The sequence below is a fragment of the Camellia sinensis genome, chromosome 10 (genome assembly GCF_055761805.1).
Source record: "Camellia sinensis isolate YWXY chromosome 10, ASM5576180v1, whole genome shotgun sequence".
In the NCBI taxonomy this organism is placed as follows: domain Eukaryota; kingdom Viridiplantae; phylum Streptophyta; class Magnoliopsida; order Ericales; family Theaceae; genus Camellia; species Camellia sinensis.
This window is the reverse complement of record NC_138970.1, coordinates 810,995-955,173: the sequence shown is the minus strand read 5'-3', so window position 1 is coordinate 955,173 and position 144,179 is coordinate 810,995.

The window sequence follows — 144,179 nt, the reverse complement described above, 5'->3', positions numbered from 1 at the left end:
CCGGCACAGTGGCAGATATGTAAATACGGCGTTTATTTACCATTTCTCACGCATTAGGGTTCGAACACTCGAACACCTATACGGATTCTCCAGCACAGTGGCAGATATGTAAACACGGGGTTTACATACCATTTCTTGCGCATTACGGTTCGAACACTCGAACACCTATACGGATTCTCCTGCACAGTGGCAGATATGTAAATACGGGGTTTACATACCATTTCTTGCGCATTACGGTTCGAACACTCGAACACCTAAACGGATTCTCCTGCACAGTGGCAGATATGTAAATACGGGGTTTACATCCCATTTCTTGCGCATTACGGTTCGAACACTCGAACACCTATACGGATTCTCCTGCACAGTGGCAGATATGTAAATACGGGGTTTACATCCCATTTCTTGCGCATTACGGTTCGAACACTCGAACACCTATACGAATTCCCCTGCACAGTAGCAGATATGTAAATACGGCGTTTATTTACCATTTCTCACGCATTAGGGTTCGAACACTCGAACACCTATACGGATTCTCCTGCACAGTGGCAGATATGTAAATACGGGGTTTACATCCCATTTCTCACGCATTAGGGTTCGAACACTCGAACACCTATACGGATTCTCCTGCACAGTGGCAGATATGTAAATACGGGGTTTACATACCATTTCTTCCGGATTACGGTTCGAACACTCGAACACCTATACGGATTCTCCTGCACAGTGGCAGATATGTAAATACGGCGTTTACATACCATTTCTTGCGCATTACGGTTCGAACACTCGAAAACCTATACAGATTCTCCTGCACAGTGGCTGATATGTAAATACGGGGTTTATTTACCATTTCTTGCGCATTAGGGTTCGAATACTCGAACACAAATACGGATTCTCCTGCACAGTGGCAGATATGTAAATACGGGGTTTACATACCATTTCTTGCACATTACGGTTCGAACACTCGAACACCTATACGGATTCTCCTGCACAGTGGCAGATATGTAAATACGGCATTTATTTACCATTTCTCACGCATTAGGGTTCGAACACTCGAACACCTATACGGATTCTCCTGCACAGTGGCAGATATGTAAATACGGGGTTTACATACCATTTCTTGCGCATTACGGTTCAAACACTCGAACACCTATACAGATTCTCCGGCACAGTGGCAGATATGTAAATACGTGGTTTACATACCATTTCTTGCGCATTACGGTTCGAACACTCGAAAACCTATACGGATTCTCCTGCACAGTGGCAGATATGTAAATACGGGGTTTACATACCATTTCTTGCGCATTACGGTTCGAACACTCGAACACCTATACGGATTCTCCTGCACAGTGGCAGATATGTAAATACGGGGTTTACATCCCATTTCTTGCGCATTACGGTTCGAACACTCGAACACCTATACGGATTCTCCTGCACAGTGGCAGATATGTAAATACGGCGTTTACTTACCATTTCTCACGCATTTGGGTTCGAACACTCGAACACCTATACGGATTCTCCTGCACAGTGGCAGATACGTAAATACGGGGTTTAGATACCATTTCTTGCGGATTACGGTTCGAACACTCGAACACCTATACGGATTCTCCTGCACAGTGGCAGATATGTAAATACGGCGTTTACATACCATTTCTCACGTATTAGGGTTCGAACACTCGAACACCTATACGGATTCTCCTGCACAGTGGCTGATATGTAAATACGGGGTTTACATACCATTTCTTGCGCATTACGGTTCAAGCACTCGAACACCTATACAGATTCTCCGGCACAGTGGCAGATATGTAAATACGTGGTTTACATACCATTTCTTGCGCATTACGGTTCGAACACTCGAAAACCTATACGGATTCTCCTGCACAGTGGCAGATATGTAAATACGGGGTTTCCATACCATTTCTTGCGCGTTAGGGTTCGAACACTCGAACACCTATTCGGATTCTCCTGCATAGTGGCAGATATGTAAATACGGGGCTTACATACCATTTCTTGCGCATTACGGTTCGAACTCTCGAACACCTATACGGATTCTCCTGCACAGTGGCAGATATGTAAATACGGCGTTTATTTACCATTTCTCACGCATTAGGGTTCGAACACTCGAACACCTATACGGATTCTCCAGCACAGTGGCAGATATGTAAACACGGGGTTTACATACCATTTCTTGCGCATTACGGTTCGAACACTCGAACACCTATACGGATTCTCCTGCACAGTGGCAGATATGTAAATACGGGGTTTACATACCATTTCTTGCGCATTACGGTTCGAACACTCGAACACCTAAACGGATTCTCCTGCACAGTGGCAGATATGTAAATACGGGGTTTACATCCCATTTCTTGCGCATTACGGTTCGAACACTCGAACACCTATACGGATTCTCCTGCACAGTGGCAGATATGTAAATACGGGGTTTACATCCCATTTCTTGCGCATTACGGTTCGAACACTCGAACACCTATACGAATTCCCCTGCACAGTAGCAGATATGTAAATACGGCGTTTATTTACCATTTCTCACGCATTAGGGTTCGAACACTCGAACACCTATACGGATTCTCCTGCACAGTGGCAGATATGTAAATACGGGGTTTACATCCCATTTCTCACGCATTAGGGTTCGAACACTCGAACACCTATACGGATTCTCCTGCACAGTGGCAGATATGTAAATACGGGGTTTACATACCATTTCTTCCGGATTACGGTTCGAACACTCGAACACCTATACGGATTCTCCTGCACAGTGGCAGATATGTAAATACGGCGTTTACATACCATTTCTTGCGCATTACGGTTCGAACACTCGAAAACCTATACAGATTCTCCTGCACAGTGGCTGATATGTAAATACGGGGTTTATTTACCATTTCTTGCGCATTAGGGTTCGAATACTCGAACACAAATACGGATTCTCCTGCACAGTGGCAGATATGTAAATACGGGGTTTACATACCATTTCTTGCACATTACGGTTCGAACACTCGAACACCTATACGGATTCTCCTGCACAGTGGCAGATATGTAAATACGGCATTTATTTACCATTTCTCACGCATTAGGGTTCGAACACTCGAACACCTATACGGATTCTCCTGCACAGTGGCAGATATGTAAATACGGGGTTTACATACCATTTCTTGCGCATTACGGTTCAAACACTCGAACACCTATACAGATTCTCCGGCACAGTGGCAGATATGTAAATACGTGGTTTACATACCATTTCTTGCGCATTACGGTTCGAACACTCGAAAACCTATACGGATTCTCCTGCACAGTGGCAGATATGTAAATACGGGGTTTACATACCATTTCTTGCGCATTACGGTTCGAACACTCGAACACCTATACGGATTCTCCTGCACAGTGGCAGATATGTAAATACGGGGTTTACATCCCATTTCTTGCGCATTACGGTTCGAACACTCGAACACCTATACGGATTCTCCTGCACTGTGGCAGATATTTAAATACGGCGTTTACTTACCATTTCTCACGCATTTGGGTTCGAACACTCGAACACCTATACGGATTCTCCTGCACAGTGGCAGATACGTAAATACGGGGTTTAGATACCATTTCTTGCGGATTACGGTTCGAACACTCGAACACCTATACGGATTCTCCTGCACAGTGGCAGATATGTAAATACGGCGTTTACATACCATTTCTCACGTATTAGGGTTCGAACACTCGAACACCTATACGGATTCTCCTGCACAGTGGCTGATATGTAAATACGGGGTTTACATACCATTTCTTGCGCATTACGGTTCAAACACTCGAACACCTATACAGATTCTCCGGCACAGTGGCAGATATGTAAATACGTGGTTTACATACCATTTATTGCGCATTACGGTTCGAACACTCGAAAACCTATACGGATTCTCCTGCACAGTGGCAGATATGTAAATACGGGGTTTCCATACCATTTCTTGCGCGTTAGGGTTCGAACACTCGAACACCTATTCGGATTCTCCTGCACAGTGGCAGATATGTAAATACGGGGCTTACATACCATTTCTTGCGCATTACGGTTCGAACACTCGAACACCTATACGGATTCTCCTGCACAGTGGCAGATATGTAAATACGGGGTTTACATACCATTTCTTGCGCATTACGGTTCGAACACTCGAACACCTAAACGGATTCTCCTGCACAGTGGCAGATATGTAAATACGGGGTTTACATCCCATTTCTTGCGCATTACGGTTCGAACACTCGAACACCTATACGAATTCCCCTGCACAGTAGCAGATATGTAAATACGGCGTTTATTTACCATTTCTCACGCATTAGGGTTCGAACACTCGAACACCTATACGGATTCTCCTGCACAGTGGCAGATATGTAAATACGGGGTTTACATCCCATTTCTTGCGCATTACGGTTCGAACACTCGAACACCTATACGGATTCTCCTGCACAGTGGCAGATATGTAAATACGGCGTTTACTTACCATTTCTCACGCATTAGGGTTCGAACACTCGAACACCTATACGGATTCTCCTGCACAGTGGCAGATATGTAAATACGGGGTTTACATACCATTTCTTGCGGATTACGGTTCGAACACTCGAACACCTATACGGATTCTCCTGCACAGTGGCAGATATGTAAATACGGCGTTTACATACCATTTCTTGCGCATTACGGTTCAAACACTCGAACACCGGTACAGATTCTCCGGCACAGTGGCAGATATGTAAATACGTGGTTTACATACCATTTCTTGCGCATTACGGTTCGAACACTCGAAAACCTATACGGATTCTCCTGCACAGTGGCTGATATGTAAATACGGGGTTTCCATACCAATTCTTGCGCATTAGGGTTCGAACACTCGAACACCTATACGGATTCTCCTGCACAGTGGCAGATATGTAAATACGGGGTTTACATACCATTTCTTGCGCATTACGGTTTGAACACTCGAACACCTATACGGATTATCCTGCACAGTGGCAGATATGTAAGTACGGCGTTTACATACCATTTCTCACGTATTAGGGTTCGAACACTCGAACACCTATACAGATTCTCCTGCACAGTGGCAGATATGTAAATACGGGGTTTACATACCATTTCTTGCGCATTACGGTTCGAACACTCGAACACCTATACGGATTCTCCTACACAGTGGCAGATATGTAAATACGGGGTTTACATCCCATTTCTTGCGCATTACGGTTCGAACACTCGAACACCTATACGGATTCTCCTGCACAGTGGCAGATATGTAAATACGGCGTTTACTTACCATTTCTCACGCATTAGGGTTCGAACACTCGAACACCTATACGGATTCTCCCGCATAGTGGCAGATATGTAAATACGGGGTTTACATACCATTTCTTGCGGATTACGGTTCGAACACTCGAACACCTATACGGATTCTCCTGCACAGTGGCAGATATGTAAATACGGGGTTTACATCCCATTTCTTGCGCATTACGGTTCGAACACTCGAACACCTATACGGATTCTCCTGCACAGTGGCAGATATGTAAATTCGGCGTTTACTTACCATTTCTTGCGCATTACGGTTCGAACACTCGAAAACCTATACGGATTCTCCTGCACAGTGGCTGATATGTAAATACGGGGTTTCCATACCATTTCTTGCGCATTAGGGTTCGAACACTCGAACACCTATACGGATTCTCCTGCACAGTGGCAGATATGTAAATACGGGGTTTACATACCATTTCTTGCGCATTACGGTTCGAACACTCGAACACCTATACGGATTCTCCTGCACAGTGGCAGATATGTAAATACGGCGTTTACATACCATTTCTTGCGCATTACGGTTCGAACACTCGAAAACCTATACAGATTCTCCTGCACAGTGGCTGATATGTAAATACGGGGTTTATTTACCATTTCTTGCGCATTAGGGTTCGAACACTCGAACACCTATACGGATTCTCCTGCACAGTGGCAGATATGTAAATACGGGGTTTACATACCATTTCTTGCGCATTACGGTTCGAACACTCGAACACCTATACGGATTCTCCCGCACAGTGGCAGATATGTAATACGGGGTTTACATACCATTTTTTGCGCATTACGGTTCGAACACTCGAACACCTATACGGATTCTCCTGCACAGTGGCAGATATGTAAATACGGGGTTTACATACCATTTCTTGCACATTACGGTTCGAACACTCGAACACCTATACGGATTCTCCTGCACAGTGGCAGATATGTAAATACGGCGTTTATTTACCATTTCTCACGCATTAGGGTTCGAACACTCGAACACCTATACGGATTCTCCTGCACAGTGGCAGATATGTAAATACGGGGTTTACATACCATTTCTTGCGCATTACGGTTCGAATACTCGAACACCAATACGGATTCTGCTGCACAGTGGCAGATATGTAAATACGGGGTTTACATACCATTTCTTGCGCATTACGGTTCGAACACTCGAACACCTATACGGATTCTCCTGCACAGTGGCAGATATGTAAATACGGGGTTTACATCCCATTTCTTGCGCATTTCGGTTCGAACACTCGAACACCTATACGGATTCTCCTGCACAGTGGCAGATATGTAAATACGGGGTTTACATCCCATTTCTTGCGCATTACGGTTCGAACACTCGAACACCTATACGGATTCTCCTGCACAGTGGCAGATATGTAAATACGGGGTTTACATCCCATTTCTTGCACATTACGGTTCGAACACTCGAACACCTATACGAATTCTCCTGCACAGTGGCAGATATGTAAATACGGGGTTTACATACCATTTCTTGCGCATTACGGTTCGAACACTCGAACACCTATACGGATTCTCCTGCACAGTGGCAGATATGTAAATACGGGGTTTACATCCCATTTCTTGCCCATTACGGTTCAAACACTCGAACACCTATACGGATTCTCCTGCACAGTGGCAGATATGTAAATACGGCGTTTACTTACCATTTCTCACGCATTAGGGTTCGAACACTCGAACACCTATACGGATTCTCCTGCACAGTGGCAGATATGTAAATACGGGGTTTACATACCATTTCTTCCGGATTACGGTTCGAACACTCGAACACCTATACGGATTCTCCTGTACAGTGGAAGATATGTAAATACGGCGTTTACATACCATTTCTTGCGCATTACGGTTCGAACACTCGAAAACCTATACAGATTCTCCTGCACAGTGGCTGATATGTAAATACGGGGTTTATTTACCATTTCTTGCGCATTAGGGTTCGAACACTCGAACACAAATACGGATTCTCCTACACAGTGGCAGATATGTAAATACGGGGTTTACATACCATTTCTTGCGCATTACGGTTCGAACACTCGAACACCTATACGGATTCTCCCGCACAGTGGCAGATATGTAATACGGGGTTTACGTATCATTTTTTGCGCATTACGGTTCGAACACTCGAACACCTATACGGATTCTCCTGCACAGTGGCAGATATGTAAATACGGGGTTTACATACCATTTCTTGCACATTACGGTTCGAACACTCGAACACCTATACGGATTCTCCTGCACAGTGGCAGATATGTAAATACGGCGTTTATTTACCATTTCTCACGCATTAGGGTTCGAACACTCGAACACCTATACGGATTCTCCTGCACAGTGGCAGATATGTAAATACGGGGTTTACATACCATTTCTTGCGCATTACGGTTCGAATACTCGAACACCAATACGGATTCTGCTGCACAGTGGCAGATATGTAAATACGGGGTTTACATACCATTTCTTGCGCATTAGGGTTCGAACACTCGAACACCTATACGGATTCTCCTGCACAGTGGCAGATATGTAAATACGGGGTTTACATACCATTTCTTGCGCATTACGGTTCGAACACTCGAACACCTATACGGATTCTCCTGCACAGTGGCAGATATGTAAATACGGCGTTTACATACCATTTCTTGCGCATTACGGTTCGAACACTCGAAAACCTATACAGATTCTCCTGCACAGTGGCTGATATGTAAATACGGGGTTTATTTACCATTTCTTGCGCATTAGGGTTCGAACACTCGAACACCTATACGGATTCTCCTGCACAGTGGCAGATATGTAAATACGGGGTTTACATACCATTTCTTGCGCATTACGGTTCGAACACTCGAACACCTATACGGATTCTCCCGCACAGTGGCAGATATGTAATACGGGGTTTACATACCATTTTTTGCGCATTACGGTTCGAACACTCGAACACCTATACGGATTCTCCTGCACAGTGGCAGATATGTAAATACGGGGTTTACATACCATTTCTTGCACATTACGGTTCGAACACTCGAACACCTATACGGATTCTCCTGCACAGTGGCAGATATGTAAATACGGCGTTTATTTACCATTTCTCACGCATTAGGGTTCGAACACTCGAACACCTATACGGATTCTCCTGCACAGTGGCAGATATGTAAATACGGGGTTTACATACCATTTCTTGCGCATTACGGTTCGAATACTCGAACACCAATACGGATTCTGCTGCACAGTGGCAGATATGTAAATACGGGGTTTACATACCATTTCTTGCGCATTACGGTTCGAACACTCGAACACCTATACGGATTCTCCGGCACAGTGGCAGATATGTAAATACGGGGTTTACATCCCATTTCTTGCGCATTACGGTTCGAACACTCGAACACCTATACGGATTCTCCTGCACAGTGGCAGATATGTAAATACGGGGTTTACATCCCATTTCTTGCGCATTACGGTTCGAACACTCGAACACCTATACGGATTCTCCTGCACAGTGGCAGATATGTAAATACGGGGTTTACATCCCATTTCTTGCGCATTACGGTTCGAACACTCGAACACCTATACGAATTCTCCTGCACAGTGGCAGATATGTAAATACGGGGTTTACATACCATTTCTTGCGCATTACGGTTCGAACACTCGAACACCTATACGGATTCTCCTGCACAGTGGCAGATATGTAAATACGGGGTTTACATCCCATTTCTTGCGCATTACGGTTCAAACACTCGAACACCTATACGGATTCTCCTGCACAGTGGCAGATATGTAAATACGGCGTTTACTTACCATTTCTCACGCATTAGGGTTCGAACACTCGAACACCTATACGGATTCTCCTGCATAGTGGCAGATATGTAAATACGGGGTTTACATACCATTTCTTCCGGATTACGGTTCGAACACTCGAACACCTATACGGATTCTCCGGCACAGTGGCAGATATGTAAATACGGCGTTTACATACCATTTCTTGCGCATTACGGTTCGAACACTCGAAAACCTATACAGATTCTCCTGCACAGTGGCTGATATGTAAATACGGGGTTTATTTACCATTTCTTGCGCATTAGGGTTCGAACACTCGAACACAAATACGGATTCTCCTACACAGTGGCAGATATGTAAATACGGGGTTTACATACCATTTCTTGCGCATTACGGTTCGAACACTCGAACACCTATACGGATTCTCCCGCACAGTGGCAGATATGTAATACGGGGTTTACGTATCATTTTTTGCGCATTACGGTTCGAACACTCGAACACCTATACGGATTCTCCTGCACAGTGGCAGATATGTAAATACGGGGTTTACATACCATTTCTTGCACATTACGGTTCGAACACTCGAACACCTATACGGATTCTCCTGCACAGTGGCAGATATGTAAATACGGCGTTTATTTACCATTTCTCACGCATTAGGGTTCGAACACTCGAACACCTATACGGATTCTCCTGCACAGTGGCAGATATGTAAATACGGGGTTTACATACCATTTCTTGCGCATTACGGTTCGAATACTCGAACACCAATACGGATTCTGCTGCACAGTGGCAGATATGTAAATACGGGGTTTACATACCATTTCTTGCGCATTACGGTTCGAACACTCGAACACCTATACGGATTCTCCTGCACAGTGGCAGATATGTAAATACGGGGTTTACATCCCATTTCTTGCGCATTACGGTTCGAACACTCGAACACCTATACGGATTCTCCTGCACAGTGGCAGATATGTAAATACGGCGTTTACTTACCATTTCTCACGCATTTGGGTTCGAACACTCGAACACCTATACGGATTCTCCTGCACAGTGGCAGATATGTAAATACGGGGTTTACATACCATTTCTTGCGGATTACGGTTCGAACACTCGAACACCGGTACAGATTCTCCGGCACAGTCGCAGATATGTAAATACGGGGTTTACATACCATTTCTTGCGCATTACGGTTCGAACACTCGAACACCTATACGGATTCTCCTGCACAGTGGCAGATATGTAAATACGGGGTTTACATCCCATTTCTTGCGCATTACGGTTCTAACACTCGAACACCTATACGGATTCTCCTGCACAGTGGCAGATATGTAAATACGGGGTTTACATCCCATTTCTTGCGCATTACGGTTCGAACACTCGAACACCTATACGAATTCTCCTGCACAGTGGCAGATATGTAAATACGGGGTTTACATACCATTTCTTGCGCATTACGGTTCGAACACTCGAACACCTATACGGATTCTCCTGCACAGTGGCAGATATGTAAATACGGGGTTTACATCCCATTTCTTGCGCATTACGGTTCGAACACTCGAACACCTATACGGATTCTCCTGCACAGTGGCAGATATGTAAATACGGCGTTTACTTACCATTTCTCACGCATTAGGGTTCGAACACTCGAACACCTATACGGATTCTCCCGCACAGTGGCAGATATGTAAATACGGGGTTTACATACCATTTCTTGCGGATTACGGTTCGAACACTCGAACACCTATACAGATTCTCCTACACAGTGGCAGATATGTAAATACGGGGTTTACATCCCATTTCTTGCGCATTACGGTTCGAACACTCGAACACCTATACGGATTCTCCTGCACAGTGGCAGATATGTAAATACGACGTTTACTTACCATTTCTCACGCATTAGGGTTCGAACACTCGAACACCTATACGGATTCTCCTGCACAGTGGCAGATATGTAAATACGGGGTTTACATACCATTTCTTGCGGATTACGGTTCGAACACTCGAACACCTATACGGATTCTCCTGCACAGTTGCAGATATGTAAATACGGCGTTTACATACCATTTCATGCGCATTACGGTTCAAACACTCGAACACCGGTACAGATTCTCCGGTACAGTGGCAGATATGTAAATACGTGGTTTACATACCATTTCTTGCGCATTACGGTTCGAACACTCGAAAACCTATACGGATTCTCCTGCACAGTGGCTGATATGTAAATACGGGGTTTCCATACCATTTCTTGCGCATTAGGGTTCGAACACTCGAACACCTATACGGATTCTCCTGCACAGTGGCAGATATGTAAATACGGGGTTTACATACCATTTCTTGCGCATTACGGTTCGAACACTCGAACACCTATACGGATTATCCTGCACAGTGGCAGATATGTAAGTACGGCGTTTACATACCATTTCTCACGTATTAGGGTTCGAACACTCGAACACCTATACGGATTCTCCTGCACAGTGGCAGATGTGTAAATACGGAGTTTATTTACCATTTCTCACGCACTAGGGTTCGAACACTCGAACACCTATACGGATTCTCCTGCACAGTGGCAGATATGTAAATACGGGGTTTACATACCATTTCTTGCGCATTACGGTTCGAACACTCGAACACCTATACGGATTCTCCCACACAGTGGCAGATATGTAAATACGGGGTTCACATACAATTTTTTGCGCATTACGGTTCGAACACTCGAACACCTATACGGATTCTCCTGCACAGTGGCAGATATGTAAATACGGGGTTTACATACCATTTCTTGCACATTACGGTTCGAACACTCGAACACCTATACGGATTCTCCTGCACAGTGGCAGATATGTAAATACGGGGTTTACATACCATTTCTTGCGCATTACGGTTCGAACACTCGAACACCTATACGGATTCTGCTGCGCAGTGGCAGATATGTAAATACGGGGTTTACATACCATTTCTTGCGCATTACGGTTCGAACACTCGAACACCTATACGGATTCTCCTGCACAGTGGCAGATATGTAAATACGGGGTTTACATACCATTTCTTGCGCATTACGGTTCGAACACTCGAACACCTATACGGATTCTCCTGCACAGTGGCAGATATGTAAATACGGCGTTTACTTACCATTTCTCACGCATTTCGGTTCGAACACTCGAACACCTATAGGGATTCTCCTGCACAGTGGCAGATATGTAAATACGGGGTTTACATACCATTTCTTGCGGATTACGGTTCGAACACTCGAACACCTATACGGATTCTCCTGCACAGTTGCAGATATGTAAATACGGCGTTTACATACCATTTCATGCGCATTACGGTTCAAACACTCGAACACCGGTACAGATTCTCCGGTACAGTGGCAGATATGTAAATACGTGGTTTACATACCATTTCTTGCGCATTACGGTTCGAACACTCGAAAACCTATACGGATTCTCCTGCACAGTGGCTGATATGTAAATACGGGGTTTCCATACCATTTCTTGCGCATTAGGGTTCGAACACTCGAACACCTATACGGATTCTCCTGCACAGTGGCAGATATGTAAATACGGGGTTTACATACCATTTCTTGCGCATTACGGTTCGAACACTCGAACACCTATACGGATTATCCTGCACAGTGGCAGATATGTAAGTACGGCGTTTACATACCATTTCTCACGTATTAGGGTTCGAACACTCGAACACCTATACAGATTCTCCTGCACAGTGGCAGATGTGTAAATACGGAGTTTATTTACCATTTCTCACGCACTAGGGTTCGAACACTCGAACACCTATACGGATTCTCCTGCACAGTGGCAGATATGTAAATACGGGGTTTACATACCATTTCTTGCGCATTACGGTTCGAACACTCGAACACCTATACGGATTCTCCCACACAGTGGCAGATATGTAAATACGGGGTTTACATACAATTTTTTGCGCATTACGGTTCGAACACTCGAACACCTATACGGATTCTCCTGCACAGTGGCAGATATGTAAATACGGGGTTTACATACCATTTCTTGCACATTACGGTTCGAACACTCGAACACCTATACGGATTCTCCTGCACAGTGGCAGATATGTAAATACGGGGTTTACATACCATTTCTTGCGCATTACGGTTCGAACACTCGAACACCTATACGGATTCTGCTGCGCAGTGGCAGATATGTAAATACGGGGTTTACATACCATTTCTTGCGCATTACGGTTCGAACACTCGAACACCTATACGGATTCTCCTGCACAGTGGCAGATATGTAAATACGGGGTTTACATACCATTTCTTGCGCATTACGGTTCGAACACTCGAACACCTATACGGATTCTCCTGCACAGTGGCAGATATGTAAATACGGCGTTTACTTACCATTTCTCACGCATTTCGGTTCGAACACTCGAACACCTATAGGGATTCTCCTGCACAGTGGCAGATATGTAAATACGGGGTTTACATACCATTTCTTGCGGATTACGGTTCGAACACTCGAACACCTATACGGATTCTCCTGCACAGTGGCAGATATGTAAATACGGCGTTTACATACCATTTCTCACGTATTAGGGTTCGAACACTCGAACACCTATACGGATTCTCCTGCACAGTGACAGATATGTAAATACGGGGTTTACATACCATTTCTTGCGCATTACGGTTCAAACACTCGAACACCTATACAGATTCTCCGGCACCGTGGCAGATATGTAAATACGTGGTTTACATACCATTTCTTGCGCATTACGGTTCGAACACTCGAAAACCTATACGGATTCTCCTGCACAGTGGCAGATATGTAAATACGGGGTTTCCATACCATTTCTTGCGCGTTAGGGTTCGAACACTCGAACACCTATACGGATTCTCCGGCACAGTGGCAGATATGTAAATACGGGGCTTACATACCATTTCTTGCGCATTACGGTTCGAACACTCGAACACCTATACGGATTCTCCTGCACAGTGGCAGATATGTAAATACGACGTTTACTTACCATTTCTCACGCATTAGGGTTCGAACACTCGAACACCTATACGGATTCTCCCGCACAGTGGCAGATATGTAAATACGGGGTTTACATACCATTTCTTGCGGATTACGGTTCGAACACTCGAACACCTATACGGATTCTCCTACACAGTGGCAGATATGTAAATACGGGGTTTACATCCCATTTCTTGCGCATTACGGTTCGAACACTCGAACACCTATACGGATTCTCCTGCACAGTGGCAGATATGTAAATACGACGTTTACTTACCATTTCTCACGCATTAGGGTTCGAACACTCGAACACCTATACGGATTCTCCTGCACAGTGGCAGATATGTAAATACGGGGTTTACATACCATTTCTTGCGGATTACGGTTCGAACACTCGAACACCTATACGGATTCTCCTGCACAGTTGCAGATATGTAAATACGGCGTTTACATACCATTTCATGCGCATTACGGTTCAAACACTCGAACACCGGTACAGATTCTCCGGTACAGTGGCAGATATGTAAATACGTGGTTTACATACCATTTCTTGCGCATTACGGTTCGAACACTCGAAAACCTATACGGATTCTCCTGCACAGTGGCTGATATGTAAATACGGGGTTTCCATACCATTTCTTGCGCATTAGGGTTCGAACACTCGAACACCTATACGGATTCTCCTGCACAGTGGCAGATATGTAAATACGGGGTTTACATACCATTTCTTGCGCATTACGGTTCGAACACTCGAACACCTATACGGATTATCCTGCACAGTGGCAGATATGTAAGTACGGCGTTTACATACCATTTCTCACGTATTAGGGTTCGAACACTCGAACACCTATACAGATTCTCCTGCACAGTGGCAGATGTGTAAATACGGAGTTTATTTACCATTTCTCACGCACTAGGGTTCGAACACTCGAACACCTATACGGATTCTCCTGCACAGTGGCAGATATGTAATTACGGGGTTTACATACCTTTTCTTGCGCATTACGGTTCGAACACTCGAACACCTATACGGATTCTCCTGCACAGTGGCAGATATGTAAATACGGGGTTTACATACCATTTCTTGCGCATTACGGTTCGAACACTCGAACACCTATACGGATTCTCCTGCACAGTGGCAGATATGTAAATACGGCGTTTACTTACCATTTCTCACGCATTTCGGTTCGAACACTCGAACACCTATAGGGATTCTCCTGCACAGTGGCAGATATGTAAATACGGGGTTTACATACCATTTCTTGCGGATTACGGTTCGAACACTCGAACACCTATACGGATTCTCCTGCACAGTGGCAGATATGTAAATACGGCGTTTACATACCATTTCTCACGTATTAGGGTTCGAACACTCGAACACCTATACGGATTCTCCTGCACAGTGACAGATATGTAAATATGGGGTTTACATACCATTTCTTGCGCATTACGGTTCAAACACTCGAACACCTATACAGATTCTCCGGCACCGTGGCAGATATGTAAATACGTGGTTTACATACCATTTCTTGCGCATTACGGTTCGAACACTCGAAAACCTATACGGATTCTCCTGCACAGTGGCAGATATGTAAATACGGGGTTTCCATACCATTTCTTGCGCGTTAGGGTTCGAACACTCGAACACCTATACGGATTCTCCGGCACAGTGGCAGATATGTAAATACGGGGCTTACATACCATTTCTTGCGCATTACGGTTCGAACACTCGAACACCTATACGGATTCTCCTGCACAGTGGCAGATATGTAAATACGGCGTTTACTTACCATTTCTCACGCATTAGGGTTCGAACACTCGAACACCTATACGGATTCTCCCGCACAGTGGCAGATATGTAAATACGGGGTTTACATACCATTTCTTGCGGATTACGGTTCGAACACTCGAACACCTATACGGATTCTCCTACACAGTGGCAGATATGTAAATACGGGGTTTACATCCCATTTCTTGCGCATTACGGTTCGAACACTCGAACACCTATACGGATTCTCCTGCACAGTGGCAGATATGTAAATACGACGTTTACTTACCATTTCTCACGCATTAGGGTTCGAACACTCGAACACCTATACGGATTCTCCTGCACAGTGGCAGATATGTAAATACGGGGTTTACATACCATTTCTTGCGGATTACGGTTCGAACACTCGAACACCTATACGGATTCTCCTGCACAGTTGCAGATATGTAAATATGGCGTTTACATACCATTTCATGCGCATTACGGTTCAAACACTCGAACACCGGTACAGATTCTCCGGTACAGTGGCAGATATGTAAATACGTGGTTTACATACCATTTCTTGCGCATTACGGTTCGAACACTCGAAAACCTATACGGATTCTCCTGCACAGTGGCTGATATGTAAATACGTGGTTTACATACCATTTCTCACGCATTACGGTTCGAACACTCGAACACCTATACGGATTCTCCCGCACAGTGGCAGATATGTAAATACGGGGTTTACATACCATTTTTTGCGCATTACGGTTCGAACACTCGAACACCTATACGGATTCTCCTGCACAGTGGAAGATATGTAAATACGGCGTGTACTTACCATTTCTCACGCATTTGGGTTCGAACACTCGAACACCTATACGGATTCTCCTGCACAGTGGCAGATATGTAAATACGGCGTTTACATACCATTTCTTGCGCATTACGGTTCAAACACTCGAACACCGGTACAGATTCTCCGGCACAGTGGCAGATATGTAAATACGTGGTTTACATACCATTTCTTGCGCATTACGGTTCGAACACTCGAAAACCTATACGGATTCTCCTGCACAGTGGCAGATATGTAAATACGGCGTTTACATACCATTTCTTGCGCATTACGGTTCAAACACTCGAACACCGGAACAGATTCTCCGGCACAGTGGCAGATATGTAAATACGTGGTTTACATACCATTTCTTGCGCATTACGGTTCGAACACTCGAAAACCTATACGGATTCTCCTGCACAGTGGCTGATATGTAAATACGGGGTTTACATACCATTTCTCACGCATTAGGGTTCGAACACTCGAACACCTATACGGATTCTCCTGCACAGTGGCAGATATGTAAATACGGGGTTCACATTCCATTTCTTGCGCATTACGGTTCGAACACTCGAACACCTATACGGATTCTCCCGCACAGTGGCAGATATGTAAATACGGGGTTTACATACCATTTTTTGCGCATTACGGTTCGAACACTCGAACACCTATACGGATTCTCTTGCACAGTGGCATATATGTAAATACAGGGTTTACATACCATTTCTTGCGCATTACGGTTCGAACACTCGAACACCTATACGGATTCTCCTGCACAGTGGCAGATATGTAAATACGGCGTTTATTTACCATTTCTCACGCATTAGGGTTCGAGCACTCGAACACCTATACGGATTCTCCTGCACAGTGGCAGATATGTAAATACGGGGTTTACATACCATTTCTTGCGCATTACGGGTCGAACACTCGAACACCGGTACAGATTCTCCGGCACAGTGGCAGATATGTAAATACGTGGTTTACATACCATTTCTTGCGCATTACGGTTCGAACACTCGAAAACCTATACGGATTCTCCTGCACAGTGGCTGATATGTAAATACGGGGTTTCCATACCATTTCTTGCGCATTAGGGTTCGAACACTCGAACACCTATACGGATTCTCCTGCACAGTGGCAGATATGTAAATACGGGGTTTACATACCATTTATTGCGCATTACGGTTCGAACACTCGAACACCTATACGGATTATCCTGCACAGTGGCAGATATGTAAGTACGACATTTACATACAATTTCTCACGTATTAGGGTTCGAACACTCGAACACCTATACGGATTCTCCTGCACAGTGGCAGATATGTAAATACGGCGTTTATTTACCATTTCTCACGCATTAGGGTTCGAACACTCGAACTCCTATACGGATTCTCCTGCACAGTGGCAGATATGTAAATACGGGGTTTACATACCATTTCTTGCGCATTACGGTTCGAACACTCGAACACCTATACGGATTCTGCTGCACAGTGGCAGATATGTAAATACGGGGTTTACATACCATTTTTTGCGCATTACGGTTCGAACACTCGAACACCTATACGGATTCTCCTGCACAGTGGCAGATATGTAAATACGGGGTTTACATACCATTTTTTGCGCATTACGGTTCGAACACTCGAACACCTATACGGATTCTCCTGCACAGTGGCAGATATGTAAATACGGGGTTTACATACCATTTCTTGCGCATTACGGTTCGAACACTCGAACACCTATACGGATTCTCCTGCACAGTGGCAGATATGTAAATACGGCGTTTATTTACCATTTCTCACGCATTAGGGTTCGAACACTCGAACACCTATACGGATTCTCCTGCACAGTGGCAGATATGTAAATACGGGGTTTACATACCATTTCTTGCGCATTACGGTTCGAACACTCGAACACCTATACGGATTCTGCTGCACAGTGGCAGATATGTAAATACGGGGTTTACATACCATTTTTTGCGCATTACGGTTCGAACACTCGAACACCTATACGGATTCTCCTTCACAGTGGCAGATATGTAAATACGGGGTTTACATCCCATTTCTTGCGCATTACGGTTCGAACACTCGAACACCTATACGGATTCTCCTGCACAGTGGCAGATATGTAAATACGGGGTTTACTTACCATTTCTCACGCATTTCGGTTCGAACACTCGAACACCTATACGGATTCTCCTGCACAGTGGCTGAAATGTAAATACGGGGTTTACATACCAGTTTTTGCGCATTACGGTTCAAACACTCGAACACCTATACAGATTCTCCGGCACAGTGACAGATATGTAAATACGTGGTTTACATACCATTTCTTGCGCATTACGGTTCGAACACTCGAAAACCTATACGGATTATCCTGCACAGTGGCAGATATGTAAATACGGGGTTTCCATACCATTTCTTGCGCGTTAGGGTTCGAACACTCGAACACCTATACGGATTCTCCTGCACAGTGGCAGATATGTAAATACGGGGCTTACATACCATTTTTTGCGCATTACGGTTCGAACACTCGAACACCTATACGGATTCTCCTGCACAGTGGCAGATATGTAAATACGGGGTTTACATACCATTTCTTGCGCATTACGGTTCGAACACTCGAACACCTATACGGATTCTCCTGCACAGTGGCAGATATGTAAATACGGCGTTTATTTACCATTTCTCACGCATTAGGGTTCGAACACTCGAACTCCTATACGGATTCTCCTGCACAGTGGCAGATATGTAAATACGGGGTTTACATACCATTTCTTGCGCATTACGGTTCGAACACTCGAACACCTATACGGATTCTGCTGCACAGTGGCAGATATGTAAATACGGGGTTTACATACCATTTTTTGCGCATTACGGTTCGAACACTCGAACACCTATACGGATTCTCCTGCACAGTGGCAGATATGTAAATACGGGGTTTACATACCATTTTTTGCGCATTACGGTTCGAACACTCGAACACCTATACGGATTCTCCTGCACAGTGGCAGATATGTAAATACGGGGTTTACATACCATTTCTTGCGCATTACGGTTCGAACACTCGAACACCTATACGGATTCTCCTGCACAGTGGCAGATATGTAAATACGGCGTTTATTTACCATTTCTCACGCATTAGGGTTCGAACACTCGAACACCTATACGGATTCTCCTGCACAGTGGCAGATATGTAAATACGGGGTTTACATACCATTTCTTGCGCATTACGGTTCGAACACTCGAACACCTATACGGATTCTGCTGCACAGTGGCAGATATGTAAATACGGGGTTTACATACCATTTTTTGCGCATTACGGTTCGAACACTCGAACACCTATACGGATTCTCCTTCACAGTGGCAGATATGTAAATACGGGGTTTACATCCCATTTCTTGCGCATTACGGTTCGAACACTCGAACACCTATACGGATTCTCCTGCACAGTGGCAGATATGTAAATACGGCGTTTACTTACCATTTCTCACGCATTTGGGTTCGAACACTCGAACACCTATACGGATTCTCCTGCACAGTGGCTGATATGTAAATACGGGGTTTACATACCAGTTTTTGCGCATTACGGTTCAAACACTCGAACACCTATACAGATTCTCCGGCACAGTGGCAGATATGTAAATACGTGGTTTACATACCATTTCTTGCGCATTACGGTTCGAACACTCGAAAACCTATACGGATTATCCTGCACAGTGGCAGATATGTAAATACGGGGTTTCCATACCATTTCTTGCGCGTTAGGGTTCGAACACTCGAACACCTATACGGATTCTCTTGCACAGTGGCAGATATGTAAATACGGGGCTTACATACCATTTCTTGCGCATTACGGTTCGAACACTCGAACACCTATACGGACTCTCCTGCACAGTGGCAGATATGTAAATACGGCGTTTATTTACCATTTCTCACGCATTAGGGTTCGAACACTCGAACACCTATACGGATTCTCCAGCACAGTGGCAGATATGTAAACACGGGGTTTACATACCATTTCTTGCGCATTACGGTTCGAACACTCGGACACCTATACGGATTCTCCTGCACAGTGGCAGATATGTAAATACGGGGTTTACATACCATTTCTTGCGCATTACGGTTCGAACACTCGAACACCTAAACGGATTCTCCTGCACAGTGGCAGATATGTAAATACGGGGTTTACATCCCATTTCTTGCGCATTACGGTTCGAACACTCGAACACCTATACGGATTCTCCTGCACAGTGGCAGATATGTAAATACGGGGTTTACATCCCATTTCTTGCGCATTACGGTTCGAACACTCGAACACCTATACGAATTCTCCTGCACAGTGGCAGATATGTAAATACGGGGTTTACATACCATTTCTTGCGCATTACGGTTCGAACACTCGAACACCTATACGGATTCTCCTGCACAGTGGCAGATATGTAAATACGGGGTCTACATCCCATTTCTTGCGCATTACGGTTCGAACACTCGAACACCTATACGGATTCTCCTGCACAGTGGCAGATATGTAAATACGGGGTTTACATACCATTTCTTCCGGATTACGGTTCGAACACTCGAACACCTATACGGATTCTCCTGCACAGTGGCAGATATGTAAATACGAGGTTTACATCCCATTTCTTGCGCATTACGGTTCGAACACTCGAACACCTATACGGATTCTCCTGCACAGTGGCAGATATGTAAATACGGGGTTTACATACCATTTCTTCCGGATTACGGTTCGAACACTCGAACACCTATACGGATTCTCCTGCACAGTGGCAGATATGTAAATACGGCGTTTACATACCATTTCTTGCGCATTACGGTTCAAACACTCGAACACCGGTACAGATTCTCCGACACAGTGGCAGATATGTAAATACGTGGTTTACATACCATTTCTTGCGCATTACGGTTCGAACACTCGAAAACCTATACGGATTCTCCTGCACAGTGGCTGATATGTAAATACGGGGTTTCCATACCATTTCTTGCGCATTAGGGTTCGAACACTCGAACACCTATACGGATTCTCCTGCACAGTGGCAGATATGTAAATACGGGGTTTACATACCATTTCTTGCGCATTACGGTTCGAACACTCGAACACCTATACGGATTATCCTGCACGGTGGCAGATATGTAAGTACGGCGTTTACATACCATTTCTCACGTATTAGGGTTCGAACACTCGAACACCTATACGGATTCTCCTGCACAGTGGCAGATATGTAAATACGGCGTTTATTTACCATTTCTCACGCATTAGGGTTCGAACACTCGAACACCTATACGGATTCTCCTGCACAGTGGCAGATGTGTAAATACGGGGTTTACATACCATTTCTTGCGCATTACGGTTCGAACACTCGAACACCAATACGGATTCTCCCACACAGTGGCAGATATGTAAATACGGGGTTTACATACTATTTTTTGCGCATTACGGTTCGAACACTCGAACACCTATACAGATTCTCCTGCACAGTGGCAGATATGTAAATACGGGGTTTACATCCCATTTCTTGCGCATTACGGTTCGAACACTCGAACACCTATACGGATTCTCCTGCACAGTGGCAGATATGTAAATACGGCGTGTACTTACCATTTCTCACGCATTTGGGTTCGAACACTCGAACACCTATACGGATTCTCCTGCACAGTGGCAGATATGTAAATACGGGGTTTACATACCGTTTCTTGCGGATTACGGTTCGAACACTCGAACACCTATACGGATTCTCCTGCACAGTGGCAGATATGTAAATACGGCGTTTACATACCATTTCTTGCGCATTACGGTTCAAACACTCGAACACCGGTACAGATCCTCCGGCACAGTGGCAGATATGTAAATACGTGGTTTACATACCATTTCTTGCGCATTACGGTTCGAACACTCGAAAACCTATACGGATTCTCCTGCACAGTGGCAGATATGTAAATACGGCGTTTACGTACCATTTCTTGCGCATTACGGTTCAAACACTCGAACACCGGTACAGATTCTCCGGCACAGTGGCAGATATGTAAATACGTGGTTTACATACCATTTCTTGCGCATTACGGTTCGAACACTCGAAAACCTATACGGATTCTCCTGCACAGTGGCTGATATATAAATACGGGGTTTACATACCATTTCTCACGCATTAGGGTTCGAACACTCGAACACCTATACGGATTCTCCTGCACAGTGGCAGATATGTAAATACGGGGTTTACATACCATTTCTTGCGAATTACGGTTCGAACACTCGAACACCTATACGAATTCTCCCGCACAGTGGCAGATATGTAAATACGGGGTTTACATACCATTTTTTGCGCATTACGGTTCGAACACTCGAACACCTACACGGATTCTCCTGCACAGTGGCAGATATGTAAATACGGGGTTTACATACCATTTCTTGCGCATTACGGTTCGAACACTCGAACACCTATACGGATTCTCCTGCACAGTGGCAGATATGTAAATACGGCGTTTATTTACCATTTCTCACGCATTAGGGTTCGAACACTCGAACACCTATACGGATTCTCCTGCACAGTGGCAGATATGTAAATACGGGGTTTACATACCATTTCTTGCGCATTACGGTTCGAACACTCGAACACCTATACGGATTCTGCTGCACAGTGGCAGATATGTAAATACGGGGTTTACATACCATTTTTTGAGCATTACGGTTCGAACACTCGAACACCTATACGGATTCTCCTGCACAGTGGCAGATATGTAAATACGGGGTTTACATCCCATTTCTTGCGCATTACGGTTCGAACACTCGAACACCTATACTGATTCTCCTGCACAGTGGCAGATATGTAAATACGGCGTTTACTTACCATTTCTCACGCATTTGGGTTCGAACACTCGAACACCTATACGGATTCTCCTGCACAGTGGCTGATATGTAAATACGGGGTTTACATACCAGTTTTTCCGCATTACGGTTCAAACACTCGAACACCTATACAGATTCTCCGGCACAGTGGCAGATATGTAAATACGTGGTTTACATACCATTTCTTGCGCATTACGGTTCGAACACTCGAAAACCTATACGGATTATCCTGCACAGTGGCAGATATGTAAATACGGGGTTTCCATACCATTTCTTGCGCGTTAGGGTTCGACCACTCGAACACCTATACGGATTCTCCTGCACAGTGGCAGATATGTAAATACGGGGCTTACATACCATTTCTTGCGCATTACGGTTCGAACACTCGAACACCTATACGGACTCTCCTGCACAGTGGCAGATATGTAAATACGGCGTTTATTTACCATTTCTCACGCATTAGGGTTCGAACACTCGAACACCTATACGGATTCTCCAGCACAGTGGCAGATATGTAAACACGGGGTTTACATACCATTTCTTGCGCATTACGGTTCGAACACTCGGACACCTATACGGATTCTCCTGCACAGTGGCAGATATGTAAATACGGGGTTTACATACCATTTCTTGCGCATTACGGTTCGAACACTCGAACACCTAAACGGATTCTCCTGCACAGTGGCAGATATGTAAATACGGGGTTTACATCCCATTTCTTGCGCATTACGGTTCGAACACTCGAACACCTATACGGATTCTCCTGCACAGTGGCAGATATGTAAATACGGGGTTTACATCCCATTTCTTGCGCATTACGGTTCGAACACTCGAACACCTATACGAATTCTCCTGCACAGTGGCAGATATGTAAATACGGGGTTTACATACCATTTCTTGCGCATTACGGTTCGAACACTCGAACACCTATACGGATTCTCCTGCACAGTGGCAGATATGTAAATACGGGGTTTACATCCCATTTCTTGCGCATTACGGTTCGAACACTCGAACACCTATACGGATTCTCCTGCACAGTGGCAGATATGTAAATACGGGGTTTACATACCATTTCTTCCGGATTACGGTTCGAACACTCGAACACCTATACGGATTCTCCTGCACAGTGGCAGATATGTAAATACGGCGTTTACATACCATTTCTTGCGCATTACGGTTCAAACACTCGAACACCGGTACAGATTCTCCGACACAGTGGCAGATATGTAAATACGTGGTTTACATACCATTTCTTGCGCATTACGGTTCGAACACTCGAAAACCTATACGGATTCTCCTGCACAGTGGCTGATATGTAAATACGGGGTTTCCATACCATTTCTTGCGCATTAGTTTTCGAACACTCGAAAACCTATACGGATTCTCCTGCACAGTGGCAGATATGTAAATACGGGGTTTACATACCATTTCTTGCGCATTACGGTTCGAACACTCGAACACCTATACGGATTATCCTGCACAGTGGCAGATATGTAAGTACGGCGTTTACATACCATTTCTCACGTATTAGGGTTCGAACACTCGAACACCTATACGGATTCTCCTGCACAGTGGCAGATATGTAAATACGGCGTTTATTTACCATTTCTCACGCATTAGGGTTCGAACACTCGAACACCTATACGGATTCTCCTGCACAGTGGCAGATATGTAAATACGGGGTTTACATACCATTTCTTGCGCATTACGGTTCGAACAATCGAACACCAATACGGATTCTCCCGCACAGTGGCAGATATGTAAATACGGGGTTTACATACTATTTTTTGCGCATTACGGTTCGAACACTCGAACACCTATACAGATTCTCCTGCACAGTGGCAGATATGTAAATACGGGGTTTACATCCCATTTCTTGCGCATTACGGTTCGAACACTCGAACACCTATACGGATTCTCCTGCACAGTGGCAGATATGTAAATACGGCGTGTACTTACCATTTCTCACGCATTTGGGTTCGAACACTCGAACACCTATACGGATTCTCCTGCACAGTGGCAGATATGTAAATACGGGGTTTACATACCATTTCTTGCGGATTACGGTTCGAACACTCGAACACCTATACGGATTCTCCTGCACAGTGGCAGATATGTAAATACGGCGTTTACATACCATTTCTTGCGCATTACGGTTCAAACACTCGAACACCGGTACAGATCCTCCGGCACAGTGGCAGATATGTAAATACGTGGTTTACATACCATTTCTTGCGCATTACGGTTCGAACACTCGAAAACCTATACGGATTCTCCTGCACAGTGGCAGATATGTAAATACGGCGTTTACGTACCATTTCTTGCGCATTACGGTTCAAACACTCGAACACCGGTACAGATTCTCCGGCACAGTGGCAGATATGTAAATACGTGGTTTACATGCCATTTCTTGCGCATTACGGTTCGAACACTCGAAAACCTATACGGATTCTCCTGCACAGTGGCTGATATGTAAATACGGGGTTTACATACCATTTCTCACGCATTAGGGTTCGAACACTCGAACACCTATACGGATTCTCCTGCACAGTGGCAGATATGTAAATACGGGGTTTACATACCATTTCTTGCGCATTACGGTTCGAACACTCGAACACCTATACGAATTCTCCCGCACAGTGGCAGATATGTAAATACGGGGTTTACATACCATTTTTTGCGCATTACGGTTCGAACACTCGAACACCTATACGGATTCTCCTGCACAGTGGCAGATATGTAAATACGGGGTTTACATACCATTTCTTGCGCATTACGGTTCGAACACTCGAACACCTATACGGATTCTCCTGCACAGTGGCAGATATGTAAATACGGCGTTTATTAACCATTTCTCACGCATTAGGGTTCGAACACTCGAACACCTATACGGATTCTCCTGCACAGTGGCAGATATGTAAATACGGGGTTTACATACCATTTCTTGTGCATTACGGTTCGAACACTCGAACACCAATACGGATTCTGCTGCACAGTGGCAGATATGTAAATACGGGGTTTACATACCATTTTTTGCGCATTACGGTTCGAACACTCGAACACCTATACGGATTCTCCTGCACAGTGGCAGATATGTAAATACGGGGTTTACATCCCATTTCTTGCGCATTACGGTTCGAACACTCGAACACCTATACGGATTCTCCTGCACAGTGGCAGATATGTAAATACGGCGTTTACTTACCATTTCTCACGCATTTGGGTTCGAACACTCGAACACCTATACGGATTCTCTTGCACAGTGGCAGATATGTAAATACGGGGTTTACATACCATTTGTTGCGGATTACGGTTCGAACACTCGAACACCTATACGGATTCTCCTGCACAGTGGCAGATATGTAAATACGGCGTTTACATACCATTTCTTGCGCATTACGGTTCAAACACTCGAACACCGGTACAGATTCTCCGGCACAGTGGCAGATATGTAAATACGTGGTTTACATGCCATTTCTTGCGCATTACGGTTCGAACACTCGAAAACCTATACGGATTCTCCTGCACAGTGGCTGATATGTAAATACGGGGTTTACATACCATTTCTCACGCATTAGGGTTCGAACACTCGAACACCTATACGGATTCTCCTGCACAGTGGCAGATATGTAAATACGGGGTTTACATACCATTTCTTGCGCATTACGGTTCGAACACTCGAACACCTATACGAATTCTGCCGCACAGTGGCAGATATGTAAATACGGGGTTTACATACCATTTTTTGCGCATTACGGTTCGAACACTCGAACACCTATACGGATTCTCCTGCACAGTGGCAGATATGTAAATACGGGGTTTACAAACCATTTCTTGCGCATTACGGTTCGAACACTCGAACACCTATACGGATTCTCCTGCACAGTGGCAGATATGTAAATACGGCGTTTATTTACCATTTCTCACGCATTAGGGTTCGAACACTCGAACACCTATACGGATTCTCCTGCACAGTGGCAGATATGTAAATACGGGGTTTACATACCATTTCTTGTGCATTACGGTTCGAACACTCGAACACCAATACGGATTCTGCTGCACAGTGGCAGATATGTAAATACGGGGTTTACATACCATTTTTTGCGCATTACGGTTCGAACACTCGAACACCTATACGGATTCTCCTGCACAGTGGCAGATATGTAAATACGGGGTTTACATCCCATTTCTTGCGCATTACGGTTCGAACACTCGAACACCTATACGGATTCTCCTGCACAGTGGCAGATATGTAAATACGGCGTTTACTTACCATTTCTCACGCATTTGGGTTCGAACACTCGAACACCTATACGGATTCTCTTGCACAGTGGCAGATATGTAAATACGGGGTTTACATACCATTTGTTGCGGATTACGGTTCGAACACTCGAACACCTATACGGATTCTCCTGCACAGTGGCTGATATGTAAATACGGCGTTTACATACCATTTCTCACGTATTAGGGTTCGAACACTCGAACACCTATACGGATTCTCCTGCACAGTGGCTGATATGTAAATACGGGGTTTACATACCATTTCTTGCGCATTACGGTTCAAACACTCGAACACCTATACAGATTCTCCGGCACAGTGGCAGATATGTAAATACGTGGTTTACATACCATTTCTTGCGCATTACGGTTCGAACACTCGAAAACCTATACGGATTCTCCTGCACAGTGGCAGATATGTAAATACGGGGTTTCCATACCATTTCTTGCGCGTTAGGGTTCGAACACTCGAACACCTATACGGATTCTCCTGCACAGTGGCAGATATGTAAATACGGGGCTTACATACCATTTCTTGGGCATTACGGTTCGAACACTCGAACACCTATACGGATTCTCCTGCACAGTGGCAGATATGTAAATACGGCGTTTATTTACCATTTCTCACGCATTAGGGTTCGAACACTCGAACACCTATACGGATTCTCCAGCACAGTGGCAGATATGTAAATACGGGGTTTACATCCCATTTCTTGCGCATTACGGTTCGAACACTCGAACACCTATACGGATTCTCCTGCACAGTGGCAGATATGTAAATACGGGGTTTACATACCATTTCTTCCGGATTACGGTTCGAACACTCGAACACCTATACGGATTCTCCTGCACAGTGGCAGATATGTAAATACGGCGTTTACAAACCATTTCTTGCGCATTACGGTTCAAACACTCGAACACCGGTACAGATTCTCCGACACAGTGGCAGATATGTAAATACGTGGTTTACATACCATTTCTTGCGCATTACGGTTCGAACACTCGAAAACCTATACGGATTCTCCTGCACAGTGGCTGATATGTAAATACGGGGTTTCCATACCATTTCTTGCGCATTAGGGTTCGAACACTCGAAAACCTATACGGATTCTCCTGCACAGTGGCAGATATGTAAATACGGGGTTTACATACCATTTCTTGCGCATTACGGTTCGAACACTCGAACACCTATACGGATTATCCTGTACAGTGGCAGATATGTAAGTACGGCGTTTACATACCATTTCTCACGTATTAGGGTTCGAACACTCGAACACCTATACGGATTCTCCTGCACAGTGGCAGATATGTAAATACGGCGTTTATTTACCATTTCTCACGCATTAGGGTTTGAACACTCGAACACCTATACGGATTCTCCTGCACAGTGGCAGATATGTAAATACGGGGTTTACATACCATTTCTTGCGCATTACGGTTCGAACAATCGAACACCAATACGGATTCTCCCGCACAGTGGCAGATATGTAAATACGGGGTTTACATACTATTTTTTGCGCATTACGGTTCGAACACTCGAACACCTATACAGATTCTCCTGCACAGTGGCAGATATGTAAATACGGGGTTTACATCCCATTTCTTGCGCATTACGGTTCGAACACTCGAACACCTATACGGATTCTCCTGCACAGTGGCAGATATGTAAATACGGCGTGTACTTACCATTTCTCACGCATTTGGGTTCGAACACTCGAACACCTATACGGATTCTCCTGCACAGTGGCAGATATGTAAATACGGGGTTTACATACCATTTCTTGCGGATTACGGTTCGAACACTCGAACACCTATACGGATTCTCCTGCACAGTGGCAGATATGTAAATACGGCGTTTACATACCATTTCTTGCGCATTACGGTTCAAACACTCGAACACCGGTACAGATCCTCCGGCACAGTGGCAGATATGTAAATACGTGGTTTACATACCATTTCTTGCGCATTACGGTTCGAACACTCGAAAACCTATACGGATTCTCCTGCACAGTGGCAGATATGTAAATACGGCGTTTACGTACCATTTCTTGCGCATTACGGTTCAAACACTCGAACACCTGTACAGATTCTCCGGCACAGTGGCAGATATGTAAATACGTGGTTTACATGCCATTTCTTGCGCATTACGGTTCGAACACTCGAAAACCTATACGGATTCTCCTGCACAGTGGCTGATATGTAAATACGGGGTTTACATACCATTTCTCACGCATTAGGGTTCGAACACTCGAACACCTATACGGATTCTCCTGCACAGTGGCAGATATGTAAATACGGGGTTTACATACCATTTCTTGCGCATTACGGTTCGAACACTCGAACACCTATACGAATTCTCCCGCACAGTGGCAGATATGTAAATACGGGGTTTACATACCATTTTTTGCGCATTACGGTTCGAACACTCGAACACCTATACGGATTCTCCTGCACAGTGGCAGATATGTAAATACGGGGTTTACATACCATTTCTTGCGCATTACGGTTCGAACACTCGAACACCTATACGGATTCTCCTGCACAGTGGCAGATATGTAAATACGGCGTTTATTTACCATTTCTCACGCATTAGGGTTCGAACACTCGAACACCTATACGGATTCTCCTGCACAGTGGCAGATATGTAAATACGGGGTTTACATACCATTTCTTGTGCATTACGGTTCGAACACTCGAACACCAATACGGATTCTGCTGCACAGTGGCAGATATGTAAATACGGGGTTTACATACCATTTTTTGCGCATTACGGTTCGAACACTCGAACACCTAAACGGATTCTCCTGCACAGTGGCAGATATGTAAATACGGGGTTTACATCCCATTTCTTGCGCATTACGGTTCGAACACTCGAACACCTATACGGATTCTCCTGCACAGTGGCAGATATGTAAATACGGCGTTTACTTACCATTTCTCACGCATTTGGGTTCGAACACTCGAACACCTATACGGATTCTCTTGCACAGTGGCAGATATGTAAATACGGGGTTTACATACCATTTGTTGCGGATTACGGTTCGAACACTCGAACACCTATACGGATTCTCCTGCACAGTGGCAGATATGTAAATACGGCGTTTACATACCATTTCTTGCGCATTACGGTTCAAACACTCGAACACCGGTACAGATTCTCCGGCACAGTGGCAGATATGTAAATACGTGGTTTACATGCCATTTCTTGCGCATTACGGTTCGAACACTCGAAAACCTATACGGATTCTCCTGCACAGTGGCTGATATGTAAATACGGGGTTTACATACCATTTCTCACGCATTAGGGTTCGAACACTCGAACACCTATACGGATTCTCCTGCACAGTGGCAGATATGTAAATACGGGGTTTACATACCATTTCTTGCGCATTACGGTTCGAACACTCGAACACCTATACGAATTCTGCCGCACAGTGGCAGATATGTAAATACGGGGTTTACATACCATTTTTTGCGCATTACGGTTCGAACACTCGAACACCTATACGGATTCTCCTGCACAGTGGCAGATATGTAAATACGGGGTTTACAAACCATTTCTTGCGCATTACGGTTCGAACACTCGAACACCTATACGGATTCTCCTGCACAGTGGCAGATATGTAAATACGGCGTTTATTTACCATTTCTCACGCATTAGGGTTCGAACACTCGAACACCTATACGGATTCTCCTGCACAGTGGCAGATATGTAAATACGGGGTTTACATACCATTTCTTGTGCATTACGGTTCGAACACTCGAACACCAATACGGATTCTGCTGCACAGTGGCAGATATGTAAATACGGGGTTTACATACCATTTTTTGCGCATTACGGTTCGAACACTCGAACACCTATACGGATTCTCCTGCACAGTGGCAGATATGTAAATACGGGGTTTACATCCCATTTCTTGCGCATTACGGTTCGAACACTCGAACACCTATACGGATTCTCCTGCACAGTGGCAGATATGTAAATACGGCGTTTACTTACCATTTCTCACGCATTTGGGTTCGAACACTCGAACACCTATACGGATTCTCTTGCACAGTGGCAGATATGTAAATACGGGGTTTACATACCATTTGTTGCGGATTACGGTTCGAACACTCGAACACCTATACGGATTCTCCTGCACAGTGGCTGATATGTAAATACGGCGTTTACATACCATTTCTCACGTATTAGGGTTCGAACACTCGAACACCTATACGGATTCTCCTGCACAGTGGCTGATATGTAAATACGGGGTTTACATACCATTTCTTGCGCATTACGGTTCAAACACTCGAACACCTATACAGATTCTCCGGCACAGTGGCAGATATGTAAATACGTGGTTTACATACCATTTCTTACGCATTACGGTTCGAACACTCGAAAACCTATACGGATTCTCCTGCACAGTGGCAGATATGTAAATACGGGGTTTCCATACCATTTCTTGCGCGTTAGGGTTCGAACACTCGAACACCTATACGGATTCTCCTGCACAGTGGCAGATATGTAAATACGGGGCTTACATACCATTTCTTGGGCATTACGGTTCGAACACTCGAACACCTATACGGATTCTCCTGCACAGTGGCAGATATGTAAATACGGCGTTTATTTACCATTTCTCACGCATTAGGGTTCGAACACTCGAACACCTATACGGATTCTCCAGCACAGTGGCAGATATGTAAACACGGGGTTTACATACCATTTCTTGCGCATTAGGGTTCGAACACTCGAACACCTATACGGATTCTCCTGCACAGTGGGAGATATGTAAATACGGGGTTCACATCCCATTTCTTGCGCATTACGGTTCGAACACTCGAACACCTATACGAATTCTCCTGCACTGTGGCAGATATGTAAATACGGGGTTTACATACCATTTCTTGCGCATTACGGTTCGAACACTCGAACACCTATACGGATTCTCCTGCACAGTGGCAGATATGTAAATACGGGGTTTACATCCCATTTCTTGCGCATTACGGTTCGAAGACTCGAACACCTATACGGATTCTCCTGCACAGTGGCAGATATGTAAATACGGGGTTTACATACCATTTCTTCCGGATTACGGTTCGAACACTCGAACACCTATACGGATTCTCCTACACAGTGGCAGATATGTAAATACGGCGTTTACATACCATTTCTTGCGCATTACGGTTCGAACACTCGAACACCTATACGGACTCTCCTGCACAGTGGCAGATATGTAAATACGGCGTTTATTTACCATTTCTCACGCATTAGGGTTCGAACACTCGAACACCTATACGGATTCTCCAGCACAGTGGCAGATATGTAAACACGGGGTTTACATACCATTTCTTGCGCATTACGGTTCGAACACTCGGACACCTATACGGATTCTCCTGCACAGTGGCAGATATGTAAATACGGGGTTTACATACCATTTCTTGCGCATTACGGTTCGAACACTCGAACACCTATACGGATTATCCTGCACAGTGGCAGATATGTAAATACGGGGTTTACATACCATTTCTTGCGCATTACGGTTCGAACACTCGAACACCTATACGGATTATCCTGCACAGTGGCAGATATGTAAGTACGGCGTTTATATACCATTTCTCACGTATTAGGGTTCGAACACTCGAACACCTATACGGATTCTCCTGCACAGTGGCAGATATGTAAATACGGCGTTTATTTACCATTTCTCACGCATTAGGGTTCTAACACTCGAACACCTATACGGATTCTCCTGCACAGTGGCAGATATGTAAATACGGGGTTTACATACCATTTCTTGCGCATTACGGTTCGAACGCTCGAACACCTATACGGATTCTCCCGCACAGTGGCAGATATGTAAATACGGGGTTTACGTACCATTTTTTGCGCATTACGGTTCGAACACTCGAACACCTATACGGATTCTCCTGCACAGTGGCAGATATGTAAATACGAGGTTTACATCCCATTTCTTGCGCATTAGGGTTCGAACACTCGAACACCTATACGGATTCTCCTGCACAGTGGCAGATATGTAAACACGGGGTTTACATACCATTTCTTGCGCATTACGGTTCGAACACTCGGACACCTATACGGATTCTCCTGCACAGTGGCAGATATGTAAATACGGGGTTTACATACCATTTCTTGCGCATTACGGTTCGAACACTCGAACACCTAAACGGATTCTCCTGCACAGTGGCAGATATGTAAATACGGGGTTTACATCCCATTTCTTGCGCATTACGGTTCGAACACTCGAACACCTATACGGATTCCCCTGCACAGTGGCAGATATGTAAATACGGGGTTTACATCCCATTTCTTGCGCATTACGGTTCGAACACTCGAACACCTATACGAATTCTGCTGCACAGTGGCAGATATGTAAATACGGGGTTTACATACCATTTTTTGCGCATTACGGTTCGAACACTCGAACACCTATACGGATTCTCCTGCAGAATGGCAGATATGTAAATACGGGGTTTACATCCCATTTCTTGCGCATTACGGTTCGAACACTCGAACAGCTATACGGATTCTACTGCACAGTGGCAGATATGTAAATACGGCGTTTATTTACCATTTCTCACGCATTTGGGTTCGAACACTCGAACACCTATACGGATTCTCCTGCACAGTGGCAGATATGTAAATACGGGGTTTACATACCATTTCTTGCGCATTACGGTTCGAACACTCGAACACCTATACGAATTCTGCTGCACAGTGGCAGATATGTAAATACGGGGTTTACATACCATTTTTTGCGCATTACGGTTCGAACACTCGAACACCTATACGGATTCTCCTGCAGAATGGCAGATATGTAAATACGGGGTTTACATCCCATTTCTTGCGCATTACGGTTCGAACACTCGAACAGCTATACGGATTCTACTGCACAGTGGCAGATATGTAAATACGGCGTTTACTTACCATTTCTCACGCATTTGGGTTCGAACACTCGAACACCTATACGGATTCTCCTGCACAGTGGCAGATATGTAAATACGGGGTTTACATACCATTTCTTGCGGATTACGGTTCGAACACTCGAACACCTATACGGACTCTCCTGCACAGTGGCAGATATGTAAATACGGCGTTTACTTACCATTTCTCACGCATTTGGGTTCGAACACTCGAACACCTATACGGATTCTCCTGCACAGTGGCTGATATGTAAATACGGGGTTTACATACCAGTTTTTGCGCATTACGGTTCAAACACTCGAACACCTATACAGATTCTCCGGCACAGTGGCAGATATGTAAATACGTGGTTTACATACCATTTCTTGCGCATTACGGTTCGAACACTCGAAAACCTATACGGATTATCCTGCACAGTGGCAGATATGTAAATACGGGGTTTCCATACCATTTCTTGCGCGTTAGGGTTCGAACACTCGAACACCTATACGGATTCTCCTGCACAGTGGCAGATATGTCAATACGGGGCTTACATACCATTTCTTGCGCATTACGGTTCGAACACTCGAACACCTATACGGACTCTCCTGCACAGTGGCAGATATGTAAATACGGCGTTTATTTACCATTTCTCACGCATTAGGGTTCGAACACTCGAACACCTATACGGATTCTCCAGCACAGTGGCAGATATGTAAACACGGGGTTTACATACCATTTCTTGCGCATTACGGTTCGAACACTCGGACACCTATACGGATTCTCCTGCACAGTGGCAGATATGTAAATACGGGGTTTACATACCATTTCTTGCGCATTACGGTTCGAACACTCGAACACCTAAACGGATTCTCCTGCACAGTGGCAGATATGTAAATACGGGGTTTACATCCCATTTCTTGCGCATTACGGTTCGAACACTCGAACACCTATACGGATTACCCTGCACAGTGGCAGATATGTAAATACGGGGTTTACATACCATTTCTTGCGCATTACGGTTCGAACACTCGAACACCTATACGGATTATCCTGCACAGTGGCAGATATGTAAGTACGGCGTTTATATACCATTTCTCACGTATTAGGGTTCGAACACTCGAACACCTATACGGATTCTCCTGCACAGTGGCAGATATGTAAATACGGCGTTTATTTACCATTTCTCACGCATTAGGGTTCTAACACTCGAACACCTATACGGATTCTCCTGCACAGTGGCAGATATGTAAATACGGGGTTTACATACCATTTCTTGCGCATTACGGTTCGAACACTCGAACACCTATACGGATTCTCCCGCACAGTGGCAGATATGTAAATACGGGGTTTACGTACCATTTTTTGCGCATTACGGTTCGAACACTCGAACACCTATACGGATTCTCCTGCACAGTGGCAGATATGTAAATACGAGGTTTACATCCCATTTCTTGCGCATTACGGTTCGAACACTCGAACACCTATACGGATTCTCCTGCACAGTGGCAGATATGTAAATACGGCGTTTACTTACCATTTCTCACGCATTTGGGTTCGAACACTCGAACACCTATACGGATTCTCCTGCCCAGTGGCAGATATGTAAATACGGGGTTTACATACCATTTCTTGCGGATTACGGTTCGAACACTCGAACACCTATACGGATTCTCCTGCACAGTGGCAGATATGTAAATACGGCGTTTACATACCATTTCTTGCGCTTACGGTTCAAACACTCGAACACCGGTACAGATTCTCCGGCACAGTGGCAGATATGTAAATATGTGGTTTACATACCATTTCTTGCGCATTACGGTTCGAACACTCGAAAACCTATACGGATTCTCCTGCACAGTGGCTGATATGTAAATACGGGGTTTCCATACCATTTCTTGCGCATTAGGGTTCGAACACTCGAACACCTATACGGATTCTCCTGCACAGTGGCAGATACGTAAATACGGGGTTTACATACCATTTCTTGCGCATTACGGTTCGAACACTCGAACACCTATACGGATTATCCTGCACAGTGGAAGATATGTAAGTACGGCGTTTACATACCATTTCTCACGTATTAGGGTTCGACCACTCGAACACCTATACGGATTCTCCTGCACAGTGGCAGATATGTAAATACGGCGTTTATTTACCATTTCTCACGCATTAGGGTTCGAACACTCGAACACCTATACGGATTCTCCTGCACAGTGGCAGATATGTAAATACGGGGTTTACATACCATTTCTTGCGCATTACGGTTCGAACACTCGAACACCTATACGGATTCTCCTGCACAGTGGCAGATATGTAAATACGGGGTTTACATCCCATTTCTTGCGCATTACGGTTCGAACACTCGAAAACCTATACGGATTCTCCTGCACAGTGGCTGATATGTAAATACGGGGTTTACATACCATTTCTCACGCATTAGGGTTCGAACACTCGAACACCTATACGGATTCTCCAGCACAGTGGCAGATATGTAAATACGGGGTTTACATACCATTTCTTGCGCATTACGGTTCGAACACTCGAACACCTATACGGATTCTCCCGCACAGTGGCAGATATGTAAATACGGGGTTTACATACCATTTTTTGCGCATTACGGTTCGAACACTCGAACACCTATACGGATTCTCCTGCACAGTGGCAGATATGTAAATACGGGGTTTACATACCATTTCTTGCGCATTACGGTTCGAACACTCGAACACCTATACGGATTCTCCCGCACAGTGGCAGATATGTAAATACGGCGTTTATTTACCATTTCTCACGCATTAGGGTGCGAACACTCGAACACCTATACGGATTCTCCTGCACAGTGGCAGATATGTAAATACGGGGTTTACATACCATTTCTTGCGCATTACGGTTCGAACACTCGAACACCTATACGAATTCTGCTGCACAGTGGCAGATATGTAAATACGGGGTTTACATACCATTTTTTGCGCATTACGGTTCGAACACTCGAACACCTATACGGATTCTCCTGCAGAATGGCAGATATGTAAATACGGGGTTTACATCCCATTTCTTGCGCATTACGGTTCGAACACTCGAACAGCTATACGGATTCTACTGCACAGTGGCAGATATGTAAATACGGCGTTTACTTACCATTTCTCACGCATTTGGGTTCGAACACTCGAACACCTATACGGATTCTCCTGCACAGTGGCAGATATGTAAATACGGGGTTTACATACCATTTCTTGCGGATTACGGTTCGAACACTCGAACACCTATACGGACTCTCCTGCACAGTGGCAGATATGTAAATACGGCGTTTACTTACCATTTCTCACGCATTTGGGTTCGAACACTCGAACACCTATACGGATTCTCCTGCACAGTGGCTGATATGTAAATACGGGGTTTACATACCAGTTTTTGCGCATTACGGTTCAAACACTCGAACACCTATACAGATTCTCCGGCACAGTGGCAGATATGTAAATACGTGGTTTACATACCATTTCTTGCGCATTACGGTTCGAACACTCGAAAACCTATACGGATTATCCTGCACAGTGGCAGATATGTAAATACGGGGTTTCCATACCATTTCTTGCGCGTTAGGGTTCGAACACTCGAACACCTATACGGATTCTCCTGCACAGTGGCAGATATGTAAATACGGGGCTTACATACCATTTCTTGCGCATTACGGTTCGAACACTCGAACACCTATACGGACTCTCCTGCACAGTGGCAGATATGTAAATACGGCGTTTATTTACCATTTCTCACGCATTAGGGTTCGAACACTCGAACACCTATACGGATTCTCCAGCACAGTGGCAGATATGTAAACACGGGGTTTACATACCATTTCTTGCGCATTACGGTTCGAACACTCGGACACCTATACGGATTCTCCTGCACAGTGGCAGATATGTAAATACGGGGTTTACATACCATTTCTTGCGCATTACGGTTCGAACACTCGAACACCTAAACGGATTCTCCTGCACAGTGGCAGATATGTAAATACGGGGTTTACATCCCATTTCTTGCGCATTACGGTTCGAACACTCGAACACCTATACGGATTCCCCTGCACAGTGGCAGATATGTAAATACGGGGTTTACATCCCATTTCTTGCGCATTACGGTTCGAACACTCGAACACCTATACGAATTCTGCTGCACAGTGGCAGATATGTAAATACGGGGTTTACATACCATTTTTTGCGCATTACGGTTCGAACACTCGAACACCTATACGGATTCTCCTGCAGAATGGCAGATATGTAAATACGGGGTTTACATCCCATTTCTTGCGCATTACGGTTCGAACACTCGAACAGCTATACGGATTCTACTGCACAGTGGCAGATATGTAAATACGGCGTTTATTTACCATTTCTCACGCATTTGGGTTCGAACACTCGAACACCTATACGGATTCTCCTGCACAGTGGCAGATATGTAAATACGGGGTTTACATACCATTTCTTGCGCATTACGGTTCAAACACTCGAACACCGGTACAGATTCTCCGACACAGTGGCAGATATGTAAATACGTGGTTTACATACCATTTCTTGCGCATTACGGTTCGAACACTCGAAAACCTATACGGATTCTCCTGCACAGTGGCTGATATGTAAATACGGGGTTTCCATACCATTTCTTGCGCATTAGGGTTCGAACACTCGAAAACCTATACGGATTCTCCTGCACAGTGGCAGATATGTAAATACGGGGTTTACATACCATTTCTTGCGCATTACGGTTCGAACACTCGAACACCTATACGGATTATCCTGCACAGTGGCAGATATGTTAGTACGGCGTTTACATACCATTTCTCACGTATTAGGGTTCGAACACTCGAACACCTATACGGATTCTCCTGCACAGTGGCAGATATGTAAATACGGCGTTTATTTACCATTTCTCACGCATTAGGGTTCGAACACTCGAACACCTATACGGATTCTCCTGCACAGTGGCAGATATGTAAATACGGGGTTTACATACCATTTCTTGCGCATTACGGTTCGAACAATCGAACACCAATACGGATTCTCCCGCACAGTGGCAGATATGTAAATACGGGGTTTACATACTATTTTTTGCGCATTACGGTTCGAACACTCGAACACCTATACAGATTCTCCTGCACAGTGGCAGATATGTAAATACGGGGTTTACATCCCATTTCTTGCGCATTACGGTTCGAACACTCGAACACCTATACGGATTCTCCTGCACAGTGGCAGATATGTAAATACGGCGTGTACTTACCATTTCTCACGCATTTGGGTTCGAACACTCGAACACCTATACGGATTCTCCTGCACAGTGGCAGATATGTAAATACGGGGTTTACATACCATTTCTTGCGGATTACGGTTCGAACACTCGAACACCTATACGGATTCTCCTGCACAGTGGCAGATATGTAAATACGGCGTTTACATACCATTTCTTGCGCATTACGGTTCAAACACTCGAACACCGGTACAGATCCTCCGGCACAGTGGCAGATATGTAAATACGTGGTTTACATACCATTTCTTGCGCATTACGGTTCGAACACTCGAAAACCTATACGGATTCTCCTGCACAGTGGTAGATATGTAAATACGGCGTTTACGTACCATTTCTTGCGCATTACGGTTCAAACACTCGAACACCGGTACAGATTCTCCGGCACAGTGGCAGATATGTAAATACGTGGTTTACATGCCATTTCTTGCGCATTACGGTTCGAACACTCGAAAACCTATACGGATTCTCCTGCACAGTGGCTGATATGTAAATACGGGGTTTACATACCATTTCTCACGCATTAGGGTTCGAACACTCGAACACCTATACGGATTCTCCTGCACAGTGGCAGATATGTAAATACGGGGTTTACATACCATTTCTTGCGCATTACGGTTCGAACACTCGAACACCTATACGAATTCTCCCGCACAGTGGCAGATATGTAAATACGGGGTTTACATACCATTTTTTGCGCATTACGGTTCGAACACTCGAACACCTATACGGATTCTCCTGCACAGTGGCAGATATGTAAATACGGGGTTTACATACCATTTCTTGCGCATTACGGTTCGAACACTCGAACACCTATACGGATTCTCCTGCACAGTGGCAGATATGTAAATACGGGGCTTACATACCATTTCTTGCGCATTACGGTTCGAACACTCGAACACCTATACGGATTCTCCTGCACAGTGGCAGATATGTAAATACGGCGTTTATTTACCATTTCTCACGCATTAGGGTTCGAACACTCGAACACCTATACGGATTCTCCAGCACAGTGGCAGATATGTAAACACGGGGTTTACATACCATTTCTTGCGCATTAGGGTTCGAACACTCGAACACCTATACGGATTCTCCTGCACAGTGGCAGATATGTAAATACGGGGTTCACATCCCATTTCTTGCGCATTACGGTTCGAACACTCGAACACCTATACGAATTCTCCTGCACTGTGGCAGATATGTAAATACGGGGTTTACATACCATTTCTTGCGCATTACGGTTCGAACACTCGAACACCTATACGGATTCTCCTGCACAGTGGCAGATATGTAAATACGGGGTTTACATCCCATTTCTTGCGCATTACGGTTCGAACACTCGAACACCTATACGGATTCTCCTGCACAGTGGCAGATATGTAAATACGGGGTTTACATACCATTTCTTCCGGATTACGGTTCGAACACTCGAACACCTATACGGATTCTCCTACACAGTGGCAGATATGTAAATACGGCGTTTACATACCATTTCTTGCGCATTACGGTTCAAACACTCGAACACCGGTACAGATTCTCCGGCACAGTGGCAGATATGTAAATACGTGGTTTACATACCATTTCTTGCGCATTACGGTTCGAACACTCGAAAACCTATACGGATTCGACTGCACAGTGGCTGATATGTAAATACGGGGTTTCCATACCATTTCTTGCGCATTAGGGTTCGAACACTCGAACACCTATACGGATTCTCCTGCACAGTGGCAGATATGTAAATACGGGGTTTACATACCATTTCTTGCGCATTACGGTTCGAACACTCGAACACCTATACGGATTATCCTGCACAGTGGCAGATATGTAAGTACGGCGTTTATATACCATTTCTCACGTATTAGGGTTCGAACACTCGAACACCTATACGGATTCTCCTGCACAGTGGCAGATATGTAAATACGGCGTTTATTTACCATTTCTCACGCATTAGGGTTCTAACACTCGAACACCTATACGGATTCTCCTGCACAGTGGCAGATATGTAAATACGGGGTTTACATACCATTTCTTGCGCATTACGGTTCGAACACTCGAACACCTATACGGATTCTCCCGCACAGTGGCAGATATGTAAATACGGGGTTTACGTACCATTTTTTGCGCATTACGGTTCGAACACTCGAACACCTATACGGATTCTCCTGCACAGTGGCAGATATGTAAATACGAGGTTTACATCCCATTTCTTGCGCATTACGGTTCGAACACTCGAACACCTATACGGATTCTCCTGCACAGTGGCAGATATGTAAATACGGCGTTTACTTACCATTTCTCACGCATTTGGGTTCGAACACTCGAACACCTATACGGATTCTCCTGCCCAGTGGCAGATATGTAAATACGGGGTTTACATACCATTTCTTGCGGATTACGGTTCGAACACTCGAACACCTATACGGATTCTCCTGCACAGTGGCAGATATGTAAATACGGCGTTTACATACCATTTCTTGCGCTTACGGTTCAAACACTCGAACACCGGTACAGATTCTCCGGCACAGTGGCAGATATGTAAATATGTGGTTTACATACCATTTCTTGCGCATTACGGTTCGAACACTCGAAAACCTATACGGATTCTCCTGCACAGTGGCTGATATGTAAATACGGGGTTTCCATACCATTTCTTGCGCATTAGGGTTCGAACACTCGAACACCTATACGGATTCTCCTGCACAGTGGCAGATACGTAAATACGGGGTTTACATACCATTTCTTGCGCATTACGGTTCGAACACTCGAACACCTATACGGATTATCCTGCACAGTGGAAGATATGTAAGTACGGCGTTTACATACCATTTCTCACGTATTAGGGTTCGACCACTCGAACACCTATACGGATTCTCCTGCACAGTGGCAGATATGTAAATACGGCGTTTATTTACCATTTCTCACGCATTAGGGTTCGAACACTCGAACACCTATACGGATTCTCCTGCACAGTGGCAGATATGTAAATACGGGGTTTACATACCATTTCTTGCGCATTACGGTTCGAACACTCGAACACCTATACGGATTCTCCTGCACAGTGGCAGATATGTAAATACGGGGTTTACATCCCATTTCTTGCGCATTACGGTTCGAACACTCGAAAACCTATACGGATTCTCCTGCACAGTGGCTGATATGTAAATACGGGGTTTACATACCATTTCTCACGCATTAGGGTTCGAACACTCGAACACCTATACGGATTCTCCAGCACAGTGGCAGATATGTAAATACGGGGTTTACATACCATTTCTTGCGCATTACGGTTCGAACACTCGAACACCTATACGGATTCTCCCGCACAGTGGCAGATATGTAAATACGGGGTTTACATACCATTTTTTGCGCATTACGGTTCGAACACTCGAACACCTATACGGATTCTGCTGCACAGTGGCAGATATGTAAATACGGGGTTTACATACCATTTCTTGCGCATTACGGTTCGAACACTCGAACACCTATACGGATTCTCCCGCACAGTGGCAGATATGTAAATACGGCGTTTATTTACCATTTCTCACGCATTAGGGTGCGAACACTCGAACACCTATACGGATTCTCCTGCACAGTGGCAGATATGTAAATACGGGGTTTACATACCATTTCTTGCGCATTACGGTTCGAACACTCGAACACCTATACGAATTCTGCTGCACAGTGGCAGATATGTAAATACGGGGTTTACATACCATTTTTTGCGCATTACGGTTCGAACACTCGAACACCTATACGGATTCTCCTGCACAATGGCAGATATGTAAATACGGGGTTTACATCCCATTTCTTGCGCATTACGGTTCGAACACTCGAACAGCTATACGGATTCTCCTGCACAGTGGCAGATATGTAAATACGGCGTTTACTTACCATTTCTCACGCATTTGGGTTCGAACACTCGAACACCTATACGGATTCTCCTGCACAGTGGCAGATATGTAAATACGGGGTTTACATACCATTTCTTGCGGATTACGGTTCGAACACTCGAACACCTATACGGACTCTCCTGCACAGTGGCAGATATGTAAATACGGCGTTTACTTACCATTTCTCACGCATTTGGGTTCGAACACTCGAACACCTATACGGATTCTCCTGCACAGTGGCTGATATGTAAATACGGGGTTTACATACCAGTTTTTGCGCATTACGGTTCAAACACTCGAACACCTATACAGATTCTCCGGCACAGTGGCAGATATGTAAATACGTGGTTTACATACCATTTCTTGCGCATTACGGTTCGAACACTCGAAAACCTATACGGATTCTCCTGCACAGTGGCAGATATGTAAATACGGCGTTTACGTACCATTTCTTGCGCATTACGGTTCAAACACTCGAACACCGGTACAGATTCTCCGGCACAGTGGCAGATATGTAAATACGTGGTTTACATGCCATTTCTTGCGCATTACGGTTCGAACACTCGAAAACCTATACGGATTCTCCTGCACAGTGGCTGATATGTAAATACGGGGTTTACATACCATTTCTCACGCATTAGGGTTCGAACACTCGAACACCTATACGGATTCTCCTGCACAGTGGCAGATATGTAAATACGGGGTTTACATACCATTTCTTGCGCATTACGGTTCGAACACTCGAACACCTATACGAATTCTCCCGCACAGTGGCAGATATGTAAATACGGGGTTTACATACCATTTTTTGCGCATTACGGTTCGAACACTCGAACACCTATACGGATTCTCCTGCACAGTGGCAGATATGTAAATACGGGGTTTACATACCATTTCTTGCGCATTACGGTTCGAACACTCGAACACCTATACGGATTCTCCTGCACAGTGGCAGATATGTAAATACGGGGCTTACATACCATTTCTTGCGCATTACGGTTCGAACACTCGAACACCTATACGGATTCTCCTGCACAGTGGCAGATATGTAAATACGGCGTTTATTTACCATTTCTCACGCATTAGGGTTCGAACACTCGAACACCTATACGGATTCTCCAGCACAGTGGCAGATATGTAAACACGGGGTTTACATACCATTTCTTGCGCATTAGGGTTCGAACACTCGAACACCTATACGGATTCTCCTGCACAATGGCAGATATGTAAATACGGGGTTCACATCCCATTTCTTGCGCATTACGGTTCGAACACTCGAACACCTATACGAATTCTCCTGCACTGTGGCAGATATGTAAATACGGGGTTTACATACCATTTCTTGCGCATTACGGTTCGAACACTCGAACACCTATACGGATTCTCCTGCACAGTGGCAGATATGTAAATACGGGGTTTACATCCCATTTCTTGCGCATTACGGTTCGAACACTCGAACACCTATACGGATTCTCCTGCACAGTGGCAGATATGTAAATACGGGGTTTACATACCATTTCTTCCGGATTACGGTTCGAACACTCGAACACCTATACGGATTCTCCTACACAGTGGCACATATGTAAATACGGCGTTTACATACCATTTCTTGCGCATTACGGTTCAAACACTCGAACACCGGTACAGATTCTCCGGCACAGTGGCAGATATGTAAATACGTGGTTTACATACCATTTCTTGCGCATTACGGTTCGAACACTCGAAAACCTATACGGATTCGACTGCACAGTGGCTGATATGTAAATACGGGGTTTCCATACCATTTCTTGCGCATTAGGGTTCGAACACTCGAACACCTATACGGATTCTCCTGCACAGTGGCAGATATGTAAATACGGGGTTTACATACCATTTCTTGCGCATTACGGTTCGAACACTCGAACACCTATACGGATTATCCTGCACAGTGGCAGATATGTAAGTACGGCGTTTATATACCATTTCTCACGTATTAGGGTTCGAACACTCGAACACCTATACGGATTCTCCTGCACAGTGGCAGATATGTAAATACGGCGTTTATTTACCATTTCTCACGCATTAGGGTTCTAACACTCGAACACCTATACGGATTCTCCTGCACAGTGGCAGATATGTAAATACGGGGTTTACATACCATTTCTTGCGCATTACGGTTCGAACACTCGAACACCTATACGGATTCTCCCGCACAGTGGCAGATATGTAAATACGGGGTTTACGTACCATTTTTTGCGCATTACGGTTCGAACACTCGAACACCTATACGGATTCTCCTGCACAGTGGCAGATATGTAAATACGAGGTTTACATCCCATTTCTTGCGCATTACGGTTCGAACACTCGAACACCTATACGGATTCTCCTTCATAGTGGCAGATATGTAAATACGGCGTTTACTTACCATTTCTCACGCATTTGGGTTCGAACACTCGAACACCTATACGGATTCTCCTGCCCAGTGGCAGATATGTAAATACGGGGTTTACATACCATTTCTTGCGGATTACGGTTCGAACACTCGAACACCTATACGGATTCTCCTGCACAGTGGCAGATATGTAAATACGGCGTTTACATACCATTTCTTGCGCTTACGGTTCAAACACTCGAACACCGGTACAGATTCTCCGGCACAGTGGCAGATATGTAAATATGTGGTTTACATACCATTTCTTGCGCATTACGGTTCGAACACTCGAAAACCTATACGGATTCTCCTGCACAGTGGCTGATATGTAAATACGGGGTTTCCATACCATTTCTTGCGCATTAGGGTTCGAACACTCGAACACCTATACGGATTCTCCTGCACAGTGGCAGATACGTAAATACGGGGTTTACATACCATTTCTTGCGCATTACGGTTCGAACACTCGAACACCTATACGGATTATCCTGCACAGTGGAAGATATGTAAGTACGGCGTTTACATACCATTTCTCACGTATTAGGGTTCGACCACTCGAACACCTATACGGATTCTCCTGCACAGTGGCAGATATGTAAATACGGCGTTTATTTACCATTTCTCACGCATTAGGGTTCGAACACTCGAACACCTATACGGATTCTCCTGCACAGTGGCAGATATGTAAATACGGGGTTTACATACCATTTCTTGCGCATTACGGTTCGAACACTCGAACACCTATACGGATTCTCCTGCACAGTGGCAGATATGTAAATACGGGGTTTACATACCATTTTTGCGCATTACGGTTCGAACACTCGAACACCTATACGGATTCTCCTGCACAGTGGCAGATATGTAAATACGGGGTTTACATCCCATTTCTTGCGCATTACGGTTCGAACACTCGAACACCTATACGAATTCTCCTGCACAGTGGCAGATATGTAAATACGGGGTTTACATACCATTTTTGCGCATTACGGTTCGAACACTCGAACACCTATACGGATTCTCCTGCACAGTGGCAGATATGTAAATACGGGGTTTACATCCCATTTCTTGCGCATTACGGTTCGAACACTCGAACACCTATACGGATTCTCCTGCACAGTGGCAGATATGTAAATACGGGGTTTACATACCATTTCTTCCGGATTACGGTTCGAACACTCGAACACCTATACGGATTCTCCTGCACAGTGGCAGATATGTAAATACGGCGTTTACATACCATTTCTTGCGCATTACGGTTCAAACACTCGAACACCGGTACAGATTCTCCGACACAGTGGCAGATATGTAAATACGTGGTTTACATACCATTTCTTGCGCATTACGGTTCGAACACTCGAAAACCTATACGGATTCTCCTGCACAGTGGCTGATATGTAAATACGGGGTTTCCATACCATTTCTTGCGCATTAGGGTTCGAACACTCGAAAACCTATACGGATTCTCCTGCACAGTGGCAGATATGTAAATACGGGGTTTACATACCATTTCTTGCGCATTACGGTTCGAACACTCGAACACCTATACGGATTATCCTGCACAGTGGCAGATATGTAAGTACGGCGTTTACATACCATTTCTCACGTATTAGGGTTCGAACACTCGAACACCTATACGGATTCTCCTGCACAGTGGCAGATATGTAAATACGGCGTTTATTTACCATTTCTCACGCATTAGGGTTCGAACACTCGAACACCTATACGGATTCTCCTGCACAGTGGCAGATATGTAAATACGGGGTTTACATACCATTTCTTGCGCATTACGGTTCGAACAATCGAACACCAATACGGATTCTCCCGCACAGTGGCAGATATGTAAATACGGGGTTTACATACTATTTTTTGCGCATTACGGTTTGAACACTCGAACACCTATACAGATTCTCCTGCACAGTGGCAGATATGTAAATACGGGGTTTACATCCCATTTCTTGCGCATTACGGTTCGAACACTCGAACACCTATACGGATTCTCCTGCACAGTGGCAGATATGTAAATACGGCGTGTACTTACCATTTCTCACGCATTTGGGTTCGAACACTCGAACACCTATACGGATTCTCCTGCACAGTGGCAGATATGTAAATACGGGGTTTACATACCATTTCTTGCGGATTACGGTTCGAACACTCGAACACCTATACGGATTCTCCTGCACAGTGGCAGATATGTAAATACGGCGTTTACATACCATTTCTTGCGCATTACGGTTCAAACACTCGAACACCGGTACAGATCCTCCGCCACAGTGGCAGATATGTAAATACGTGGTTTACATACCATTTCTTGCGCATTACGGTTCGAACACTCGAAAACCTATACGGATTCTCCTGCACAGTGGCAGATATGTAAATACGGCGTTGACGTACCATTTCTTGCGCATTACGGTTCAAACACTCGAACACCGGTACAGATTCTCCGGCACAGTGGCAGATATGTAAATACGTGGTTTACATGCCATTTCTTGCGCATTACGGTTCGAACACTCGAAAACCTATACGGATTCTCCTGCACAGTGGCTGATATGTAAATACGGGGTTTACATACCATTTCTCACGCATTAGGGTTCGAACACTCGAACACCTATACGGATTCTCCTGCACAGTGGCAGATATGTAAATACGGGGTTTACATACCATTTCTTGCGCATTACGGTTCGAACACTCGAACACCTATACGAATTCTCCCGCACAGTGGCAGATATGTAAATACGGGGTTTACATACCATTTTTTGCGCATTACGGTTCGAACACTCGAACACCTATACGGATTCTCCTGCACAGTGGCAGATATGTAAATACGGCGTTTACATACCATTTCTTGCGCTTACGGTTCAAACACTCGAACACCGGTACAGATTCTCCGGCACAGTGGCAGATATGTAAATATGTGGTTTACATACCATTTCTTGCGCATTACGGTTCGAACACTCGAAAACCTATACGGATTCTCCTGCACAGTGGCTGATATGTAAATACGGGGTTTCCATACCATTTCTTGCGCATTAGGGTTCGAACACTCGAACACCTATACGGATTCTCCTGCACAGTGGCAGATACGTAAATACGGGGTTTACATACCATTTCTTGCGCATTACGGTTCGAACACTCGAACACCTATACGGATTATCCTGCACAGTGGAAGATATGTAAGTACGGCGTTTACATACCATTTCTCACGTATTAGGGTTCGACCACTCGAACACCTATACGGATTCTCCTGCACAGTGGCAGATATGTAAATACGGCGTTTATTTACCATTTCTCACGCATTAGGGTTCGAACACTCGAACACCTATACGGATTCTCCTGCACAGTGGCAGATATGTAAATACGGGGTTTACATACCATTTCTTGCGCATTACGGTTCGAACACTCGAACACCTATACGGATTCTCCTGCACAGTGGCAGATATGTAAATACGGGGTTTACATACCATTTTTGCGCATTACGGTTCGAACACTCGAACACCTATACGGATTCTCCTGCACAGTGGCAGATATGTAAATACGGGGTTTACATCCCATTTCTTGCGCATTACGGTTCGAACACTCGAACACCTATACGAATTCTCCTGCACAGTGGCAGATATGTAAATACGGGGTTTACATACCATTTTTGCGCATTACGGTTCGAACACTCGAACACCTATACGGATTCTCCTGCACAGTGGCAGATATGTAAATACGGGGTTTACATCCCATTTCTTGCGCATTACGGTTCGAACACTCGAACACCTATACGGATTCTCCTGCACAGTGGCAGATATGTAAATACGGGGTTTACATACCATTTCTTCCGGATTACGGTTCGAACACTCGAACACCTATACGGATTCTCCTGCACAGTGGCAGATATGTAAATACGGCGTTTACATACCATTTCTTGCGCATTACGGTTCAAACACTCGAACACCGGTACAGATTCTCCGACACAGTGGCAGATATGTAAATACGTGGTTTACATACCATTTCTTGCGCATTACGGTTCGAACACTCGAAAACCTATACGGATTCTCCTGCACAGTGGCTGATATGTAAATACGGGGTTTCCATACCATTTCTTGCGCATTAGGGTTCGAACACTCGAAAACCTATACGGATTCTCCTGCACAGTGGCAGATATGTAAATACGGGGTTTACATACCATTTCTTGCGCATTACGGTTCGAACACTCGAACACCTATACGGATTATCCTGCACAGTGGCAGATATGTAAGTACGACGTTTACATACCATTTCTCACGTATTAGGGTTCGAACACTCGAACACCTATACGGATTCTCCTGCACAGTGGCAGATATGTAAATACGGCGTTTATTTACCATTTCTCACGCATTAGGGTTCGAACACTCGAACACCTATACGGATTCTCCTGCACAGTGGCAGATATGTAAATACGGGGTTTACATACCATTTCTTGCGCATTACGGTTCGAACAATCGAACACCAATACGGATTCTCCCGCACAGTGGCAGATATGTAAATACGGGGTTTACATACTATTTTTTGCGCATTACGGTTTGAACACTCGAACACCTATACAGATTCTCCTGCACAGTGGCAGATATGTAAATACGGGGTTTACATCCCATTTCTTGCGCATTACGGTTCGAACACTCGAACACCTATACGGATTCTCCTGCACAGTGGCAGATATGTAAATACGGCGTGTACTTACCATTTCTCACGCATTTGGGTTCGAACACTCGAACACCTATACGGATTCTCCTGCACAGTGGCAGATATGTAAATACGGGGTTTACATACCATTTCTTGCGGATTACGGTTCGAACACTCGAACACCTATACGGATTCTCCTGCACAGTGGCAGATATGTAAATACGGCGTTTACATACCATTTCTTGCGCATTACGGTTCAAACACTCGAACACCGGTACAGATCCTCCGCCACAGTGGCAGATATGTAAATACGTGGTTTACATACCATTTCTTGCGCATTACGGTTCGAACACTCGAAAACCTATACGGATTCTCCTGCACAGTGGCAGATATGTAAATACGGCGTTGACGTACCATTTCTTGCGCATTACGGTTCAAACACTCGAACACCGGTACAGATTCTCCGGCACAGTGGCAGATATGTAAATACGTGGTTTACATGCCATTTCTTGCGCATTACGGTTCGAACACTCGAAAACCTATACGGATTCTCCTGCACAGTGGCTGATATGTAAATACGGGGTTTACATACCATTTCTCACGCATTAGGGTTCGAACACTCGAACACCTATACGGATTCTCCTGCACAGTGGCAGATATGTAAATACGGGGTTTACATACCATTTCTTGCGCATTACGGTTCGAACACTCGAACACCTATACGAATTCTCCCGCACAGTGGCAGATATGTAAATACGGGGTTTACATACCATTTTTTGCGCATTACGGTTCGAACACTCGAACACCTATACGGATTCTCCTGCACAGTGGCAGATATGTAAATACGGCGTTTACATACCATTTCTTGCGCTTACGGTTCAAACACTCGAACACCGGTACAGATTCTCCGGCACAGTGGCAGATATGTAAATATGTGGTTTACATACCATTTCTTGCGCATTACGGTTCGAACACTCGAAAACCTATACGGATTCTCCTGCACAGTGGCTGATATGTAAATACGGGGTTTCCATACCATTTCTTGCGCATTAGGGTTCGAACACTCGAACACCTATACGGATTCTCCTGCACAGTGGCAGATACGTAAATACGGGGTTTACATACCATTTCTTGCGCATTACGGTTCGAACACTCGAACACCTATACGGATTATCCTGCACAGTGGAAGATATGTAAGTACGGCGTTTACATACCATTTCTCACGTATTAGGGTTCGACCACTCGAACACCTATACGGATTCTCCTGCACAGTGGCAGATATGTAAATACGGCGTTTATTTACCATTTCTCACGCATTAGGGTTCGAACACTCGAACACCTATACGGATTCTCCTGCACAGTGGCAGATATGTAAATACGGGGTTTACATACCATTTCTTGCGCATTACGGTTCGAACACTCGAACACCTATACGGATTCTCCTGCACAGTGGCAGATATGTAAATACGGGGTTTACATACCATTTTTGCGCATTACGGTTCGAACACTCGAACACCTATACGGATTCTCCTGCACAGTGGCAGATATGTAAATACGGGGTTTACATCCCATTTCTTGCGCATTACGGTTCGAACACTCGAACACCTATACGAATTCTCCTGCACAGTGGCAGATATGTAAATACGGGGTTTACATACCATTTTTGCGCATTACGGTTCGAACACTCGAACACCTATACGGATTCTCCTGCACAGTGGCAGATATGTAAATACGGGGTTTACATCCCATTTCTTGCGCATTACGGTTCGAACACTCGAACACCTATACGGATTCTCCTGCACAGTGGCAGATATGTAAATACGGGGTTTACATACCATTTCTTCCGGATTACGGTTCGAACACTCGAACACCTATACGGATTCTCCTGCACAGTGGCAGATATGTAAATACGGCGTTTACATACCATTTCTTGCGCATTACGGTTCAAACACTCGAACACCGGTACAGATTCTCCGACACAGTGGCAGATATGTAAATACGTGGTTTACATACCATTTCTTGCGCATTACGGTTCGAACACTCGAAAACCTATACGGATTCTCCTGCACAGTGGCTGATATGTAAATACGGGGTTTCCATACCATTTCTTGCGCATTAGGGTTCGAACACTCGAAAACCTATACGGATTCTCCTGCACAGTGGCAGATATGTAAATACGGGGTTTACATACCATTTCTTGCGCATTACGGTTCGAACACTCGAACACCTATACGGATTATCCTGCACAGTGGCAGATATGTAAGTACGGCGTTTACATACCATTTCTCACGTATTAGGGTTCGAACACTCGAACACCTATACGGATTCTCCTGCACAGTGGCAGATATGTAAATACGGCGTTTATTTACCATTTCTCACGCATTAGGGTTCGAACACTCGAACACCTATACGGATTCTCCTGCACAGTGGCAGATATGTAAATACGGGGTTTACATACCATTTCTTGCGCATTACGGTTCGAACAATCGAACACCAATACGGATTCTCCCGCACAGTGGCAGATATGTAAATACGGGGTTTACATACTATTTTTTGCGCATTACGGTTTGAACACTCGAACACCTATACAGATTCTCCTGCACAGTGGCAGATATGTAAATACGGGGTTTACATCCCATTTCTTGCGCATTACGGTTCGAACACTCGAACACCTATACGGATTCTCCTGCACAGTGGCAGATATGTAAATACGGCGTGTACTTACCATTTCTCACGCATTTGGGTTCGAACACTCGAACACCTATACGGATTCTCCTGCACAGTGGCAGATATGTAAATACGGGGTTTACATACCATTTCTTGCGGATTACGGTTCGAACACTCGAACACCTATACGGATTCTCCTGCACAGTGGCAGATATGTAAATACGGCGTTTACATACCATTTCTTGCGCATTACGGTTCAAACACTCGAACACCGGTACAGATCCTCCGCCACAGTGGCAGATATGTAAATACGTGGTTTACATACCATTTCTTGCGCATTACGGTTCGAACACTCGAAAACCTATACGGATTCTCCTGCACAGTGGCAGATATGTAAATACGGCGTTGACGTACCATTTCTTGCGCATTACGGTTCAAACACTCGAACACCGGTACAGATTCTCCGGCACAGTGGCAGATATGTAAATACGTGGTTTACATGCCATTTCTTGCGCATTACGGTTCGAACACTCGAAAACCTATACGGATTCTCCTGCACAGTGGCTGATATGTAAATACGGGGTTTACATACCATTTCTCACGCATTAGGGTTCGAACACTCGAACACCTATACGGATTCTCCTGCACAGTGGCAGATATGTAAATACGGGGTTTACATACCATTTCTTGCGCATTACGGTTCGAACACTCGAACACCTATACGAATTCTCCCGCACAGTGGCAGATATGTAAATACGGGGTTTACATACCATTTTTTGCGCATTACGGTTCGAACACTCGAACACCTATACGGATTCTCCTGCACAGTGGCAGATATGTAAATACGGGGTTTACATACCATTTCTTGCGCATTACGGTTCGAACACTCGAACACCTATACGGATTCTCCTGCACAGTGGCAGATATGTAAATACGGCGTTTATTTACCATTTCTCACGCATTAGGGTTCGAACACTCGAACACCTATACGGATTCTCCTGCACAGTGGCAGATATGTAAATACGGGGTTTACATACCATTTCTTGTGCATTACGGTTCGAACACTCGAACACCAATACGGATTCTGCTGCACAGTGGCAGATATGTAAATACGGGGTTTACATACCATTTTTTGCGCATTACGGTTCGAACACTCGAACACCTATACGGATTCTCCTGCACAGTGGCAGATATGTAAATACGGGGTTTACATCCCATTTCTTGCGCATTACGGTTCGAACACTCGAACACCTATACGGATTCTCCTGCACAGTGGCAGATATGTAAATACGGCGTTTACTTACCATTTCTCACGCATTTGGGTTCGAACACTCGAACACCTATACGGATTCTCCTGCACAGTGGCAGATATGTAAATACGGGGTTTACATACCATTTGTTGCGGATTACGGTTCGAACACTCGAACACCTATACGGATTCTCCTGCACAGTGGCTGATATGTAAATACGGCGTTTACATACCATTTCTCACGTATTAGGGTTCGAACACTCGAACACCTATACGGATTCTCCTGCACAGTGGCTGATATGTAAATACGGGGTTTACATACCATTTCTTGCGCATTACGGTTCAAACACTCGAACACCTATACAGATTCTCCGGCACAGTGGCAGATATGTAAATACGTGGTTTACATACCATTTCTTGCGCATTACGGTTCGAACACTCGAAAACCTATACGGATTCTCCTGCACAGTGGCAGATATGTAAATACGGGGTTTCCATACCATTTCTTGCGCGTTAGGGTTCGAACACTCGAACACCTATACGGATTCTCCTGCACAGTGGCAGATATGTAAATACGGGGCTTACATACCATTTCTTGCGCATTACGGTTCGAACACTCGAACACCTATACGGATTCTCCTGCACAGTGGCAGATATGTAAATACGGCGTTTATTTACCATTTCTCACGCATTAGGGTTCGAACACTCGAACACCTATACGGATTCTCCAGCACAGTGGCAGATATGTAAACACGGGGTTTACATACCATTTCTTGCGCATTAGGGTTCGAACACTCGAACACCTATACGGATTCTCCTGCACAGTGGCAGATATGTAAATACGGGGTTCACATCCCATTTCTTGCGCATTACGGTTCGAACACTCGAACACCTATACGAATTCTCCTGCACTGTGGCAGATATGTAAATACGGGGTTTACATACCATTTCTTGCGCATTACGGTTCGAACACTCGAACACCTATACGGATTCTCCTGCACAGTGGCAGATATGTAAATACGGGGTTTACATCCCATTTCTTGCGCATTACGGTTCGAACACTCGAACACCTATACGGATTCTCCTGCACAGTGGCAGATATGTAAATACGGGGTTTACATACCATTTCTTCCGGATTACGGTTCGAACACTCGAACACCTATACGGATTCTCCTACACAGTGGCAGATATGTAAATACGGCGTTTACATACCATTTCTTGCGCATTACGGTTCAAACACTCGAACACCTATACGGATTCTCCTGCACAGTGGCAGATATGTAAATACGGCGTTTACATACCATTTCTTGCGCTTACGGTTCAAACACTCGAACACCGGTACAGATTCTCCGGCACAGTGGCAGATATGTAAATATGTGGTTTACATACCATTTCTTGCGCATTACGGTTCGAACACTCGAAAACCTATACGGATTCTCCTGCACAGTGGCTGATATGTAAATACGGGGTTTCCATACCATTTCTTGCGCATTAGGGTTCGAACACTCGAACACCTATACGGATTCTCCTGCACAGTGGCAGATACGTAAATACGGGGTTTACATACCATTTCTTGCGCATTAGGGTTCGAACACTCGAACACCTATACGGATTCTCCTGCACAGTGGCAGATACGTAAATACGGGGTTTACATACCATTTCTTGCGCATTACGGTTCGAACACTCGAAAACCTATACGGATTCTCCTGCACAGTGGCTGATATGTAAATACGGGGTTTCCATACCATTTCTTGCGCATTAGGGTTCGAACACTCGAACACCTATACGGATTCTCCTGCACAGTGGCAGATATGTAAATACGGCGTTTACATACCATTTCTTGCGCTTACGGTTCAAACACTCGAACACCAGTACAGATTCTCCGGCACAGTGGCAGATATGTAAATATGTGGTTTACATACCATTTCTTGCGCATTACGGTTCGAACACTCGAAAACCTATACGGATTCTCCTGCACAGTGGCTGATATGTAAATACGGGGTTTCCATACCATTTCTTGCGCATTAGGGTTCGAACACTCGAACACCTATACGGATTCTCCTGCACAGTGGCAGATACGTAAATACGGGGTTTACATACCATTTCTTGCGCATTACGGTTCGAACACTCGAACAACTATACGGATTATCCTGCACAGTGGCAGATATGTAAGTACGGCGTTTATATACCATTTCTCACGTATTAGGGTTCGAACACTCGAACACCTATACGGATTCTCCTGCACAGTGGCAGATATGTAAATACGGCGTTTATTTACCATTTCTCACGCATTAGGGTTCTAACACTCGAACACCTATACGGATTCTCCTGCACAGTGGCAGATATGTAAATACGGGGTTTACATACCATTTCTTGCGCATTACGGTTCGAACACTCGAACACCTATACGGATTCTCCCGCACAGTGGCAGATATGTAAATACGGGGTTTACGTACCATTTTTTGCGCATTACGGTTCGAACACTCGAACACCTATACGGATTCTCCTGCACAGTGGCAGATATGTAAATACGAGGTTTACATCCCATTTCTTGCGCATTACGGTTCGAACACTCGAACACCTATACGGATTCTCCTGCACAGTGGCAGATATGTAAATACGGCGTTTACTTACCATTTCTCACGCATTTGGGTTCGAACACTCGAACACCTATACGGATTCTCCTGCCCAGTGGCAGATATGTAAATACGGGGTTTACATACCATTTCTTGCGGATTACGGTTCGAACACTCGAACACCTATACGGATTCTCCTGCACAGTGGCAGATATGTAAATACGGCGTTTACATACCATTTCTTGCGCTTACGGTTCAAACACTCGAACACCGGTACAGATTCTCCGGCACAGTGGCAGATATGTAAATATGTGGTTTACATACCATTTCTTGCGCATTACGGTTCGAACACTCGAAAACCTATACGGATTCTCCTGCACAGTGGCTGATATGTAAATACGGGGTTTCCATACCATTTCTTGCGCATTAGGGTTCGAACACTCGAACACCTATACGGATTCTCCTGCACAGTGGCAGATACGTAAATACGGGGTTTACATACCATTTCTTGCGCATTACGGTTCGAACACTCGAACACCTATACGGATTATCCTGCACAGTGGAAGATATGTAAGTACGGCGTTTACATACCATTTCTCACGTATTAGGGTTCGACCAGTCGAACACCTATACGGATTCTCCTGCACAGTGGCAGATATGTAAATACGGCGTTTATTTACCATTTCTCACGCATTAGGGTTCGAACACTCGAACACCTATACGGATTCTCCTGCACCGTGGCAGATATGTAAATACGGGGTTTACATGCCATTTCTTGCGCATTACGGTTCGAACACTCGAACACCTATACGGATTCTCCTGCACAGTGGCAGATATGTAAATACGGGGTTTACATCCCATTTCTTGCGCATTACGGTTCGAACACTCGAAAACCTATACGGATTCTTCTGCACAGTGGCTGATATGTAAATACGGGGTTTACATACCATTTCTCACGCATTAGGGTTCGAACACTCGAACACCTATACGGATTCTCCAGCACAGTGGCAGATATGTAAATACGGGGTTTACATACCATTTCTTGCGCATTACGGTTCGAACACTCGAACACCTATACGGATTCTCCCGCACAGTGGCAGATATGTAAATACGGGGTTTACATACCATTTTTTGCGCATTACGGTTCGAACACTCGAACACCTATACGGATTCTCCTGCACAGTGGCAGATATGTAAATACGGGGTTTACATACCATTTCTTGCGCATTACGGTTCGAACACTCGAACACCTATACGGATTCTCCCGCACAGTGGCAGATATGTAAATACGGCGTTTATTTACCATTTCTCACGCATTAGGGTGCGAACACTCGAACACCTATACGGATTCTCCTGCACAGTGGCAGATATGTAAATACGGGGTTTACATACCATTTCTTGTGCATTACGGTTCGAACACTCGAACACCTATACGAATTCTGCTGCACAGTGGCAGATATGTAAATACGGGGTTTACATACCATTTTTTGCGCATTACGGTTCGAACACTCGAACACCTATACGGATTCTCCTGCACAATGGCAGATATGTAAATACGGGGTTTACATCCCATTTCTTGCGCATTACGGTTCGAACACTCGAACAGCTATACGGATTCTCCTGCACAGTGGCAGATATGTAAATACGGCGTTTACTTACCATTTCTCACGCATTTGGGTTCGAACACTCGAACACCTATACGGATTCTCCTGCACAGTGGCAGATATGTAAATACGGGGTTTACATACCATTTCTTGCGGATTACGGTTCGAACACTCGAACACCTATACGGATTCTCCTGCACAGTGGCAGATATGTAAATACGGCGTTTACATACCATTTCTCACGTATTAGGGTTCGAACACTCGAACACCTATACAGATTCTCCTGCACAGTGGCTGATATGTAAATACGGGGTTTACATACCATTTCTTGCGCATTACGGTTCAAACACTCGAACACCTATACAGATTCTCCGGCACAGTGGCAGATATGTAAATACGTGGTTTACATACCATTTCTTGCGCATTACGGTTCGAACACTCGAAAACCTATACGGATTCTCCAGCACAGTGGCAGATATGTAAATACGGGGTTTCCATACCATTTCTTGCGCGTTAGGGTTCGAACACTCGAACACCTATACGGATTCTCCTGCACAGTGGCAGATATGTAAATACGGGGCTTACATACCATTTCTTGCGCATTACGGTTCGAACACTCGAACACCTATACGGATTCTCCTGCACAGTGGCAGATATGTAAATACGGCGTTTATTTACCATTTCTCACGCATTAGGGTTCGAACACTCGAACACCTATACGGATTCTCCAGCACTGTGGCAGATATGTAAACACGGGGTTTACATACCATTTCTTGCGCATTACGGTTCGAACACTCGAACACCTATCCGGATTCTCCTGCACAGTGGCAGATATGTAAATACGGGGTTTACATACCATTTCCTGCGCATTACGGTTCGAACACTCGAACACCTAAACGGATTCTCTTGCACAGTGGCAGATATGTAAATACGGGGTTTACATCCCATTTCTTGCGCATTACGGTTCGAACACTCGAACACCTATACGGATTCTCCTGCACAGTGGCAGATATGTAAATACGGGGTTTACATCCCATTTCTTGCGCATTACGGTTCGAACACTCGAACACCTATACGAATTCTCCTGCACAGTGGCAGATATGTAAATACGGGGTTTACATACCATTTCTTGCGCATTACGGTTCGAACACTCGAACACCTATACGGATTCTCCTGCACAGTGGCAGATATGTAAATACGGGGTTTACATCCCATTTCTTGCGCATTACGGTTCGAACACTCGAACACCTATACGGATTCTCCTGCACAGTGGCAGATATGGAAATACGGGGTTTACATACCATTTCTTCCGGACTACGGTTCGAACACTCGAACACCTATACGGATTCTCCTGCACAGTGGCAGATATGTAAATACGGCGTTTACATACCATTTCTTGCGCATTACGGTTCAAACACTCGAACACCGGTACAGATTCTCCGGTACAGTGGCAGATATGTAAATACGTGGTTTACATACCATTTCTTGCGCATTACGGTTCGAACACTCGAAAACCTATACGGATTCTCCTGCACAGTGGCTGATATGTAAATACGGGGTTTCCATACCATTTCTTGCGCATTAGGGTTCGAACACTCGAACACCTATACGGATTCTCCTGCACAGTGGCAGATATGTAAATACGGGGTTTACACACCATTTCTTGCGCATTACGGTTCGAACACTCGAACACCTATACGGATTATCCTGCACAGTGGCAGATATGTAAGTACGGCGTTTACATACCATTTCTCACGTATTAGGGTTCGAACACTCGAACACCTATACGGATTCTCCTGCACAGTGGCAGATATGTAAATACGGCGTTTATTTACCATTTCTCACGCATTAGGGTTCGAACACTCGAACACCTATACGGATTCTCCTGCACAGTGGCAGATATGTAAATACGGGGTTTACAAACCATTTTTTGCGCATTACGGTTCGAACACTCGAACACCTAAACGGATTCTCCTGCACAGTGGCAGATATGTAAATACGGGGTTTACATCCCATTTCTTGCGCATTACGGTTCGAACACTCGAACACCTATACGGATTCCCCTGCACAGTGGCAGATATGTAAATACGGCGTTTACTTACCATTTCTCACGCATTTGGGTTCGAACACTCGAACACCTATACGGATTCTCCTGCCCAGTGGCAGATATGTAAATACGGGGTTTACATACCATTTCTTGCGGATTACGGTTCGAACACTCGAACACCTATACGGATTCTCCTGCACAGTGGCAGATATGTAAATACGGCGTTTACATGCCATTTCTTGCGCTTACGGTTCAAACACTCGAACACCGGTACAGATTCTCCGGCACAGTGGCAGATATGTAAATATGTGGTTTACATACCATTTCTTGCGCATTACGGTTCGAACACTCGAAAACCTATACGGATTCTCCTGCACAGTGGCTGATATGTAAATACGGGGTTTCCATACCATTTCTTGCGCATTAGGGTTCGAACACTCGAACACCTATACGGATTCTCCTGCACAGTGGCAGATATGTAAATACGGGGTTTACATACCATTTCTTGCGCATTACGGTTCGAACACTCGAACACCTATACGGATTATCCTGCACAGTGGAAGATATGTAAGTACGGCGTTTACATACCATTTCTCACGTATTAGGGTTCGACCACTCGAACACCTATACGGATTCTCCTGCACAGTGGCAGATATGTAAATACGGCGTTTATTTACCATTTCTCACGCATTAGGGTTCGAACACTCGAACACCTATACGGATTCTCCTGCACAGTGGCAGATATGTAAATACGGGGTTTACATACCATTTCTTGCGCATTACGGTTCGAACACTCGAACACCTATACGGATTCTTCTGCACAGTGGCAGATATGTAAATACGTGGTTTACATCCCATTTCTTGCGCATTACGGTTCGAACACTCGAAAACCTATACGGATTCTCCTGCACAGTGGCTGATATGTAAATACGGGGTTTACATACCATTTCTCAGGCATTAGGGTTCGAACACTCGAACACCTATACGGATTCTCCAGCACAGTGGCAGATATGTAAATACGGGGTTTACAGACCATTTCTTGCGCATTACGGTTCGAACACTCGAACACCTATACGGATTCTCCCGCACAGTGGCAGATATGTAAATACGGGGTTTACATACCATTTTTTGCGCATTACGGTTCGAACACTCGAACACCTATACGGATTCTCCTACACAGTGGTAGATATGTAAATACGGGGTTTACATACCATTTCTTGCGCATTACGGTTCGAACACTCGAACACCTATACGGATTCTCCTCCACAGTGGCAGATATGTAAATACGGCGTTTATTTACCATTTCTCACGCATTAGGGTTCGAACACTCGAACACCTATACGGATTATCCTGCACAGTGGCAGATATGTAAGTACGGCGTTTACATACCATTTCTCACGTATTAGGGTTCGAACACTCGAACACCTATACGGATTCTCCTGCACAGTGGCAGATATGTAAATACGGCGTTTATTTACCATTTCTCACGCATTAGGGTTCGAACACTCGAACACCTATACGGATTCTCCTGCACAGTGGCAGATATGTAAATACGGGGTTTACATACCATTTCTTGCGCATTACGGTTCGAACACTCGAACACCTATACGAATTCTGCTGCACAGTGGCAGATATGTAAATACGGGGTTTACATACCATTTTTTGCGCATTACGGTTCGAACACTCGAACACCTATACGGATTCTCCTGCACAGTGGCAGATATGTAAATACGGGGTTTACATCCCATTTCTTGCGCATTACGGTTCGAACACTCGAACACCTATACGGATTCTCCTGCATAGTGGCAGATATGTAAATACGGCGTTTACTTACCATTTCTCACGCATTTAAGTTCGAACACTCGAACACCTATACGGATTCTCCTGCACAGTGGCAGATATGTAAATACGGGGTTTACATACCATTTCTTGCGGATTACGGTTCGAACACTCGAACACCTATACGGATTCTCCTGCACAGTGGCAGATATGTAAATACGGCGTTTACATACCATTTCTCACGTATTAGGGTTCGAACACTCGAACACCTATACGGATTCTCCTGCACAGTGGCTGATATGTAAATACGGGGTTTACATACCATTTCTTGCGCATTACGGTTCAAACACTCGAACACCTATACAGATTCTCCGGTACAGTGGCAGATATGTAAATACGTGGTTTACATACCATTTCTTGCGCATTACGGTTCGAACACTCGAAAACCTATACGGATTCTCCAGCACAGTGGCAGATATGTAAATACGGGGTTTCCACACCATTTCTTGCGCGTTAGGGTTCGAACACTCGAACACCTATACGGATTCTCCTGCACAGTGGCAGATATGTAAATACGGGGCTTACATACCATTTCTTGCGCATTACGGTTCGAACACTCGAACACCTAAACGGATTCTCCTGCACAGTGGCAGATATGTAAATACGGGGTTTACATCCCATTTCTTGCGCATTACGGTTCGAACACTCGAACACCTATACGGATTCTCCTGCACAGTGGCAGATATGTAAATACGGGGTTTACATCCCATTTCTTGCGCATTACGGTTCGAACACTCGAACACCTATACGGATTCTCCTGCATAGTGGCAGATATGTAAATACGGCGTTTACTTACCATTTCTCACGCATTTGGGTTCGAACACTCGAACACCTATACGGATTCTCCTGCACAGTGGCAGATATGTAAATACGGGGTTTACATACCATTTCTTGCGGATTACGGCTCGAACACTCGAACACCTATACGGATTCTCCTGCACAGTGGCAGATATGTAAATACGGCGTTTACATACCATTTCTCACGTATTAGGGTTCGAACACTCGAACACCTATACGGATTCTCCTGCACAGTGGCTGATATGTAAATACGGGGTTTACATACCATTTCTTGCGCATTACGGTTCAAACACTCGAACACCTATACAGATTCTCCGGCACAGTGGCAGATATGTAAATACGGCGTTTACTTACCATTTCTCACGCATTAGGGTTCGAACACTCGAACACCTATACGGATTCTCCAGCACAGTGGCAGATATGTAAACACGGGGTTTACATACCATTTCTTGCGCAATACGGTTCGAACACTCGAACACCTATACGGATTCTCCTGCACAGTGGCAGATATGTAAATACGGGGTTTACATACCATTTCTTGCGCATTACGGTTCGAACACTCGAACACCTAAACGGATTCTCCTGCACAGTGGCAGATATGTAAATACGGGGTTTACATCCCATTTCTTGCGCATTACGGTTCGAACACTCGAACACCTATACGGATTCTCCTGCACAGTGGCAGATATGTAAATACGGGGTTTACATCCCATTTCTTGCGCATTACGGTTCGAACACTCGAACACCTATACGAATTCTCCTGCACAGTGGCAGATATGTAAATACGGGGTTTACATACCATTTCTTGCGCATTACGGTTCGAACACTCGAACACCTATACGGATTCTCCTGCACAGTGGCAGATATGTAAATACGGGGTTTACATCCCATTTCTTGCGCATTACGGTTCGAACACTCGAACACCTATACGGATTCTCCTGCACAGTGGCAGATATGGAAATACGGGGTTTACATACCATTTCTTCCGGATTACGGTTCGAACACTCGAACACCTATACGGATTCTCCTGCACAGTGGCAGATATGTAAATACGGCGTTTACATACCATTTCTTGCGCATTACGGTTCAAACACTCGAACACCGGTACAGATTCTCCGGCACAGTGGCAGATATGTAAATACGTGGTTTACATACCATTTCTTGCGCATTACGGTTCGAACACTCGAAAACCTATACGGATTCTCCTGCACAGTGGCTGATATGTAAATACGGGGTTTCCATACCATTTCTTGCGCATTAGGGTTCGAACACTCGAACACCTATACGGATTCTCCTGCACAGTGGCAGATATGTAAATACGGGGTTTACACACCATTTCTTGCGCATTACGGTTCGAACACTCGAACACCTATACGGATTATCCTGCACAGTGGCAGATATGTAAGTACGGCGTTTACATACCATTTCTCACGTATTAGGGTTCGAACACTCGAACACCTATACGGATTCTGCTGCACAGTGGCAGATATGTAAATACGGCGTTTATTTACCATTTCTCACGCATTAGGGTTCGAACACTCGAACACCTATACGGATTCTCCTGCACAGTGGCAGATATGTAAATACGGGGTTTACATACCATTTTTTGCGCATTACGGTTCGAACACTCGAACACCTATACGGATTCTCCTGCACAGTGGCAGATATGTAAATACGGGGTTTACATACCATTTCTTGCGGATTACGGTTCGAACACTCGAACACCTATACGGATTCTCCTGCACAGTGGCAGATATGTAAATACGGCGTTTACATACCATTTCTTGCGCTTACGGTTCAAACACTCGAACACCGGTACAGATTCTCCGGCACAGTGGCAGATATGTAAATATGTGGTTTACATACCATTTCTTGCGCATTACGGTTCGAACACTCGAAAACCTATACGGATTCTCCTGCACAGTGGCTGATATGTAAATACGGGGTTTCCATACCATTTCTTGCGCATTAGGGTTCGAACACTCGAACACCTATACGGATTCTCCTGCACCGTGGCAGATATGTAAATACGGGGTTTACATACCATTTCTTGCGCATTACGGTTCGAACACTCGAACACCTATACGGATTATCCTGCATAGTGGAAGATATGTAAGTACGGCGTTTACATACCATTTCGCACGTATTAGGGTTCGACCACTCGAACACCTATACGGATTCTCCTGCACAGTGGCAGATATGTAAATACGGCGTTTATTTACCATTTCTCACGCATTAGGGTTCGAACACTCGAACACCTATACGGATTCTCCTGCACAGTGGCAGATATGTAAATACGGGGTTTACATACCATTTCTTGCGCATTACGGTTCGAACACTCGAACACCTATACGGATTCTCCTGCACAGTGGCAGATATGTAAATACGGGGTTTACATTCCATTTCTTGCGCATTACGGTTCGAACACTCGAAAACCTATACGGATTCTCCTGCACAGTGGCTGATACGTAAATACGGGGTTTACATACCATTTCTCAGGCATTAGGGTTCGAACACTCGAACACCTATACGGATTCTCCAGCACAGTGGCAGATATGTAAATACGGGGTTTACATACCATTTCTTGCGCATTACCGTTCGAACACTCGAACACCTATACGGATTCTCCCGCACAGTGGCAGATATGTAAATATGGGGTTTACATACCATTTTTTGCGCATTACGGTTCGAACACTCGAACACCTATACGGATTCTCCTACACAGTGGCAGATATGTAAATACGGGGTTTACATACCATTTCTTGCGCATTACGGTTCGAACACTCGAACACCTATACGGATTCTCCTCCACAGTGGCAGATATGTAAATACGGCGTTTATTTACCATTTCTCACGCATTAGGGTTCGAACACTCGAACACCTATACGGATTATCCTGCACAGTGGCAGATATGTAAGTACGGCGTTTACATACCATTTGTCACGTATTAGGGTTCGAACACTCGAACACCTATACGGATTCTCCTGCACAGTGGCAGATATGTAAATATGGCGTTTATTTACCATTTCTCACGCATTAGGGTTCGAATACTCGAACACCTATACGGATTCTCCTGCACAGTGGCAGATATGTAAATACGGGGTTTACATACCATTTCTTGCGCATTACGGTTCGAACACTCGAACACCTATACGGATTCTCCTGCCCCGTGGCAGATATGTAAATACGGGGTTTACATACCATTTCTTGCGGATTACGGTTCGAACACTCGAACACCTATACGGATTCTCCTGCACAGTGGCAGATATGTAAATACGGCGTTTACATACCATTTCTTGCGCTTACGGTTCAAACACTCGAACACCGGTACAGATTCTCCGGCACAGTGGCAGATATGTAAATATGTGGTTTACATACCATTTCTTGCGCATTACGGTTCGAACACTCGAAAACCTATACGGATTCTCCTGCACAGTGGCTGATATGTAAATACGGGGTTTCCATACCATTTCTTGCGCATTAGGGTTCGAACACTCGAACACCTATACGGATTCTCCTGCACCGTGGCAGATATGTAAATACGGGGTTTACATACCATTTCTTGCGCATTACGGTTCGAACACTCGAACACCTATACGGATTATCCTGCACAGTGGAAGATATGTAAGTACGGCGTTTACATACCATTTCGCACGTATTAGGGTTCGACCACTCGAACACCTATACGGATTCTCCTGCACAGTGGCAGATATGTAAATACGGCGTTTATTTACCATTTCTCACGCATTAGGGTTCGAACACTCGAACACCTATACGGATTCTCCTGCACAGTGGCAGATATGTAAATACGGGGTTTACATACCATTTCTTGCGCATTACGGTTCGAACACTCGAACACCTATACGGATTCTCCTGCACAGTGGCAGATATGTAAATACGGGGTTTACATTCCATTTCTTGCGCATTACGGTTCGAACACTCGAAAACCTATACGGATTCTCCTGCACAGTGGCTGATACGTAAATACGGGGTTTACATACCATTTCTCAGGCATTAGGGTTCGAACACTCGAACACCTATACGGATTCTCCAGCACAGTGGCAGATATGTAAATACGGGGTTTACATACCATTTCTTGCGCATTACCGTTCGAACACTCGAACACCTATACGGATTCTCCCGCACAGTGGCAGATATGTAAATACGGGGTTTACATACCATTTTTTGCGCATTACGGTTCGAACACTCGAACACCTATACGGATTCTCCTACACAGTGGCAGATATGTAAATACGGGGTTTACATACCATTTCTTGCGCATTACGGTTCGAACACTCGAACACCTATACGGATTCTCCTCCACAGTGGCAGATATGTAAATACGGCGTTTATTTACCATTTCTCACGCATTAGGGTTCGAACACTCGAACACCTATACGGATTATCCTGCACAGTGGCAGATATGTAAGTACGGCGTTTACATACCATTTCTCACGTATTAGGGTTCGAACACTCGAACACCTATACGGATTCTCCTGCACAGTGGCAGATATGTAAATATGGCGTTTATTTACCATTTCTCACGCATTAGGGTTCGAATACTCGAACACCTATACGGATTCTCCTGCACAGTGGCAGATATGTAAATACGGGGTTTACATACCATTTCTTGCGCATTACGGTTCGAACACTCGAACACCTATACGAATTCTGCTGCACAGTGGCAGATATATAAATACGGGGTTTACATACCATTTTTTGCGCATTACGGTTCGAACACTCGAACACCTATACGGATTCTCCTGCACAGTGGCAGATATGTAAATACGGGGTTTACATCCCATTTCTTGCGCATTACGGTTCGAACACTCGAACACCTATACGGATTCTCCTCCATAGTGGCAGATATGTAAATACGGCGTTTACTTACCATTTCTCACGCATTTGGGTTCGAACACTCGAACACCTATACGGATTCTCCTGCACAGTGGCAGATATGTAAATCCGGGGTTTACATACCATTTCTTGCGCATTACGGTTCGAACACTCGAACACCTATACGAATTCTGCTACACAGTGGCAGATATGTAAATACGGGGTTTACATACCATTTTTTGCGCATTACGGTTCGAACACTCGAACACCTATACGGATTCTCCTACACAGTGGCAGATATGTAAATACGGGGTTTACATACCATTTCTTGCGCATTACGGTTCGAACACTCGAACACCTATACGGATTCTCCTCCACAGTGGCAGATATGTAAATACGGCGTTTATTTACCATTTCTCACGCATTAGGGTTCGAACACTCGAACACCTATACGGATTATCCTGCACAGTGGCAGATATGTAAGTACGGCGTTTACATACCATTTCTCACGTATTAGGGTTCGAACACTCGAACACCTATACGGATTCTCCTGCACAGTGGCAGATATGTAAATACGGCGTTTATTTACCATTTCTCACGCATTAGGGTTCGAATACTCGAACACCTATACGGATTCTCCTGCACAGTGGCAGATATGTAAATACGGGGTTTACATACCATTTCTTGCGCATTACGGTTCGAACACTCGAACACCTATACGAATTCTGCTGCACAGTGGCAGATATGTAATACGGGGTTTACATACCATTTTTTGCGCATTACGGTTCGAACACTCGAACACCTATACGGATTCTCCTGCACAGTGGCAGATATGTAAATACGGGGTTTACATCCCATTTCTTGCGCATTACGGTTCGAACACTCGAACACCTATACGGATTCTCCTCCATAGTGGCAGATATGTAAATACGGCGTTTACTTACCATTTCTCACGCATTTGGGTTCGAACACTCGAACACCTATACGGATTCTCCTGCACAGTGGCAGATATGTAAATACGGGGTTTACATACCATTTCTTGCGGATTACGGTTCGAACACTCGAACACCTATACGGATTCTCCTGCACAGTGGCAGATATGTAAATACGGCGTTTACATACCATTTCTCACGTATTAGGGTTCGAACACTCGAACACCTATACGGATTCTCCTGCACAGTGGCTGATATGTAAATACGGGGTTTACATACCATTTCTTGCGCATTACGGTTCAAACACTCGAACACCTATACAGATTCTCCGGTACAGTGGCAGATATGTAAATACGTGGTTTACATACCATTTCTTGCGCATTACGGTTTGAACACTCGAAAACCTATACGGATTCTCCAGCACAGTGGCAGATATGTAAATACGGGGTTTCCACACCATTTCCTGCGCGTTAGGGTTCGAACACTCGAACACCTATACGGATTCTCCTGCACAGTGGCAGATATGTAAATACGGGGCTTACATACCATTTCTTGCGCATTACGGTTCGAACACTCGAACACCTAAACGGATTCTCCTGCACAGTGGCAGATATGTAAATACGGGGTTTACATCCCATTTCTTGCGCATTACGGTTCGAACACTGGAACACCTATACGGATTCTCCTGCACAGTGGCAGATATGTAAATACGGGGTTTACATCCCATTTCTTGCGCATTACGGTTCGAACACTCGAACACCTATACGGATTCTCCTGCATAGTGGCAGATATGTAAATACGGCGTTTACTTACCATTTCTCACGCATTTGGGTTCGAACACTCGAACACCTATACGGATTCTCCTGCACAGTGGCAGATATGTAAATACGGGGTTTACATACCATTTCTTGCGGATTACGGTTCGAACACTCGAACACCTATACGGATTCTCCTGCACAGTGGCAGATATGTAAATACGGCGTTTACATACCATTTCTCACGTATTAGGGTTCGAACACTCGAACACCTATACGGATTCTCCTGCACAGTGGCTGATATGTAAATACGGGGTTTACATACCATTTCTTGCGCATTACGGTTCAAACACTCGAACACCTATACAGATTCTCCGGCACAGTGGCAGATATGTAAATACGGCGTTTACTTACCATTTCTCACGCATTAGGGTTCGAACACTCGAACACCTATACGGATTCTCCAGCACAGTGGCAGATATGTAAACACGGGGTTTACATACCATTTCTTGCGCATTACGATTCGAACACTCGAACACCTATACGGATTCTCCTGCACAGTGGCAGATATGTAAATACGGGGTTTACATACCATTTCTTGCGCATTACGGTTCGAACACTCGAACACCTAAACGGATTCTCCTGCATAGTGGCAGATATGTAAATACGGGGTTTACATCCCATTTCTTGCGCATTACGGTTCGAACACTCGAACACCTATACGGATTCTCCTGCACAGTGGCAGATATGTAAATACGGGGTTTACATCCCATTTCTTGCGCATTACAGTTCGAACACTCGAACACCTATACGAATTCTCCTGCACAGTGGCAGATATGTAAATACGGGGTTTACATACCATTTCTTGCGCATTACGGTTCGAACACTCGAACACCTATACGGATTCTCCTGCACAGTGGCAGATATGTAAATACGGGGTTTACATCCCATTTCTTGCGCATTACGGTTCGAACACTCGAACACCTATACGGATTCTCCTGCACAGTGGCAGATATGGAAATACGGGGTTTACATACCATTTCTTCCGGATTACGGTTCGAACACTCGAACACCTATACGGATTCTCCTGCACAGTGGCAGATATGTAAATACGGTGTTTACATACCATTTCTTGCGCATTACGGTTCAAACACTCGAACACCGGTACAGATTCTCCGGCACAGTGGCAATTATGTAAATACGTGGTTTACATACCATTTCTTGCGCATTACGGTTCGAACACTCGAAAACCTATACGGATTCTCCTGCACAGTGGCTGATATGTAAATACGGGGTTTCCATACCATTTCTTGCGCATTAGGGTTCGAACACTCGAACACCTATACGGATTCTCCTGCACAGTGGCAGATATGTAAATACGGGGTTTACACACCATTTCTTGCGCATTACGGTTCGAACACTCGAACACCTATACGGATTATCCTGCACAGTGGCAGATATGTAAGTACGGCGTTTACATACCATTTCTCACGTATTAGGGTTCGAACACTCGAACACCTATACGGATTCTGCTGCACAGTGGCAGATATGTAAATACGGCGTTTATTTACCATTTCTCACGCATTAGGGTTCGAACACTCGAACACCTATACGGATTCTCCTGCACAGTGGCAGATATGTAAATACGGGGTTTACATACCATTTTTTGCGCATTACGGTTCGAACACTCGAACACCTATACGGATTCTCCTGCACAGTGGCAGATATGTAAATACGGGGTTTACATCCCATTTCTTGCGCATTACGGTTCGAACACTCGAACACCTATACGGATTCTCCTGCAGAGTGGCAGATATGTAAATACGGCGTTTACTTACCATTTCTCACGCATTTGGGTTCGAACACTCGAACACCTATACGGATTCTCCTGCCCAGTGGCAGATATGTAAATACGGGGTTTACATACCATTTCTTGCGGATTACGGTTCGAACACTCGAACACCTATACGGATTCTCCTGCACAGTGGCAGATATGTAAATACGGCGTTTACATACCATTTCTTGCGCTTACGGTTCAAACACTCGAACACCGGTACAGATTCTCCGGCACAGTGGCAGATATGTAAATATGTGGTTTACATACCATTTCTTGCGCATTACGGTTCGAACACTCGAAAACCTATACGGATTCTCCTGCACAGTGGCTGATATGTAAATACGGGGTTTCCATACCATTTCTTGCGCATTAGGGTTCGAACACTCGAACACCTATACGGATTCTCCTGCACAGTGGCAGAGATGTAAATACGGGGTTTACATCCCATTTCTTGCGCATTACGGTTCGAACACTCGAACACCTATACGGATTCTCCTGCACAGTGGCAGATATGTAAATACGGCGTTTACTTACCATTTCTCACGCATTTGGGTTCGAACACTCGAACACCTATACGGATTCTCCTGCCTAGTGGCAGATATGTAAATACGGGGTTTACATACCATTTCTTGTGGATTACGGTTCGAACACTCGAACACCTATACGGATTCTCCTGCACAGTGGCAGATATGTAAATACGGCGTTTACATACCATTTCTTGCGCTTACGGTTCAAACACTCGAACACCGGTACAGATTCTCCGGCACAGTGGCAGATATGTAAATATGTGGTTTACATACCATTTCTTGCGCATTACGGTTCGAACACTCGAAAACCTATATGGATTCTCCTGCACAGTGGCAGATATGTAAATACGAGGTTTACATACCATTTCTTGCGCATTACGGTTCGAACACTCGAACACCTATACGGATTATCCTGCACAGTGGAAGATATGTAAGTACGGCGTTTACATACCATTTCTCACGTATTAGGGTTCGACCACTCGAACACATATACGGATTCTCCTGCACAGTGGCAGATATGTAAATACGGGGCTTACATGCCATTTCTTGCGCATTACGGTTCGAACACTCGAACACCTAAACGGATTCTCCTGCACAGTGGCAGATATGTAAATACGGGGTTTACATCCCATTTTTTGCGCATTACGGTTCGAACACTCGAACACCTATACGGATTCTCCTGCACAGTGGCAGATATGTAAATACGGGGTTTACATCCCATTTCTTGCGCATTACGGTTCGAACACTCGAACACCTATACGGATTCTCCTGCATAGTGGCAGATATGTAAATACGGCGTTTACTTACCATTTCTCACGCATTTGGGTTCGAACACTCGAACACCTATACGGATTCTCCTGCACAGTGGCAGATATGTAAATACGGGGTTTACATACCATTTCTTGCGCATTACGGTTCGAACACTCGAACACCTATACGGATTATCCTGCACAGTGGAAGATATGTAAGTACGGCGTTTACATACCATTTCTCACGTATTAGGGTTCGACCACTCGAACACCTATACGGATTCTCCTGCACAGTGGCAGATATGTAAATACGGGGCTTACATGCCATTTCTTGCGCATTACGGTTCGAACACTCGAACACCTAAACGGATTCTCCTGCACAGTGGCAGATATGTAAATACGGGGTTTACATCCCATTTTTTGCGCATTACGGTTCGAACACTCGAACACCTATACGGATTCTCCTGCACAGTGGCAGATATGTAAATACGGGGTTTACATCCCATTTCTTGCGCATTACGGTTCGAACACTCGAACACCTATACGGATTCTCCTGCATAGTGGCAGATATGTAAATACGGCGTTTACTTACCATTTCTCACGCATTTGGGTTCGAACACTCGAACACCTATACGGATTCTCCTGCACAGTGGCAGATATGTAAATACGGGGTTTACATACCATTTCTTGCGGATTACGGTTCGAACACTCGAACACCTATACGGATTCTCCTGCACAGTGGCAGATATGTAAATACGGCGTTTACATACCATTTCTCACGTATTAGGGTTCGAACACTCGAACACCTATACGGATTCTCCTGCACAGTGGCTGATATGTAAATACGGGGTTTACATACCATTTCTTGCGCATTACGGTTCAAACACTCGAACACCTATACAGATTCTCCGGCACAGTGGCAGATATGTAAATACGGCGTTTACTTACCATTTCTCACGCATTAGGGTTCGAACACTCGAACACCTATACGGATTCTCCAGCACAGTGGCAGATATGTAAACACGGGGTTTACATACCATTTCTTGCGCATTACGGTTCGAACACTCGAACACCAATACGGATTCTCCTGCACAGTGGCAGATATGTAAATACGGGGTTTACATACCATTTCTTGCGCATTACGGTTCGAACACTCGAACACCTAAACGGATTCTCCTGCACAGTGGCAGATATGTAAATACGGGGTTTACATCCCATTTCTTGCGCATTACAGTTCGAACACTCGAACACCTATACGGATTCTCCTGCACAGTGGCAGATATGTAAATACGGGGTTTACATCCCATTTCTTGCGCATTACGGTTCGAACACTCGAACACCTATACGAATTCTCCTGCACAGTGGCAGATATGTAAATACGGGGTTTACATACCATTTCTTGCGCATTACGGTTCGAACACTCGAACACCTATACGGATTCTCCTGCACAGTGGCAGATATGTAAAAACGGGGTTTACATCCCATTTCTTGCGCATTACGGTTCGAACACTCGAACACCTATACGGATTCTCCTGCACAGTGGCAGATATGGAAATACGGGGTTTACATACCATTTCTTCCGGATTACGGTTCGAACACTCGAACACCTATACGGATTCTCCTGCACAGTGGCAGATATGTAAATACGGTGTTTACATACCATTTCTTGCGCATTACGGTTCAAACACTCGAACACCGGTACAGATTCTCCGGCACAGTGGCAATTATGTAAATACGTGGTTTACATACCATTTCTTGCGCATTACGGTTCGAACACTCGAAAACCTATACGGATTCTCCTGCACAGTGGCTGATATGTAAATACGGGGTTTCCATACCATTTCTTGCGCATTAGGGTTCGAACACTCGAACACCTATACGGATTCTCCTGCACAGTGGCAGATATGTAAATACGGGGTTTACACACCATTTCTTGCGCATTACGGTTCGAACACTCGAACACCTATACGGATTATCCTGCACAGTGGCAGATATGTAAGTACGGCGTTTACATACCATTTCTCACGTATTAGGGTTCGAACACTCGAACACCTATACGGATTCTGCTGCACAGTGGCAGATATGTAAATACGGCGTTTATTTACCATTTCTCACGCATTAGGGTTCGAACACTCGAACACCTATACGGATTCTCCTGCACAGTGGCAGATATGTAAATACGGGGTTTACATACCATTTTTTGCGCATTACGGTTCGAACACTCGAACACCTATACGGATTCTCCTGCACAGTGGCAGATATGTAAATACGGGGTTTACATCCCATTTCTTGCGCATTACGGTTCGAACACTCGAACACCTATACGGATTCTCCTGCAGAGTGGCAGATATGTAAATACGGCGTTTACTTACCATTTCTCACGCATTTGGGTTCGAACACTCGAACACCTATACGGATTCTCCTGCCCAGTGGCAGATATGTAAATACGGGGTTTACATACCATTTCTTGCGGATTACGGTTCGAACACTCGAACACCTATACGGATTCTCCTGCACAGTGGCAGATATGTAAATACGGCGTTTACATACCATTTCTTGCGCTTACGGTTCAAACACTCGAACACCGGTACAGATTCTCCGGCACAGTGGCAGATATGTAAATATGTGGTTTACATACCATTTCTTGCGCATTACGGTTCGAACACTCGAAAACCTATACGGATTCTCCTGCACAGTGGCTGATATGTAAATACGGGGTTTCCATACCATTTCTTGCGCATTAGGGTTCGAACACTCGAACACCTATACGGATTCTCCTGCACAGTGGCAGAGATGTAAATACGGGGTTTACATCCCATTTCTTGCGCATTACGGTTCGAACACTCGAACACCTATACGGATTCTCCTGCACAGTGGCAGATATGTAAATACGGCGTTTACTTACCATTTCTCACGCATTTGGGTTCGAACACTCGAACACCTATACGGATTCTCCTGCCTAGTGGCAGATATGTAAATACGGGGTTTACATACCATTTCTTGTGGATTACGGTTCGAACACTCGAACACCTATACGGATTCTCCTGCACAGTGGCAGATATGTAAATACGGCGTTTACATACCATTTCTTGCGCTTACGGTTCAAACACTCGAACACCGGTACAGATTCTCCGGCACAGTGGCAGATATGTAAATATGTGGTTTACATACCATTTCTTGCGCATTACGGTTCGAACACTCGAAAACCTATATGGATTCTCCTGCACAGTGGCAGATATGTAAATACGAGGTTTACATACCATTTCTTGCGCATTACGGTTCGAACACTCGAACACCTATACGGATTATCCTGTACAGTGGAAGATATGTAAGTACGGCGTTTACATACCATTTCTCACGTATTAGGGTTCGACCACTCGAACACATATACGGATTCTCCTGCACAGTGGCAGATATGTAAATACGGGGCTTACATGCCATTTCTTGCGCATTACGGTTCGAACACTCGAACACCTAAACGGATTCTCCTGCACAGTGGCAGATATGTAAATACGGGGTTTACATCCCATTTTTTGCGCATTACGGTTCGAACACTCGAACACCTATACGGATTCTCCTGCACAGTGGCAGATATGTAAATACGGGGTTTACATCCCATTTCTTGCGCATTACGGTTCGAACACTCGAACACCTATACGGATTCTCCTGCATAGTGGCAGATATGTAAATACGGCGTTTACTTACCATTTCTCACGCATTTGGGTTCGAACACTCGAACACCTATACGGATTCTCCTGCACAGTGGCAGATATGTAAATACGGGGTTTACATACCATTTCTTGCGCATTACGGTTCGAACACTCGAACACCTATACGGATTATCCTGCACAGTGGAAGATATGTAAGTACGGCGTTTACATACCATTTCTCACGTATTAGGGTTCGACCACTCGAACACCTATACGGATTCTCCTGCACAGTGGCAGATATGTAAATACGGGGCTTACATGCCATTTCTTGCGCATTACGGTTCGAACACTCGAACACCTAAACGGATTCTCCTGCACAGTGGCAGATATGTAAATACGGGGTTTACATCCCATTTTTTGCGCATTACGGTTCGAACACTCGAACACCTATACGGATTCTCCTGCACAGTGGCAGATATGTAAATACGGGGTTTACATCCCATTTCTTGCGCATTACGGTTCGAACACTCGAACACCTATACGGATTCTCCTGCATAGTGGCAGATATGTAAATACGGCGTTTACTTACCATTTCTCACGCATTTGGGTTCGAACACTCGAACACCTATACGGATTCTCCTGCACAGTGGCAGATATGTAAATACGGGGTTTACATACCATTTCTTGCGGATTACGGTTCGAACACTCGAACACCTATACGGATTCTCCTGCACAGTGGCAGATATGTAAATACGGCGTTTACATACCATTTCTCACGTATTAGGGTTCGAACACTCGAACACCTATACGGATTCTCCTGCACAGTGGCTGATATGTAAATACGGGGTTTACATACCATTTCTTGCGCATTACGGTTCAAACACTCGAACACCTATACAGATTCTCCGGCACAGTGGCAGATATGTAAATACGGCGTTTACTTACCATTTCTCACGCATTAGGGTTCGAACACTCGAACACCTATACGGATTCTCCAGCACAGTGGCAGATATGTAAACACGGGGTTTACATACCATTTCTTGCGCATTACGGTTCGAACACTCGAACACCAATACGGATTCTCCTGCACAGTGGCAGATATGTAAATACGGGGTTTACATACCATTTCTTGCGCATTACGGTTCGAACACTCGAACACCTAAACGGATTCTCCTGCACAGTGGCAGATATGTAAATACGGGGTTTACATCCCATTTCTTGCGCATTACAGTTCGAACACTCGAACACCTATACGGATTCTCCTGCACAGTGGCAGATATGTAAATACGGGGTTTACATCCCATTTCTTGCGCATTACGGTTCGAACACTCGAACACCTATACGAATTCTCCTGCACAGTGGCAGATATGTAAATACGGGGTTTACATACCATTTCTTGCGCATTACGGTTCGAACACTCGAACACCTATACGGATTCTCCTGCACAGTGGCAGATATGTAAAAACGGGGTTTACATCCCATTTCTTGCGCATTACGGTTCGAACACTCGAACACCTATACGGATTCTCCTGCACAGTGGCAGATATGGAAATACGGGGTTTACATACCATTTCTTCCGGATTACGGTTCGAACACTCGAACACCTATACGGATTCTCCTGCACAGTGGCAGATATGTAAATACGGTGTTTACATACCATTTCTTGCGCATTACGGTTCAAACACTCGAACACCGGTACAGATTCTCCGGCACAGTGGCAATTATGTAAATACGTGGTTTACATACCATTTCTTGCGCATTACGGTTCGAACACTCGAAAACCTATACGGATTCTCCTGCACAGTGGCTGATATGTAAATACGGGGTTTCCATACCATTTCTTGCGCATTAGGGTTCGAACACTCGAACACCTATACGGATTCTCCTGCACAGTGGCAGATATGTAAATACGGGGTTTACACACCATTTCTTGCGCATTACGGTTCGAACACTCGAACACCTATACGGATTATCCTGCACAGTGGCAGATATGTAAGTACGGCGTTTACATACCATTTCTCACGTATTAGGGTTCGAACACTCGAACACCTATACGGATTCTGCTGCACAGTGGCAGATATGTAAATACGGCGTTTATTTACCATTTCTCACGCATTAGGGTTCGAACACTCGAACACCTATACGGATTCTCCTGCACAGTGGCAGATATGTAAATACGGGGTTTACATACCATTTTTTGCGCATTACGGTTCGAACACTCGAACACCTATACGGATTCTCCTGCACAGTGGCAGATATGTAAATACGGGGTTTACATCCCATTTCTTGCGCATTACGGTTCGAACACTCGAACACCTATACGGATTCTCCTGCACAGTGGCAGATATGTAAATACGGCGTTTACTTACCATTTCTCACGCATTTGGGTTCGAACACTCGAACACCTATACGGATTCTCCTGCCCAGTGGCAGATATGTAAATACGGGGTTTACATACCATTTCTTGCGGATTACGGTTCGAACACTCGAACACCTATACGGATTCTCCTGCACAGTGGCAGATATGTAAATACGGCGTTTACATACCATTTCTTGCGCTTACGGTTCAAACACTCGAACACCGGTACAGATTCTCCGGCACAGTGGCAGATATGTAAATATGTGGTTTACATACCATTTCTTGCGCATTACGGTTCGAACACTCGAAAACCTATACGGATTCTCCTGCACAGTGGCTGATATGTAAATACGGGGTTTCCATACCATTTCTTGCGCATTAGGGTTCGAACACTCGAACACCTATACGGATTCTCCTGCACAGTGGCAGATATGTAAATACGGGGTTTACATCCCATTTCTTTCGCATTACGGTTCGAACACTCGAAAACCTATACGGATTCTCCTGCACAGTGGCTGATACGTAAATACGGGGTTTACATACCATTTCTCAGGCATTAGGGTTCGAACACTCGAACACCTATACGGATTCTCCAGCACAGTGGCAGATATGTAAATACGGGGTTTACATACCATTTCTTGCGCATTACCGTTCGAACACTCGAACACCTATACGGATTCTCCCGCACAGTGGCAGATATGTAAATACGGGGTTTACATACCATTTTTTGCGCATTACGGTTCGAACACTCGAACACCTATACGGATTCTCCTACACAGTGGCAGATATGTAAATACGGGGTTTACATACCATTTCTTGCGCATTACGGTTCGAACACTCGAACACCTATACGGATTCTCCTCCACAGTGGCAGATATGTAAATACGGCGTTTATTTACCATTTCTCACGCATTAGGGTTCGAACACTCGAACACCTATACGGATTATCCTGCACAGTGGCAGATATGTAAGTACGGCGTTTACATACCATTTCTCACGTATTAGGGTTCGAACACTCGAACACCTATACGGATTCTCCTGCACAGTGGCAGATATGTAAATACGGCGTTTATTTACCATTTCTCACGCATTAGGGTTCGAATACTCGAACACCTATACGGATTCTCCTGCACAGTGGCAGATATGTAAATACGGGGTTTACATACCATTTCTTGCGCATTACGGTTCGAACACTCGAACACCTATACGAATTCTGCTGCACAGTGGCAGATATGTAAATACGGGGTTTACATACCATTTTTTGCGCATTACGGTTCGAACACTCGAACACCTATACGGATTCTCCTGCACAGTGGCAGATATGTAAATACGGGGTTTACATCCCATTTCTTGCGCATTACGGTTCGAACACTCGAACACCTATACGGATTCTCCTGCATAGTGGTAGATATGTAAATACGGCGTTTACTTACCATTTCTCACGCATTTGGGTTCGAACACTCGAACACCTATACGGATTCTCCTGCACAGTGGCAGATATGTAAATACGGGGTTTACATACCATTTCTTGCGGATTACGGTTCGAACACTCGAACACCTATACGGATTCTCCTGCACAGTGGCAGATATGTAAATACGGCGTTTACATACCATTTCTCACGTATTAGGGTTCGAACACTCGAACACCTATACGGATTCTCCTGCACAGTGGCTGATATGTAAATACGGGGTTTACATACCATTTCTTGCGCATTACGGTTCAAACACTCGAACACCTATACAGATTCTCCCGCACAGTGGCAGATATGTAAATACGTGGTTTACATACCATTTCTTGCGCATTACGGTTCGAACACTCGAAAACCTATACGGATTCTCCAGCACAGTGGCAGATTTGTAAATACGGGGTTTCCACACCATTTCTTGCGCGTTAGGGTTCGAACACTCGAACACCTATACGGATTCTCCTGCACAGTGGCAGATATGTAAATACGGGGCTTACATACCATTTCTTGCGCATTACGGTTCGAACACTCGAACACCTATACGGATTCTCCTGCACAGTGGCAGATATGTAAATACGGCGTTTATTTACCATTTCTCACGCATTAGGGTTCGAACACTCGAACACCTATACGGATTCTCCAGCACAGTGGCAGATATGTAAACACGGGGTTTACATACCATTTCTTGCGCATTACGGTTCGAACACTCGAACACCTATACGGATTCTCCTGCACAGTGGCAGATATGTAAATACGGGGTTTACATACCATTTCTTGCGCATTACGGTTCGAACACTCGAACACCTAAACGGATTCTCCTGCAGAGTGGCAGATATGTAAATACGGGGTTTACATCCCATTTCTTGCGCATTACGGTTCGAACACTCGAACACCTATACGGATTCTCCTGCACAGTGGCAGATATGTAAATACGGGGTTTACATCCCATTTCTTGCGCATTACGGTTCGAACACTCGAACACCTATACGAATTCTCCTGCACAGTGGCAGATATGTAAATACGGGGTTTGCATACCATTTCTTGCGCATTACGGTTCGAACACTCGAACACCTATACGGATTCTCCTGCACAGTGGCAGATATGTAAATACGGGGTTTACATCCCATTTCTTGCGCATTACGGTTCAAACACTCGAACACCTATACGGATTCTCCTGCACAGTGGCAGATATGTAAATACGGGGTTTACATACCATTTTTTGCAGATTACGGTTCGAACACTCGAACACCTATACGGATTCTCCTGCACAGTGGCAGATATGTAAATACGGCGTTTACATACCATTTCTCACGTATTAGGGTTCGAACACTCGAACACCTATACGGATTCTCCTGCACAGTGGCTGATATGTAAATACGGGGTTTACATACCATTTCTTGCGCATTACGGTTCAAACACTCGAACACCTATATAGATTCTCCGGCACAGTGGCAGATATGTAAATACGTGGTTTACATACCATTTCTTGCGCATTACGGTTCGAACACTCGAAAACCTATACGGATTCTCCAGCACAGTGGCAGATATGTAAATACGGGGTTTCCATACCATTTCTTGCGCATTACGGTTCGAACACTCGAACACCTATACGGATTCTCCTGCACAGTGGCAGATATGTAAATACGGGGTTTACATACCATTTCTTGCGGATTACGGTTCGAACACTCGAACACCTATACGGATTCTCCCGCACAGTGGCAGTTATGTAAATACGGCGTTTACATACCATTTCTTGCGCATTACGGTTCAAACACTCGAACACCGGTACAGATTCTCCGGCACAGTGGCAGATATGTAAATACGTGGTTTACATACCATTTCTTGCGCATTACGGTTCGAACACTCGAAAACCTATACGGATTCTCCTGCACAGTGGCAGATATGTAAATACGGCGTTTACATACCATTTCTTGCGCATTACGGTTCAAACACTCGAACACCGGTACAGATTCTCCGGCACAGTGACAGATATGTAAATACGTGGTTTACATACCATTTCTTGCGCATTACGGTTCGAACACTCGAAAACCTATACGGATTCTCCTGCACAGTGGCTGATATGTAAATACGGGGTTTACATACCATTTCTCACGCATTAGGGTTCGAACACTCGAACACCTATACGGATTCTCCTGCACAGTGGCAGATATGTAAATACGGGGTTTACATACCATTTCTTGCGCATTACGGTTCGAACACTCGAACACCTATACGGATTCTCCTGCACAGTGGCAGATATGTAAATACGGGGTTTACATCCCATTTCTTGCGCATTACGGTTCGAACACTCGAACACCTATACGGATTCTCCTGCACAGTGGCAGATATGTAAATACGGCGTTTACTTACCATTTCTCACGCATTTGGGTTCGAACACTCGAACACCTATACGGATTCTCCTGCCCAGTGGCAGATATGTAAATACGGGGTTTACATACCATTTCTTGCGGATTACGGTTCGAACACTCGAACACCTATACGGATTCTCCTGCACAGTGGCAGATATGTAAATACGGCGTTTACATACCATTTCTTGCGCTTACGGTTCAAACACTCGAACACCGGTACAGATTCTCCGGCACAGTGGCAGATATGTAAATATGTGGTTTACATACCATTTCTTGCGCATTACGGTTCGAACACTCGAAAACCTATACGGATTCTCCTGCACAGTGGCTGATATGTAAATACGGGGTTTCCATACCATTTCTTGCGCATTAGGGTTCGAACACTCGAACACCTATACGGATTCTCCTGCACAGTGGCAGATATGTAAATACGGGGTTTACATACCATTTCTTGCGCATTACGGTTCGAACACTCGAACACCTATACGGATTATCCTGCACAGTGGAAGATATGTAAGTACGGCGTTTACATACCATTTCTCACGTATTAGGGTTCGACCACTCGAACACCTATACGGATTCTCCTGCACAGTGGCAGATATGTAAATACGGCGTTTATTTACCATTTCTCACGCATTAGGGTTCGAACACTCGAACACCTATTCGGATTCTCCTGCACAGTGGCAGATATGTAAATACGGGGTTTACATACCATTTCTTGCGCATTACGGTTCGAACACTCGAACACCTATACGGATTCTCCTGCACAGTGGCAGATATGTAAATACGAGGTTTACATCCCATTTCTTGCGCATTACGGTTCGAACACTCGAAAACCTATACGGATTCTCCTGCACAGTGGCTGATACGTAAATACGGGGTTTACATACCATTTCTCAGGCATTAGGGTTCGAACACTCGAACACCTATACGGATTCTCCAGCACAGTGGCAGATATGTAAATACGGGGTTTACATACCATTTCTTGCGCATTACCGTTCGAACACTCGAACACCTATACGGATTCTCCCGCACAGTGGCAGATATGTAAATACGGGGTTTACATACCATTTTTTGCGCATTACGGTTCGAACACTCGAACACCTATACGGATTCTCCTACACAGTGGCAGATATGTAAATACGGGGTTTACATACCATTTCTTGCGCATTACGGTTCGAACACTCGAACACCTATACGGATTCTCCTCCACAGTGGCAGATATGTAAATACGGCGTTTATTTACCATTTCTCACGCATTAGGGTTCGAACAGTCGAACACCTATACGGATTATCCTGCACAGTGGCAGATATGTAAGTACGGCGTTTACATACCATTTCTCACGTATTAGGGTTCGAACACTCGAACACCTATACGGATTCTCCTGCACAGTGGCAGATATGTAAATACGGCGTTTATTTACCATTTCTCACGCATTAGGGTTCGAATACTCGAACACCTATACGGATTCTCCTGCACAGTGGCAGATATGTAAATACGGGGTTTACATACCATTTCTTGCGCATTACGGTTCGAACACTCGAACACCTATACGAATTCTGCTGCACAGTGGCAGATATGTAAATACGGGGTTTACATACCATTTTTTGCGCATTACGGTTCGAACACTCGAACACCTATACGGATTCTCCTGCACAGTGGCAGATATGTAAATACGGGGTTTACATCCCATTTCTTGCGCATTACAGTTCGAACACTCGAACACCTATACGGATTCTCCTACATAGTGGCAGATATGTAAATACGGCGTTTACTTACCATTTCTCACGCATTTGGGTTCTAACACTCGAACACCTATACGGATTCTCCTGCACAGTGGCAGATATGTAAATACGGGGTTTACATACCATTTCTTGCGGATTACGGTTCGAACACTCGAACACCTATACGGATTCTCCTGCACAGTGGCAGATATGTAAATACGGCGTTTACATACCATTTCTCACGTATTAGGGTTCGAACACTCGAACACCTATACGGATTCTCCTGCACAGTGGCTGATATGTAAATACGGGGTTTACATACCATTTCTTGCGCATTACGGTTCAAACACTCGAACACCTATACAGATTCTCCCGCACAGTGGCAGATATGTAAATACGTGGTTTACAAACCATTTCTTGCGCATTACGGTTCGAACACTCGAAAACCTATACGGATTCTCCAGCACAGTGGCAGATTTGTAAATACGGGGTTTCCACACCATTTCTTGCGCGTTAGGGTTCGAACACTCGAACACCTATACGGATTCTCCTGCACAGTGGCAGATATGTAAATACGGGGCTTACATACCATTTCTTGCGCATTACGGTTCGAACACTCGAACACCTATACGGATTCTCCTGCACAGTGGCAGATATGTAAATACGGCGTTTATTTACCATTTCTCACGCATTAGGGTTCGAATACTCGAACACCTATACGGATTCTCCTGCACAGTGGCAGATATGTAAATACGGGGTTTACATACCATTTCTTGCGCATTACGGTTCGAACACTCGAACACCTATACGAATTCTGCTGCACAGTGGCAGATATGTAAATACGGGGTTTACATACCATTTTTTGCGCATTACGGTTCGAACACTCGAACACCTATACGGATTCTCCTGCACAGTGGCAGATATGTAAATACGGGGTTTACATCCCATTTCTTGCGCATTACGGTTCGAACACTCGAACACCTATACGGATTCTCCTGCATAGTGGCAGATATGTAAATACGGCGTTTACTTACCATTTCTCACGCATTTGGGTTCGAACACTCGAACACCTATACGGATTCTCCAGCACAGTGGCAGATATGTAAACACGGGGTTTACATACCATTTCTTGCGCATTACGGTTCGAACACTCGAACACCTATACGGATTCTCCTGCACAGTGGCAGATATGTAAATACGGGGTTTACATACCATTTCTTGCGCATTACGGTTCGAACACTCGAACACCTAAACGGATTCTCCTGCAGAGTGGCAGATATGTAAATACGGGGTTTACATCCCATTTCTTGCGCATTACGGTTCGAACACTCGAACACCTATACGGATTCTCCTGCACAGTGGCAGATATGTAAATACGGGGTTTACATCCCATTTCTTGCGCATTACGGTTCGAACACTCGAACACCTATACGAATTCTCCTGCACAGTGGCAGATATGTAAATACGGGGTTTGCATACCATTTCTTGCGCATTACGGTTCGAACACTCGAACACCTATACGGATTCTCCTGCACAGTGGCAGATATGTAAATACGGGGTTTACATCCCATTTCTTGCGCATTACGGTTCGAACACTCGAACACCTATACGGATTCTCCTGCACAGTGGCAGATATGTAAATACGGGGTTTACATACCATTTTTTGCGGATTACGGTTCGAACACTCGAACACCTATACGGATTCTCCTGCACAGTGGCAGATATGTAAATACGGCGTTTACATACCATTTCTCACGTATTAGGGTTCGAACACTCGAACACCTATACGGATTCTCCTGCACAGTGGCTGATATGTAAATACGGGGTTTACATACCATTTCTTGCGCATTACGGTTCAAACACTCGAACACCTATATAGATTCTCCGGCACAGTGGCAGATATGTAAATACGTGGTTTACATACCATTTCTTGCGCATTACGGTTCGAACACTCGAAAACCTATACGGATTCTCCAGCACAGTGGCAGATATGTAAATACGGGGTTTCCATACCATTTCTTGCGCATTACGGTTCGAACACTCGAACACCTATACGGATTCTCCTGCACAGTGGCAGATATGTAAATACGGGGTTTACATACCATTTCTTGCGGATTACGGTTCGAACACTCGAACACCTATACGGATTCTCCCGCACAGTGGCAGTTATGTAAATACGGCGTTTACATACCATTTCTTGCGCATTACGGTTCAAACACTCGAACACCGGTACAGATTCTCCGGCACAGTGGCAGATATGTAAATACGTGGTTTACATACCATTTCTTGCGCATTACGGTTCGAACACTCGAAAACCTATACGGATTCTCCTGCACAGTGGCAGATATGTAAATACGGCGTTTACATACCATTTCTTGCGCATTACGGTTCAAACACTCGAACACCGGTACAGATTCTCCGGCACAGTGGCAGATATGTAAATACGTGGTTTACATACCATTTCTTGCGCATTACGGTTCGAACACTCGAAAACCTATACGGATTCTCCTGCACAGTGGCTGATATGTAAATACGGGGTTTACATACCATTTCTCACGCATTAGGGTTCGAACACTCGAACACCTATACGGATTCTCCTGCACAGTGGCAGATATGTAAATACGGGGTTTACATACCATTTCTTGCGCATTACGGTTCGAACACTCGAACACCTATACGGATTCTCCCGCACAGTGGCAGATATGTAAATACGGGGTTTACATACCATTTTTTGCGCATTACGGTTCGAACACTCGAACACCTATACGGATTCTCCTGCACAGTGGCAGATATGTAAATACGGGGTTTACATCCCATTTCTTGCGCATTACGGTTCGAACACTCGAACACCTATACGGATTCTCCTGCATAGTGGCAGATATGTAAATACGGCGTTTACTTACCATTTCTCACGCATTTGGGTTCGAACACTCGAACACCTATACGGATTCTCCAGCACAGTGGCAGATATGTAAACACGGGGTTTACATACCATTTCTTGCGCATTACGGTTCGAACACTCGAACACCTATACGGATTCTCCTGCACAGTGGCAGATATGTAAATACGGGGTTTACATACCATTTCTTGCGCATTACGGTTCGAACACTCGAACACCTAAACGGATTCTCCTGCAGAGTGGCAGATATGTAAATACGGGGTTTACATCCCATTTCTTGCGCATTACGGTTCGAACACTCGAACACCTATACGGATTCTCCTGCACAGTGGCAGATATGTAAATACGGGGTTTACATCCCATTTCTTGCGCATTACGGTTCGAACACTCGAACACCTATACGAATTCTCCTGCACAGTGGCAGATATGTAAATACGGGGTTTGCATACCATTTCTTGCGCATTACGGTTCGAACACTCGAACACCTATACGGATTCTCCTGCACAGTGGCAGATATGTAAATACGGGGTTTACATCCCATTTCTTGCGCATTACGGTTCGAACACTCGAACACCTATACGGATTCTCCTGCACAGTGGCAGATATGTAAATACGGGGTTTACATACCATTTTTTGCGGATTACGGTTCGAACACTCGAACACCTATACGGATTCTCCTGCACAGTGGCAGATATGTAAATACGGCGTTTACATACCATTTCTCACGTATTAGGGTTCGAACACTCGAACACCTATACGGATTCTCCTGCACAGTGGCTGATATGTAAATACGGGGTTTACATACCATTTCTTGCGCATTACGGTTCAAACACTCGAACACCTATATAGATTCTCCGGCACAGTGGCAGATATGTAAATACGTGGTTTACATACCATTTCTTGCGCATTACGGTTCGAACACTCGAAAACCTATACGGATTCTCCAGCACAGTGGCAGATATGTAAATACGGGGTTTCCATACCATTTCTTGCGCATTACGGTTCGAACACTCGAACACCTATACGGATTCTCCTGCACAGTGGCAGATATGTAAATACGGGGTTTACATACCATTTCTTGCGGATTACGGTTCGAACACTCGAACACCTATACGGATTCTCCCGCACAGTGGCAGTTATGTAAATACGGCGTTTACATACCATTTCTTGCGCATTACGGTTCAAACACTCGAACACCGGTACAGATTCTCCGGCACAGTGGCAGATATGTAAATACGTGGTTTACATACCATTTCTTGCGCATTACGGTTCGAACACTCGAAAACCTATACGGATTCTCCTGCACAGTGGCAGATATGTAAATACGGCGTTTACATACCATTTCTTGCGCATTACGGTTCAAACACTCGAACACCGGTACAGATTCTCCGGCACAGTGGCAGATATGTAAATACGTGGTTTACATACCATTTCTTGCGCATTACGGTTCGAACACTCGAAAACCTATACGGATTCTCCTGCACAGTGGCTGATATGTAAATACGGGGTTTACATACCATTTCTCACGCATTAGGGTTCGAACACTCGAACACCTATACGGATTCTCCTGCACAGTGGCAGATATGTAAATACGGGGTTTACATACCATTTCTTGCGCATTACGGTTCGAACACTCGAACACCTATACGGATTCTCCCGCACAGTGGCAGATATGTAAATACGGGGTTTACATACCATTTTTTGCGCATTACGGTTCGAACACTCGAACACCTATACGGATTCTCCTGCACAGTGGCAGATATGTAAATACGGGGTTTACATACCATTTCTTGCGCATTACGGTTCGAACACTCGAACACCTATACGGATTCTCCTGCACAGTGGCAGATATGTAAATACGGCGTTTATTTACCATTTCTCACGCATTAGGGTTCGAACACTCGAACACCTATACGGATTCTCCTGCACAGTGGCAGATATGTAAATACGCGGTTTACATACCATTTCTTGTGCATTACGGTTCGAACACTCGAACACCTATACGGATTCTCCTGCACAGTGGCTGATATGTAAACACGGGGTGTACATACCATTTCTTGCGCATTACGGTTCGAACACTTGAACACCTATACGGATTCTCCTGCACAGTGGCAGATATGTAAATACGGGGTTTACATACCATTTCTTGCGCATTACGGTTCGAACACTCGAACACCTAAACGGATTCTCCTGCACAGTGGCAGATATGTAAATACGGCGTTTATTTACCATTTCTCACGCATTAGGGTTCGAACACTCGAACACCTATACGGATTCTCCAGCACAGTGGCAGATATGTAAACACGGGGTGTACATACCATTTCTTGCGCATTACGGTTCGAACACTTGAACACCTATACGGATTCTCCTGCACAGTGGCAGATATGTAAATACGGGGTTTACATACCATTTCTTGCGCATTACGGTTCGAACACTCGAACACCTAAACGGATTCTCCTGCACAGTGGCAGATATGTAAATACGGGGTTTACATCCCATTTCTTGCGCATTACGGTTCGAACACTCGAACACCTATACAGATTCTCCTGCACAGTGGCAGATATGTAAATACAGGGTTTACATCCCATTTCTTGCGCATTACGGTTCGAACACTCGAACACCTATACGAATTCTCCTGCATAGTGGCAGATATGTAAATACGGGGTTTACATACCATTTCTTGCGCATTACGGTTCGAACACTCGAACACCTATACGGATTCTCCTGCACAGTGGCAGATATGTAAATACGGGGTTTACATCCCATTTCTTGCGCATTACGGTTCGAACACTCGAACAGCTATACGGATTCTCCTGCACAGTGGCAGATATGTAAATACGGGGTTTACATACCATTTCTTCCGGATTACGGTTCGAACACTCGAACACCTATACGGATTCTCCTGCACAGTGGCAGATATGTAAATACGGCGTTTACATACCATTTCTTGCGCATTATGGTTCAAACACTCGAACACCGGTACAGATTCTCCGGCACAGTGGCAGATATGTAAATACGTGGTTTACATACCATTTCTTGCGCATTACGGTTCGAACACTCGAAAACCTATACGGATTCTCCTGCACAGTGGCTGATATGTAAATACGGGGTTTCCATACCATTTCTTGCGCATTAGGGTTCGAACACTCGAACACCTATACGGATTCTCCTGCACAGTGGCAGATATGTAAATACGGGGTTTACATACCATTTCTTGCGCATTACGGTTCGAACACTCGAACACCTATACGGATTATCCTGCACAGTGGCAGATATGTAAGTACGGCGTTTACATACCATTTCTCACGTATTAGGGTTCGAACACTCGAACACCTATACGGATTCTCCTGCACAGTGGCAGATATGTAAATACGGCGTTTATTTACCATTTCTCACGCATTAGGGTTCGAACACTCGAACACCTATACGGATTCTCCTGCACAGTGGCAGATATGTAAATACGGGGTTTACATACCATTTCTTGCGCATTACGGTTCGAACACTCGAACACCTATACGGATTCTCCCGCACAGTGGCATATATGTAAATACGGGGTTTACATACCATTTTTTGCGCATTACGGTTCGAACACTCGAACACCTATACGGATTCTCCTGCACAGTGGGAGATATGTAAATACGGGGTTTACATCCCATTTCTTGCGCATTACGGTTCGAACACTCGAACACCTATACGGATTCTCCTGCACAGTGGCAGATATGTAAATACGGCGTGTACTTACCATTTCTCACGCATTTGGGTTCGAACACTCGAACACCTATACGGATTCTCCTGCACAGTGGCAGATATGTAAATACGGGGTTTACATACCATTTCTTGCGGATTACGGTTCGAACACTCGAACACCTATACGGATTCTCCTGCACAGTGGCAGATATGTAAATACGGCGTTTACATACCATTTCTTGCGCATTACGGTTCAAACACTCGAACACCGGTACAGATTCTCCGGCACAGTGGCAGATATGTAAATACGTGGTTTACATACCATTTCTTGCGCATTACGGTTCGAACACTCGAAAACCTATACGGATTCTCCTGCACAGTGGCAGATATGTAAATACGGCGTTTACATACCATTTCTTGCGCATTACGGTTCAAACACTCGAACACCGGTACAGATTCTCCGGCACAGTGGCAGATATGTAAATACGTGGTTTACATACCATTTCTTGCGCATTACGGTTCGAACACTCGAAAACCTATACGGATTCTCCTGCACAGTGGCTGATATGTAAATACGGGGTTTACATACCATTTCTCACGCATTAGGGTTCGAACACTCGAACACCTATACGGATTCTCCTGCACAGTGGCAGATATGTAAATACGGGGTTTACATACCATTTCTTGCGCATTACGGTTCGAACACTCGAACACCTATACGGATTCTCCCGCACAGTGGCAGATATGTAAATACGGGGTTTACATACCATTTTTTGCGCATTACGGTTCGAACACTCGAACACCTATACGGATTCTCCTGCACAGTGGCAGATATGTAAATACGGGGTTTACATACCATTTCTTGCGCATTACGGTTCGAACACTCGAACACCTATACGGATTCTCCTGCACAGTGGCAGATATGTAAATACGGCGTTTATTTACCATTTCTCACGCATTAGGGTTCGAACACTCGAACACCTATACGGATTCTCCTGCACAGTGGCAGATATGTAAATACGCGGTTTACATACCATTTCTTGTGCATTACGGTTCGAACACTCGAACACCTATACGGATTCTCCTGCACAGTGGCTGATATGTAAACACGGGGTGTACATACCATTTCTTGCGCATTACGGTTCGAACACTTGAACACCTATACGGATTCTCCTGCACAGTGGCAGATATGTAAATACGGGGTTTACATACCATTTCTTGCGCATTACGGTTCGAACACTCGAACACCTAAACGGATTCTCCTGCACAGTGGCAGATATGTAAATACGGCGTTTATTTACCATTTCTCACGCATTAGGGTTCGAACACTCGAACACCTATACGGATTCTGCAGCACAGTGGCAGATATGTAAACACGGGGTGTACATACCATTTCTTGCGCATTACGGTTCGAACACTTGAACACCTATACGGATTCTCCTGCACAGTGGCAGATATGTAAATACGGGGTTTACATACCATTTCTTGCGCATTACGGTTCGAACACTCGAACACCTAAACGGATTCTCCTGCACAGTGGCAGATATGTAAATACGGGGTTTACATCCCATTTCTTGCGCATTACGGTTCGAACACTCGAACACCTATACGGATTCTCCTGCACAGTGGCAGATATGTAAATACGGGGTTTACATCCCATTTCTTGCGCATTACGGTTCGAACACTCGAACACCTATACGAATTCTCCTGCATAGTGGCAGATATGTAAATACGGGGTTTACATACCATTTCTTGCGCATTACGGTTCGAACACTCGAACACCTATACGGATTCTCCTGCACAGTGGCAGATATGTAAATACGGCGTTTACATACCATTTCTTGCGCATTATGGTTCAAACACTCGAACACCGGTACAGATTCTCCGGCACAGTGGCAGATATGTAAATACGTGGTTTACATACCATTTCTTGCGCATTACGGTTCGAACACTCGAAAACCTATACGGATTCTCCTGCACAGTGGCTGATATGTAAATACGGGGTTTCCATACCATTTCTTGCGCATTAGGGTTCGAACACTCGAACACCTATACGGATTCTCCTGCACAGTGGCAGATATGTAAATACGGGGTTTACATACCATTTCTTGCGCATTACGGTTCGAACACTCGAACACCTATACGGATTATCCTGCACAGTGGCAGATATGTAAGTACGGCGTTTACATACCATTTCTCACGTATTAGGGTTCGAACACTCGAACACCTATACGGATTCTCCTGCACAGTGGCAGATATGTAAATACGGCGTTTATTTACCATTTCTCACGCATTAGGGTTCGAACACTCGAACACCTATACGGATTCTCCTGCACAGTGGCAGATATGTAAATACGGGGTTTACATACCATTTCTTGCGCATTACGGTTCGAACACTCGAACACCTATACGGATTCTCCCGCACAGTGGCATATATGTAAATACGGGGTTTACATACCATTTTTTGCGCATTACGGTTCGAACACTCGAACACCTATACGGATTCTCCTGCATAGTGGCAGATATGTAAATACGGGGTTTACATCCCATTTCTTGCGCATTACGGTTCGAACACTCGAACACCTATACGGATTCTCCTGCACAGTGGCAGATATGTAAATACGGCGTGTACTTACCATTTCTCACGCATTTGGGTTCGAACACTCGAACACCTATACGGATTCTCCTGCACAGTGGCAGATATGTAAATACGGGGTTTACATACCATTTCTTGCGGATTACGGTTCGAACACTCGAACACCTATACGGATTCTCCTGCACAGTGGCAGATATGTAAATACGGCGTTTACATACCATTTCTTGCGCATTACGGTTCAAACACTCGAACACCGGTACAGATTCTCCGGCACAGTGGCAGATATGTAAATACGTGGTTTACATACCATTTCTTGCGCATTACGGTTCGAACACTCGAAAACCTATACGGATTCTCCTGCACAGTGGCAGATATGTAAATACGGCGTTTACATACCATTTCTTGCGCATTACGGTTCAAACACTCGAACACCGGTACAGATTCTCCGGCACAGTGGCAGATATGTAAATACGTGGTTTACATACCATTTCATGCGCATTACGGTTCGAACACTCGAAAACCTATACGGATTCTCCTGCACAGTGGCTGATATGTAAATACGGGGTTTACATACCATTTCTCACGCATTAGGGTTCGAACACTCGAACACCTATACGGATTCTCCTGCACAGTGGCAGATATGTAAATACGGGGTTTACATACCATTTCTTGCGCATTACGGTTCGAACACTCGAACACCTATACGGATTCTCCCGCACAGTGGCAGATATGTAAATACGGGGTTTACATACCATTTTTTGCGCATTACGGTTCGAACACTCGAACACCTATACGGAATCTCCTGCACAGTGGCAGATATGTAAATACGGGGTTTACATACCATTTCTTGCGCATTACGGTTCGAACACTCGAACACCTATACGGATTCTCCTGCACAGTGGCAGATATGTAAATACGGCGTTTATTTACCATTTCTCACGCATTAGGGTTCGAACACTCGAACACCTATACGGATTCTCCTGCACAGTGGCAGATATGTAAATACGCGGTTTACATACCATTTCTTGTGCATTACGGTTCGAACACTCGAACACCTATACGGATTCTCCTGCACAGTGGCTGATATGTAAACACGGGGTGTACATACCATTTCTTGCGCATTACGGTTCGAACACTTGAACACCTATACGGATTCTCCTGCACAGTGGCAGATATGTAAATACGGGGTTTACATACCATTTCTTGCGCATTACGGTTCGAACACTCGAACACCTAAACGGATTCTCCTGCACAGTGGCAGATATGTAAATACGGCGTTTATTTACCATTTCTCACGCATTAGGGTTCGAACACTCGAACACCTATACGGATTCTGCAGCACAGTGGCAGATATGTAAACACGGGGTGTACATACCATTTCTTGCGCATTACGGTTCGAACACTTGAACACCTATACGGATTCTCCTGCACAGTGGCAGATATGTAAATACGGGGTTTACATACCATTTCTTGCGCATTACGGTTCGAACACTCGAACACCTAAACGGATTCTCCTGCACAGTGGCAGATATGTAAATACGGGGTTTACATCCCATTTCTTGCGCATTACGGTTCGAACACTCGAACACCTATACGGATTCTCCTGCACAGTGGCAGATATGTAAATACGGGGTTTACATCCCATTTCTTGCGCATTACGGTTCGAACACTCGAACACCTATACGAATTCTCCTGCATAGTGGCAGATATGTAAATACGGGGTTTACATACCATTTCTTGCGCATTACGGTTCGAACACTCGAACACCTATACGGATTCTCCTGCACAGTGGCAGATATGTAAATACGGCGTTTACATACCATTTCTTGCGCATTATGGTTCAAACACTCGAACACCGGTACAGATTCTCCGGCACAGTGGCAGATATGTAAATACGTGGTTTACATACCATTTCTTGCGCATTACGGTTCGAACACTCGAAAACCTATACGGATTCTCCTGCACAGTGGCTGATATGTAAATACGGGGTTTCCATACCATTTCTTGCGCATTAGGGTTCGAACACTCGAACACCTATACGGATTCTCCTGCACAGTGGCAGATATGTAAATACGGGGTTTACATACCATTTCTAGCGCATTACGGTTCGAACACTCGAACACCTATACGGATTATCCTGCACAGTGGCAGATATGTAAGTACGGCGTTTACATACCATTTCTCACGTATTAGGGTTCGAACAGTCGAACACCTATACGGATTCTCCTGCACAGTGGCAGATATGTAAATACGGCGTTTATTTACCATTTCTCACGCATTAGGGTTCGAACACTCGAACACCTATACGGATTCTCCTGCACAGTGGCAGATATGTAAATACGGGGTTTACATACCATTTCTTGCGCATTACGGTTCGAACACTCGAACACCTATACGGATTCTCCCGCACAGTGGCATATATGTAAATACGGGGTTTACATACCATTTTTTGCGCATTACGGTTCGAACACTCGAACACCTATACGGATTCTCCTGCACAGTGGCAGATATGTAAATACGGGGTTTACATCCCATTTCTTGCGCATTACGGTTCGAACACTCGAACACCTATACGGATTCTCCTGCACAGTGGCAGATATGTAAATACGGCGTGTACTTACCATTTCTCACGCATTTGGGTTCGAACACTCGAACACCTATACGGATTCTCCTGCACAGTGGCAGATATGTAAATACGGGGTTTACATACCATTTCTTGCGGATTACGGTTCGAACACTCGAACACCTATACGGATTCTCCTGCACAGTGGCAGATATGTAAATACGGCGTTTACATACCATTTCTTGCGCATTACGGTTCAAACACTCGAACACCGGTACAGATTCTCCGGCGCAGTGGCAGATATGTAAATACGTGGTTTACATACCATTTCTTGCGCATTACGGTTCGAACACTCGAAAACCTATACGGATTCTCCTGCACAGTGGCAGATATGTAAATACGGCGTTTACATACCATTTCTTGCGCATTACGGTTCAAACACTCGAACACCGGTACAGATTCTCCGGCACAGTGGCAGATATGTAAATACGTGGTTTACATACCATTTCTTGCGCATTACGGTTCGAACACTCGAAAACCTATACGCATTCTCCTGCACAGTGGCTGATATGTAAATACGGGGTTTACATACCATTTCTCACGCATTAGGGTTCGAACACTCGAACACCTATACGGATTCTCCTGCACAGTGGCAGATATGTAAATACGGGGTTTACATACCATTTCTTGCGCATTACGGTTCGAACACTCGAACACCTATACGGATTCTCCCGCACAGTGGCAGATATGTAAATACGGGGTTTACATACCATTTTTTGCGCATTACGGTTCGAACACTCGAACACCTATACGGATTCTCCTGCACAGTGGCAGATATGTAAATACGGGGTTTACATACCATTTCTTGCGCATTACGGTTCGAACACCTATACGGATTCTCCTGCACAGTGGCAGATATGTAAATACGGCGTTTATTTACCATTTCTCACGCATTAGGGTTCGAACACTCGAACACCTATACGGATTCTCCTGCACAGTGGCAGATATGTAAATACGCGGTTTACATACCATTTCTTGTGCATTACGGTTCGAACACTCGAACACCTATACGGATTCTCCTGCACAGTGGCTGATATGTAAACACGGGGTGTACATACCATTTCTTGCGCATTACGGTTCGAACACTTGAACACCTATACGGATTCTCCTGCACAGTGGCAGATATGTAAATACGGGGTTTACATACCATTTCTTGCGCATTACGGTTCGAACACTCGAACACCTAAACGGATTCTCCTGCACAGTGGCAGATATGTAAATACGGCGTTTATTTACCATTTCTCACGCATTAGGGTTCGAACACTCGAACACCTATACGGATTCTGCAGCACAGTGGCAGATATGTAAACACGGGGTGTACATACCATTTCTTGCGCATTACGGTTCGAACACTTGAACACCTATACGGATTCTCCTGCACAGTGGCAGATATGTAAATACGGGGTTTACATACCATTTCTTGCGCATTACGGTTCGAACACTCGAACACCTAAACGGATTCTCCTGCACAGTGGCAGATATGTAAATACGGGGTTTACATCCCATTTCTTGCGCATTACGGTTCGAACACTCGAACACCTATACGGATTCTCCTGCACAGTGGCAGATATGTAAATACGGGGTTTACATCCCATTTCTTGCGCATTACGGTTCGAACACTCGAACACCTATACGAATTCTCCTGCATAGTGGCAGATATGTAAATACGGGGTTTACATACCATTTCTTGCGCATTACGGTTCGAACACTCGAACACCTATACGGATTCTCCTGCACAGTGGCAGATATGTAAATACGGGGTTTACATCCCATTTCTTGCGCATTACGGTTCGAACACTCGAACACCTATACGGATTCTCCTGCACAGTGGCAGATATGTAAATACGGGGTTTACATACCATTTCTTCCGGATTACGGTTCGAACACTCGAACACCTATACGGATTCTCCTGCACAGTGGCAGATATGTAAATACGGCGTTTACATACCATTTCTTGCGCATTACGGTTCAAACACTCGAACACCGGTACAGATTCTCCGGCACAGTGGCAGATATGTAAATACGTGGTTTACATACCATTTCTTGCGCATTACGGTTCAAACACTCGAAAACCTATACGGATTCTCCTGCACAGTGGCTGATATGTAAATACGGGGTTTCCATACCATTTCTTGCGCATTAGGGTTCGAACACTCGAACACCTATACGGATTCTCCTGCACAGTGGCAGATATGTAAATACGGGGTTTACATACCATTTCTTGCGCATTACGGTTCGAACACTCGAACACCTATACGGATTATCCTGCACAGTGGCAGATATGTAAGTACGGCGTTTACATACCATTTCTCACGTATTAGGGTTCGAACACTCGAACACCTATACGGATTCTCCTGCACAGTGGCAGATATGTAAATACGGCGTTTATTTACCATTTCTCACGCATTAGGGTTCGAACACTCGAACACCTATACGGATTCTCCTGCACAGTGGCAGATATGTAAATACGGGGTTTACATACCATTTCTTGCGCATTCCGGTTCGAACACTCGAACACCTATACGGATTCTCCCGCACAGTGGCAGATATGTAAATACGGGGTTTACATACCATTTTTTGCGCATTACGGTTCGAACACTCGAACACCTATACGGATTCTCCTGCACAGTGGCAGATATGTAAATACGGGGTTTACATCCCATTTCTTGCGCATTACGGTTCGAACACTCGAACACCTATACGGATTCTCCTGCACAGTGGCAGATATGTAAATACGGCGTGTACTTACCATTTCTCACGCGTTTGGGTTCGAACACTCGAACACCTATACGGATTCTCCTGCACAGTGGCAGATATGTAAATACGGGGTTTACATACCATTTCTTGCGGATTACGGTTCGAACACTCAAACACCTATACGGATTCTCCTGCACAGTGGCAGATATGTAAATACGGCGTTTACATACCATTTCTTGCGCATTACGGTTCAAACACTCGAACACCGGTACAGATTCTCCGGCACAGTGGCAGATAGGTAAATACGTGGTTTACATACCATTTCTTGCGCATTACGGTTCGAACACTCGAAAACCTATACGGATTCTCCTGCACAGTGGCAGATATGTAAATACGGCGTTTACATACCATTTCTTGCGCATTACGGTTCAAACACTCGAACACCGGTACAGATTCTCCGGCACAGTGGCAGATATGTAAATACGTGGTTTACATACCATTTCTTGCGCATTACGGTTCGAACACTCAAAAACCTATACGGATTCTCCTGCACAGTGGCTGATATGTAAATACGGGGTTTACATACCATTTCTCACGCATTAGGGTTCGAACACTCGAACACCTATACGGATTCTCCTGCACAGTGGCAGATATGTAAATACGGGGTTTACATACCATTTCTTGCGCATTACGGTTCGAACACTCGAACAACTATACGGATTCTCCCGCACAGTGGCAGATATGTAAATACGGGGTTTACATACCATTTTTTGCGCATTACGGTTCGAACACTCGAACACCTATACGGATTCTCCTGCACAGTGGCAGATATGTAAATACGGGGTTTACATACCATTTCTTGCGCATTACGGTTCGAACACTCGAACACCTATACGGATTCTCCTGCACAGTGGCAGATATGTAAATACGGCGTTTATTTACCATTTCTCACGCATTAGGGTTCGAACACTCGAACACCTATACGGATTCTCCTGCACAGTGGCAGATATGTAAATACGCGGTTTACATACCATTTCTTGTGCATTACGGTTCGAACACTCGAACACCTATACGGATTCTGCTGCACAGTGGCAGATATGTAAATATGGGGTTTAAAAACCATTTTTTGCGCATTACGGTTCGAACACTCGAACACCTATACGGATTCTCCTGCACAGTGGCAGATATGTAAATACGGGGTTTACATCCCATTTCTTGCGCATTACGGTTCGAACACTCGAACACCTATACGGATTCTCCTGCACAGTGGCAGATATGTAAATACGGCGTTTACTTACCATTTCTCACGCATTTGGGTTCGAACACTCGAACACCTATACGGATTCTCCTGCACCGTGGCAGATATGTAAATACGGGGTTTACAAACCATTTCTTGCGGATTACGGTTCGAACACTCGAACACCTATACGGATTCTCCTGCACAGTGGCAGATATGTAAATACGGCGTTTACATACCATTTCTCACGTATTAGGGTTCGAACACTCGAACACCTATACGGATTCTCCTGCACAGTGGCTGATATGTAAATACGGGGTTTACATACCATTTCTTGCGCATTACGGTTCAAACACTCGAACACCTATACAGATTCTCCGGCACAGTGGCAGATATGTAAATACGTGGTTTACATACCATTTCTTGCGCATTATGGTTCGAACACTCGAAAACCTATACGGATTCTCCTGCACAGTGGCAGATATGTAAATACGGGGTTTCCATACCATTTCTTGCGCGTTAGGGTTCGAACACTCGAACACCAATACGGATTCTCCTGCACAGTGGCAGATATGTAAATACGGGGCTTACATACCATTTCTTGCGCATTATGGTTCGAACACTCGAACACCTATACGGATTCTCCTGCACAGTGGCAGATATATAAATACGGCGTTTATTTACCATTTCTCACGCATTAGGGTTCGAACACTCGAACACCTATACGGATTCTCCAGCACAGTGGCAGATATGTAAATACGTGGTTTACATACCATTTCTTGCGCATTACGGTTCGAACACTCGAACACCTATACGGATTCTCCTGCACAGTGGCAGATATGTAAATACGGGGTTTACATACCATTTCTTGCGCATTACGGTTCGAACACTCGAACACCTAAACGGATTCTCCTGCACAGTGGCAGATATGTAAATACGGGGTTTACATCCCATTTCTTGCGCATTACGGTTCGAACACTCGAACACCTATACGGATTCTCCTGCACAGTGGCAGATATGTAAATACGGGGTTTACATCCCATTTCTTGCGCATTACGGTTCGAACACTCGAACACCTATACGAATTCTCCTGCACAGTGGCAGATATGTAAATACGGGGTTTACATACCATTTCTTGCGCATTACGGTTCGAACACTCGAACACCTATACGGATTCTCCTGCACAGTGGCAGATATGTAAATACGGGGTTTACATCCCATTTCTTGCGCATTACGGTTCGAACACTCGAACACCTATACGGATTCTCCTGCACAGTGGCAGATATGTAAATACGGGGTTTACATCCCATTTCTTGCGCATTACGGTTCGAACACTCGAACACCTATACGAATTCTCCTGCACAGTGGCAGATATGTAAATACGGGGTTTACATACCATTTCTTGCGCATTACGGTTCGAACACTCGAAAACCTATACGCATTCTCCTGCACAGTGGCTGATATGTAAATACGGGGTTTACATACCATTTCTCACGCATTAGGGTTCGAACACTCGAACACCTATACGGATTCTCCTGCACAGTGGCAGATATGTAAATACGGGGTTTACATACCATTTCTTGCGCATTACGGTTCGAACACTCGAACACCTAAACGGATTCTCCTGCACAGTGGCAGATATGTAAATACGGGGTTTACATCCCATTTCTTGCGCATTACGGTTCGAACACTCGAACACCTATACGGATTCTCCTGCACAGTGGCAGATATGTAAATACGGGGTTTACATACCATTTCTTGCGCATTACGGTTCGAACACCTATACGGATTCTCCTGCACAGTGGCAGATATGTAAATACGGCGTTTATTTACCATTTCTCACGCATTAGGGTTCGAACACTCGAACACCTATACGGATTCTCCTGCACAGTGGCAGATATGTAAATACGCGGTTTACATACCATTTCTTGTGCATTACGGTTCGAACACTCGAACACCTATACGGATTCTCCTGCACAGTGGCTGATATGTAAACACGGGGTGTACATACCATTTCTTGCGCATTACGGTTCGAACACTTGAACACCTATACGGATTCTCCTGCACAGTGGCAGATATGTAAATACGGGGTTTACATACCATTTCTTGCGCATTACGGTTCGAACACTCGAACACCTAAACGGATTCTCCTGCACAGTGGCAGATATGTAAATACGGCGTTTATTTACCATTTCTCACGCATTAGGGTTCGAACACTCGAACACCTATACGGATTCTGCAGCACAGTGGCAGATATGTAAACACGGGGTGTACATACCATTTCTTGCGCATTACGGTTCGAACACTTGAACACCTATACGGATTCTCCTGCACAGTGGCAGATATGTAAATACGGGGTTTACATACCATTTCTTGCGCATTACGGTTCGAACACTCGAACACCTAAACGGATTCTCCTGCACAGTGGCAGATATGTAAATACGGGGTTTACATCCCATTTCTTGCGCATTACGGTTCGAACACTCGAACACCTATACGGATTCTCCTGCACAGTGGCAGATATGTAAATACGGGGTTTACATCCCATTTCTTGCGCATTACGGTTCGAACACTCGAACACCTATACGAATTCTCCTGCATAGTGGCAGATATGTAAATACGGGGTTTACATACCATTTCTTGCGCATTACGGTTCGAACACTCGAACACCTATACGGATTCTCCTGCACAGTGGCAGATATGTAAATACGGGGTTTACATCCCATTTCTTGCGCATTACGGTTCGAACACTCGAACACCTATACGGATTCTCCTGCACAGTGGCAGATATGTAAATACGGGGTTTACATACCATTTCTTCCGGATTACGGTTCGAACACTCGAACACCTATACGGATTCTCCTGCACAGTGGCAGATATGTAAATACGGCGTTTACATACCATTTCTTGCGCATTACGGTTCAAACACTCGAACACCGGTACAGATTCTCCGGCACAGTGGCAGATATGTAAATACGTGGTTTACATACCATTTCTTGCGCATTACGGTTCAAACACTCGAAAACCTATACGGATTCTCCTGCACAGTGGCTGATATGTAAATACGGGGTTTCCATACCATTTCTTGCGCATTAGGGTTCGAACACTCGAACACCTATACGGATTCTCCTGCACAGTGGCAGATATGTAAATACGGGGTTTACATACCATTTCTTGCGCATTACGGTTCGAACACTCGAACACCTATACGGATTATCCTGCACAGTGGCAGATATGTAAGTACGGCGTTTACATACCATTTCTCACGTATTAGGGTTCGAACACTCGAACACCTATACGGATTCTCCTGCACAGTGGCAGATATGTAAATACGGCGTTTATTTACCATTTCTCACGCATTAGGGTTCGAACACTCGAACACCTATACGGATTCTCCTGCACAGTGGCAGATATGTAAATACGGGGTTTACATACCATTTCTTGCGCATTCCGGTTCGAACACTCGAACACCTATACGGATTCTCCCGCACAGTGGCAGATATGTAAATACGGGGTTTACATACCATTTTTTGCGCATTACGGTTCGAACACTCGAACACCTATACGGATTCTCCTGCACAGTGGCAGATATGTAAATACGGGGTTTACATCCCATTTCTTGCGCATTACGGTTCGAACACTCGAACACCTATACGGATTCTCCTGCACAGTGGCAGATATGTAAATACGGCGTGTACTTACCATTTCTCACGCGTTTGGGTTCGAACACTCGAACACCTATACGGATTCTCCTGCACAGTGGCAGATATGTAAATACGGGGTTTACATACCATTTCTTGCGGATTACGGTTCGAACACTCAAACACCTATACGGATTCTCCTGCACAGTGGCAGATATGTAAATACGGCGTTTACATACCATTTCTTGCGCATTACGGTTCAAACACTCGAACACCGGTACAGATTCTCCGGCACAGTGGCAGATAGGTAAATACGTGGTTTACATACCATTTCTTGCGCATTACGGTTCGAACACTCGAAAACCTATACGGATTCTCCTGCACAGTGGCAGATATGTAAATACGGCGTTTACATACCATTTCTTGCGCATTACGGTTCAAACACTCGAACACCGGTACAGATTCTCCGGCACAGTGGCAGATATGTAAATACGTGGTTTACATACCATTTCTTGCGCATTACGGTTCGAACACTCAAAAACCTATACGGATTCTCCTGCACAGTGGCTGATATGTAAATACGGGGTTTACATACCATTTCTCACGCATTAGGGTTCGAACACTCGAACACCTATACGGATTCTCCTGCACAGTGGCAGATATGTAAATACGGGGTTTACATACCATTTCTTGCGCATTACGGTTCGAACACTCGAACAACTATACGGATTCTCCCGCACAGTGGCAGATATGTAAATACGGGGTTTACATACCATTTTTTGCGCATTACGGTTCGAACACTCGAACACCTATACGGATTCTCCTGCACAGTGGCAGATATGTAAATACGGGGTTTACATACCATTTCTTGCGCATTACGGTTCGAACACTCGAACACCTATACGGATTCTCCTGCACAGTGGCAGATATGTAAATACGGCGTTTATTTACCATTTCTCACGCATTAGGGTTCGAACACTCGAACACCTATACGGATTCTCCTGCACAGTGGCAGATATGTAAATACGCGGTTTACATACCATTTCTTGTGCATTACGGTTCGAACACTCGAACACCTATACGGATTCTGCTGCACAGTGGCAGATATGTAAATATGGGGTTTAAAAACCATTTTTTGCGCATTACGGTTCGAACACTCGAACACCTATACGGATTCTCCTGCACAGTGGCAGATATGTAAATACGGGGTTTACATCCCATTTCTTGCGCATTACGGTTCGAACACTCGAACACCTATACGGATTCTCCTGCACAGTGGCAGATATGTAAATACGGCGTTTACTTACCATTTCTCACGCATTTGGGTTCGAACACTCGAACACCTATACGGATTCTCCTGCACCGTGGCAGATATGTAAATACGGGGTTTACAAACCATTTCTTGCGGATTACGGTTCGAACACTCGAACACCTATACGGATTCTCCTGCACAGTGGCAGATATGTAAATACGGCGTTTACATACCATTTCTCACGTATTAGGGTTCGAACACTCGAACACCTATACGGATTCTCCTGCACAGTGGCTGATATGTAAATACGGGGTTTACATACCATTTCTTGCGCATTACGGTTCAAACACTCGAACACCTATACAGATTCTCCGGCACAGTGGCAGATATGTAAATACGTGGTTTACATACCATTTCTTGCGCATTATGGTTCGAACACTCGAAAACCTATACGGATTCTCCTGCACAGTGGCAGATATGTAAATACGGGGTTTCCATACCATTTCTTGCGCGTTAGGGTTCGAACACTCGAACACCAATACGGATTCTCCTGCACAGTGGCAGATATGTAAATACGGGGCTTACATACCATTTCTTGCGCATTATGGTTCGAACACTCGAACACCTATACGGATTCTCCTGCACAGTGGCAGATATATAAATACGGCGTTTATTTACCATTTCTCACGCATTAGGGTTCGAACACTCGAACACCTATACGGATTCTCCAGCACAGTGGCAGATATGTAAATACGTGGTTTACATACCATTTCTTGCGCATTACGGTTCGAACACTCGAACACCTATACGGATTCTCCTGCACAGTGGCAGATATGTAAATACGGGGTTTACATACCATTTCTTGCGCATTACGGTTCGAACACTCGAACACCTAAACGGATTCTCCTGCACAGTGGCAGATATGTAAATACGGGGTTTACATCCCATTTCTTGCGCATTACGGTTCGAACACTCGAACACCTATACGGATTCTCCTGCACAGTGGCAGATATGTAAATACGGGGTTTACATCCCATTTCTTGCGCATTACGGTTCGAACACTCGAACACCTATACGAATTCTCCTGCACAGTGGCAGATATGTAAATACGGGGTTTACATACCATTTCTTGCGCATTACGGTTCGAACACTCGAACACCTATACGGATTCTCCTACACAGTGGCAGATATGTAAATACGGGGTTTACATACCATTTCTTGCTCATTACGGTTCGAACACTCGAACACCTAAACGGATTCTCCTGCACAGTGGCAGATATGTAAATACGGGGTTTACATCCCATTTCTTGCGCATTACGGTTCGAACACTCGAACACCTATACGGATTCTCCTGCACAGTGGCAGATATGTAAATACGGGGTTTACATCCCATTTCTTGCGCATTACGGTTCGAACACTCGAACACCTATACGGATTCTCCTGCACAGTGGCAGATATGTAAATACGGGGTTTACATACCATTTCTTGCGCATTACGGTTCGAACACTCGAACACCTATACGGATTATCCTGCACAGTGGCAGATATGTAAGTACGGCGTTTACATACCATTTCTCACGTATTAGGGTTCAAACACCCGAACACCTATACGGATTCTCCTGCACAGTGGCAGATATGTAAATACGGCGTTTATTTACCATTTCTCACGCATTAGGGTTCGAACACTCGAACACCTATACGGATTCTCCTGCACAGTGGCAGATATGTAAATACGGGGTTTACATACCATTTCTTGCGCATTACGGTTCGAACACTCGAACACCAATACGGATTCTGCTGCACAGTGGCAGATATGTAAATACGGCGTTTACATACCATTTCTAACGTATTAGGGTTCGAACACTCGAACACCTATACGGATTCTCCTGCACAGTGGCTGATATGTAAATACGGGGTTTACATACCATTTCTTGCGCATTACGGTTCAAACACTCGAACACCTATACAGATTCTCCGGCACAGTGGCAGATATGTAAATACGTGGTTTACATACCATTTCTTGCGCATTATGGTTCGAACACCCGAAAACCTATACGGATTCTCCTGCATAGTGGCAGATATGTAAATACGGGGTTTCCATACCATTTCTTGCGCGTTAGGGTTCGAACACTCGAACACCAATACGGATTCTCCTGCACAGTGGCAGATATGTAAATACGGGGCTTACATACCATTTCTTGCGCATTATGGTTCGAACACTCGAACACCTATACGGATTCTCCTGCACAGTGGCAGATATATAAATACGGCGTTTATTTACCATTTCTCACGCATTAGGGTTCGAACACTCGAACACCTATACGGATTCTCCAGCACAGTGGCAGATATGTAAATACGTGGTTTACATACCATTTCTTGCGCATTACGGTTCGAACACTCGAACACCTATACGGATTCTCCTGCACAGTGGCAGATATGTAAATACGGGGTTTACATACCATTTCTTGCGCATTACGGTTCGAACACTCGAACACCTAAACGGATTCTCCTGCACAGTGGCAGATATGTAAATACGGGGTTTACATCCCATTTCTTGCGCATTACGGTTCGAACACTCGAACACCTATACGGATTCTCCTGCACAGTGGCAGATATGTAAATACGGGGTTTACATCCCATTTCTTGCGCATTACGGTTCGAACACTCGAACACCTATACGAATTCTCCTGCACAGTGGCAGATATGTAAATACGGGGTTTACATACCATTTCTTGCGCATTACGGTTCGAACACTCGAACACCTATACGGATTCTCCTCACAGTGGCAGATATGTAAATACGGGGTTTACATACCATTTCTTGCTCATTACGGTTCGAACACTCGAACACCTAAACGGATTCTCCTGCACAGTGGCAGATATGTAAATATGGGGTTTACATCCCATTTCTTGCGCATTACGGTTCGAACACTCGAACACCTATACGGATTCTCCTGCACAGTGGCAGATATGTAAATACGGGGTTTACATCCCATTTCTTGCGCATTACGGTTCGAACACTCGAACACCTATACGGATTCTCCTGCACAGTGGCAGATATGTAAATACGGGGTTTACATACCATTTCTTGCGCATTACGGTTCGAACACTCGAACACCTATACGGATTATCCTGCACAGTGGCAGATATGTAAGTACGGCGTTTACATACCATTTCTCACGTATTAGGGTTCAAACACCCGAACACCTATACGGATTCTCCTGCACAGTGGCAGATATGTAAATACGGCGTTTATTTACCATTTCTCACGCATTAGGGTTCGAACACTCGAACACCTATACGGATTCTCCTGCACAGTGGCAGATATGTAAATACGGGGTTTACATACCATTTCTTGCGCATTACGGTTCGAACACTCGAACACCAATACGGATTCTGCTGCACAGTGGCAGATATGTAAATACGGCGTTTACATACCATTTCTAACGTATTAGGGTTCGAACACTCGAACACCTATACGGATTCTCCTGCACAGTGGCTGATATGTAAATACGGGGTTTACATACCATTTCTTGCGCATTACGGTTCAAACACTCGAACACCTATACAGATTCTCCGGCACAGTGGCAGATATGTAAATACGTGGTTTACATACCATTTCTTGCGCATTATGGTTCGAACACCCGAAAACCTATACGGATTCTCCTGCATAGTGGCAGATATGTAAATACGGGGTTTCCATACCATTTCTTGCGCGTTAGGGTTCGAACACTCGAACACCAATACGGATTCTCCTGCACAGTGGCAGATATGTAAATACGGGGCTTACATACCATTTCTTGCGCATTATGGTTCGAACACTCGAACACCTATACGGATTCTCCTGCACAGTGGCAGATATATAAATACGGCGTTTATTTACCATTTCTCACGCATTAGGGTTCGAACACTCGAACACCTATACGGATTCTCCAGCACAGTGGCAGATATGTAAATACGTGGTTTACATACCATTTCTTGCGCATTACGGTTCGAACACTCGAACACCTATACGGATTCTCCTGCACAGTGGCAGATATGTAAATACGGGGTTTACATACCATTTCTTGCGCATTACGGTTCGAACACTCGAACACCTAAACGGATTCTCCTGCACAGTGGCAGATATGTAAATACGGGGTTTACATCCCATTTCTTGCGCATTACGGTTCGAACACTCGAACACCTATACGGATTCTCCTGCACAGTGGCAGATATGTAAATACGGGGTTTACATCCCATTTCTTGCGCATTACGGTTCGAACACTCGAACACCTATACGAATTCTCCTGCACAGTGGCAGATATGTAAATACGGGGTTTACATACCATTTCTTGCGCATTACGGTTCGAACACTCGAACACCTATACGGATTCTCCTGCACAGTGGCAGATATGTAAATACGGGGTTTACATACCATTTCTTGCTCATTACGGTTCGAACACTCGAACACCTAAACGGATTCTCCTGCACAGTGGCAGATATGTAAATACGGGGTTTACATCCCATTTCTTGCGCATTACGGTTCGAACACTCGAACACCTATACGGATTCTCCTGTACAGTGGCAGATATGTAAATACGGGGTTTACATCCCATTTCTTGCGCATTACGGTTCGAACACTCGAACACCTATACGGATTCTCCTGCACAGTGGCAGATATGTAAATACGGGGTTTACATACCATTTCTTGCGCATTACGGTTCGAACACTCGAACACCTATACGGATTATCCTGCACAGTGGCAGATATGTAAGTACGGCGTTTACATACCATTTCTCACGTATTAGGGTTCAAACACCCGAACACCTATACGGATTCTCCTGCACAGTGGCAGATATGTAAATACGGCGTTTATTTACCATTTCTCACGCATTAGGGTTCGAACACTCGAACACCTATACGGATTCTCCTGCACAGTGGCAGATATGTAAATACGGGGTTTACATACCATTTCTTGCGCATTACGGTTCGAACACTCGAACACCAATACGGATTCTGCTGCACAGTGGCAGATATGTAAATACGGGGTTTACATACCATTTCTTGCGCATTACGGTTCGAACACTCGAACACCTATACGGATTCTCCTGCACAGTGGCAGATATGTAAATACGGGGTTTACATCCCATTTCTTGCGCATTTCGGTTCGAACACTCGAACACCTATACGGATTCTCCTGCACAGTGGCAGATATGTAAATACGGCGTTTACTTGCCATTTCTCACGCATTTGGGTTCGAACACTCGAACACCTATACGGATTCTCCTGCACAGTGGCAGATATGTAAATACGGGGTTTACATACCATTTCTTGCGGATTACGGTTCGAACACTCGAACACCGGTACAGATTCTCCTGCACAGTGGCAGATATGTAAATACGGGGTTTACATACCATTTCTTGCGCATTACGGTTCGAACACTCGAACACCTAAACGGATTCTCCTGCACAGTGGCAGATATGTAAATACGGGGTTTACATCCCATTTCTTGTGCATTACGGTTCGAACACTCGAACACCTATACGGATTCTCCTGCACAGTGGCAGATATGTAAATACGGGGTTTACATCCCATTTCTAGCGCATTACGGTTCGAACACTCGAACACCTATACGAATTCTCCTGCACAGTGGCAGATATGTAAATACGGGGTTTACATACCATTTCTTGCGCATTACGGTTCGAACACTCGAACACCTATACGGATTCTCCTGCACAGTGGCAGATATGTAAATACGGGGTTTACATCCCATTTCTTGCGCATTACGGTTCGAACACTCGAACACCTATACGGATTCTCCTGCACAGTGGCAGATATGTAAATACGGCGTTTACTTACCATTTCTCACGCATTAGGGTTCGAACACTCGAACACCTATACGGATTCTCCTGCACAGTGGCAGATAGGTAAATACGGGGTTTACATACCATTGCTTGCGGATTACGGTTCGAACACTCGAACACCTATACGGATTCTCCTGCACAGTGGCAGATATGTAAATACGGCGTTTACATACCATTTCTTGCGCATTACGGTTCAAACACTCGAACACCGGTACAGATTCTCCGGCACAGTGGCAGATATGTAAATACGTGGTTTACATACCATTTCTTGCGCATTACGGTTCGAACACTCGAAAACCTATACGGATTCTCCTACACAGTGGCTGATATGTAAATACGGGGTTTCCATACCATTTCTTGCGCATTAGGGTTCGAACACTCGAACACCTATACGGATTCTCCTGCACAGTGGCAGATATGTAAATACGGGGTTTACATACCATTTCTTGCGCATTACGGTTCGAACACTCGAACACCTATACGGATTATCCTGCACAGTGGCAGATATGTAAGTACGGCGTTTACATACCATTTCTCACGTATTAGGGTTCAAACACTCGAACACCTATACGGATTCTCCTGCACAGTGGCAGATATGTAAATACGGCGTTTATTTACCATTTCTCACGCATTAGGGTTCGAACACTCGAACACCTATACGGATTCTCCTTCACAGTGGCAGATATGTAAATACGGGGTTTACATACCATTTCTTGCGCATTACGGTTCGAACACTCGAACACCTAAACGGATTCTCCTGCACAGTGGCAGATATGTAAATACGGGGTTTACATCCCATTTCTTGCGCATTACGGTTCGAACACTCGAACACCTATACGGATTCTCCTGCACAGTGGCAGATATGTAAATACGGGGTTTACATCCCATTTCTTGCGCATTACGGTTCGAACACTCGAACACCTCTACGAATTCTCCTGCACAGTGGCAGATATGTAAATACGGGGTTTACATACCATTTCTTGCGCATTACGGTTCGAACACTCGAACACCTATACGGATTCTCCTGCACAGTGGCAGATATGTAAATACGGGGTTTACATACCATTTCTTGCTCATTACGGTTCGAACACTCGAACACCTAAACGGATTCTCCTGCACAGTGGCAGATATGTAAATACGGGGTTTACATCCCATTTCTTGCACATTACGGTTCGAACACTCGAACACCTATACGGATTCTCCTGCACAGTGGCAGATATGTAAATACGGGGTTTACATCCCATTTCTTGCGCATTACGGTTCGAACACTCGAACACCTATACGGATTCTCCTGCACAGTGGCAGATATGTAAATACGGGGTTTACATACCATTTCTTGCGCATTACGGTTCGAACACTCGAACACCTATACGGATTATCCTGCACAGTGGCAGATATGTAAGTACGGCATTTACATACCATTTCTCACGTATTAGGGTTCAAACACTCGAACACCTATACGGATTCTCCTGCACAGTGGCAGATATGTAAATACGGCGTTTATTTACCATTTCTCACGCATTAGGGTTCGAACACTCGAACACCTATACGGATTCTCCTGCACAGTGGCAGATATGTAAATACGGGGTTTACATACCATTTCTTGCGCATTACGGTTCGAACACTCGAACACCAATACGGATTCTGCTGCACAGTGGCAGATATGTAAATACGGGGTTTACATACCATTTCTTGCGCATTACGGTTCGAACACTCGAACACCTATACGGATTCTCCTGCACAGTGGCAGATATGTAAATACGGGGTTTACATCCCATTTCTTGCGCATTACGGTTCGAACACTCGAACACCTATACGGATTCTCCTGCACAGTGGCAGATATGTAAATACGGCGTTTACTTGCCATTTCTCACGCATTTGGGTTCGAACACTCGAACACCTATACGGATTCTCCTGCACAGTGGCAGATATGTAAATACGGGGTTTACATACCATTTCTTGCGGATTACGGTTCGAACACTCGAACACCGGTACAGATTCTCCGGCACAGTGGCAGATATGTAAATACGGGGTTTACATACCATTTCTTGCGCATTACGGTTCGAACACTCGAACACCTAAACGGATTCTCCTGCACAGTGGCAGATATGTAAATACGGGGTTTACATCCCATTTCTTGCGCATTACGGTTCGAACACTCGAACACCTATACGGATTCTCCTGCACAGTGGCAGATATGTAAATACGGGGTTTACATCCCATTTCTTGCGCATTACGGTTCGAACACTCGAACACCTATACGAATTCTCCTGCACAGTGGCAGATATGTAAATACGGGGTTTACATACCATTTCTTGCGCATTACGGTTCGAACACTCGAACACCTATACGGATTCTCCTGCACAGTGGCAGATATGTAAATACGGGGTTTACATCCCATTTCTTGCGCATTACGGTTCGAACACTCGAACACCTATACGGATTCTCCTGCACAGTGGCAGATATGTAAATACGGCGTTTACTTACCATTTCTCACGCATTAGGGTTCGAACACTCGAACACCTATACGGATTCTCCTGCACAGTGGCAGATAGGTAAATACGGGGTTTACATACCATTGCTTGCGGATTACGGTTCGAACACTCGAACACCTATACGGATTCTCCTGCACAGTGGCAGATATGTAAATACGGCGTTTACATACCATTTCTTGCGCATTACGGTTCAAACACTCGAACACCGGTACAGATTCTCCGGCACAGTGGCAGATATGTAAATACGTGGTTTACATACCATTTCTTGCGCATTACGGTTCGAACACTCGAAAACCTATACGGATTCTCCTGCACAGTGGCTGATATGTAAATACGGGGTTTCCATACCATTTCTTGCGCATTAGGGTTCGAACACTCGAACACCTATACGGATTCTCCTGCACAGTGGCAGATATGTAAATACGGGGTTTACATGCCATTTCTTGCGCATTACGGTTCGAACACTCGAACACCTATACGGATTATCCTGCACAGTGGCAGATATGTAAGTACGGCGTTTACATACCATTTCTCACGTATTAGGGTTCAAACACTCGAACACCTATACGGATTCTCCTACACAGTGGCAGATATGTAAATACGGCGTTTATTTACCATTTCTCACGCATTAGGGTTCGAACACTCGAACACCTATACGGATTCTCCTGCACAGTGGCAGATATGTAAATACGGGGTTTACATACCATTTCTTGCGCATTACGGTTCGAACACTCGAACACCAATACGGATTCTGCTGCACAGTGGCAGATATGTAAATACGGGGTTTACATACCATTTCTTGCGCATTACGGTTCGAACACTCGAACACCTATACGGATTCTCCTGCACAGTGGCAGATATGTAAATACGGGGTTTACATCCCATTTCTTGCGCATTACGGTTCGAACACTCGAACACCTATACGGATTCTCCTGCACAGTGGCAGATATGTAAATACGGCGTTTACTTGCCATTTCTCACGCATTTGGGTTCGAACACTCGAACACCTATACGGATTCTCCTGCACAGTGGCAGATATGTAAATACGGGGTTTACATACCATTTCTTGCGGATTACGGTTCGAACACTCGAACACCGGTACAGATTCTCCGGCACAGTGGCAGATATGTAAATACGGGGTTTACATACCATTTCTTGCGCATTACGGTTCGAACACTCGAACACCTAAACGGATTCTCCTGCACAGTGGCAGATATGTAAATACGGGGTTTACATCCCATTTCTTGCGCATTACGGTTCGAACACTCGAACACCTATACGGATTCTCCTGCACAGTGGCAGATATGTAAATACGGGGTTTACATCCCATTTCTTGCGCATTACGGTTCGAACACTCGAACACCTATACGAATTCTCCTGCACAGTGGCAGATATGTAAATACGGGGTTTACATACCACTTCTTGCGCATTACGGTTCGAACACTCGAGCACCTATACGGATTCTCCTGCACAGTGGCAGATATGTAAATACGGGGTTTACATCCCATTTCTTGCGCATTACGGTTCGAACACTCGAACACCTATACGGATTCTCCTGCACAGTGGCAGATATGTAAATACGGGGTTTACATCCCATTTCTTGCGCATTACGGTTCGAACACTCGAACACCTCTACGAATTCTCCTGCACAGTGGCAGATATGTAAATACGGGGTTTACATACCATTTCTTGCGCATTACGGTTCGAACACTCGAACACCTATACGGATTCTCCTGCACAGTGGCAGATATGTAAATACGGGGTTTACATACCATTTCTTGCTCATTACGGTTCGAACACTCGAACACCTAAACGGATTCTCCTGCACAGTGGCAGATATGTAAATACGGGGTTTACATCCCATTTCTTGCACATTACGGTTCGAACACTCGAACACCTATACGGATTCTCCTGCACAGTGGCAGATATGTAAATACGGGGTTTACATCCCATTTCTTGCGCATTACGGTTCGAACACTCGAACACCTATACGGATTCTCCTGCACAGTGGCAGATATGTAAATACGGGGTTTACATACCATTTCTTGCGCATTACGGTTCGAACACTCGAACACCTATACGGATTATCCTGCACAGTGGCAGATATGTAAGTACGGCATTTACATACCATTTCTCACGTATTAGGGTTCAAACACTCGAACACCTATACGGATTCTCCTGCACAGTGGCAGATATGTAAATACGGCGTTTATTTACCATTTCTCACGCATTAGGGTTCGAACACTCGAACACCTATACGGATTCTCCTGCACAGTGGCAGATATGTAAATACGGGGTTTACATACCATTTCTTGCGCATTACGGTTCGAACACTCGAACACCAATACGGATTCTGCTGCACAGTGGCAGATATGTAAATACGGGGTTTACATACCATTTCTTGCGCATTACGGTTCGAACACTCGAACACCTATACGGATTCTCCTGCACAGTGGCAGATATGTAAATACGGGGTTTACATCCCATTTCTTGCGCATTACGGTTCGAACACTCGAACACCTATACGGATTCTCCTGCACAGTGGCAGATATGTAAATACGGCGTTTACTTGCCATTTCTCACGCATTTGGGTTCGAACACTCGAACACCTATACGGATTCTCCTGCACAGTGGCAGATATGTAAATACGGGGTTTACATACCATTTCTTGCGGATTACGGTTCGAACACTCGAACACCGGTACAGATTCTCCGGCACAGTGGCAGATATGTAAATACGGGGTTTACATACCATTTCTTGCGCATTACGGTTCGAACACTCGAACACCTAAACGGATTCTCCTGCACAGTGGCAGATATGTAAATACGGGGTTTACATCCCATTTCTTGCGCATTACGGTTCGAACACTCGAACACCTATACGGATTCTCCTGCACAGTGGCAGATATGTAAATACGGGGTTTACATCCCATTTCTTGCGCATTACGGTTCGAACACTCGAACACCTATACGAATTCTCCTGCACAGTGGCAGATATGTAAATACGGGGTTTACATACCATTTCTTGCGCATTACGGTTCGAACACTCGAACACCTATACGGATTCTCCTGCACAGTGGCAGATATGTAAATACGGGGTTTACATCCCATTTCTTGCGCATTACGGTTCGAACACTCGAACACCTATACGGATTCTCCTGCACAGTGGCAGATATGTAAATACGGCGTTTACTTACCATTTCTCACGCATTAGGGTTCGAACACTCGAACACCTATACGGATTCTCCTGCACAGTGGCAGATAGGTAAATACGGGGTTTACATACCATTGCTTGCGGATTACGGTTCGAACACTCGAACACCTATACGGATTCTCCTGCACAGTGGCAGATATGTAAATACGGCGTTTACATACCATTTCTTGCGCATTACGGTTCAAACACTCGAACACCGGTACAGATTCTCCGGCACAGTGGCAGATATGTAAATACGTGGTTTACATACCATTTCTTGCGCATTACGGTTCGAACACTCGAAAACCTATACGGATTCTCCTGCACAGTGGCTGATATGTAAATACGGGGTTTCCATACCATTTCTTGCGCATTAGGGTTCGAACACTCGAACACCTATACGGATTCTCCTGCACAGTGGCAGATATGTAAATACGGGGTTTACATGCCATTTCTTGCGCATTACGGTTCGAACACTCGAACACCTATACGGATTATCCTGCACAGTGGCAGATATGTAAGTACGGCGTTTACATACCATTTCTCACGTATTAGGGTTCAAACACTCGAACACCTATACGGATTCTCCTACACAGTGGCAGATATGTAAATACGGCGTTTATTTACCATTTCTCACGCATTAGGGTTCGAACACTCGAACACCTATACGGATTCTCCTGCACAGTGGCAGATATGTAAATACGGGGTTTACATACCATTTCTTGCGCATTACGGTTCGAACACTCGAACACCAATACGGATTCTGCTGCACAGTGGCAGATATGTAAATACGGGGTTTACATACCATTTCTTGCGCATTACGGTTCGAACACTCGAACACCTATACGGATTCTCCTGCACAGTGGCAGATATGTAAATACGGGGTTTACATCCCATTTCTTGCGCATTACGGTTCGAACACTCGAACACCTATACGGATTCTCCTGCACAGTGGCAGATATGTAAATACGGCGTTTACTTGCCATTTCTCACGCATTTGGGTTCGAACACTCGAACACCTATACGGATTCTCCTGCACAGTGGCAGATATGTAAATACGGGGTTTACATACCATTTCTTGCGGATTACGGTTCGAACACTCGAACACCGGTACAGATTCTCCGGCACAGTGGCAGATATGTAAATACGGGGTTTACATACCATTTCTTGCGCATTACGGTTCGAACACTCGAACACCTAAACGGATTCTCCTGCACAGTGGCAGATATGTAAATACGGGGTTTACATCCCATTTCTTGCGCATTACGGTTCGAACACTCGAACACCTATACGGATTCTCCTGCACAGTGGCAGATATGTAAATACGGGGTTTACATCCCATTTCTTGCGCATTACGGTTCGAACACTCGAACACCTATACGAATTCTCCTGCACAGTGGCAGATATGTAAATACGGGGTTTACATACCACTTCTTGCGCATTACGGTTCGAACACTCGAGCACCTATACGGATTCTCCTGCACAGTGGCAGATATGTAAATACGGGGTTTACATCCCATTTCTTGCGCATTACGGTTCGAACACTCGAACACCTATACGGATTCTCCTGCACAGTGGCAGATATGTAAATACGGCGTTTACTTACCATTTCTCACGCATTAGGGTTCGAACACTCGAACACCTATACGGATTCTCCTGCACAGTGGCAGATAGGTAAATACGGGGTTTACATACCATTGCTTGCGGATTACGGTTCGAACACTCGAACACCTATACGGATTCTCCTGCACAGTGGCAGATATGTAAATACGGCGTTTACATACCATTTCTTGCGCATTACGGTTCAAACACTCGAACACCGGTACAGATTCTCCGGCACAGTGGCAGATATGTAAATACGTGGTTTACATACCATTTCTTGCGCATTACGGTTCGAACACTCGAAAACCTATACGGATTCTCCTGCACAGTGGCTGATATGTAAATACGGGGTTTCCATACCATTTCTTGCGCATTAGGGTTCGAACACTCGAACACCTATACGGATTCTCCTGCACAGTGGCAGATATGTAAATACGGGGTTTACATGCCATTTCTTGCGCATTACGGTTCGAACACTCGAACACCTATACGGATTATCCTGCACAGTGGCAGATATGTAAGTACGGCGTTTACATACCATTTCTCACGTATTAGGGTTCAAACACTCGAACACCTATACGGATTCTCCTACACAGTGGCAGATATGTAAATACGGCGTTTATTTACCATTTCTCACGCATTAGGGTTCGAACACTCGAACACCTATACGGATTCTCCTGCACAGTGGCAGATATGTAAATACGGGGTTTACATACCATTTCTTGCGCATTACGGTTCGAACACTCGAACACCAATACGGATTCTGCTGCACAGTGGCAGATATGTAAATACGGGGTTTACATATCATTTCTTGCGCATTACGGTTCGAACACTCGAACACCTATACGGATTCTCCTGCACAGTGGCAGATATGTAAATACGGGGTTTACATCCCATTTCTTGCGCATTACGGTTCGAACACTCGAACACCTATACGGATTCTCCTGCACAGTGGCAGATATGTAAATACGGCGTTTACTTGCCATTTCTCACGCATTTGGGTTCGAACACTCGAACACCTATACGGATTCTCCTGCACAGTGGCAGATATGTAAATACGGGGTTTACATACCATTTCTTGCGGATTACGGTTCGAACACTCGAACACCGGTACAGATTCTCCGGCACAGTGGCAGATATGTAAATACGGGGTTTACATACCATTTCTTGCGCATTACGGTTCGAACACTCGAACACCTAAACGGATTCTCCTACACAGTGGCAGATATGTAAATACGGGGTTTACATCCCATTTCTTGCGCATTACGGTTCGAACACTCGAACACCTATACGGATTCTCCTGCACAGTGGCAGATATGTAAATACGGGGTTTACATCCCATTTCTTGCGCATTACGGTTCGAACACTCGAACACCTATACGAATTCTCCTGCACAGTGGCAGATATGTAAATACGGGGTTTACATACCACTTCTTGCGCATTACGGTTCGAACACTCGAACACCTATACGGATTCTCCTGCACAGTGGCAGATATGTAAATACGGGGTTTACATCCCATTTCTTGCGCATTACGGTTCGAACACTCGAACACCTATACGGATTCTCCTGCACAGTGGCAGATATGTAAATACGGCGTTTACTTACCATTTCTCACGCATTAGGGTTCGAACACTCGAACACCTATACGGATTCTCCTGCACAGTGGCAGATAGGTAAATACGGGGTTTACATACCATTGCTTGCGGATTACGGTTCGAACACTCGAACACCTATACGGATTCTCCTGCACAGTGGCAGATATGTAAATACGGCGTTTACATACCATTTCTTGCGCATTACGGTTCAAACACTCGAACACCGGTACAGATTCTCCGGCACAGTGGCAGATATGTAAATACGTGGTTTACATACCATTTCTTGCGCATTACGGTTCGAACACTCGAAAACCTATACGGATTCTCCTGCACAGTGGCTGATATGTAAATACGGGGTTTCCATACCATTTCTTGCGCATTAGGGTTCGAACACTCGAACACCTATACGGATTCTCCTGCACAGTGGCAGATATGTAAATACGGGGTTTACATACCATTTCTTGCGCATTACGGTTCGAACACTCGAACACCTATACGGATTATCCTGCACAGTGGCAGATATGTAAGTACGGCGTTTACATACCATTTCTCACGTATTAGGGTTCAAACACTCGAACACCTATACGGATTCTCCTGCACAGTGGCAGATATGTAAATACGGCGTTTATTTACCATTTCTCACGCATTAGGGTTCGAACACTCGAACACCTATACGGATTCTCCTTCACAGTGGCAGATATGTAAATACGGGGTTTACATACCATTTCTTGCGCATTACGGTTCGAACACTCGAACACCTAAACGGATTCTCCTGCACAGTGGCAGATATGTAAATACGGGGTTTACATCCCATTTCTTGCACATTACGGTTCGAACACTCGAACACCTATACGGATTCTCCTGCACAGTGGCAGATATGTAAATACGGGGTTTACATCCCATTTCTTGCGCATTACGGTTCGAACACTCGAACACCTAAACGGATTCTCCTGCACAGTGGCAGATATGTAAATACGGGGTTTACATCCCATTTCTTGCGCATTACGGTTCGAACACTCGAACACCTATACGGATTCTCCTGCACAGTGGCAGATATGTAAATACGGGGTTTACATCCCATTTCTTGCGCATTACGGTTCGAACACTCGAACACCTATACGAATTCTCCTGCACAGTGGCAGATATGTAAATACGGGGTTTACATACCATTTCTTGCGCATTACGGTTCGAACACTCGAACACCTATACGGATTCTCCTGCACAGTGGCAGATATGTAAATACGGGGTTTACATACCATTTCTTGCTCATTACGGTTCGAACACTCGAACACCTAAACGGATTCTCCTGCATAGTGGCAGATTTGTAAATACGGGGTTTACATCCCATTTCTTGCGCATTACGGTTCGAACACTCGAACACCTATACGGATTCTCCTGCACAGTGGCAGATATGTAAATACGGGGTTTACATCCCATTTCTTGCGCATTACGGTTCGAACACTCGAACACCTATACGGATTCTCCTGCACAGTGGCAGATATGTAAATACGGGGTTTACATACCATTTCTTGCGCATTACGGTTCGAACACTCGAACACCTATACGGATTATCCTGCACAGTGGCAGATATGTAAGTACGGCATTTACATACCATTTCTCACGTATTAGGGTTCAAACACTCGAACACCTATACGGATTCTCCTGCACAGTGGCAGATATGTAAATACGGCGTTTATTTACCATTTCTCACGCATTAGGGGTCGAACACTCGAACACCTATACGAATTCTCCTGCACAGTGGCAGATATGTAAATACGGGGTTTACATACCATTTCTTGCGCATTACGGTTCGAACACTCGAACACCAATACGGATTCTGCTGCACAGTGGCAGATATGTAAATACGGGGTTTACATACCATTTCTTGCGCATTACGGTTCGAACACTCGAACACCTATACGGATTCTCCTGCACAGTGGCAGATATGTAAATACGGGGTTTACATCCCATTTCTTGCGCATTACGGTTCGAACACTCGAACACCTATACGGATTCTCCTGCACAGTGGCAGATATGTAAATACGGCGTTTACTTGCCATTTCTCACGCATTTGGGTTCGAACACTCGAACACCTATACGGATTCTCCTGCACAGTGGCAGATATGTAAATACGGGGTTTACATACCATTTCTTGCGGATTACGGTTCGAACACTGGAACACCGGTACAGATTCTCCGGCACAGTGGCAGAAATGTAAATACGGGGTTTACATACCATTTCTTGCGCATTACGGTTCGAACACTCGAACACCTAAACGGATTCTCCTGCACAGTGGCAGATATGTAAATACGGGGTTTACATCCCATTTCTTGCGCATTACGGTTCGAACACTCGAACACCTATACGGATTCTCCTGCACAGTGGCAGATATGTAAATACGGGGTTTACATCCCATTTCTTGCGCATTACGGTTCGAACACTCGAACACCTATACGAATTCTCCTGCACAGTGGCAGATATGTAAATACGGGGTTTACATAACATTTCTTGCGCATTACGGTTCGAACACTCGAACACCTATACGGATTCTCCTGCACAGTGGCAGATATGTAAATACGGGGTTTACATCCCATTTCTTGCGCATTACGGTTCGAACACTCGAACACCTATACGGATTCTCCTGCACAGTGGCAGATATGTAAATACGGCGTTTACTTACCATTTCTCACGCATTAGGGTTCGAACACTCGAACACCTATACGGATTCTCCTGCACAGTGGCAGATAGGTAAATACGGGGTTTACATACCATTGCTTGCGGATTACGGTTCGAACACTCGAACACCTATACGGATTCTCCTGCACAGTGGCAGATATGTAAATACGGCGTTTACATACCATTTCTTGCGCATTACGGTTCAAACACTCGAACACCGGTACAGATTCTCCGGCACAGTGGCAGATATGTAAATACGTGGTTTACATACCATTTCTTGCGCATTACGGTTCGAACACTCGAAAACCTATACGGATTCTCCTGCACAGTGGCTGATATGTAAATACGGGGTTTCCATACCATTTCTTGCGCATTAGGGTTCGAACACTCGAACACCTATACGGATTCTCCTGCATAGTGGCAGATATGTAAATACGGGGTTTACATACCATTTCTTGCGCATTACGGTTCGAACACTCGAACACCTATACGGATTATCCTGCACAGTGGCAGATATGTAAGTACGGCGTTTACATACCATTTCTCACGTATTAGGGTTCAAACACTCGAACACCTATACGGATTCTCCTGCACAGTGGCAGATATGTAAATACGGCGTTTATTTACCATTTCTCACGCATTAGGGTTCGAACACTCGAACACCTATACGGATTCTCCTTCACAGTGGCAGATATGTAAATACGGGGTTTACATACCATTTCTTGCGCATTACGGTTCGAACACTCGAACACCCATACGGATTCTCCTGCACAGTGGCAGATATGTAAATACGGGGTTTACATACCATTTCTTGCGCATTACGGTTCGAACACTCGAACACCTATACGGATTCTCCCGCACAGTGGCAGATATGTAAATACGGGGTTTACATACCATTTTTTGCGCATTACGGTTCGAACACTCGAACACCTATACGGATTCTCCTGCACAGTGGCAGATATGTAAATACGGGGTTTACATCCCATTTCTTGCGCATTACGGTTCGAACACTCGAACACCTATACGGATTCTCCTGCATAGTGGCAGATATGTAAATACGGCGTGTACTTACCATTTCTCACGCATTTGGGTTCGAACACTCGAACACCTATACGGATTCTCCTGCACAGTGGCAGATATGTAAATACGGGGTTTACATACCATTTCTTGCGGATTACGGTTCGAACACTCGAACACCTATACGGATTCTCCTGCACAGTGGCAGATATGTAAATACGGCGTTTACATACCATTTCTTGCGCATTACGGTTCAAACACTCGAACACCGGTACAGATTCTCCGGCACAGTGGCAGATATGTAAATACGTGGTTTACATACCATTTCTTGCGCATTACGGTTCGAACACTCAAAAACCTATACGGATTCTCCTGCACAGTGGCAGATATGTAAATACGGCGTTTACATACCATTTCTTGCGCATTACGGTTCAAACACTCGAACACCGTTACAGATTCTCCGGCACAGTGGCAGATATGTAAATACGTGGTTTACATACCATTTCTTGCGCATTACGGTTCGAACACTCGAAAACCTATACGGATTCTCCTGCACAGTGGCTGATATGTAAATACGGGGTTTACATACCATTTCTCACGCATTAGGGTTCGAACACTCGAACACCTATACGGATTCTCCTGCACAGTGGCAGATATGTAAATACGGGGTTTACATTCCATTTCTTGCGCATTACGGTTCGAACACTCGAACACCTATACGGATTCTCCCGCACAGTGGCAGATATGTAAATACGGGGTTTACATACCATTTTTTGCGCATTACGGTTCGAACACTCGAACACCTATACGGATTCTCCTGCACAGTGGCAGATATGTAAATACGGGGTTTACATACCATTTCTTGCGCATTACGGTTCGAACACTCGAACACCTATACGGATTCTCCTGCACAGTGACAGATATGTAAATACGGCGTTTATTTACCATTTCTCACGCATTAGGGTTCGAACACTCGAACACCTATACGGATTCTCCTGCACAGTGGCAGATATGTAAATACGGGGTTTACATACCATTTCTTGCGCATTACGGTTCGAACACTCGAACACCTATACGGATTCTGCTGCACAGTGGCAGATATGTAAATACGGGGTTTACATACCATTTTTTGCGCATTACGGTTCGAACACTCGAACACCTATACGGATTCTCCTGCACAGTGGCAGATATGTAAATACGGGGTTTACATCCCATTTCTTGCGCATTACGGTTCGAACACTCGAACACCTATACGGATTCTCCTGCACAGTGGCAGATATGTAAATACGGCGTTTACTTACCATTTCTCACGCATTTGGGTTCGAACACTCGAACACCTATACGGATTCTCCTGCACAGTGGCAGATATGTAAATACGGGGTTTACATACCATTTCTTGCGGATTACGGTTCGAACACTCGAACACCTATACGGATTCTCCTGCACAGTGGCAGATATGTAAATACGGCGTTTACATACCATTTCTCACGTATTAGGGTTCGAACACTCGAACACCTATACGGATTCTCCTGCACAGTGGCTGATATGTAAATACGGGGTTTACATACCATTTCTTGCGCATTACGGTTCAAACACTCGAACACCTATACAGATTCTCCGGCACAATGGCAGATATGTAAATACGTGGTTTACATACCATTTCTTGCGCATTACGGTTCGAACACTCGAAAACCTATACGGATTCTCCTGCATAGTGGCAGATATGTAAATACGGGGTTTCCATACCATTTCTTGCGCGTTAGGGTTCGAACACTCGAACACCTATACGGATTCTCCTGCACAGTGGCAGATATGTAAATACGGGGCTTACATACCATTTCTTGCGCATTACGGTTCGAACACTCGAACACCTATACGGATTCTCCTGCACAGTGGCAGATATGTAAATACGGCGTTTATTTACCATTTCTCACGCATTAGGGTTCGAACACTCGAACACCTATACGGATTCTCCAGCACAGTGGCAGATATGTAAACACGGGGTTTACATACCATTTCTTGCGCATTACGGTTCGAACACTCGAACACCTATACGGATTCTCCTGTACAGTGGCAGATATGTAAATACGGGGTTTACATACCATTTCTTGCGCATTACGGTTCGAACACTCGAACACCTAAACGGATTCTCCTGCACAGTGGCAGATATGTAAATACGGGGTTTACATCCCATTTCTTGCGCATTACGGTTCGAACACTCGAACACCTATACGGATTCTCCTGCACAGTGGCAGATATGTAAATACGGGGTTTACATCCCATTTCTTGCGCATTACGGTTCGAACACTCGAACACCAATACGAATTCTCCTGCACAGTGGCAGATATGTAAATACGGGGTTTACATACCATTTCTTGCGCATTACGGTTCGAACACTCGAACACCTATACGGATTCTCCTGCACAGTGGCAGATATGTAAATACGGGGTTTACATCCCATTTCTTGCGCATTACGGTTCGAACACTCGAACACCTATACGGATTCTCCTGCACAGTGGCAGATATGTAAATACGGGGTTCACATACCATTTCTTCCGGATTACTGTTCGAACACTCGAACACCTATACGGATTCTCCTGCACAGTGGCAGATATGTAAATACGGCGTTTACATACCATTTCTTGCGCATTACGGTTCAAACACTCGAACACCGGTACAGATTCTCCGACACAGTGGCAGATATGTAAATACGTGGTTTACATACCATTTCTTGCGCATTACAGTTCGAACACTCGAAAACCTATACGGATTCTCCTGCACAGTGGCTGATATGTAAATACGGGGTTTCCATACCATTTCTTGCGCATTAGGGTTCGAACACTCGAACACCTATACGGATTCTCCTGCACAGTGGCAGATATGTAAATACGGGGTTTACATACCATTTCTTGCGCATTACGGTTCGAACACTCGAACACCTATACGGATTCTCCTGCACAGTGGCAGATATGTAAATACGGCGTTTACATACCGTTTCTCACGTATTAGGGTTCGAACACACGAACACCTATACGGATTCTCCTGCACAGTGGCTGATATGTAAATACGGGGTTTACATACCATTTCTTGCGCATTACGGTTCAAACACTCGAACACCTATACAGATTCTCCGGCACAATGGCAGATATGTAAATACGTGGTTTACATACTATTTCTTGCGCATTACGGTTCGAACACTCGAAAACCTATACGGATTCTCCTGCACAGTGGCAGATATGTAAATACGGGGTTTCCATACCATTTCTTGTGCGTTAGGGTTCGAACACTCGAACACCTATACGGATTCTCCTGCACAGTGGCAGATATGTAAATACGGGGCTTACATACCATTTCTTGCGCATTACGGTTCGAACACTCGAACACCTATACGGATTCTCCTGCACAGTGACAGATATGTAAATACGGGGTTTACATCCCATTTCTTGTGCATTACGGTTCGAACACTCGAACACCTATACGGATTCTCCTGCACAGTGGCAGATATGTAAATACGGCGTTTACTTACCATTTCTCACGCATTTGGGTTCGAACACTCGAACACCTATACGGATTCTCCTGCACAGTGGCAGATATGTAAATACGGGGTTTACATACCATTTCTTGCGGATTACGGTTCGAACACTCGAACACCTATACGGATTCTCCTGCACAGTGGCAGATATGTAAATACGGCGTTTACATACCATTTCTCACGTATTAGGGTTCGAACACTCGAACACCTATACGGATTCTCCTGCACAGTGGCTAATATGTAAATACGGGGTTTACATACCATTTCTTGCGCATTACGGTTCAAACACTCGAACACCTATACAGATTCTCCGGCACAATGGCAGATATGTAAATACGTGGTTTACATACCATTTCTTGCGCATTACGGTTCGAACACTCGAAAACCTATACGGATTCTCCTGCACAGTGGCAGATATGTAAATACGGGGTTTCCATACCATTTCTTGCGCGTTAGGGTTCGAACACTCGAACACCTATACGGATTCTCCTGCACAGTGGCAGATATGTAAATACGGGGCTTACATACCATTTCTTGCGTATTACGGTTCGAACACTCGAACACCTATACGGATTCTCCAGCACAGTGGCAGATATGTAAACACGGGGTTTACATACCATTTCTTGCGCATTACGGTTCGAACACTCGAACACCTATACGGATTATCCTGCACAGTGGCAGATATGTAAGTACGGCGTTTACATACCATTTCTCACGTATTAGGGTTCGAACACTCGAACACCTATACGGATTCTCCTGCACAGTGGCAGATATGTAAATACGGCGTTTATTTACCATTTCTCACGCATTAGGGTTCGAACACTCGAACACCTATACGGATTCTCCTGCACAGTGGCAGATATGTAAATACGGGGTTTACATACCATTTCTTGCGCATTACGGTTCGAACACTCGAACACCTATACGGATTCTGCTGCACAGTGGCAGATATGTAAATACGGGGTTTACATACCATTTTTTGCGCATTACGGTTCGAACACTCGAACACCTATACGGATTCTCCTGCACAGTGGCAGATATGTAAATACGGGGTTTACATCCCATTTCTTGCGCATTACGGTTCGAACACTCGAACACCTATACGGATTCTCCTGCACAGTGGCAGATATGTAAATACGGCGTTTACTTACCATTTCTCACGCATTTGGGTTCGAACACTCGAACACCTATACGGATTCTCCTGCACAGTGGCAGATATGTAAATACGGGGTTTACATACCATTTCTTGCGGATTACGGTTCGAACACTCGAACACCTATACGGATTCTCCTGCACAGTGGCAGATATGTAAATACGGCGTTTACATACCATTTCTCACGTATTAGGGTTCGAACACTCGAACACCTATACGGATTCTCCTGCACAGTGGCTGATATGTAAATACGGGGTTTACATACCATTTCTTGCGCATTACGGTTCAAACACTCGAACACCTATACAGATTCTCCGACACAATGGCAGATATGTAAATACGTGGTTTACATACCATTTCTTGCGCATTATGGTTCGAACACTCGAAAACCTATACGGATTCTCCTGCACAGTGGCAGATATGTAAATACGGGGTTTCCATACCATTTCTTGCGCGTTAGGGTTCGAACACTCGAACACCTATACGGATTCTCCTGCACAGTGGCAGATATGTAAATACGGGGCTTACATACCATTTCTTGCGCATTACGGTTCGAACACTCGAACACCTATACGGATTCTCCTGCACAGTGGCAGATATGTAAATACGGCGTTTATTTACCATTTCTCACGCATTAGGGTTCGAACACTCGAACACCTATACGGATTCTCCAGCACAGTGGCAGATATGTAAACACGGGGTTTACATACCATTTCTTGCGCATTACGGTTCGAACACTCGAACAGCTATACGGATTCTCCTGCTCAGTGGCAGATATGTAAATACGGGGTTTACATACCATTTCTTCCGCATTACGGTTCGAACACTCGAACACCTAAACGGATTCTCCTGCACAGTGGCAGATATGTAAATACGGGGTTTACATCCCATTTCTTGCGCATTACGGTTCGAACACTCGAACACCTATACGGATTCTCCTGCACAGTGGCAGATATGTAAATACGGGGTTTACATCCCATTTCTTGCGCATTACGGTTCGAACACTCGAACACCAATACGAATTCTCCTGCACAGTGGCAGATATGTAAATACGGGGTTTACATACCATTTCTTGCGCATTACGGTTCGAACACTCGAACACCTATACGGATTCTCCTGCACCGTGGCAGATATGTAAATACGGCGTTTACATACCATTTCTTGCGCATTACGGTTCAAACACTCGAACACCGGTACAGATTCTCCGGCACAGTGGCAGATATGTAAATACGTGGTTTACATACCATTTCTTGCGCATTACGGTTCGAACACTCGAAAACCTATACGGATTCTCCTGCACAGTGGCTGATATGTAAATACGGGGTTTACATACCATTTCTCACGCATTAGGGTTCGAACACTCGAACACCTATACGGATTCTCCTGCACAGTGGCAGATATGTAAATACGGGGTTTACATACCATTTCTTGCGCATTACGGTTCGAACACTCGAACACCTATACGAATTCTCCCGCACAGTGGCAGATATGTAAATACGGGGTTTACATACCATTTTTTGCGCATTACGGTTCGAACACTCGAACACCTATACGGATTCTCCTGCACAGTGGCAGATATGTAAATACGGGGTTTACATACCATTTCTTGCGTATTACGGTTCGAACACTCGAACACCTATACGGATTCTCCTGCACAGTGGCAGATATGTAAATACGGCGTTTATTTACCATTTCTCACGCATTAGGGTTCGAACACTCGAACACCTATACGGATTCTCCTGCACAGTGGCAGATATGTAAATACGGGGTTTACATACCATTTCTTGTGCATTACGGTTCGAACACTCGAACACCTATACGGATTCTGCTGCACAGTGGCAGATATGTAAATACGGGGTTTACATACCATTTTTTGCGCATTACGGTTCGAACACTCGAACACCTATACGGATTCTCCTGCACAGTGGCAGATATGTAAATACGGGGTTTACATCCCATTTCTTGCGCATTACGGTTCGAACACTCGAACACCTATACGGATTCTCCTACATAGTGGCAGATATGTAAATACGGCGTTTACTTACCATTTCTCACGCATTTGGGTTCGAACACTCGAACACCTATACGGATTCTCCTGCACAGTGGCAGATATGTAAATACGGGGTTTACATACCATTTCTTGCGGATTACGGTTCGAACACTCGAACACCTATACGGATTCTCCTGCACAGTGGCAGATATGTAAATACGGCGTTTACATACCATTTCTCACGTATTAGGGTTCGAACACTCGAACACCTATACGGATTCTCCTGCACAGTGGCTGATATGTAAATACGGGATTTACATACCATTTCTTGCGCATTACGGTTCAAACACTCGAACACCTATACAGATTCTCCGGCACAGTGGCAGATATGTAAATACGTGGTTTACATACCATTTCTTGCGCATTACGGTTCGAACACTCGAAAACCTATACGGATTCTCCTGCACAGTGGCAGATATGTAAATACGGGGTTTCCATACCATTTCTTGCGCGTTAGGGTTCGAACACTCGAACACCTATACGGATTCTCCTGCACAGTGGCAGATATGTAAATACGGGGCTTACATACCATTTCTTGCGCATTACGGTTCGAACACTCGAACACCTATACGGATTCTCCTGCACAGTGGCAGATATGTAAATACGGGGTTTACATACCATTTCTTGCGTATTACGGTTCGAACACTCGAACACCTATACGGATTCTCCTGCACAGTGGCAGATATGTAAATACGGCGTTTATTTACCATTTCTCACGCATTAGGGTTCGAACACTCGAACACCTATACGGATTCTCCTGCACAGTGGCAGATATGTAAATACGGGGTTTACATACCATTTCTTGTGCATTACGGTTCGAACACTCGAACACCTATACGGATTCTCCTGCACAGTAGCAGATATGTAAGTACGGCGTTTACATACCATTTCTCACGTATTAGGGTTCGAACACTCGAACACCTATACGGATTCTCCTGCACAGTGGCAGATATGTAAATACGGCGTTTATTTACCATTTCTCACGCATTAGGGTTCGAACACTCGAACACCTATACGGATTCTCCTGCACAGTGGCAGATATGTAAATACGGGGTTTACATACCATTTCTTGCGCATTACGGTTCGAACACTCGAACACCAATACGGATTCTCCCGCACAGTGGCAGATATGTAAATACGGGGTTTACATACCATTTTTTGCGCATTACGGTTCGAACACTCGAACACCTATACAGATTCTCCTGCACAGTGGCAGATATGTAAATACGGGGTTTACATCCCATTTCTTGCGCATTACGGTTCGAACACTCGAACACCTATACGGATTCTCCTGCACAGTGGCAGATATGTAAATACGGCGTTTATTTACCATTTCTCACGCATTAGGGTTCGAACACTCGAACACCTATACGGATTCTCCTGCACAGTGGCAGATATGTAAATACGGGGTTTACATACCATTTCTTGTGCATTACGGTTCGAACACTCGAACACCTATACGGATTCTGCTGCACAGTGGCAGATATGTAAATACGGGGTTTACATACCATTTTTTGCGCATTACGGTTCGAACACTCGAACACCTATACGGATTCTCCTGCACAGTGGCAGATATGTAAATACGGGGTTTACATCCCATTTCTTGCGCATTACGGTTCGAACACTCGAACACCTATACGGATTCTCCTACATAGTGGCAGATATGTAAATACGGCGTTTACTTACCATTTCTCACGCATTTGGGTTCGAACACTCGAACACCTATACGGATTCTCCTGCACAGTGGCAGATATGTAAATACGGGGTTTACATACCATTTCTTGCGGATTACGGTTCGAACACTCGAACACCTATACGGATTCTCCTGCACAGTGGCAGATATGTAAATACGGCGTTTACATACCATTTCTCACGTATTAGGGTTCGAACACTCGAACACCTATACGGATTCTCCTGCACAGTGGCTGATATGTAAATACGGGATTTACATACCATTTCTTGCGCATTACGGTTCAAACACTCGAACACCTATACAGATTCTCCGGCACAGTGGCAGATATGTAAATACGTGGTTTACATACCATTTCTTGCGCATTACGGTTCGAACACTCGAAAACCTATACGGATTCTCCTGCACAGTGGCAGATATGTAAATACGGGGTTTCCATACCATTTCTTGCGCGTTAGGGTTCGAACACTCGAACACCTATACGGATTCTCCTGCACAGTGGCAGATATGTAAATACGGGGCTTACATACCATTTCTTGCGCATTACGGTTCGAACACTCGAACACCTATACGGATTCTCCTGCACAGTGGCAGATATGTAAATACGGGGTTTACATACCATTTCTTGCGTATTACGGTTCGAACACTCGAACACCTATACGGATTCTCCTGCACAGTGGCAGATATGTAAATACGGCGTTTATTTACCATTTCTCACGCATTAGGGTTCGAACACTCGAACACCTATACGGATTCTCCTGCACAGTGGCAGATATGTAAATACGGGGTTTACATACCATTTCTTGTGCATTACGGTTCGAACACTCGAACACCTATACGGATTCTCCTGCACAGTAGCAGATATGTAAGTACGGCGTTTACATACCATTTCTCACGTATTAGGGTTCGAACACTCGAACACCTATACGGATTCTCCTGCACAGTGGCAGATATGTAAATACGGCGTTTATTTACCATTTCTCACGCATTAGGGTTCGAACACTCGAACACCTATACGGATTCTCCTGCACAGTGGCAGATATGTAAATACGGGGTTTACATACCATTTCTTGCGCATTACGGTTCGAACACTCGAACACCAATACGGATTCTCCCGCACAGTGGCAGATATGTAAATACGGGGTTTACATACCATTTTTTGCGCATTACGGTTCGAACACTCGAACACCTATACAGATTCTCCTGCACAGTGGCAGATATGTAAATACGGGGTTTACATCCCATTTCTTGCGCATTACGGTTCGAACACTCGAACACCTATACGGATTCTCCTGCATAGTGGCAGATATGTAAATACGGCGTGTACTTACCATTTCTCACGCATTTGGGTTCGAACACTCGAACACCTATACGGATTCTCCTGCACAGTGGCAGATATGTAAATACGGGGTTTACATACCATTTCTTGCGGATTACGGTTCGAACACTCGAACACCTATACGGATTCTCCTGCACAGTGGCAGATATGTAAATACGGCGTTTACATACCATTTCTTGCGCATTACGGTTCAAACACTCGAACACCGGTACAGATTCTCCGGCACAGTGGCAGATATGTAAATACGTGGTTTACATACCATTTCTTGCGCATTACGGTTCGAACACTCGAAAACCTATACGGATTCTCCTGCACAGTGGCTGATATGTAAATACGGGGTTTACATACCATTTCTCACGCATTAGGGTTCGAACACTCGAACACCTATACGGATTCTCCTGCACAGTGGCAGATATGTAAATACGGGGTTTACATACCATTTCTTGCGCATTACGGTTCGAACACTCGAACACCTATACGGATTCTCCTGCACAGTGGCAGATATGTAAATACGGGGTTTACATACCATTTCTTGCGTATTACGGTTCGAACACTCGAACACCTATACGGATTCTCCTGCACAGTGGCAGATATGTAAATACGGCGTTTATTTACCATTTCTCACGCATTAGGGTTCGAACACTCGAACACCTATACGGATTCTCCTGCACAGTGGCAGATATGTAAATACGGGGTTTACATACCATTTCTTGTGCATTACGGTTCGAACACTCGAACACCTATACGGATTCTGCTGCACAGTGGCAGATATGTAAATACGGGGTTTACATACCATTTTTTGCGCATTACGGTTCGAACACTCGAACACCTATACGGATTCTCCTGCACAGTGGCAGATATGTAAATACGGGGTTTACATCCCATTTCTTGCGCATTACGGTTCGAACACTCGAACACCTATACGGATTCTCCTACATAGTGGCAGATATGTAAATACGGCGTTTACTTACCATTTCTCACGCATTTGGGTTCGAACACTCGAACACCTATACGGATTCTCCTGCACAGTGGCAGATATGTAAATACGGGGTTTACATACCATTTCTTGCGGATTACGGTTCGAACACTCGAACACCTATACGGATTCTCCTGCACAGTGGCAGATATGTAAATACGGCGTTTACATACCATTTCTCACGTATTAGGGTTCGAACACTCGAACACCTATACGGATTCTCCTGCACAGTGGCTGATATGTAAATACGGGATTTACATACCATTTCTTGCGCATTACGGTTCAAACACTCGAACACCTATACAGATTCTCCGGCACAGTGGCAGATATGTAAATACGTGGTTTACATACCATTTCTTGCGCATTACGGTTCGAACACTCGAAAACCTATACGGATTCTCCTGCACAGTGGCAGATATGTAAATACGGGGTTTCCATACCATTTCTTGCGCGTTAGGGTTCGAACACTCGAACACCTATACGGATTCTCCTGCACAGTGGCAGATATGTAAATACGGGGCTTACATACCATTTCTTGCGCATTACGGTTCGAACACTCGAACACCTATACGGATTCTCCTGCACAGTGGCAGATATGTAAATACGGCGTTTATTTACCATTTCTCACGCATTAGGGTTCGAACACTCGAACACCTATACGGATTCTCCAGCACAGTGGCAGATATGTAAACACGGGGTTTACATACCATTTCTTGCGCATTACGGTTCGAACACTCGAACACCTATACGGATTCTCCTGCACAGTGGCAGATATGTAAATACGGGGTTTACATACCATTTCTTGCGCATTACGGTTCGAACACTCGAACACCTAAACGGATTCTCCTACACAGTGGCAGATATGTAAATACGGGGTTTACATCCCATTTCTTGCGCATTACGGTTCGAACACTCGAACACCTATACGGATTCTCCTGTACAGTGGCAGATATGTAAATGCGGGGTTTACATCCCATTTCTTGCGCATTACGGTTCGAACACTCGAACACCTATACGAATTCTCCTGCACAGTGGCAGATATGTAAATACGGGGTTTACATACCATTTCTTGCGCATTACGGTTCGAACACTCGAACACCTATACGGATTCTCCTGCACAGTGGCAGATATGTAAATACGGGGTTTACATCCCATTTCTTGCGCATTACGGTTCGAACACTCGAACACCTATACGGATTCTCCTGCACAGTGGCAGATATGTAAATACGGGGTTTACATACCATTTCTTCCGGATTACAGTTCGAACACTCGAACACCTATACGGATTCTCCTACACAGTGGCAGATATGTAAATACGGCGTTTACATACCATTTCTTGCGCATTACGGTTCAAACACTCGAACACCGGTACAGATTCTCCGGCACAGTTGCAGATATGTAAATACGTGGTTTACATACCATTTCTTGCGCATTACGGTTCGAATACTCGAAAACCTATACGGATTCTCCTGCACAGTGGCTGATATGTAAATACGGGGTTTCCATACCATTTCTTGCGCATTAGGGTTCGAACACTCGAACACCTATACGGATTCTCCTGCACAGTGGCAGATATGTAAATACGGGGTTTACATACCATTTCATGCGCATTACGGTTCGAACACTCGAACACCTATACGGATTATCCTGCACAGTGGCAGATATGTAAGTACGGCGTTTACATACCATTTCTCACGTATTAGGGTTCGAACACTCGAACACCTATACGGATTCTCCTGCACAGTGGCAGATATGTAAATACGGCGTTTATTTACCATTTCTCACGCATTAGGGTTCGAACACTCGAACACCTATACGGATTCTCCTGCACAGTGGCAGATATGTAAATACGGGGTTTACATACCATTTCTTGCGCATTACGGTTCGAACACTCGAACACCTATACGGATTCTCCCGCACAGTGGCAGATATGTAAATACGGGGTTTACATACCATTTTTTGCGCATTACGGTTCGAACACTCGAACACCTATACGGATTCTCCTGCACAGTGGCAGATATGTAAATACGGGGTTTACATCCCATTTCTTGCGCATTACGGTTCGAACACTCGAACACCTATACGGATTCTCCTGCACAGTGGCAGATATGTAAATACGACGTTTACTTACCATTTCTCACGCATTTGGGTTCGAACACTCGAACACCTATACGGATTCTCCTGCCCAGTGGCAGATATGTAAATACGGGGTTTACATACCATTTCTTGCGGATTACGGTTCGAACACTCGAACACCTATACGGATTCTCCTGCACAGTGGCAGATATGTAAATACGGCGTTTACACACCATTTCTTGCGCTTACGGTTCAAACACTCGAACACCGGTACAGATTCTCCGGCACAGTGGCAGATATGTAAATACGTGGTTTACATACCATTTCTTGCGCATTACGGTTCGAACACTCGAAAACCTATACGGATTCTCCTGCATAGTGGCTGATATGTAAATACGGGGTTTACATACCATTTCTCACGCATTAGGGTTCGAACACTCGAACACCTATACGGATTCTCCTGCACAGTGGCAGATATGTAAATACGGGGTTTACATACCATTTCTTGCGCATTACGGTTCGAACACTCGAACACCTATACGAATTCTCCCGCACAGTGGCAGATATGTAAATACGGGGTTTACATACCATTTTTTGCGCATTACGGTTCGAATACTCGAACACCTATACGGATTATCCTGCACAGTGGCAGATATGTAAGTACGGCGTTTACATACCATTTCTCACGTATTAGGGTTCGAACACTCGAACACCTATACGGATTCTCCTGCACAGTGGCAGATATGTAAATACGGCGTTTATTTACCATTTCTCACGCATTAGGGTTCGAACACTCGAACACCTATACGGATTCTCCAGCACAGTGGCAGATATGTAAACACGGGGTTTACATACCATTTCTTGCGCATTACGGTTCGAACACTCGAACACCTATACGGATTCTCCTGCACAGTGGCAGATATGTAAATACGGGGTTTACATACCATTTCTTGCGCATTACGGTTAGAACACTCGAACACCTAAACGGATTCTCCTGCACAGTGGCAGATATGTAAATACGGGGTTTACATCCCATTTCTTGCGCATTACGGTTCGAACACTCGAACACCTATACGGATTCTCCTGCACAGTGGCAGATATGTAAATACGGGGTTTACGTCCCATTTCTTGCGCATTACGGTTCGAACACTCGAACACCTATACGAATTCTCCTGCACAGTGGCAGATATGTAAATACGGGGTTTACATACCATTTCTTGCGCATTACGGTTCGAACACTCGAACACCTATACGGATTCTCCTGCACAGTGGCAGATATGTAAATACGGGGTTTACATCCCATTTCTTGCGCATTACGGTTCGAACACTCGAACACCTATACGGATTCTCCTGCACAGTGGCAGATATGTAAATACGGGGTTTACATACCATTTCTTCCGGATTACGGTTCGAACACTCGAACACCTATACGGATTCTCCTACACAGTGGCAGATATGTAAATACGGCGTTTACATACCATTTCTTGCGCATTACGGTTCAAACACTCGAACACCGGTACAGATTCTCCGGCACAGTTGCAGATATGTAAATACGTGGTTTACATACCATTTCTTGCGCATTACGGTTCGAATACTCGAAAACCTATACGGATTCTCCTGCACAGTGGCTGATATGTAAATACGGGGTTTCCATACCATTTCTTGCGCATTAGGGTTCGAACACTCGAACACCTATACGGATTCTCCTGCACAGTGGCAGATATGTAAATACGGGGTTTACATACCATTTCATGCGCATTACGGTTCGAACACTCGAACACCTATACGGATTATCCTGCACAGTGGCAGATATGTAAGTACGGCGTTTACATACCATTTCTCACGTATTAGGGTTCGAACACTCGAACACCTATACGGATTCTCCTGCACAGTGGCAGATATGTAAATACGGCGTTTATTTACCATTTCTCACGCATTAGGGTTCGAACACTCGAACACCTATACGGATTCTCCTGCACAGTGGCAGATATGTAAATACGGGGTTTACATACCATTTCTTGCGCATTACGGTTCGAACACTCGAACACCTATACGGATTCTCCCGCACAGTGGCAGATATGTAAATACGGGGTTTACATACCATTTTTTGCGCATTACGGTTCGAACACTCGAACACCTATACGGATTCTCCTGCACAGTGGCAGATATGTAAATACGGGGTTTACATCCCATTTCTTGCGCATTACGGTTCGAACACTCGAACACCTATACGGATTCTCCTGCACAGTGGCAGATATGTAAATACGACGTTTACTTACCATTTCTCACGCATTTGGGTTCGAACACTCGAACACCTATACGGATTCTCCTGCCCAGTGGCAGATATGTAAATACGGGGTTTACATACCATTTCTTGCGGATTACGGTTCGAACACTCGAACACCTATACGGATTCTCCTGCACAGTGGCAGATATGTAAATACGGCGTTTACATACCATTTCTTGCGCTTACGGTTCAAACACTCGAACACCGGTACAGATTCTCCGGCACAGTGGCAGATATGTAAATACGTGGTTTACATACCATTTCTTGCGCATTACGGTTCGAACACTCGAAAACCTATACGGATTCTCCTGCATAGTGGCTGATATGTAAATACGGGGTTTACATACCATTTCTCACGCATTAGGGTTCGAACACTCGAACACCTATACGGATTCTCCTGCACAGTGGCAGATATGTAAATACGGGGTTTACATACCATTTCTTGCGCATTACGGTTCGAACACTCGAACACCTATACGAATTCTCCCGCACAGTGGCAGATATGTAAATACGGGGTTTACATACCATTTTTTGCGCATTACGGTTCGAACACTCGAACACCTATACGGATTATCCTGCACAGTGGCAGATATGTAAGTACGGCGTTTACATACCATTTCTCACGTATTAGGGTTCGAACACTCGAACACCTATACGGATTCTCCTGCACAGTGGCAGATATGTAAATACGGCGTTTATTTACCATTTCTCACGCATTAGGGTTCGAACACTCGAACACCTATACGGATTCTCCAGCACAGTGGCAGATATGTAAACACGGGGTTTACATACCATTTCTTGCGCATTACGGTTCGAACACTCGAACACCTATACGGATTCTCCTGCACAGTGGCAGATATGTAAATACGGGGTTTACATACCATTTCTTGCGCATTACGGTTAGAACACTCGAACACCTAAACGGATTCTCCTGCACAGTGGCAGATATGTAAATACGGGGTTTACATCCCATTTCTTGCGCATTACGGTTCGAACACTCGAACACCTATACGGATTCTCCTGCACAGTGGCAGATATGTAAATACGGGGTTTACGTCCCATTTCTTGCGCATTACGGTTCGAACACTCGAACACCTATACGAATTCTCCTGCACAGTGGCAGATATGTAAATACGGGGTTTACATACCATTTCTTGCGCATTACGGTTCGAACACTCGAACACCTATACGGATTCTCCTGCACAGTGGCAGATATGTAAATACGGGGTTTACATCCCATTTCTTGCGCATTACGGTTCGAACACTCGAACACCTATACGGATTCTCCTGCACAGTGGCAGATATGTAAATACGGGGTTTACATACCATTTCTTCCGGATTACGGTTCGAACACTCGAACACCTATACGGATTCTCCTACACAGTGGCAGATATGTAAATACGGCGTTTACATACCATTTCTTGCGCATTACGGTTCAAACACTCGAACACCGGTACATATTCTCCGGCACAGTGGCAGATATGTAAATACGTGGTTTACATACCATTTCTTGCGCATTACGGTTCGAACACTCGAAAACCTATACGGATTCTCCTGCACAGTGGCTGATATGTAAATACGGGGTTTCCATACCATTTCTTGCGCATTAGGGTTCGAACACTCGAACACCTATACGGATTCTCCTGCACAGTGGCAGATATGTAAATACGGGGTTTACATACCATTTCATGCGCATTACGGTTCGAACACTCGAACACCTATACGGATTATCCTGCACAGTGGCAGATATGTAAGTACGGCGTTTACATACCATTTCTCACGTATTAGGGTTCGAACACTCGAACACCTATACGGATTCTCCTGCACAGTGGCAGATATGTAAATACGGCGTTTATTTACCATTTCTCACGCATTAGGGTTCGAACACTCGAACACCTATACGGATTCTCCTGCACAGTGGCAGATATGTAAATACGGGGTTTACATACCATTTCTTGCGCATTACGGTTCGAACACTCGAACACCTATACGGATTCTCCCGCACAGTGGCAGATATGTAAATACGGGGTTTACATACCATTTTTTGCGCATTACGGTTCGAACACTCGAACACCTATACGGATTCTCCTGCACAGTGGCAGATATGTAAATACGGGGTTTACATCCCATTTCTTGCGCATTACGGTTCGAACACTCGAACACCTATACGGATTCTCCTGCACAGTGGCAGATATGTAAATACGGCGTTTACTTACCATTTCTCACGCATTTGGGTTCGAACACTCGAACACCTATACGGATTCTCCTGCCCAGTGGCAGATATGTAAATACGGGGTTTACATACCATTTCTTGCGGATTACGGTTCGAACACTCGAACACCTATACGGATTCTCCTGCACAGTGGCAGATATGTAAATACGGCGTTTACATACCATTTCTTGCGCTTACGGTTCAAACACTCGAACACCGGTACAGATTCTCCGGCACAGTGGCAGATATGTAAATACGTGGTTTACATACCATTTCTTGCGCATTACGGTTCGAACACTCGAAAACCTATACGGATTCTCCTGCACAGTGGCTGATATGTAAATACGGGGTTTACATACCATTTCTCACGCATTAGGGTTCGAACACTCGAACACCTATACGGATTCTCCTGCACAGTGGCAGATATGTAAATACGGGGTTTACATACCATTTCTTGCGCATTACGGTTCGAACACTCGAACACCTATACGAATTCTCCCGCACAGTGGCAGATATGTAAATACGGGGTTTACATACCATTTTTTGCGCATTACGGTTCGAACACTCGAACACCTATACGGATTCTCCTGCACAGTGGCAGATATGTAAATACGGGGTTTACATACCATTTCTTGCGTATTACGGTTCGAACACTCGAACACCTATACGGATTCTCCTGCACAGTGGCAGATATGTAAATACGGCGTTTATTTACCATTTCTCACGCATTAGGGTTCGAGCACTCGAACACCTATACGGATTCTCCTGCACAGTGGCAGATATGTAAATACGGGGTTTACATACCATTTCTTGTGCATTACGGTTCGAACACTCGAACACCTATACGGATTCTGCTGCACAGTGGCAGATATGTAAATACGGGGTTTACATACCATTTTTTGCGCATTACGGTTCGAACACTCGAACACCTATACGGATTCTCCTGCACAGTGGCAGATATGTAAATACGGGGTTTACATCCCATTTCTTGCGCATTACGGTTCGAACACTCAAACACCTATACGGATTCTCCTGCACAGTGGCAGATATGTAAATACGGCGTTTACTTACCATTTCTCACGCATTTGGGTTCGAACACTCGAACACCTATACGGATTCTCCTGCACAGTGGCAGATATGTAAATACGGGGTTTACATACCATTTCTTGCGGATTACGGTTCGAACACTCGAACACCTATACGGATTCTCCTGCACAGTGGCAGATATGTAAATACGGCGTTTACATACCATTTCTCACGTATTAGGGTTCGAACACTCGAACACCTATACGGATTCTCCTGCACAGTGGCTGATATGTAAATACGGGATTTACATACCATTTCTTGCGCATTACGGTTCAAACACTCGAACACCTATACAGATTCTCCGGCACAGTGGCAGATATGTAAATACGTGGTTTACATACCATTTCTTGCGCATTACGGTTCGAACACTCGAAAACCTATACGGATTCTCCTGCACAGTGGCAGATATGTAAATACGGGGTTTCCATACCATTTCTTGCGCGTTAGGGTTCGAACACTCGAACACCTATACGGATTCTCCTACACAGTGGCAGATATGTAAATACGGGGTTTACATACCATTTCTTGCGCATTACGGTTCGAACACTCGAACACCTATACGAATTCTCCTGCCCAGTGGCAGATATGTAAATACGGGGTTTACATCCCATTTCTTGCGCATTACGGTTCAAAAACTCGAACACCTATACGGATTCTCCTGCACAGTGGCAGATATGTAAATACGGGGTTTACATCCCATTTCTTGCGCATTACGGTTCGAACACTCGAACACCTATACGAATTCTCCTGCACAGTGGCAGATATGTAAATACGGGGCTTACATACCATTTCTTGCGCATTACGGTTCGAACACTCGAACACCTATACGGATTCTCCTGCACAGTGGCAGATATGTAAATACGGCGTTTATTTACCATTTCTCACGCATTAGGGTTCGAACACTCGAACACCTATACGGATTCTCCAGCACAGTGGCAGATATGTAAACACGGGGTTTACATACCATTTCTTGCGCATTACGGTTCGAACACTCGAACACCTATACGGATTCTCCTGCACAGTGGCAGATATGTAAATACGGGGTTTACATACCATTTCTTGCGCATTACGGTTCGAACACTCGAACACCTAAACGGATTCTCCTGCCCAGTGGCAGATATGTAAATACGGGGTTTACATCCCATTTCTTGCGCATTACGGTTCGAAAACTCGAACACCTATACGGATTCTCCTGCACAGTGGCAGATATGTAAATACGGGGTTTACATCCCATTTCTTGCGCATTACGGTTCGAACACTCGAACACCTATACGAATTCTCCTGCACAGTGGCAGATATGTAAATACGGGGTTTACATACCATTTCTTGCGCATTACGGTTCGAACACTCGAACACCTATACGGATTCTCCTGCACAGTGGCAGATATGTAAATACGGGGTTTACATCCCATTTCTTGCGCATTACGGTTCGAACACTCGAACACCTATACGGATTCTCCTGCACAGTGGCAGATATGTAAATACGGGGTTTACATACCATTTCTTCCGGATTACGGTTCGAACACTCGAACACCTATACGGATTCTCCTACACAGTGGCAGATATGTAAATACGGCGTTTACATACCATTTCTTGCGCATTACGGTTCAAACACTCGAACACCGGTACAGATTCTCCGGCACAGTGGCAGATATGTAAATACGTGGTTTACATACCATTTCTTGCGCATTACGGTTCGAACACTCGAAAACCTATACGGATTCTCCTGCACAGTGGCTGATATGTAAATACGGGGTTTCCATACCATTTCT